We start from the raw sequence: 119,091 nt of genomic DNA, 5'->3' as shown, positions 1-119,091 counted from the left end.
CTGAAGAGGGTGTCTCTCATTATGGTTGTGAGCTACCATGTGGTTGCTGGGATTTGAACTCAGGACCTCTGGAAGAGCAGTCAGTGCTCTTAACCACTGAGCTATCTCTCCAGCCCCAATCATACACTCTTTTAATCCCAATATGCTGGAGGGAGAGGCAGGCAGATCTCTGTGAGTTTAAAGTCACATAGCTACATAGCCAGTTTCAGACCAGTTAATGATAGTGAGACCTTGTCCCTCCCTCCCTCCCCGAAAAAAAAGGTTATGATAAACTTTCTGTCGTGTGTATTTTATCACATCAAAAAGAAGCCAATGGAGGGGCAGGTGTGGGGTCACAGTGCAGGTGTGGGGTCACTGTGCAGGTGTGGGGTCACTGTGCAGGTGTGGGGTCACTGTGCAGGTGTGGCGTCACTGTGCAGGTGTGAGGTCACTGTGCAGGTGTGGGGTCACTGTGCAGGTGTGGGGTCACTGTGCAGGTGTGGGTTTATTGTACAGATGTGGGGTCACTGTGCAGGTGTGGGCTTATTGTACAGATGTGGGGTCATTGTGAAGATGTGGGGTCACTGTGCAGGTGTGGGGTCACTGTGCAGGTGTGGGGTCACTGCAGGTGTGGGGTCACTGTGCAGGTGTGGGTTTATTGTACAGATTTGGGGTCACTGTGCAGGTGTGGGCTTATTGTACAGATGTGGGGTCATTGTGAAGATGTGGGGTCACTGTGCAGGTGTGGGGTCACTGTGCAGGTGTGGGCTTATTGTACAGATGTGGGGTCACTGTGCAGGTGTGGGCTTATTGTACAGATGTGGGGTCATTGTGAAGATGTGGGGTCACTGTGCAGGTGTGGGGTCACTGTGCAGGTGTGGGTTTATTGTACAGATTTGGGGTCACTGTGCAGGTGTGGGCTTATTGTACAGATGTGGGGTCATTGTGAAGATGTGGGGTCACTGTGCAGGTGTGGGGTCACTGTGCAGGTGTGGGGTCACTGCAGGTGTGGGGTCACTGTGCAGGTGTGGGTTTATTGTACAGATTTGGGGTCACTGTGCAGGTGTGGGCTTATTGTACAGATGTGGGGTCATTGTGAAGATGTGGGGTCACTGTGCAGGTGTGGGGTCACTGTGCAGGTATGGGTTTATTGTACAGATGTGGGGTCACTGTGCAGGTGTGGGGTCACTGTGCAGATGTGGGGTCACTGTGCAGGTGTGGGGTCACTGTGCAGATGTGGGATCATTGTTCAGGCATCTGCCTGAAGCTGACCAATCTCACCCTGACATGCCTGTATTGTGTGCCAGCGCTCAGAGGAGGGATGCTTCTGTGCTTAGGCAGCCTCCCCTCTCCCATCAGAGTCCCTCAACGCTCCTCCAAGACCAAGTCTTAGTCTGCAGCCCTAGAGACAGAGCCAGGGGTCTGAGGAACAGGGCTAGCCACAGGGGGTGTGTGGAGCCCAGTACAAAACGATTACAAAGAACCCTTCTTCAAAAGATATTAAGGCAGTGGGGTGTGGTGGTGCACACTTATACTCCCAGCATGCCAGAAGTGGAGCCAGGAGCATCAGAAGTTCAAGGCCAGCCTCTGGTATATGCTAAGTTCGGGGCTGGCCTAAATTGCACAAGACCCTGTCTCAACAATGAAAAAAAATTTTCAAGAAAGGCCTAGAGCTGAGCCTAAACCAAGCTGAGCTCCTTCCCAGGGTAAGTCCCACATACCTGTCCAGGCCTGCCTGACAAAGGGTCTCTGGTAGGAATAGCTCCCAACCGATGCTATAAAGAGAAAGCAGGCAGAAGTAGGAGGAGGGGAGACTGGGACTATTTTATGACATTTTTATTTAATATAAGATATAGGAGACCATGTGGGGCGTGGCTCAGGGCAGAGCACATCCTACTGTGTGTGAGGACCTGGATTCCAGCCCCAGTAACTGAAAAAGAAAAATATGTAACAGGCAGAAAAATTGCACAGGAGGCTGGAGAGATGGCTCAGAGATTACCAGCCCTGGCTACTCCTCCTCAGGATCCAGGTTCAATTTCCAACAGTCACACAGAGGCTCACAACCATCTGTAACTCAGGTTCACTGGGACCAGACACCCTCCTCTGTCCTTCATCAGCACCAGACATACGTGTGCTACACAGACATATATGGGCACAGACATAAATGCAGAAAATCATTTATATACATAAAATTAAATCTAAAAAAAAATCTAGAAGTGTACAAATAATAAGAATACAGCTTGCTAACTTATGAACAAAATAGAACAGGTCAGGCCAAGTGACATATTCCCATGATTCCATTACTCAAGAGGCTAACATAGGATCAGGAGGTCAAGGCTAGCCTGGGCTATAGTCTCGGGATTTGTCTCAAAACCCAACAACAGGATCTGATGTAGAATCATGTGCCTTTAATCTCAGAGGTTCAGACAGTTGTCTAAGTTTGAGGCTTGCCAGAGCTACACACGGTAAGATCCTGTCTCAAACAAACAACAGCACCAAACCCCATACCAAATGATGAAGGAGAAAGTAGGCCTTATATAAACTGACTGATGTGACCCATCCAAGATATGCTTAGGCGGAAGGTTTTTATTGTCCATATGAGGAAGCAGGCAGCCAGAGGCATCTGTATTGTGTTTATAAAGAAAATAAAGAGGGGGGAGGGGAATGTTTTATGGAGGTGTGGTGAGGTATGGGGGAAGGGAGTGCCTTGGTGGGCCCATGCTGTGGCATCCCTTCCCCCTGAGGGACCAGCCACAAGAAGGTATAGTATAGAGTAGAGTTTATTCAGGGTATGGGGAGGGGAGTCAAGAGGGTAGTAGAGGCAGAGAGAGAGAGAGAGAGAGAGAGAGAGAGAGCGCAAAATATAGGTTTATAAGGAGAAATGTAGGCTTGAGGTGGAATGGGTAGCGGGGGAGGGGAGCTCTTGGGCTGGAAAAGTTTAGGATGAGAGGGAGGATGTCAGCATGGTCTCTGAAATGTGATCCTGGCATAGCCTGAGATCCAGCATGCACGATGGTATGCTAATAGGTACCCCAGAACCTCAGATAGCCATTTGTCCTTTCTGTCAGTGATCAGGGAATCGGCTTCTTTGGTAGAGGGAAACGGGCTTCACGAACAGCTGGGACCTGACAGGAAGGAAGCATGGAGGGAAGGAAAGAAGAAGGAAGGGGCCGGGTGTGGTGGCGCACGCCTTTAATCCCAGCACTCGGGACCCAGCACTCGGGAGGCAGAGGCAGGCAGATTTCTGAGTTCGAGGCCAGCCTGGTCTACAAAGTGAGCTCCAGGACAGCCAGGGCTACACAGAGAAATCCTGTCTCAAAAAAACCAAAAAGAAAAAAGAAAAGAATGTGTTGTCATGGGACTGGAGAGATGGCTCAGTGGGTAAGAGCACCGACTGCTCTTCCAGAGGTCCTGAGTTCAATTCCCAGCACCCACATGGTGACTCACAACTATCTGTAATGGAATCTGACGCCCTCTTCTGGTGTGTCTGAAGAGAGCAATGGTGAATAAATAAAATTTTTTAAAAAAGAGAGAGAGAATATGTTGTCAGAACAATTTCTAATAATTAAAACCTGCCAAACCTTGGAATATCCAGTCAGGAAAATGAATAGCGACAGTATACCCACAAGTAGTGAGAATTCTTTTCCCCTTGTGGGAATGCACCCTCTTGTGTGGCATGGCTGTGTAGCCCCGGGCACGGGACACCCCGTAAAACATGGTTTAAGTGAAGAGGCTTTTCTGGGGAGCAGTTCTGAGGAACAAAGCTAAGAAAAGTTTCCCAAGTGACTTTGAGCAGGGAGCATTGCTGCCCCATAATAACTCTGTCCCCAAAGGAATTTGCATATAGAAGTAAGGCTGGCAATGGAATTTGCATATAGAAGTAAGGCTGGGCTTCTTCATAACCTCCAAGCAAAGAGCTAACTGGCAACACACCCACCCTCTTATCCTTTTCCTGGCGTTCTCAGACTCAAGGTCTAGCTCTAACTGGGATCCCAACAAGCAGCTTCAATATCTAAGGGCTCCCCCTCCTCCACAAGGGGAACCTATGGGTCCACAGGCCTGTGCTTCAAACCTTTTCATCCATGGCTGTTTTGTTTTGAATTTGGGTTTTAAATTTTTATTTTTATTTTTTTATTTTTTGAGACAGGTTCTCTCTATGTAGCCCTGGCTGGCCTAGAACTTGCTAAGTAGACCAGGCTGGCTTTGAACTCACGGAGAGACTCCTGCTGCTGGGGTTGAAGGAGTATAACCCCAATGGGTGACCATGACTGCTCTTAACCCTACCATGGAAACCATATGAAGTTGTTCTTGCTAGAACACACATCAAGAAACTGAAGCTCAGAAAGGTAGAATGCTTACAGTAATGGCAGACTGAAATCAAATGGGGGCTGGTGAGATGGCTCTGTCAGTTGCTACGCATCCATAGGACCCGGGTTCAAACACATGTCAACCCATGTCAAACAGCAAAACCTGAGCTAAGTATAGCCACAGCAGTTTATAATCACAGTGCGGGAAGCAGAGGCACATGGGTCCTTGCAGCTTGATGGCCAGCAAGGCCAGCCTGCTCTGGGTGTTCCCAGCCAATGGGAGAGTCACCCTCAAAAATAAAGGATGGATGGTTCTTAAAGAGAGACATCTCAAATTTACTTCTGCATCCACATCCTCCCACCTGGGATGTATCTTCCCACCCCCAACACACATACACATACACATGCATATACACATACACACACACACACACACACACACATATATATATATATATATATATATATATATATATATACACATACATACACACATGCACACACACATACATATACACACATATCACACACACAGGCACAGATACACACAGATAAACACATGGATACACACACACATACATACACATCACCCACATATGCACATATATGAACACACATATATACATCACACACACACACACACATACACACACACACATTCAAAACCCAGCCAGTCAGTTGGGAGCCAGGCATGGCAGCCACACATCTGTAATCCCGGCATCAGCATGCAGGAGATATAGGCAGGAAGATCAGAAGTTCAAAGCCAGTCTCAGCTATAGGATATTCAAGGCTAGTCTGGGCTACTTGAGTTTCAGGATAATGTGGATCTGACAGGGGTGGCCCTGGCCCTCTTTTCAAGGGAGGAGGCAGGGGTGGGGTTGGGGGGCATTTTCCTGCGGGAATGGGCGTGGTTAAAGAGAAGTCCTTTATTCTCAGCCACGTGTGGGGACACGGGCCCCAGGGGCGCCCCACTGTCTTCAGCCCAGCTATGCTGAGCCACCCTGCCTCATTCTGGGACCTGTTTAACTCATCCCTTCCTCCTTCCCGTGGGATAAGCCGGAACCCTTCCACTTCCAGCAACTAAGCTGGTTGTTTCCAGTCCACCGAGGACGCTTATCTCCCTGAGAGATAAGTGAAACCAAAGCTCTAGGGAGAACAGTGCAAGGCAGCGGTGACACACCTTCCCTCGGGTTTCCCAATAATATTGTAACTAGCTGCCCGTTCTCCAAGTTCACGGACTAAACCTGGTGTGCCAGGCCGGCCTGCCACATCTTACAGAGCAGAATGGGAGGCTGGGGAGGCTCTGGGCTGACATGAGAAGGATGGCTTACCATTTTATGTATTTATTTATTTACAAGGTCTCTAATAGCCCAGGCTGGCCTCAACTCACAGTATGGCAGAGGATAGCCTTGAACTTTTGACTGTTAGTTCTCAGGCTGTTCAAATATCCAGAGATCCTGAACTATAGGAGGGTTTCTGGAAGATAAGAGAAAGCCAGCCCTCCCTGGGAGCCTGTGAAATGTGCCTATCTGACAGGGACTATGACTCTATTGACATGTGACATGTACGTCTGCCCATGTGGCCTCCAGGCTCCCTCAGTCCTGCTTCATGAGGACTTGTTATGCCTTTCCAAGCCCCTTCCCTAGATTCCTGGCCCTTCCCACCCCCTTACCCCAGGTTCTCACCCACTGTTCCCTACTAACCCTACACTTGTTCTCCCATCTCCCCTCCCACCATGTCCACTCTGCTGGTCACATTCTGTCTTCACATTCTGTCGTCTTCTTCTTCTTCGTTCTTCGTCTCCTTCTCCTTCTTCTTTCTCCTTCTCCTTCTCCTTCTCCTTCTCCTTCTCCTTCTCCTTCTCCTTCTTCTTCTTCTTGTTTTGCTTTTCAAGACAGGGTTTCTCTGTGTAGCCCTGGCTGTCCTGGAACTCACTTTTAGACCAGGCTGGCCTCGAACTCAGAAATCTGCCTGCCTCTGCCTCCCAAGTGCTGGGATTAAAGGCGTGCACCACCACTGCCTGGCATGTCTACTTCTTTTACTCTCTGTTCTGGACTCATCCAGATGCCTCTGGCTGTGTTCTCTCTCTCTCTCTCTCTCTCTCTCTCTCTCTCTCTCTCTCTCTCTCTCTCTCTCATATCTACAGTAAAACAAAAAATGAAACAAAACCCCCCAAAACAAATCAAACAAACAAAAAACGTAACCATATCATGGTGTGCTCACATCTGCACTTTCTTAACTCTTCAGCCCGACCTTACTGCATTTGATGTGATTTGGTGTTGCGGATGGAACCCAGGCATCCGGGGCTTAGTGCACGCTGAGCAAGAGGTGCTGGCCTGAGGCTTCTAATGTGGCAGAGGGAGTACCAGCCCCTTCCGTTGTGGTACACTGTTAAAGAGAAGTCCTTTACTCTCAGCCATGTGCTGGGAATTGTACCTTGACACAGACAAACAAACAAAAGAAAAAGAATGGACTAGACGGCCTTCCTTTCCTGTGTCTGTGGAGGTTTGAGGAGAGCTTTGTTTTTCAATGATACAATGTATTACACAGCTACCATAAACTCTTGTTGTTGTTTTGAAACAGAGTCTCAAATTGGCAGCGATCCTTCTGTCTCAGCCTCCTGAGTGCTGGGATTACAGGTTTGAGCCGCCACACCCAACTCTTTAACTCTTCACCTATGGATTAGAGGTAAAACTAGATCCTCCCTCAAATGCCAGGCTTTTAGCCTCCACCAGGAAGAAACTTTAATCATTACTGGGATGACCCAACACCTCCCAGTTAAAACTGAGTTTCAAGACAGCAATGCCTCTGTCTCATCCCAGGCAGAGGGCGACTCTCTCCTTCTGGGAAACTTCAAGTTACAGGACTGACAGGGAAGAATGGCTTGGGAGGGAACTTGAAAGGCATCAAGCAATAATGGGAATAAACAGATTGCCTGCTCATCAGAGAGTAGAGCCCTCCCTCTCCATGGCACAGGAGACACACAACCCCCAAACATAAGAAGATCTGTCGGCTGAATTGCATGGAACCTTATTGGGACTGACTCACTGACTGGAAGAGGAGACCAGACCCATCGGCTTTATACCCCATCTCGCTGCAAAGAGCAGCCACCATCAGCCCCTCTTAGAAAAATGCCTCTGGACTAGGACTGGAGAGGTGACCCAATGTTTAAAGAGCTTGCTGTGGCCAAAGGAAGTTTGAGGGAACTGCTTCAGTACCACATATCAAAGCACTATCTTAGGCTAATTTTCCACGGAGAATTGTGAAAGGGCAGAGCCCAGGATGGAGAGGTTTGAATAGTAAATTGAGGGATGTATGGCAGGCTGCAGACGACACTTTCCGGTCCCAGAGGGAGAAGAAATCTGCTTTTGAGTCCACAGACGGGCAGCCAGAAATCTCAGAGAAGCAGAGACACTGTTTGCCTGTTAGTTAAACAGATTCCTAGTGAGCAGCCGGCTCATATCACGCATAGGATTCCGAAAGAGCTGCAAACTGAGGCCCAGGGTCATACAAGCTGCCCATGCAGAAAGACTAGCAAAGCTGAGAGCAGGAGGACAGTGATTGGCTACCTCCAGAATCTATGTCCCCAGTGTGGGAAGGAGCTGCCCAGGCCAGGCCTGCATTCCCAACCTCCTTGTGTGGGTCACAGCAGGAAAGAGATGGCCCTTTCAGTGAGAGACTCTACTAACAAGTATGTTTAAAAGGCCCTGAGTATGGTGTGGAGAAGTGAGCAATAATATTGCCTGTCCTTAGGGCTGTGAGAGTGGGAGCTGGCATTGTTAGCATTCTGTCTAAACTCCACCCTACCTACAAGTAGGCCTGGCTCACCATAAAAGGGACTGCTTGCCCCCTCCTCTCTCTTGCTCTCTCCCCTCTCTTGCCTCTTGCTCCCTTGCTCCCCCTCTCCCCATTCCCATCCCCCTCTCTCCACATGGTCATGGCCGGCCTCTACTTCTCTACTCTCTCCCTTTCTCTGCCTTTCTCTGCCTCTACTACCCTCTTAACTCCCCTCCCCGTATGCCCTGAATAAACTCTATTCTGTACTGTACATGTGACTGGTCCCTGGGGGTTGGGGGGGGGGGAATGCCTCGGCATGGGCCCACTGAGACATCCCCTTCCCCCATACCTCACCACACCCCTATAGAATATATTCTCATATCTTTTTATTAAAAAAAAGATTAATTTATTTATTATATGTAAGTACACTGTAGCTGTTCTCAGACACACCAGCCGAGGGCATCCGATCTCATTACAAATGGTTGTGAGCCACCATGTGGTTGCTGGGATTTGAACTCAGGACCTCCGGAAGAGCAGTCACAGCTCCTAACCGCTGAGCCATCCATCCAGCCCCTCTTTATCCTTTTATAAACACATCAAGCATAACCTCTAAATGGTCCAGGCCAGGAGAAACTTGGAAAGATTGTGTGGCTGAAACAGCGGGAAGGAGAAACTGAGTCTTAACGAAAGACTGTGGCCAATCTGTGGGAGCCATTAAGGAGAAACTGGGTATGAGAGATACTTTGGCCAGGATAGTGCCTGTCAGAAGCCAGAGGGAACTCAAGCCATCCATAGAGGAGCTCTAAGCTGAATGAAGAGGGTAGTGTCCATTGAGGTAGTGAGTCCACTCAGAAGGAAGCCCCTTGGCGTGTCACATGCCGACTTCTGGCCACAGGGATGGACAGGGATGATGGAGTCACTCAAGCGACCCAGTCCTCAGAGGGTCTCTTTCCCCAGCTGCTGGCTAACGGCAGCCCTGAGTGAACTTCAGGAGGTTTAGAGACAGTGATGGGTGAGACAGTGGCTGTGGCTTCAGCTGAGGTGGCCTTGAGGTGACAGTGTGGAAATGGGGTTCTGGGGTGGACATGTCTCCCTGTCTGCAGAGTGAGGTGGACGAATGATGTCAGAGATACCTCCCTGCTCAAAGTAAAGGCACCGTAGCCCAGGCTAGCCTGGAACTTGCCTTGTAACGGAGGATTTCCTTGAACTTGGTGACCCTTCTGCCTCTGTCTCGCATGCTGGGATGGCAGATTCATACCTCTATGCTCGGCCCCTGTGCACTAGGTAAGAACTCTACCACATACCCAGCCCAGCTTCTCCGTTTGACCTCCTGCCCAGGGCTGGCTCAGGTCAGACCTGTTGTCAAAGTCCTTTCTCTCATTGTGTGACTGATATGACCCGAGTCTGTGAGTCACCATCTGCCATGAAAATGTGATCTTAATGCAAATCACTTTCAAGTTCAAACACATTGGGGTAGGCGTGGTCTGTTCTGAAGTTTGCAAGGGTCCCGGGTGACCGTAGGATGCCTGATCCCTTGAGTTCCAGTGGTGGCTCTGATCTTCCCCCATCAGGGAACCCTGGATGCTGGGGGTTAGGGGGAAGGGTGTTGATCAGCTAGTCAAGGCTTCCTGGTGATTCACACGCCACGTGCCAGCCACAGCAACCCTCCACCCCAGAGCTCTGACGGGTACTTGAAGCTACCTCAGCCTGAGAACCTGAACTTGGCCTTACTGAGAAATGGCGCTTGCTCAGACCTGCTGGGAATTCAAGGGTCACAACAGAAGCCGGGGGACTTTCCAGGTGCTGCTCCCCCCACCCCACCCCCTGTGTTTCCTGAATTGGAACATCAGAGTTGAGTTAATGAACCGAGAAACTGCCACTATCTATCTATCCATGTCCTGTGCAGGAGACAGACAAGGTCCTGGTGAGTTACACACCTTGCCCAGGTTTTGGAAACTCTCTCTGTATGTAGTACAGGCTGGTTTCAGATATGCAACTCACTTGCTTCTGTCTTTCAAGTGCTGTTTTTTTTTTTCTTCAAAGATTTATTTATTTATTATATGTAAGTACACTGTAGCTGACTTCAGACACACCAGAAGAGGGCATCAGATCTCATTACGGATGGTTGTGAGCCATCATGTGGTTGCTGGGATTTGAACTCAGGACCTTTGGAAGAGCAGTCCATGCTCTTAACCACTGAGCTATCTCTCCAGCCCTCAAGTGCTGACCACAGTGCACACTCAGTAGGACCACATTTGACTTGTTGCTATGGAAACAAACAATAGCATCTGTCACTTGTGGGGGGGGGGCACAGACCAAGTGAAAGGGGATAGAGGCTGCAGGAAGAGTTGGTGCTGGTGACATTTTACAGAGCTTCATGCTGCCTCTTAGGATACAAGGTACACACGTGACTGGCTCTGACACTTGGCTCCGTGGCATTTCTTTTTTAAGTGCTCCTGTTACAATCTGAACTTGATTCTTCCTTCCTTCTTGGTGGCCTCTCTGGTCCCCACTTTCTCTATTTCTCTTTGCTGTTGTCGTTTTTTTGAAATAGGGACTCCATATGTAACACAAGCAGGCCTGAAACTTTTGAGCCCCTTGCCTCAGCCTCCCCAGTGCCGGATGCCCTCTGTGTCCTCACCATCTAGAACACTGCCCAGTGTGCGACAGATAACCGAGAAATACTCATTACATAAATGAACGTGTGGTTTCTGGATGTTTCTCTTCCGCCTCATATGACCAGCAGAGTTGCTGATAGAGGGCACAGAAGTTTCTGACATGCGTCTATCTCTCACCTCACCCGCTACGCTTCCGGTCACCGAGCCGACCCTCCTGGGCCTGGAAGCCCCTCCTTTGGTGAACAGAAGAGTCCGTCGAGGCCCAGAGAAGCACAGCAGGCCGTCATACTAACACAAAGGAGCTGTGCGCCTCCTGGTGGACATACCTTTAAACTGCAGGACTTTCGTTGAAGAGTCACCTGGGACCTGAGAGTTGGTCCCCAATCCCATTTCCTGGCATCCTACAGAGGCCTCAGAGGGGTATTGCTTACTGGCTTTCCTATATAACCCAGGACCACCTCCTACATCAATCATCAATCAAAAAACATTCCCGAAGCTGGGCGTGGTGGCGCACGCCTTTAATCCCAGCACTCGGGAAGCAGAGGCAGGTGGCTCTCTGAGTTCGAGGCCAGCCTGGTCTACAAAGTGAGTTCCAGGACAGCCAGGGGTACACAGAGAAACCCTGTCTCGAAAAACCAAAACCAAAACCAAAACAAACAAACAAACAAACAAAAAACCCACTTTCAACACAAAGGTGAGGACTGGAAATCAGATCTGTATTTCTGAGGTGGTTTGAATATGCTTGGCCCAGGGAGTGGCACTACTGGGCGTGGCCTTGTTGGAATGGGTGTGGCCTTGTCGGAGGAAGTGTGTCACAGCAGGTGTGGGCTTTAAGACCCTCAACCTAGCTGCCTCAAACTAAGTCTTCTCCTAGCAGCCTTCAACTGAAGATGTAGAACTCTCAGCTCCTCCTGCACCATGTCTGCCTGGATGCTGCCATGTTCCTACCTTGATGATAATGGACTGAACCTCTGAACCTGTAAGCCAGCCCTGACAGGAGAAAAAGAATAGAGGAGAGAGAGAGGGAGAGAGGGAGAGAGGGAGAGAGGGAGAGAGAGAGAGAGAGAGAGAGAGAGAGAGAGAGAACCTTGAGTGTAATTTCTTTCCTTTTGTTTCTTCTTTGAGCAGGACCACTAATAAGACTACTAACAAACAGCAGCCAACCCTCCCCACCCCACCCAACAGCGAGCGAGCGAGCGACCGACCGACGGACAGACCGACAGACAGGCAGCCAGCCACCCCACGCCACCCCAGCCCACCCCACCTCTCAGGGGACCTAGCATTTATCTACCCTCTGAAAAGTTCCCAGAATTCCAAACTTCACACAGTCACAGAAACTATCTGCAGCTGCAGAACCACGCCTCTGTTAGAGCAGGAGGCTGAAATCAGTCAGCTACCACGGACAGTCAGGTGCAGCCCCTTATCCCACACCCGAAAGTAAAACGAAAGCATACTCTTAAAATTTCTGTGTTTTTAAAAAGAAATCAAGCCAGGCGTGGTGGCACATGCCTTTGATCCTAGCACTTGGGAAGCAGAGGCAGGCAATTTCTGAGTTCAAGGCCAGCCTGGTCTACAAAGTGAGTTCCAGGACAGCCAGGGCTACACAGAGAAACCCCGTCTCAAAAACAAAAACAAAAACAAAACAAAAAAACAAAAACAAAGAAACAAAAAAAAAAAATCAAAATTCCAGAATTCTCGCTACAGAGCTGGCTAGCTAGCAAGACTGGCTGGATCAGCAAGGTCTAGGTTAAGTGGGAGCTCAGCCTCAAGGTCTAAGGTGAAATGTGACACCCAAGGCCCCACCTTAGACATCCATATGCATGCACAGGCACACACATAAATGTGTACCTGCATGGGCAGGAGACCCACACATATACAAACACGGGTACTGTGTCCAAGCACATACACACACAGGCACACACACACATATGCACAGTACGCACATATACACACTCAGAAACATAAGCTGTTACGGTAGTGCTTGCTTGCCTTGAAGCTCAGTACTTGAGAGGCAGAAACAGGGTTGCTGCAAGTTAGAGGCCATTCTGTGCTACACAGTGAGTGCCAGGCCGGCCAAGCTGACATATGGAGTTGCTGTCTATAAATAAGTAGATAAAGGGTGGGAGAGGCGGCTCCTCAGCTGAGTGTTTCCTGCTCTTTCATCCCAGCATCCATTGTTCCCACCCACAACAGCCTGTAACTCCACCTTCAGATTCCAACACGCCCTCTACTGGCTCCTGCAGACACTGCACCCGTGTGCACACCCTACTCGCACACAAGTATTTTCAAACAAAATCTTCTAAAATCAATAAGGTTGATGATAGCTCTCTTGTGTTTGGAAGGAGAGGGCCACCGAGAACGTTTGTCCCTCCTCCCTGATGGAAACTGCTGACAATTTGCAGGAGTTGGTTCTTTCCTGTCTTGTGGGTCCTAGGGACTGAAGTTGGTTTCTGTACTTATCCACAAGTACCTCTGTTCTCTGAGCCATCTCGTTGGCCCCCATGCCACCACCTATTTTTGAAATAAGAACCTAGGCTAGCCTTGGGCTGCAACTCTCCTGCCTCAGTCTCCCAAATGCTGGAATAATAGCCCGAGAAACCATACCCACCTCGACCTTTAGTGGGTTTTATAGCATAATTTGAGCATTGGCCAGTTCGAAGCTCTTCCATGCACATCTCTGTGTGTATACCCATGGAGCCGCCCCAGGGACCAGACTCTAGAAATTTCCAGAACCCAGAAAATTTTTGTGTCTGACATACACACACACACACATACACAAATAAATAAGGAACATGCCTGCCTGCTCAGCTGTCAGGGATATGAATTATTACCCACGTCTTGGTCACCCACGAGGACAATGACAACAATCACCTATTGAGGTCACACGGGGTTGTCACGAGCTGTCGTGACACCGTTCATTTAAAGAGCATTGTCAGGCATCAAGATGCTTTCCAAGATAAACAGTCTAGCCAATGCTTGTAAATGCCTGGCAGGAGCCCAGAGCACAGAGGGCACAGCCAATGGCGGTGTGGCAGGTGTCTGCTCCCCTAAATTGTTACAGCAGGAAACATGGGTTCCCAGAGTTAAACTCCACCACTACCCCCCCCCCACCCGGGGTTCACCCACACCAGCCCTGTGACAGTGACAGGTTTCTTTTATCTCTCTCTCTCTGAAAAATTCTTCTCCACTCTACCATCCATCCCTGGAAGATACTTTCCTATTGTCCTTTCTGTTGTTAAAGACTGATTTTTTTTTAACCATTATAAGTTTCTGTGTGTGTAAGCACATGTGTGCTCTTGCAGGCGTCTTTGGAGGCTGAGATGGTGCATGCCCTGCAGCTAGAGTCACAGGCCCTCGTGAGCCGCCCAGTGTGGGCTCTTGGGATTCTGGTCCTCTAGAGCAGCTCACGCTTTCACCACGGAGCCAGCTCCCCAGCCCCCTTTCTCTTTTTTGAGGTGGAATCTCATGTAGCCCAGGTTAGCCTTGAACCTGCTGCCTGCCAAGGGCATATGTCTGAAACAGATGAACAAACATCTTTGTGTCTCTCCCATGTCGGGATCTGTTGGGTAACACTGAATCCACAAGCTTAGCAGTTTGTCAGCATCCATTTGCCAGGTAATCCTGTTCCCCTTGATGGCTCAGGCCACAGTGTCTAGAGGGCAGAAGAAGATTTCTGTGAGTCCTCTCTCACCCCTCCTGGGTTTGAACCCGCAGCTTCAGGCTTGGTGGCAAGCACCTTTCACCCTAAAGCCATCTTCACCTCTATTTTATATATATATATATATATATATATATATATATATATATATATATATATTTTTAAGATAGAGCCTAGAATTCACCATGTATTCCTGGCTGGCCTGGAACTCACTATGTAGCCCAGGCTGGCCTTGAGCTCACAAAATTTTACCTGCCTCTGCCTCCCAAGTTCTAGAATTCACTGCATGAGCCACCACGTCCAACCCTTACTTCAGTCTTTTTTTTTTTTTTTTTTTTTTTTGGTTTTTTCGAGACAGGGTTTCTCTGTGTAGCTCTGGCTGTCCTAGAACTCATTTTGTAGACCAGGCTGGCCTTGAACTCAGAAATCTGCCTGCCTCTGCCTCCCGAGTGCTGGGATTAAAGGCATGCGCCACCATGTCCGGCCCCTTACTTCAATCTTAACAACTAACATTAATCCTCAGACCCCCCATTCCATATCCTACAGCAGCGATCTGAGTGTATATGTGGGTTACAGAAAGGCTACAGCGAAGCCTTCCCTGAGAAGCTGACAGACGGGGGTTTGGAGGTTGTGGAGAAATGAGGGCAGTGGCTGCTCTTGCAGAGGACCTGACTTCTGTTGCTAGCCCATAGTTTGCTTTCACTCCAGTTCCAGGGGGTGCAAGGCTTTCCTCTAACCCCTACTGACACCCGGTGCACGCAAGGCAAGCACTCACACAGACACAAACACCGAAGTAAGTAAATCTTAAGAAAACTAAGCCAGGCAGTGGTGCAGCACTCGGGAGGCAGAGGCAGGTGGATTTCTGAGTTTGAGGCCAGCCTGGTCTACAGAGTGAGTTCCAGGACAGCCAGGGATACACGGAGAAACCCTGTCTCGAACAAAAACAAAAAAAGAAAGAAAGAAAGAAAGAAAGAAAGAAAGAAAGAAAGAAAGAAAGAAAGAAAGAAAGAAAGAAAGAAAAGAAAACTAAGCCGGGCGTGGTGGCGCACGCCTTTAATCCCAGCACTCGGGAGGCAGAGGCAAGCGGATTTCTGAGTTTGAGGCCAGCCTGGTCTACAAAGTGAGTGCCAGGACAGACAGGGCTACACAGAGAAACCCTGTCTCGAAAAACCAAAAAAAAAAAAAAAAAAAAAAAAAAAAAAGAAAACTAAGATAGTTCTGTCCACTCCCCACAAAAAAAGAGTGTCAGGAGAGGATGGGAGAAGTGCTCCCCTAGAGATGCTGAAGTGCTCCCCCGGAGGTGCCAAGGTGGCACAGGGGTTGGGGGGAGCACAGTCAAGCTTCAGAGGGGAGGTGGAGCAGGGTGAGGGGGCAAGGGCTAGAATAAGCTGCTGCTTCTTTTAAAATATTTTTAAAAAGATATATATAAGTACACTGTAGCTGTCTTCAGACACTCTAGAAGAGGGCATCAGATCTCATTATGGATGGTTGTGAGCCACCATGTGGTTGCTGGGAATTGAACTCAGGACCTCTGGAAGAGCAGTCAGTGCTCTTAACTGCTGAGCCATCTCTCCAGCCCCAGAACAAGTTTTACACGAACTAAGGTGGCACCTGGGCCAGGCCATGTCTACAAGTGGGGAGCAAGCTTAGTTCAGGCCAGGGCACTGGGGAACTCTCTGTCTGTCCTGTTGGGGTCCCTTGGTGTATGTGTTGGTTGCCCTCCTCTATGGGGTTGACAGGGAGGAGTTGCACCCCCATCTTCGACCTTGTTCCTCTGACACGTCTGGGACACACCCATATCCCAATTTGCTTTGATAAACAGGGTGGGGGCCCTTTCTATTTTTAAGTTATCAGTTTGTTCCTTGTGGGTGGTACCGACAGATGGCCTTGTGTTCATGTCTGTCAGAGTGCAGCGTCACTCCGTCTCGGTGTTTACACTCCAAGTTGGAGTCAAATGTTGCTTGTGAAATGGAGTCACCCCGAGCAAGGCAAAACCCTGTGAGTGATCTGTAACCCGAGATGATCCTGAATTTACTTTCTGCCTCTACTGGCCTACTCTGAGCCTACTTTAAATGGCATTGGGAAGGAAGCAGGGCTTCCCAAGTGCTCAGTAAGGCCTCTGCCACCAGGGCTACATCCCCAGAGGACAGGCCTCTGCCATCAGAGCTACATCCCCAGGTCCCCTCCTCTTTGCTTGAGATCCCTGCTGGCCTGCTGGCTGGGGATTTTCCAGCTGGCTGGCTTCCAGTGCTAGGGAAACCAGAAGCTGTTTGGCCCAGCTGGAGAGCTTAGGGGTGTCCCCAAGGAGGTCCCACTTCCTGGCATCCTGAGCAGGGCTGGATGAGAGGTCACCTCCCTCTTCTCTGCTATGTGACCCTCCATTACTGTTCTCTCCTCTGGCTCAGATGAACCTTGTTTACCAGTTACCACAGTCCTTGGCTTCTCCTGTGTCACTCTGATCCGAGACTGATTGATGGCTTGGTCCCCACAGGCTTTGCTGATGATTCTTTTCTGGTCAGTCATAGTTGTTGTTGTTTTTAAAGATTTACTTATTTATTATATGTAAGTACACTATAGCTGTCTTCAGACATCAGAAGAGGGCATCAGATCTCATTACAGATGGCTGTGAGCCACCATGAGGTTGCTGGGAATTGAACTCAGGACCTCTGGAAGAGCAGTCAGTGCCCTTAACCGCTGAGCCATCTCACCAGCCCAGTCATATTTAACTTTACGGATATTCCACAAAGATGTCCCCTGTGTGGAAAGTGGGATGTTTCTGGGGACATTGCTCCAGGGAGAGAGACTTGGGAGCAGCCACACACACCAAGAGCACGTATTCCATAAATATTAGTTATCATTAAGATTGCTGAGACACACAGGTTTTCAATAGTCACTTCAAACCTTTGTCAGTCTAGAGGGATGGACTCAGCTCCATGCTTTACTAGTATATTTCTGATCCCAAGGCATCAAAGGTGACTCATAAGTACAAGAATTCCTGAGTTGGACACTGTAGGGACGGCTCAGCTTAAGAGCACATACTGCTTTTGCGGGAGACCTGAGTCTGCTTCCCAGCACCCATGCTGGGCAGCTGTGACTCCAGCTGCTGGGGTGGGGATGCTCTCTTCCGGCCTCTGCACGCTCCCGCACACACATATACAAAGGCACACAAAGGGAGCTGGAGATGCAGGAGAGGATAAAGTGGGTGAAAGGTACAAATGTCAGTGTGCGGAGCTGATAGTATCGCACCAGCCGTGCACAGGAAGTCTAGCCTCTGTCTGCTGCTGGTCATTTGCTTATTTGGACACGGATGGGACAGTGAATCAGTCAGTGTGAGTGACCTAGTTCTAAAACAGTTACATGTTTACGAAGGGTCACAACGTTGTGGTCTGAGTCTTCTCAGATGTTTCAATAAACATGAGTCATGGAATCAGAGGCCATAGGTTCAGTTTCTACCAGAGCTCCATCTACAGACGACTCTCTTGCTTCCGGATTCTGCGGTCTCCAAAGCCACCTCACAGATGCTGTGAGGCTCTGTTTCTTTTTTTTTTTTTTTTTTTTTTTTCTTTTTTTGTTTTGAGGCTCTGTTTCAACCTGAGTGGATCCCTCCGCCCCAGGCACAAGGTGACAAGGACCACACACACATACCCTGAATACATCCCTGCATGGATGGCCCGTGAATAGATACAGCCCCGAGGAGATCTGTCAACTGCTGTTGAGGTAGTGGGACCCCAGAGTATGGAGCTGACAAATGAGGTGGATTCTCATGCAAAAGCCAGCTCAATTCAGACCCTCACACAAAGTTCTCACGAGTTTAAGCTGTACACAAGGTCAAGCCACACAGGACTAAAACCTGTTTTTCCATAGAAACATATAAAGGATAATCTAACAACAGCAAGCAAGCAAGCAATCACGACCGATCTGAAGCGGGGTTGCTCCTACCTGCCACACCTGGGGCAGTGGAGGGCACAAAAAAACACGGTCCAAGGACAATTCCGTGTTTTGAGGAAACCGGTCACAAGGCTCCTCTTGCTTTCTCTGTGTGTTCTCACAAGCAGTCAGCTTTCTCCTCCCATCAGTCCATTGGACAGAGCATCACTTGCTTGTGTAGTGATGTGCCCTGCTGTTATTCCCTAAACCATATCATTTAACAGCTAGTGGTATAGCATTAGCTTGTAATAGGTATGATAAGTAATTCAGAGACTCTTCAAATATTCAGGAGGATGCACAGGGGCTATGGGTAACAAATACTGTTTTTTAAAGAGGAACATTATGGATTTGAGAAGAGCATACATGTATGTATATATATATATATATATATATATATATATATATGTGTGTGTAGTTGAGGGGACACGATGAAAAATAACGGTTTCATTTTAATTCTCCTATTGTTTTAATTTTGAAACCACAAATACCTATTCAAAGGATATATGTGTATATATATATATATATACATATATATGTGTATATATATATGTATATATATATATATATGATTTAATCATTTATTTTATGAGTACATTCTGTAGCTGTACAGATGGTTGTGAGCCTTCATCTGCTTGTTGGGAATTGAATTTAGGACTTCTGCTCACTTTGATCTCATTATGGGCAGCAGATCTCATTACAGATGGTTGTGAGCCACCATGTGGTTGCTGGGATTTGAACACTCGACCTTTGGAAGAGCAATCAGTGCCCTTACCTGCTGAGCCATCTCTCCAGCCCCCTCAAAATATATTTTAATTGTATTTTATTCTGTGTGCCCGTGTGTGTGTGTGTGTGTGTGTGTGTATGTGTGTATGTGTGTGCACAGCATGGGTACATCTCTGGAGTCAGGTCTCTCCTCCTGGGTCCCGGGGATTGAACTGGGGCCATGAGACTTGTTGGCAAGCCCCTTTACTGGTTAAGCCATCTAGTCAACCCAAAAGATTAATAAGATGGGGAACATTTCCCTTTGGAAGGACAGGGGAGGAGTGTATGTCTACTAGCATAAGCAAAAATGTGTGAATCCCTCCTCTGCAAAAGAGGCACACAGCGGACTTGTGCTCAATAAAATATTTATTTCGCTTTTTAAAAAAGTAACACTACATACTAAAAACTCAGGATATGAATACATAGGACTCATAATTACTAATGAACTTTCTTAGGATTAGAAATTCTTTTAACAGGGGTGGGAGGGGCCATGAGACAGACAAAGCCTGGGAAAACAATGAGAAAGTAAAACAAACTCAAAAGGCCTCAGGTGAGCCTTGCATGGGCCTCTGGTGTAATTGTCGCAGCTTCCAGCTCCCTAGAAGCTGAGCTTACTGGGCAAGCAGGAGGCACCCTGGAGGGGATGGGGCTGCAGGGTGAGGGATGGGATCAGGCGAGGCCTGAGGGAACCTCAGAGCAGGAGGGCTTCCTTAGGCCCAAGTAAGAGCGAAACCCACATGGCACAGTCAGAGCAGGAGATAGACCAGGAACAGGTGGTGGTGTCTAATGGAAGGGAAGGTGGCTGGGCCAGGGCTCAGGGCTGCGTACTGGAGACCCAGTTCCTTCCAGCTCTGCACAGAGCAGAGGATCTGGGGCCCAGGTAGACCAGTCTCTTAATGAAGTTGGTTCTTAATGAAGATCTAGATACAGGTGATAAATGCAGGATCAAAGGGCATGACCCAGGGTAGACCTTCCTCGGTGGGAGGAGGAGGAAGGGTTGGAGAAGATCTGGGTCCCCGCAGCTTGACTCCTGTCCCTTAGGAAGCAGCCAAGTGGGACTTGTCTGTCTGTCCTTTACAGCAAATGGTTGTTCCAGAAAAATCTCAGAAGCACCTGGCCTCTCACGAACACCAGCGCCACAATAGGAGCCAGCACATCTCCGACTTCCTGTGCAAGGTGCTGTGTGGAAAGACAGTGGTTTTTTTCGTTAAGATGCCAATTTGGGGCTGGTGAGATGTCTCTGCAGGGAAAGGCGCTTGCCAGGAAGCCTAACAACCCGAGGTCGTGAGCTGGTGGGAGAGAACCAACTCCCACAAGTTACCCTCTGACCTCCACATTCAGGTATTTCCTTCTCCCACCCCCCTCCCAGCCACCCCCTCCCCAATCTCTAACATAAATAAGAAGTACAGGTGGGCAGTGGTGGCACACGCCTTTAATCCCAGCACTTGGGAGGCAGAGGCAGGCAGATTTCTAAGTTTGAGGCCAGCCTGCTCTATAGAGTGAGTTCCAGGACAGTCAGGGCTATACAGAGAAACCCTGTCTCGATAAAACCAAAAAAAAAAAAAAAAAAGTACAAACGTGGGGCTGGAGAGATGGCTCAGTGGGTAAGAGACTGCTTTTCCAGAGGTCCTGAGTTCAAATCTGAGGCTCACAACCATCCTTAATGAGATCTGATGCCCTCTTCTGGTGTGTCTGAAGACAGCTACAGTGTACTTACCTAGAACACAATATGAAATATGAAATCAACCCAGCCCCATAACTAAGTGTGTGACTGAAGGTGACCAACAGGCTTCCGTATGTTCCCATTCACCCTCAGGACAATTTCTCATGCTGACCATCGATCCCCACCAGGGCACTCATCAGAGATGATACCCCTGAAGGGATCAGCGGGCGTCAGCTGGCATCCCAGAGCCCTTCCTGGTGGCCTCTGAGAAGCAAGCAAGCCCCCAGGGACCAGGAAGGCATACATGAACAAGGGGGAGGGGAGGGAAGAAGGCTCCAGTACTGTCTGTCTGAGAGGCATGAGGGGAGGCATGCTATCAACACGGACCTGCAGGACTCGGATCCTCGGGCCTCCTTATGGCTTTGTCTCACTCAAGAGACATCCCGGCCAGGGATGGTGGCACACACCTGTCACCCCAAGGGAAGATTGGGACAGGAGGAGCAGGGGATTTCAGGGAATCCTGAGCTAGACAGACTCCATCCCCAAAGGAAAAGCAGAGAGTTAGCTGAGCATGGTGGTATTGCACACCTTTAGTCCCAGCAATGGGGGCTGGGGGGGCAGAGGCAGGTGGATCTCCGAGTTTAGTCTACAGAGTGAGTTCCAGGACAGGCAGGGCTACACAGAGAAACCCTGTCTTGAAAAAACAGACAAACAAATAAAAAGCAGTGACTATAGCTTAGTCACAGAGTACTTGCCTGGCATGGTGAGGCCCTGGGTTTGATTCACAGGGGGGGGGGGCAGGGGGGAGGAGCAGTCCTTCAGGTGACAAGGCCCTTCAGGGTCTGCTATCACCCACTTCTCTCTCTGTTTTTGCCTTCTGAGAGGAGGTCTTGCTATGTGTCCCTGGATGCCCTGGGACTCAGTCTCCACATTAGGTCCTATGTGATCTTCTTGTCTCTGCCTCCTGAGTGCTGGGACTGCCTGCCCATGTGCACCACTAGTTTCTACACTCCTTCTTTCTGCAAGGCCAGATACTGGCCGCCTGGCCGTTCTTCAGAAGAGATAACCACTGCCTTAGGGGCTCAGTAGACTCCATACTCCCCCCCCCCCAACTCTTGGAAGGTTTTACAGTTTCTCAGTGAACCTGCCCTTCACGCTTCTTAAGTAAGCTTCTCTTTCTCTTTTTAAGATTTTCTTATATGTGTATGGGTGTCTTAACACTTAACTGATATTATCATTAACTATGTCTATGTATGAGGGGAGTGCACCTGCGTGCAGGTACCCACAGAGGCCAGAGGTTACAGGATGCCCCTGGAGCTGAAGCTACAAGTGATTGTGAGCAGGGTCCTTTGGCAGAGCAGCGCATGCTCTTCCTTGCCAATTCCCCAACACCTTTATGGGTATTTTGTCTGCATGTGTGTCTATGCAGCACTTGCATGCAATGCCCACTGAGGCCAGAAGAGGGCACCAGACCCGGTGAAACTGTAGTAACAGTGGTAAGCTGCCATGTGGTTGCTGGGAATTGAACTCAGGTTCCCTGGCAGAGCAGTTAGTGCTCTTAACCACTGAGGCGTCTCTCCAGTCTCCAGTAGTCACGCTTAAGGTGCAGCCTCCCTTTCTTCCAGTCTTTTGCTCCCAGACACTTCTTTCGATTTGATAATTATTTCATTTACTATTTGTCTCCTTCAGAAACTCCCCGAGGCCAGGCTTTCTTTGGGTCCCTTTGAAATCATGGGTCACGGGCTGGTGAGATGGCTCAGTGGGTAAGAGCACCCGACTGCTCTTCTGAAGGTCCAGAGTTCAAATCCCAGCAACCACATGGTGGCTCACAACCATCCGTAACGAGATCTGGCGCCCCCTTCTGGAGAGTCTGAAGACAGCTACAGTGTACTTACATGTAATAAATAAATCTTTAAAAAAAAAAAAAAAAGAAATCATGGGTCACACATGGGTGGCACACAGCAGGTGTTCCTTCATGAGAGATGACTGGATGAGCTGGTGACCATATCAATTCCTGGGAAGTCGCCAGCAAGGGCATAAGGAATGTGGACTTGGCTCTGTACTAACTGAAAAACAAGGGATTTTGACCTTTCTGGAGTTGAATACCCGTCCCTCCAACACAGCCGTGAGGAAAACCCCCAGAGCACTCTGTCTATAAATCTCTGAAGCTCAGCTGCCTCCCCTGCTGTGGCCCTGCGTGGTAACTCACTGGGCTGCTGGGAACTTTCTCAGAGAGGAGCTTATGTACCGGAAGCTGGCCTCCCACCCCCTAGTAAAGTCTGAATTCCCAGTTATTATTACTACATAGCTCAGGTCCCAAGGAACAATGCAATGCCCTAGTCAGGCTAATTTGGTTAAGTTTAGACACCGTGTTCCCAGAGCCCAGGAGGGACCCAAGGAGACCTGGCTTCTAAGTGTGGAATCCTAGACCTTTATATGTTTAGAAATTACACAGCCTAGATTTGGGAGTAAGAGGGAAGCAGTAACAAAAACTATACAAAATATACAAAATAAACAGGTAGAACAAAACTGGAAGCTTCACATAACTAAATGGCTCTTATTTTTTTTTTTTAAGATTTATTTACTATTGTATCCAAGTACACTGTAGCTGTCTTCAGACACTCCAGAAGAGGCCATCAGATCTCATTAAGGATGGTTGTGAGCCACTATATGGGTGCTGGCATTTGAACTCAGGACCTCTGGAAGAGCAGTCGGTGCTCTTAACCGCTGAGCCATCTCTTCAGCCCTAAATGGCTCTTATTTTAAGAAGCACAGAACACTTGGAGATGCTTAAGTGAAAAGAATAAAGCAAACAAAACAAACAAAAAAACAGCACAAGAAGAATCAATCTCAATCAATCAATTCTCAGTGTTGGAGGGACGGGCATTCAACTCCAGAAAGGTCAAATCCCTTGTTCTTCAGTTAGTACAGAGCCAAGTCCACATTCCTTATGCCCTTGCTGGCGACTTCCCAGGAATTGATATGGTCACCAGCTCATCCAGTCATCTCTCATGAAGGAGCACCTGCTGTGTGCCACCCATGTGTGACCCATGATCTCAAAGGGACCCAAAGAAAGCCTGGCCTCGGGGAGTTTCTGAAGGAGACAAATAGTAAATGAAATAATTATCAGATCGAAAGAAGTGTCTGGGAGCAAAAGACTGGAAGAAAGAGAGGCCTCACCTTAATCATGACTACTGGGGACTGGAGAGGCGCCTCAGTGGTTAAGACCACTGACTGTTCTTCAAGAGGTCCTGAGTTCAATTCCCAGCAACCACATGGTGGCTCACAACCATCTGGAATGGGATCCGATGCCCTCTTCTGGTGTGTCTGACGACAGCGACAATGTATTCATGTCAATAAAATAAAAATCTTGTTTTTGTTTTGTTTTGGTTTTTGGTTTTTCGAGACAGGGTTTCTCTGTGTAGCCCTGGCTGTCCTGGAACTCACTCTGTAGACCAAGCTGGTCTTGAACTCAGTGTGCACCACCACTGCCTGGCAAAATAAAAATCTTAAAAAGAGAGAAAGAGAGGAAAAAAGAAGAAAGAAAGGAAGAAAGGAAGGTACAGCTGCTCACACTTTGAAGTAGAAGAAACAGCAGAATTTTTTTTCTTTTTTTCTTTTTTTGGTTTTTCGAGACAGGGTTTCTCTGTATAGCTCTGGCTGTCCTGGAACTCATTCTGTAGACCAGGCTGGCCTCGAACTCAGAAATCTGCCTGCCTCTGCCTCCCGAGTGCTGGGACTAAAGGTGTGCGCCACCATACCTGGCTTTTCCCTCAACTCTGCCCGCACAGAGAAACGTTATCACTTCCTGTCTCCACGTTTCCGGCAACCCACGCAAGAGTACCCGCCCAGAGGCTCAGTTTTTGACCATTTATGGGCACAATCCCGGCTCCTAGCTGGCACGTGCTGCTGTTGCGGAGGGTCACAGCTGGCAGGTGTTTGGTGAGTAAACACCATTAATTCCGCTCACTCCTGGGCACCCAGCCATCAGTCTGCCTCTTCTTCCCTCCCTAGCCTAGCTGGCCCCCGCGGGTTCTCACCTCCTGAATCACCCTGTGATTGACACTGTCCCCAATATGTCTAAGCTGCATGGTGAGCGTCTGGATGTCTTCCCGCTGATGACGGTTCTGGCCAGTGTTCTCTTTAGGCTGACAAATCAGACGGTGACCTGCACGGTTCAAGAGACAGACACTGATTTTGTAAAAGTCACCTCCAGCAATTCAGAACGGTCTTTGCACGTCGCGTGTGCAAGTGCGCATGTGCGTGTGCGCGATGAGACTGTGATTATTTCCGCTTCCCTTCCTATGAAACAGGGATCTGGGGCAAGCCTTGTCCCAAGTATTCAACAATTAGCTAGTAGCTCTCCTGCTGGACCCCACCCCACCCCTCCATGACTGAATCTTTTGGATTGTTCAGAATCTGGTTTTGTTTTGTTTTGATTAAGTATCTTACCCAAGGAGTCCTGAAAACTTGTCTGTCCTAGAACTCACTCTGTAGACCAGGCTGGCCTCCAACTCAGAAATCTGCCTGCCTCTGCCTCCCAAGTGCCAGTGCCACCACTGCCTGGCTCACGGGCTGATTTTAAGCAACGCCGAGTGCCAACCACTCATGAGTGCATTGAGTAAAACTCCTGAATGCTTCAGGAATAGGGGAGCAAGGGATGATGGCCATAGAGGCTGGAGAGACGACTCAGCAGTTAAAAGCACTGGCAGCTCTTCCAGAAGAACCAGGTTCAATTCCCAGCACCCAGACAGCGGTTTACAACCATCTGGAACTCCAGTTCCAGAGGCCCTCGACCTTCTGTTTCTGGTCTCCGCACCAGACACAGTTGTGCACAGACAGATACACAACACACAGGCAAAACACCTATACGCATAAATCTTGTTCTAAAATGGCTGTTGGGGGACCTCGGTCTCCCAGGGCCAGGGCTTCTCTGAGAAGCACTAGGGTTTTTACACTGCTCAGTGGGAGGGAAAGGGGGGTTCAAGTTCAACACCTCCTCACCTTGGCCTTGGCTTTGCTGCAGCCCAAGGCTCCAGCCTAACTGCTCAGAAGCCCAAGCTCCAAACAGCGGTCTGTGGAGGTCACGTGTTCCAACTCCACCAATGGGAAGGAAGTACCAGGGCGGAGCTCCTGAATAGAGGCAGCTCCTCCCTCTCCCTCCAGCACCCTCCCTCGGTCCCTCCCTCCCTCTGTTCCTCCCGTTCTTCTAAAGGCTCCTCTTTCTTCATTCTTTAGTCTTCTCTTTTTCCTTATTTTTTTTAACCTACTTGTTTCTTTTTATTTTAAGATGTATCTTTTCAGTTATGTGTGTAAGTTACAGGTGATTGTGAGCCACCCGATTGGATGCTGGGACCCATCACGAGTCTAAAATTTGTTTTGCTTTGTTGTTTTTTGAGACAGGGTTTCTCTGTGGAGCTCTCGGCTGTCCTGAGACTGGCGCTGTAGACCAGGCTGGCCTGGAACGCACAGAGATCTGCCTGCTTCTGCCTCCCGAGTGCTGGATTAAAGGAGTGCACCACTGCCCACACCATTTCCAGTCTTAACTGTCAAGCCCACTCTCTAATCTCTAGAATTTACAAGGTTTACCCTTTGAGCCATCTCTTCAGCTTCCCTGAAGATAACGTTTTATAAAAAGATGAACAGAGAAACAAAAAAACCCCAAAAAACATAGGTTTTATTTATGCACATGTGAGGTGAGGATGCCTTAGAGAACACATGAAAGAGGGCTCCAGTTTCCCTGGAGTTACAGTTTCCCTGGAGTTACAGACAGTTGTGAGCCACCATGAGTGTGCTGGGGATCAAACCTTGGTCCTCTGCAAAAGCAGCCAGTGCCCTTAACCACTGAGCCATCTCTCCAGCACTTTAAACTTTAAACTTTAAATAATGCACTTAACATCCAAGTTTAAGTTCTCAGTAAGGATAAAAAACACATACTAGGTAAATGTTTACCTGAGCCTGATGCTGACCCCCTTACCTGGGTTCCTTGGCATAGCTGGAAAACGCTGCTGCCAGACGAGTTGAGTCTCTACTTCTGCGCAGAGGTTTGTTTGCCCATGGCTATCCGTAACAATTTGTTACTTTGAAAGTCAGATTCAGAACTTCTTTAGGTTTATAAACAATGCTATTGGGTGGGATTTGTTGTTCCCCTGCTGGAAAACACAGCCTCACACAGCGTTCCCAGTAAATGTTTGATGTATCAAATGAACAGCAATGCTTGCTTTCATATGAAGGACATTTCCCACAAACACATGCGTTCTGTCCCTGAGTGAGAAGTGGGAAAGGGTACTTTTATTTATTTATTTTTTGTTTGTTTTTGTTTTTTGAGACAGGGTTTCTCTGTGTAGCCCTGGCTGTCCTGGAACTGACTTTGTAGACCAGGCTGGCCTCAAACTCAGAAATCCACCTGCCTCTGCTGGGATTAAAGACCCGCGCCACCAGGCCCAGCGAGAAGATACTTTTGAATGTGTTTTTCTTTTCTTTAAAATTTATTTTATACCCAGATGTTTTGCCTGCTTGTACATGTATGCTCTCCAGAAGCAGTCAGTGCCCTCAGAGGAGAAAAGAGTCAAATTCCTTAGGAATGTGAGTCTACTCATGGGTGCTGGGATCTGAACCTGGGTCCCCTGCAAGAGAAACCAGTGTTCTTAACTGCTGAGTCATGCATGTCTCTAGCTGCCTTACAGTGTTTTTAAATTCACTTAAGAATCTTCTAGGGGGCTGGTGAGATGGCTCAGTGGTTAAGAGCGCCGACTGCTCTTCCAAAGGTCCTGAGTTCAAATCCCAGCAACCACATGGTGGCTCATAACCATCCATAACAAAATCTGATGCCCTCTTCTGGAGTGTCTAAAGACAGCTACAGTGTACTTACATATAATAAAATAAATAAATAAATATTTCTAAAAAAAAAAAGAAAAAGAATCTTCTCTAGGATCCATGGTCCTTATTAGATCTACTCACATATGCCCAACCCTGTATCTTTGTGGGTTTTTTTTTTTTTTAATATAATTTTTCTTTAACTGCTTAGTAGCCACACTGCTTCAACAGAAGTCTATTTGATACCCACAGGCCTAGGGAATGGCGCAGCGGGTAAAACTGCTTACAGGGCCTGCTGGCATGAGTTCAGAGTCTGAGAACCCACGTAAACTCTGGACTGTCCTCTGACCGCCATATGCAGGCCCTTGCTCTGTAGAGCAGGCTGCAAAGTCACAGAGTTCCACCTGCCTCTGACATACCCTCCACTGCTCAGCTACATCTGTTCCTTTTATTTTTTTAAATTGGATATTTTCTTTATTTACATTTCAAATGGTTTCCCCTTTCCAGGTCTCCCCCTTCAGGAACCCCCATCCCATCTTCCCTTCCCCTGCCTCTATGAGGGTGCTCCCCCACCCACCCACTTCTGTCCTCCCACCCTGGCCTTCCTCTACACTGGGGCATCAAACACCCTCAGGCCCAAGGACCTCTCCTCCCACTGACGTCCAACAAGGCCATACACTGCCACAAATGTGGCTGGAGTCACGATCCCTCCATGTGTATTCTTTGGTTGGTGGTCCAGTCCTTGAGAGCTGGGGCGGGGGCAGGGGTGTGTGTCCTGGCAGGTTGACACTGTTGCTTCACCCATGGTGCAGCAAACCCCCTCAGCTCCTTCAGTCCCTTCTCCAACTCCTCCATCCTGTACCCTGTGCTCAGTCCAATGATTGGCTGTGAGTATCTGCCTCTGTATTTGTCAGGCTCTGGCATAGCCTCTCAGGGAACAGCCTTATCAGGTTTGGTGGCTGTAAATGGGATGGATGCCCAGGTGGGGCAGTCTCTCGATGGCTTTTCCTTCAGTCTCTGCTTCACACTTTGTCTCCATATTTTCTCCTGTGAGTATTTTGTTCCTCCTTCTAAGAAGCACTGAAGTGTGTGTAGTCGTGTATGCTTTTAATCCCAGCACTTGGGAGGCAGAGGCAGGTGGATTTCTGAGTTTGAGGCCAGCCTAGTCTACAAAGTGAGTTCCAGGAGAACCAAGGCTACACAGAGAAACCCTGTCTCAGGAAACAAACAAACAAACAAACAACAACAACAAAGCCCTGAAGCATCCACACTTTGGTCTTCTTCTTAGGTTTCTTACGGACTGTGAATCAAGTCTTGGGTATTCCGAACTTTTAGACTAATCCACTTATCAGTGAGTACATACACATGTGTGTTCTTTTGTGACTGAGTTACCTCACTCAGGGTATTTTCAAGTTCCATCCATTTGCCTGCGAATTTCATGAAGTCATTGTTTTTAATAGCTGAGTAGTACTCCATTGTGTAAATGTACCACATTTTCTGTATTCTTTCCTTTGTTGAGGGACATCTGGGTTGTTTCCAGTTTCTGGCTATTATAAAAAAGGCTGCTATGAACATGGTGGAGCATGTGTCCTTATTACAAGTTGGCAAGTTCTGGATATATGCCCAGGAGTGGTATAGCTGGATAGCTGGGTCCAATTTTCTGAGGAACCGCAACAGATTTCCAGGCTCATTCATATATATGTGTTTTTCAAGACAGGGTTTCTCTGTGCAGCCCTGGCTTTCCTGGAACTCACTCTGTAGACCAGGCTGGCCTCGAACTCAGAAATCTGCCTGACTCTGCCTCCCAAGTTCTGGGATTAAAGGCATGGGCCACCATTGCCTGGCTTTTTTTTTTTTTTTTTTTTAGATTTATTTATTATATGTAAGTACACTGTAGCTGTCTTCAGACATTCCAGAAGAGGGCGTCAGATCTCATTACAGATGGTTGTGAGCCACCATGTGGTTGCTGGGATTTGAACTCTGGACCTTCGGAAGAGCAGTCCTTGCTCTTACCCACTGAGCCATCTCACCAGCCCTTTTTTTTTTTTTTCTTAATAGGGATTTATTTTGATTTGTAACTTCAGAAGACACAGAGGGCCTGGTGGAGACCATGGCAGCGGAGTGTGTTGTGGGATTCTGAAGCAGATACCTCACATGAATGTTGGAACTCATTACGCTTCCCTCTCTCCCATCCCCATTCAGTCTTGGTCCCCCACCCTGTGGGATGATGCCATCCAAATTCGAGGTAGGTCTTCCTTCCCAAGTTGGTGGGGATACCCTCACAGATATACCCAGGGGACGGGGAGTTCAAGTCCAATCGGTTTGACAGCAAAGCTTAACCAGCAAGGTTGTAGCATGAGTTCTAAGCCAGCCTGGGAGGCATCATGACAGCAGCCATAGCTCCTGCGACCAAAACTCCAGAAAGAAAGAAGCATACCGTTTCCAGGGTGGAGACAGACACGGAAGGAGGGCTCCCACCCACCTCAGGGTGAGGGGTTCGTGCATATCTCTGCCACTCTCCAGAAAGTGCCACTACAGCTGCCCACTGCTGCAAAGTTCCATCCCCAGCAGGTTTAGTCTCCACAAGCTCCCTATCCTGGGTTCAGCCCTTACCACCCTGCTGCCGCTGCCGCAGTGTAGAAGCCCAGAACCCAGCACCAGCCATTGCTCAGGCTGAGCTAAGTTACCTTGCCTACAAAGGTCCAGGTACATGAGTCCTTCTCCAGGGAGACACAGTTTCAGTCATCATAGGTAGCAACCCAACAGAGTCTGCAGGTCCCTAGGATATTCCTGGTCAGCTGCATCTGCGCCATCCAAGGAGTCATTGGCTCCTCTCAGCCTGGTCTTGGCTCACAATCTATGTTTGGCCCACACCTGTGAAGCAGAGCTTCTGGTGCTTCGGATGGTACATGGTGGTGTCCAGCCACCACAGGGTGAGTGGTGGGACAAGGGCTCAGTGAAGGCCAAGGAATGAGAGTGAGCCGTGGAATGGCACTTTCTGGTTCCTTTCTGTGGGTCTGTGGTAGAGAACAGCACTGGCCCTGCGTGGCTTTCTGCAGAATTTCGTGCAAGTGAGGACGTTATTGGGAAATCAGGGTTTCTTTTCGTGAGTTAACTCTCCATCTTCAAGGATGTTTAACTGCCAAGGGACACAGCTGGCTGCTAAGACTCTGTGACAACCTCACTGGGTTCATATCGAGCTTCTTTTTGGAGACTGCTCAAGTCCCCATTGACTGTTGTTGTGCCAAAGTTGAGACGTATGTATTTTTTGACAGGGTTTTGAGTATCCAAAGTGGCCTCAAACTCACTTTCCAGCCTCCTACTGTGGTTTTGAACGACTGAGAGTGAAGTCCACTGCTTCTAATCGTAGTTTGACAAATGTATATTTGAAGGCTTGATAATTTTTCTTCTCTTTAAGTGAAGCCTATTTAAACTCATATAAAGCAGGGTCTGGAGAGATGGCTCAGCGGTTAAGAGCACCGTGCTGCTCTTCCAGAGGACCCTAGTTCAGTTCCCAGCACCCACGTGGTGGTTCACGATTGGCCTTAACTCCAGTTCCAGAGCATCTGATGACCTCTTCTGGCCCCTGAAGGCACTGCAGGTACCTAGCACATAGACATATATGTAGGCAAACACCCATAGGCATAAAATAAAAAAGAAAAGGAATTTTTAAAACAAATAAATAAATAAACAAACAAATAAGTCTTTTAAAGAGCATATAAAGCTACAATCGACTGGGCTGCATTACAATAGAAAGATCCATAATCCAATGGAGAAGCTAGAGAAAGTACCCAAGGAGCTAAAGGGATCTGCAACCCTATAGGTGGAACAACATGATGTACTAACCAGTACCCCGGAGCTCTTGTCTCTAGCTGCATATGTATCGAAAGATGGCCTAGTCGGCCATCAATGGAAAGAGAGGCCCATTGGACTTGCAAACTTTATATGCGCCAATATAGGGGAATGCCAGGGCCAAAAGAATGGGAATGGGTGGGTAGGGAAGTGGGGGGCGCTATGGGGGACTTTTGGGATAGCATTGGAAATGTAATTGAGGAAAATATGTAATAAAAATATTAAAAATCAAAAAAAAAAAGAAACGGTAAAAACAGGGGTATCAAAACACCAGAAAGCCTGTACTAATAACAATTACTTCATACTAATAACAATTAGTATGAAGATAAAAAAAAAAAAAGAAAGATCCATAATAAGGAAACAAAACCCTTCCCAGTATCTAATATTGGGTTTGAGAATAAGAACTGGGGCTGGAGAGGTGGCTCATTGGTGAAGAGCACTGACGGCTCTTCCAGAGATCATGAGTTCAATTCCCAGCAACCACATGGTGACTCGCAACCATCTGTAATGGAATCGGTTGTCCTTTTCTGGTGTGTCTGAAACAGCAATAGTGTATATTATATATAAGATAAATAAATCTAAAAGAATTTTTTGAGAGAGAGAGAGAGAATAAGAGCTGTGTACTCACAGATGTGAACCATTGTAGGTGACACACACATGGCCTGGGACTCCAGTGTGTCTGTGACCTAGCAGGGTAAGGAGAGAGAGAGACTTCTGCTCCTGCAGGCAGCCGCATTACCATCTGGCTCCCATTTTCTGGCTTCCCCCTTCTACTCCCTACAGGACTCTGGCTTGCAGAGTTTAGCTTGATTCTGGACGCTCCAAGGGACCATCTGTGGATTTCTACCCAGGTCTTCTGTAAGAGCAGTCAGCTCATGATTGCTCAACCATCTCTCCATTCTCTCCCTTGCTCTCACTCTCTCTTATTTTGACAGGGTCTCACTGTGTAGTCAATACTCTCCTGGCACTTGCCATATAGACTAAGCTAGCCTTGAACTCAGAGATCCACATGCCTCTGTCTCCTGAGTTCTGGGATTAGCGTTGCACATCACCACAGCTGGCTTCATTTATCTTTTGAGACAGAATTTCATCCTGTAGCCTAGGCTGGTCCTGAACCTGTGTTAATTCCTGCCTTAGCCTGTTGCATGCTGGGATTACAGGCGAAACTGATCTTATTATACCTTGTTATTCCATCTTGCCTGCCAAACACACCTAAATCCCCACCCACTTTTCTGAAAGGACAGAATATCCAAATAAAATAACATCACTGGGAACGGGGCCAGCCGAATGCTGCAGAGTGCCGGGTGCTTGCTGAGCAAGGCTGATGACATTTGATCCTTGGAACCCATGGTGGAAGGAGAGAATCAACTTCTGCAAGCTGTCATCTGACATTCATATCCAAGCCATGGCACACCATAGCCCTGCCTTAAAACACAACCCACCGGGCTGGTGAGATGGCTCAGTGGGTAAGAGCACCCGACTGCTCTTCCGAAGGTCCAGAGTTCAAATCCCAGCAACCACATGGTGGCTCACAACAATCTGTAACAAAACACAACCCACCCACATGGATAATAATGAATAAAGTATTAGATTTTAAAAATGTGTATGCACTATGTAGTATCTTTTGAATGAGTGTTTTTCTTTTTCTTTTTTTTGAAGATTTATTTATTTTATGTATGTGAGTACACTGTAGCTGTCTTCAGACACACCAGAAGAGGGTGTCAGATCCCATTACAGATGGCTGTGAGCCACCTTGTGTTTGCTGGGAATTGAACTCAGGACCTCTGGAAGAGCAGTCAGTGCGCTTAACCTCTGAGCCATCTCTCCAGCCCCCTCTTTCAATTTTTAAATTTACATTTATTTACTCTGTGTGTGTTCATTGTAGGAGGTCAGAGAGAAAGTCTAAAACTGGGCTTCTCTTTCCATCATGAGGGTCCCAAGGACTGAACTCTAGGCACATGGCTTTGTAGCAAGTGTCTTCAGCCATGGCATCTCACTGGCCTTAACTTTTCTTTTCTTTCTCTTTCTCAAGACAGATTTTCTCTGTGTAGACCAGGCTAACCTTGAACTCACAGAAATCTGCCTACCTCTGCCTCCTGCATGCTTGTATTAAAAGTGTGTGCCACCACCAACCTGGCAACTTGGTTTTGTTCTTTTTTTTTTTTTTTTTTTAAAGATTTATTTATTTATTATATGTAAGTACACTGTAGCTGTCTTCAGACATTCCAGAAGAGGGCGCCAGATCTCGTTGCAGATGGTTGTGAGCCACCATGTGGTTGCTGGGATTTGAACTCTGGACCTTCGGAAGAGCAGTCGGGTGCTCTTACCCACTGAGCCATCTCACCAGCCCTTGGTTTTGTTCTTAATGCATTTCTTTCTCTCTTTAAGTAACCTAACCAGACTATGTGGCCAGCAAGCCCCAGGGGTCTTCCCATCTCTAGAGCTAGGGCACAGCATATGCTGATCGATGCACCTGGCTCTGTACAGATCCAAACCCAGGTCCCCATGATTGAGCAGTGAGCACTGTACCGGCTGAGCATAGTGGTGAATGTGTGTAAATTTAGTAATCAGGGGCTTGAGGCAGGAGGATTGCCACAGGTATGAGTCCAGCATAAGCTACAAAGTTCCAAGCCAGCCGAGTTATAACGTGAGACTCTCTTTCTTTCTCTCTAAATAACAAGAGAAGTCTCTACTTACTAGGACTGTAGAGGAGTTCCCCAGGAAGCAAGGGTATCGAGCTGGGGTCAGGTGACCTGCCTGAGCATCCTATAAACACTGCCCAGTAGTGTAAGAGCCTTGAACACTACTTATTTATGTCTTGTTTTCCTTATGTGTAAATCTGCACGATTAAACCTCCCACCCTTGGTTGGTGAGAAGTTTTAAGGGTTGTAAAACATCATGAAGAAATCTCAGTGTTCTATAGTATTTACCAGCAGCAGGTGCAATATTTTAGGAAATGTACTAACCCCATTAATTGAATGGACCTGTGCTACCTTTCAAATTAGCCATTATGAACAATGAAAGTTCCAGGCCTGCCAATCTGTCTTTAGGAAGGGCTACAGTCTCAGATGATGAACCTAGTTCAGATATTTGAGGATACACTTAAATTTGTTTGTTTGTTTGTTTGTTTGTTTGTTTTTCAAGACTGGGTTTCTCTGTGTAGCCCTGGCTGTCCTGGAACTCAGAACTCAGCCTGGTTGAGGATACAGTTAAATTAAAGTGACAAAAATCGACATTAATACACATTTCTCATATGTCTCCTATAATTGATATTCATCCAAAATTGGTGTCATGTCTGATTTAATGAAATTTAATAAAAAGACAACCATTTTACTCTTCACTATTAGTTAAGTATGTGCTATCTTGGATCCCCTCTGGGCGATGGATAGCAGGTATTAAGTGTTGGCTCAGGATGGGTGAGGGGAGCTTGGAAATAAAAGAAAGAGGAAGTTGATTGTCCTGTATTCAGAACAAGAAAGGCAGTAGTCCCACCGTGGGTATGGAGACTGCACAGGGGCACAGGATTAGAAGAGGAAACTTTTGGAATGAAATTTTATCAGTGGTTATGTTCTCTGTAGTTCCAAGGCCCAGAGATGCCAGCACATGATCTCATTACTGTGTTGGCTTTTTTGTGACATTACTATGTTGGTGGTCGTATTTGGTTTGTTTTGAGACATGGTTTCCTCTGTGTAGCTCTGGCTGTTCTGGAATTCACTTTGTAGACCCAGTTTCCTGACTGGATCCCCTGACTTCCCTTAGTGACGGGTGGTATGGGGGAAACTGGGCAAGGTGGACCCCCCACCCCCACCCCATGCAACATAAGCGAAATAAGAGGCACCTTGATTTCCTGATCCTCTTGCCTCTACCTCCCAAGTGCTAGGATTAATGCTGTGCACACAGGTATTCCCTATATTTTTCTGCGTGGTTTTATTAGTTTATTTCGTGCTCAGCAGCAGTTTTAAAGTAGAATAATGTCAGCACTTGGGAGACAGGGACAGGAGGATGAGGAGTCCAAAGCCATCCTTGGCTACACAGCAAATTCAACATGGGCTGCGGCGTCTCATCTCAATAAAATGAACTCGGACTTGGAGATGTAGCTCTACTGGTAGAATGATGGTCTAGGGTGCATGAAGCCCTGGGTTACACCAGAGCCCTTCATACTTCGACTATGGTAGGGCTTGTCTGTAACCCCATCCATCACTCACATGGTGAAGGTCGGATCAGAGGTGCAAGGTCAACCTGGGCTAAAGGAGACTGTCAAAAAACAAAGAACACTCCATGTATTAGAGTGGAGAGCCGGGGAGGAGGGAGAAGGGAAATAAAGGTTAAAACAAGCAAACCCCCAATAGACAAAACACCCAAAACTAGAAGTCTGTGCAATCATTGTGATGGTGTAATCAACTGGTCTGATAACTTTCTGAAGTACAAAAGCCACAAGTCCCCGTGACCCTGAGAGAATAGAGCCAGGTTCCTCCTCTCAGGTTCCGCTGTGCGGTTCACAGGAAGCGGGCCTGTGATGAACGAAAAGCTTTCTAATAGTTTGCTTCCAGGTAACATGAAACCTGTAGAATCTTGTTTGCTATCGCAGATTGTTCCGTGAAACTCAAGGGGGGGGGGTTATTTTTGCTTTCTCTTTTATCTTTTGTTTTGTTGATGTTTTTCTGTCTTTGGGCTGCAGTTCATATCCATCCGCCACACAAAGGCGAGGAGGCTCATCTTTCCGTGAGCATCACGCGTCCCGGGGCGTCCCAGCCTCTTTCACCTTCGAACCTACAGCTCGCTTTCCTGTCTGAGCCACTTGGGTGATAGAGCGCAAGCGGCGGCGGCGGCGCGCGTTACTGGGACTCCCTGGCGGAGAGCCCGGGTACCCGGCCGGCCGGGCAGCCGAGGCCCGGGCCTATGGCCCAGTCCGCGGCGGGGGCGGGGCGAGCCGCGCGGCCTTCCCGGCATGCCCCGCGGTGGGCGGTGGGCGGGGCTCTTGTTTTGAAGGGCCGGGTGACTCAACCGGGGATCCGCGGCCGGGGCGGGGGCGCGCGGTGGCCGGAGCTTGGCGGTGTCTTCGGGGCTCGGTGGCCGAGAGCGCGGCAGCAAGCGGCCGGTGAGTGCCGAGGAACAGGGCGGGCGAGCGAGCGGGCGGGTGGTGGCGCGGGCTGATGATGGCGGCGGGCGCGACGCTGCGGCCTGAGAGGCCCCGCGCGGGCTCCTCCCCAGCCTGGAGAGAAAGGAGAAGCCGGGGGAGGCTGCCGACCGACCTCGCAGGACCACCGGTAGCCCAGGCTGGGGAAGGTTGGTCGCGCTTTCCCAGAACCTCTGGAATCTTCTGTCGGTCCTGTCGCCCCTCTGTCGTCATCCCATGCTTAGTGCAGAACTGGGAGATTTTTTTCTTGCAGATAACTTTTTATAGCAGACAGTGTCGTCAGGCTTGCGCCGTGAGGACACCTCCTCCCCTTTGTGGGAATTTGTCATTCTTTCTGAACATTCCTGGATTGGGCTGATTTACCATTTAGAAGTAAATCTAATCTTTTAAGTGAGAATTCAGCAAACGAAGTAACAGACAGGCAAGGAACGCTGACCAACTAAGCCCTTTCACGGTGTCTGTTTGTTGATAGACCATTGTTTACCTAGAAATTTGAGATTTCTTTTTAAATGATCTCCCAAACAGAATGTTGGAATAATATTAGTTGTGACGAACCTTGAATTAGAACGTCAATCCCACTCCAGAGGAACAAAAACAAAATCTTAAAGTAGCAGTTCTCAAACGTGTTTTGCACGACGCTAGCACGGCTCCTAGAAATTAATTCTAGAAATCTAGGGTGGACCCCTGAGTCTGCAGTGCTTACAGGCAACCACCCCGCTTGGGCCGCCTTGGTAAGCCAGGAACCGGACCTTAGGAAACCAAGATTAGCTTGGCCTGAGCATTGTAAATACTGTCTCGTGTCCTTTTCTTTCTGTTGACTTACTCCTCTCCTGTCCCTAATCAGTCGGGAGTCAAGAAGCCCTGACTCGGAAGGCTGTGTGAGAAAGGGTAGTGCTTACTGGAGCCCTGACATGAGAGCAGGAAATGGCTTTTTATCCATATCCTGTTATTGCCTGGGTTGGAGAAAGATGGCGTGCATCAGGCTAACCGGCCTGTTGTTTCTCTCAGGAGCCTGTTGGTAGGATCTTGGGAGCTTGAGCTTGTCTTTAGGTCTTGGCTCCCTCCTCAGCTCTCTGCTTTCCTTCCCATGGTACCAGCCAGGGAGTGCCCGGAGCCTGGGGGTCTCTAATTCCCTGGGATGTGCCAGCATCAGTAGTATTTATGGGCTTTTAGTTGTTGTGGGTATCAATTCACTAGCTACAGAATATCTGAATGATGCCTAGCTTACACAGTACAACTTGAAGTAAGGCATTATAGAGACAGTATCCCAAGTATGGCTCAGAATTCCCTTGCTGTCTGGCAGAAATGAGGGTTGGATGACCTCCGCATCTGCCAAAGGTGTTTTCTACATCTTGATATCTCTTGAGACTCCACAGGGATATTAAAGTTAGCCATGAGGGTTTGGCGTTTTTCTTGGCTTTGATGGCTTTGGATGTCTGGTTACTTATTGATGGTTTTGTTGTTGTTGTAGATGACATACAAAAACAGTGTGCCTTTCTGTAATGCTGAGTTTCCTGACTTGTTTTGTGTTTCCCACCTACCACACATGGGGTCTCCCCAAACTTCCATGTCTAATTGGAGTGAGACACTGAAGGGAACTGTTTGGATGTTGTTAAATGATTTAAGATGGGAAAGTCGGAGTCCTTGAAATGAGAAGCTTAGAGGATAAGGGAGCACTTTGTAAGTTTACCTAGCACAGTCCTCTCATCTTTCAGGTAGAGACTGGGAGGTAGGCTGGGGATGTAATTCAGTGGTGGGGTGCCTGCTCTGCATGTGTGGGAGGTACTAGGTTTGTCCCTTAGTGTACGCCATACTCTTTTCCCCTCCTCCCCACATCCAAACACAAGAGTCTGAGATGGTAGAAGGAGGATTCCTGGTCTAGCCTGCTGCCCTTCCTGCTCTGTTACCTTTTAAATGCTTCTGCAAGAAGGTGGTGCAAAGCAGAGAAATAACAAGGCGGAGAAAACAGAGAGACTCTGATATGACCATAGTGCCAAGTGTCTCATGGAAGTTGCAGGAACTGTGCGTTCTAACTGTAAACCACGGTGATGAGAGTGCTGAGATAAATTAGAAGCTTGATCAGGTCGGGGAAGGAGAAGTAAGAGCGGGCAGATGGCTGGCTTACAAAAACCCGAGAGGTTAGGAGCGCACTGGCTGTAAGAGATTCGCTTTAGGAAAGATTAATACTAACGGTTGGGTTGTAGAAGCTACCTGTATGAGCAGTGTCCAGAGCCTCTGAGGCCGCTGTCTCGAGTGACTTGAGCTGCTCTCATGGTGAGCAGGTTTATTAGTATCCTAGTCGGTGGGTTTGTTTTGGGGAGTTGTGGTATTCTATGACTTTATCATATGTATGTTCTTCCCTTGAGAGGAGGTCATCCCGTCCCTTGGAACAGGAGTTGCAGACCTCTGAGCTGCCATGTGGGTGCTGGGAACAGAACCTGGGTCCTCTGCAAGAGCAAGCAGCCAGTGCTCTTAGGCAACGGAACCATCTGAGCCACAAGTTGTGTAACTGTTAACACTTTTTTTCTTGATTAGTTTCAGAGAGCATTTAGATTTTCTTTATCTGTTTTTAAAAGCTAACTTCTTGTTTCAGTATTGATTTTTTTTATTTTTTTATTTTTTGGTTTTTCGAGACAGGGTTTCTCTGTATAGCCCTGGCTGTCCTGGAACTCACTTTGTAGACCAGGCTGGCCTGGCCTCGAACTCAGAAATCCACCTGCCCCTGCCTCCCAAGTGCTGGGATTAAAGGTGTGCGCCACCACTGCCCGGCTCTGATTTTTTTTTTTTTTTTAAAGATTTATTTATTATATGTAAGTACACTGTAGCTGTCTTCAGACACTCCAGAAGAGGGCGCCAGATCTCGTTACGGATGGTTGTGAGCCACCATGTGGTTGCTGGGATTTGAACTCTGGACCTTCCGAAGAGCAGTCGGGTGCTCTAACCCACTGAGCCATCTCACCAGCCCTGATTTTTTTTTTTTTAAATGAAGTTGTTTATTACATTTCTTTTGTGGGGGGTGGCACATGCACACACCCGTCACAGTCTGCATTCGGAGGTCAGAGGACAGCTTGCAGGTTATTTCCTCCGTGAGTTCTGGTATCAGACTCAGGTTGTTAGCTTGGGCAACTGCCTTTACCTGCTGAGCCCCCTGGATTTCTCAGCTCTGAATTTTGTTGTCTGTGGTGCCCGGGGTTGGCGCTGGGCTTTGGGCCTGTTCCTGTTAAGTAAGCACTTGTCCAGCCCACTCCGCCCCACCTGGTCTGGTTTTGTTTTCTCTTTTTGAGACAGGACCTCACTGTGTTCAAGGCTTGCCTGGAACTTGAGATCCTTCTGCTCGGAAGTGCTGGGGTTCTGGTGTGGGACCGCACTGGATCGTTTTCTTATTCTTTCTTGGTTCTTTTCGAATGGGAAAGCTATAGATCGTTCTTTGTTCTGTGTTTTATCCTAATGCAAGCTTGCCTGTGTTGTGTTTTGTCATTCAGTTGAAAATATTTCCTACATCCTGTTGTGATTTCCTTAAAAAAATTTTTTTTGTAGCCACTTTCTGTTACACTGTCCTGGAGAGCAGGGCTCTAGAGTCTGTGCACTTAAAGGTAGGAGGTGGTGGTGCGCATGCTCAAGTTCAGCTCTAACCAGGTATCCGAGAACCCTTGTGTCTTAGTCAGGGTTTCTATTCCTGCACAAACATCATGACCAAGAAGCAAGTTGGGGAGGAAAGGGTTTATTCAGCTTACACTTCCATGCTGCTGTTCATCACCAAAGGAAGTCAGGACTGGAACTCAAGCAGGTCAGGGAGCAGGAGCTGATGCAGAGGCCATGGAGGGATGTTCTTTACTGGCTTGCCTCCCCTGGCTTGCTCAGCCTACTCTCTTATAGAACCCAAGACTACCAGCCCAGGGATGGTCCCACCCACAAGGGGCCTTTCCCCCTTGATCACTAATTGAGAAAATGCCTTACAGTTGGATCTCATGGAGGCATTTCCTCAACTGAAGCTCCTTTCTCTGTGATAACTCAGCTGTGTCAAGTAGACACAAAAATAGCCAGTACACCTTGAAAATGCTATTGTGCAGTCTTGGGTCAGCTGTGTGGATCGAGTTGTTGAGATCTTCTGTACTGTTTACTTACATCCATGTCTATAGGCAAGCCCATCAGAACACAGCCGTGTGCACTCGCTTGTGAGCTCCTGATGGTGCCTTTGTGTCTAAAAACCTAGGGTGATACTGCCTCTCCTTTCCAGAGAGTCTACCATTCCTGTTGGAATTCTTTCTTCAGGCTCCCCACTGGAAACACAGGCTATAGGACAGGATCTTACACTATTTTACAGGATCCTTCCGTCAACAAGCAGACGTCTCCCGGGCCTCCCTGTAGCACCGTGAGGCTGACTTGTCTGTTGATATCCCCCCCTTCCTAGTTGTTGTTTCTGCTCAGCTTTACAGTCTCTGGGCACTTATGTCTGAAGTGTCTGTTTTCTGAGAGGAAAGCATAGGAGTCAGGCTCGCTTTGGTTTTCCTCATCAGTCTAGAGGACTACCGTGTGTGTGTGTGTGTGTGTGTGTGTGTGTACCTCAAAGGGATTGTAGGATGCTAGTGGGGAAACGTAACATGGTAAACTATATAGCCACTGTGGTATTATGGTGGCATTTAGGGGTGGGTGTAAGAATTAGAAGGTGGAAAAGAGAAGGTAAAAAGAACTTATTAAACAGTGCAAGTCAGTGTTTGCTTGATTTATTAACTTATTTAAATTAAGTATACTTGCTGGTGTGTGTGTGTGTGTATACATAAGTGCAGGAACCTGTGGGTGCCAGAAGAGGGCATCAGAGATAGTCACAGATGAACCAGCCAGTCAATGTGCAAAGCAAATTTGGGTCCTCTGTAAGAGTGGGATGCACTCTCAACTGTGCATGTCTACAGCTTCTTTTTGTTATTATTTTTATATGGTCATTCATGTATACAATGTATCTTGATCATATTCACTCCCATTCTTTTCCTGTAACTCCCCCTAGCTCTGCTCCAACACCTCTCCCTCCCAGCTTCATGCTTCTGAGCCTAAACAGAGTTGCCCGTGGTACATGGCACGCATGGGATCATCACTGGAGCATGGGCACACTGCCTGTGGCCCGCTCCCCACTCCATGCTGTACGTTTTAACTGGCTTGGCATAGCTGTTGATGTAGACAACAGTCGTGTCTGGCTGAGGACTCTGTGTTTCAGAGACAGTCACCTTCCAGTCTTACATTCTCTCCACCCCTTCTGAGATGTTCCCTAAGCCTTAGGGCAGAGTTTGTCATAGGTGTCCTCTCTACAGCTGTGTGCTTGCTGTTGCTTTTATTCTTAGTATCTCCAACAGTTCTGAGCATCTGTGTTAACCACTACTCACTTTAGTATGACTTTATTGTTATGATGGTTTTTGATGCTTCATAGTTGTAGACATGTATATGCCTTTTAAAAATAAATAGACTTTTGACTATTGAACTCTCCCTACTTCTTGATTTGTGACATGGATGACACCAAATTATGTTCTACCATTTAATGTATAGAATTCATAATACATAGCCTGGCATGGTGGCATATGCTTTTAAGGTCTATACTTGGGAGGCAGATCTCTGTGAGTTTGAGGACATCCAGGACCACGAAGAGAGTCCTTACCTCAAAACAAAACAAAAGAATGTTCCCTATAACAAGTGCACTGATTCGCAGTAGTTTGTAAAAATCCCGCCTAGATTTACCAGTTCCAGATGGCTTTTACCAACCACTCTAAACCATGGAGGTCCTTGGGAGCCTGTTTCCTGACGTCTAAATCATACACATTCCTTGTTTTCCAGGCTTCCTTTCTGACTAAGAATGAATGTTCACCAGGGCAGTGATGGCGACTGGTCATTGCAGCCAGAGCTCAGCTGCCTAGGAGATGAGGCCTTAGCTGCCACTCAAGAGAAAGAAGGCAGCAGCTTGGTGTCCTCTGGTCTGCATAGTCTCACTTATCCCCTAGCTGCCAGGAGTGAAGGTACTGGGGGGCATTCTCACCCCGACATCGTGTACCCAGGAGGAATGCAGACTTTACCTGAGCATATATTCAGTTAATTGGCTTAGCATATTTGTCAGTGTGTCTCGCTGACCACCATAGAAAACCTGAAGTCAGCCTGGCCTAGCCACCTGGTGTGGATACAGGTTCAGTGTATACAAACGGCTACACGTTCAGAGCCAGGAGACAGATTGACTGTGTCCGGGTCCTTACCATCTATACTGTGATGAGACCCCCACTGTATGAGAGTTCTGTTTATGGATGGGGAGTGGACAGAATGGTTCCTAGTCGCCCTTCCTCAGAGGGCTGCTGGAGCCAGGTGCTAATGGAAAGGCAGCTCCTGAGAAGTTGTTGGGCAGGCCCTTACATGGAGTCATAAGTATGGCTAGCTGGCCTGAATGCACTTAGATCAGGCTCTTGAGCTCAGCAGCCTCTGCCTCTGCCTCCTGGGCATTACGATGACAGGCATGCAGCGTCATGCCTCACTCTCTCTCAGGTAACCTTAAATCACTGTTGTTTTTTAACGGGAACTCAGGCATTTGGTTTGGTTTGATTTTTTTTTTTTTTTTTTTTTTTTTTTTTTGGTTTTGGTTTTGGAGACAGGGTCTCTCTGTGTAGCCTTGGGCTGTCCTGGAACTCACTCTGTAGACCAGGCTGGTCTTAAACTTAGAGCTCCACCTGCCTTTGCCTCCTGAGAGCTAGCCTAGAATCAAAGGCGGGTGCCACCGTGACACTGGGTTTAGTGGGCCAAATCTTTTTTTTTTTTTTTTTTTCCTTTTTTGAGACAGGGTTTCCTGGCTGTCCTAGAACTCGCTCTGTAGACCAGACTGGCCTTGAACTCAGAAATTTGCCTGCCTATGCCTCCCAAGTGCTGGGATTAAAGGCATGCGCCACCACTGCCCTAGTGGGCTAATTCTTAACTGGCTGAACATTTTATCATATTTCTCAGCCTATAACTTTAAAAGGAAACCACTGTTTACTGAGTACAGAGACATAAATATTTGCATATATATTAATTTGTTTTAATTTATTTTGCACGAATGAATGCTTTACCTGTGGAGGCCAAAAAAAGGGCATCAGATCCCCTGGAATCCCATGGTTGTGAGCCACCATGTGTGTGCTGGGAATTGAACCCAGGTTCTCTGGAAGAGCAGTCAGTGCTCTTAACCACTGAGCCTTCTCTCTAGCCCTTAATATTACAGAATAGTCCAATTTGGCTACAGCTTATTTTTGTTAAGATTTAGAGTTTTGTTGAGTGTTTGTGTGTGTGTGTGAGGGAGGGAGTGTTTTGTTTTGTTTTGTTTTGTTTGAGAATAGGTCTCAGGGAGCCCAGGCTGCCCACATGCTTGTCAGGTAGCTGGCCTTGAACTTCGGATCCTCCTGTCTACTTTCCCAGTGCTGAGGTAGGACTGGGGGGATCAAACGCATGCTAAGTAAATTACCAACTGAGCAACGACTCCTTGTTAATAAAGTTTTATTTGGGTTGTAGCATGCACATTCTCACAGGCGATGAGAGGGCAACTTCATGGAATCAGTTCTCCCACACCTTTTCCAGGGTTTCTGGGTCTCAAACTGAGGTGGTCAGGCTGGTGCGGCACGTGCCGCTATCACTGAGCCATCTCATTGGCTTCCCGTACGTGTGCTGCTTACACATTTTAGATAAATTTATTTTAAAACAAGTCTTTAGTCTGCAGGTGATTTTATCATTTGTTAGAGACAAAAGGCAAATGTGCATACTAAAGATGAACTGTCCAGCCGGGTGGTGGTGGCGCACACCTTTAATCCAGCACTTGGGAGGCAGAGGCAGGCAGATTTCTGAGTTCCAGGACAGCCTGGTCTACAAAGTGAGTTCCAGGACAGCCAGGGCTACACAAAGAAACCCTGTCTCGGGGGGAAAAAAAAAAAAAAAAGAATTGTCCGGGGGCGCCCACTAGAGATGCCCTGTCTTGCCCTGTCATGGACTCTTCTGATATTTACATGCAGGTCCTCAGTACCGTGGTAAACCACATGTGGTGTCACGTGCCTGTAATCCCACCACTGTGGAAGGGAAATGAGGATCAGAAAGAAGTTTTGAGTTATCTTCAGCCTCAGGGTTAGTTCAAGGGCAGCCCAGGCTACACAGGGCCCTGCCTCAAAAGTGGAAGAGAGGAATTTTAAAGAGAGTGGCTTTCGATGATAGGGCAAAGAGATGAAATCCCAAGAGTAAATCCTAAGGCCACGTGCATTTGCTGTTGACAGCAAGGTGCAGCAGTCCAGAAGCTGCTGTGGTGCTGTGGGAGCTCTAACACACTGAGAGTGGTGGTTCTGAGAAGTTCTAGGGAGAGTAATGACTTAGAGAAAAGACTTTCTGGCAAATTAAAAAACAAAACCAAAAGCAGCTTTGAAGAGTGAAAATTGAGTTTTAACATACAGTAGTAGTAAGTTCCTAAGACACAGACAGCAGTGCTGGGGCTGTAGCTGAGCCTACAGTAAGTAGAACACGGAACCCCACAGACAACAAGTCCCCAGGACTGTGACTGAGTGTGCTGGGTCACCCTCTGATCGCAGCACTCAGAGGTCGGGGGAGGAGCATCAGAAGTCAAAGGCTATCTTCAGCTACACAGTGAATTGAAGGGCAACTTAGACTTCGTGAGACCCTGCCTCAAAGATAAGTACGGGTGTAGAGATGGCTCAGCTAAGAAGGCTTCCTGCTCTTCCAGGGGCCTCGTTTGGCTCCCAGTTCCCAGGGATCTGACTCCCTCTTCTGGCTTCCTTGGGCACTTGAGGACATTCGCACAACCCACAAACACTTGAAGGAAAATCTGGAATAAGTAAACAAATGCACACAGCAGATGTAAGAGTGTTATTTAGAGATGCAGGTGAAACCGAAAAAAGTGATTGTTTCTGAGCACCAGCTTTTCAGCCACTGGCAGGAGACTGCAGGGCTACCACGAGCCCTGCTCGTCTGTTCTGTCTTGTTCCTCTGTGTGTTGTTTACTTTAAAAATTATAGTTGTTTTAAAGTGTGGGTGCTTCTCCCCCAACACCGTATCACCCATACATAAGAAGAAGTTATCAGGGGGCTGGAGAGATGGCTCAGCGGGTAAGAGCACTGGCTGCTCTTCTGAAGATCATGAGTTTATATCCCAGCAACCACATGGTGGCTCACAACCATCCGTAACGAGATCTGACACCCTCTTCTGGTGTGTCTGAAGACAGCTACAGTGTACTTAGATATAATAATAAATAAATAAATCTTTAAAAAAAAAAAGAAGAAGAAGTTATCAGGATCCATCCTGAGACCTTGTTTTGTGAGGGGAGTTGGTTGGTTGGTTGGTTGGGTTGGGTTTTTCAAGACAAGGTTTCTTGTGCCGCTCTGGCTATCCTGGAACTCACTCTGTAGACCAGGCTGGCCTCACATTCAGAGATCTGCCTGCCTGGCTTTCAAGTGTCTGGTTTGTTTTAGTTTTCTCTAGGCTAGTGGTTTTAGCTCTGAACACCTATGGCTTTAGGTTTTTGTTCATTGGTTGCTGTTTTAGAGCAGACATTTTTCTCTAGACTCTAGCCCTTTTGTTACTTGACTTTATGTCTGCTCTTTCAGACCTTGCACTTGACTATGCCTCTCAGCCAGCAAGCCTTCCACATCCTCACATAATGCCACTTCCTGAAGACAGCAAGGGCTCATGCTTCCAGAGTGGGAGCAAACGGAGCCACGAGCCCTTCAGTGTGCCAGAGAGATTTGGAAACAGCGGCTTAGGTTTTGGAGGTAGCGCTCACTCTCAAGCCCCAGAGAAGGTGACACTTCTTGTGGATGGCACTCGCTTTGTGGTAAATCCTCAGATTTTCACTGCTCATCCGGATACCATGTTGGGAAGGTAATGACAGTTTGTGAGTGCGTTCTCTTCTGTGACCTTGCAGCAGATGCAGAGCTGCACTGCAGTACACTGCTGACTTTGCTCTCTGTGGCCACAGGAGCTATTGAACCTTGACCTGCCCCTCTGTAAATGCACAGCCTTGCTCTCTGAGTTGCAAAGGTCAGAGATGCTAAGCTGAGGCCTAAGTCCCGCTGTTTTCCTTCTGTGACAAACAGTATTAGTAATAATCCACCTGCACGGGAGCAGTGACGGACGCTGTCCGAGAAACCCTTGTGCCTCCCACCCTTCTAGCCTTTGGGTTTGGTTTTTGTTTCTTTGTTTTTTGGGTGGTGGTGGGGGAGACAGGGTACAGTTAGCAGTCCTGGAGATTGGACCTAGGAACCTAGGCTGTCATGCATGGGAAACAAGCATTTTACTGAGCTAGCCCCGTCCTGTTGCTCGTTTATTCTTTCTTGATGTGTGTTGGTGCTTTGCCTGCAGGTATGTCTGTGTAGTACATATGTGCAGTGCCTGCAGGGCCAGGAGAGGGAGGGTGTGTCAGATGTCTAGACTGGAGTTAACAGCTGGCTGTGAGCCGCAGAGGTGCTGGGAATGTGACCCAGATCCTGAGTTGACGTGAGAACAGGCCTCCTCGCTGAACTGTGTCAAGGTGCAGAGGAGCCTCGCGCCTGGGTGAGACCCACGGCTAGCCTCGCCTGTTGGAGTGGGCGATTTCCCTGGGCTGACTCCTAAAGGGATGGTGAGCCGGGAGGGAGGGAGAGCACTGATAGGTCCTCCTCTACAGAGTCGCTCACGGATGCATGGTGAGGGCAGAGATGGGAAAAGCGAGGCAGCCAGGAGAGGTGGTTTACACTGGCAAGTTCTTAGGACAAAGGGGCTGCTTCCACAGCCTCCTCTGCAGTTGACTCTGTATTGTGTCGGCTCCACAGACCGATGCTTCCTTCTTTCCCTTTTGCCTGAAGGAGTTTTCCTAAGGCGTGCATTCCTCTGAGAGGCATCAGGTCCCAGGGCTGTATTTTAAGTTACGCTGCAAGAGAGTAGGGTAGTGTTGTATGGGAGAGGAAGAGGAGAGCTGCCTCTGCTGAGCCCCGCTGGAGAAGGTGATGTTGTTGCTGGTGTCTTTCAGGATGTTTGGGCCGGGAAGAGAATACAACTTCACAAGGCCCAATGAAAAGGGGGAGTATGTGATTGCGGAGGGGATCAGCGCCACCGTGTTCCGCACAGTCCTGGTATGTGTGTGGGTCTGCTCCCTTCTCTGTCCTCCACCACAGCACGCACGCAGGCTTGCATGCTGCACCCTTAAGGACGGCACAACTGTGTGACTGACTTTCGGGTTTCTGGTGTGCAGTCATTGCCTTCTCTTTATTTTTCCTACGTATAACTTGTAAGTCCTTATGTGAGCTCAGTGGGTTGTCTTGGGTAGACAGGAGCCGTTTTGTCATCTAAAGCACCAGCCAGCTGACTCCAGGATCCTGCCACCTCAGTAGAGTATGCAGTAGGAGTGCAGAGGGTTAGAGGAGTCTTTCCATGCATTTCTTTGCTTCCATTTCCCCTTCCTGATCTGTTTTCAGGATTATTACAAAACTGGCATCATCAACTGTCCAGATGGCATCTCTATCCCAGACCTCAGAGACACGTGCGACTATCTCTGCATTAACTTTGACTTCAACACTATCCGATGTCAGGATCTGAGTGAGTACAGAGCAGCTGTGACATTGAGCCAGTGCGCTTTCACTGAGCTCCGAAGTAGGCTGAGAACTACCAGAAGGAAGACATCTGCTAACTAACCATTGCTTCTCCTGCCGAGGGGTTGTGGGGAAGCAGGATCAGCAGATGTTCTGGGGAGTGTAGCTCACCCGTCACACCAGCACTCTGAAGACAAGAGGATCATCAGGCGTTCAGTGCCAACACAGGCACAGAGTAACACCTTGTCTCTATGAGGCCAGGGTGTAGCTCACTTGATAGACTGCTCACCTAGCATAGGAGACCCAGGGTCCCATTGTCAGTAGACAGTAAACAAGGCATGTGAGATGTGCCTGTGATCTCAGTGTGTGGGAAGTGGAGGCTGGAAATAAAAGGTATGAAGTCTAACATGGCCAGCTGGGCTGAGTTAGCGCTATGCTCTTGGGTAGGACTGTGGTGTCGACACTAACAGACAAGGTAACGAGTGTCAGGGAGCGTAAGTAAAGCTGGTTGTCACCATGGCGCAGGGACTGTGTGTCCTCTGGGATGACATCTGTGTGCAGAGGAAGCAGTTGATCTGCCTCTCCTTTCCCCAGGTGCTCTACTGCACGAGCTCTCCAACGATGGTGCCCACAAGCAGTTTGACCACTACCTCGAGGAACTGATTCTGCCCATCATGGTGGGCTGTGCCAAGAAAGGCGAGCGAGAGTGTCACATTGTGGTGCTGACAGACGAGGACTCTGTGGACTGGGATGAAGACCACCCCCCGCCCATGGGGGAAGAGTATTCCCAAAGTAAGAGAATGCTACCCAAGAGCCCGTGCAGATAACACTGACGGCTAGTGATGGGCACAGGCACCAGAGGGACAGCCAAGCAGGGTGATGCCCTTCTCTCCGGTTCCATTGCAATGCTGGCTCAGTGAGCAAAGCACTTGGCATGTGGCTCCGGGGCCCTGACCTCAGATCCCAGAAGTGACAGGAAGCTGGCTGTGGTAGTACATGTCTGTGATCCAGAACCCCCTTAGTGACATGGGAGGCATGCACAGTAGCGAACAACAAAGCAGCCTGGCTCTAGGCTGTAGGTGAAGACCTGACAGCCCAGGTTATCCTCTGACCTCCACGTGCACGCAGGCAGATGCACTCAGCCACTGCATCAGGCACACACACCCTTTATTGAAGGATGTGCACGGAAAGGAGGTTTAGCCCTGCTCCACCCAGGACATTTCATACGGCTGCTCAGTGTTCCATTCATAAACGTGCCATAATTCGCTTGCCTTGTAGGACATTGTAGAGGAGGGTGTGTGTGTGTGTGTGTGTGTATACTTTTATATAGGACTTTTAAACAGTATTTTTGCACATTACTATAGGTTATTCTTAGACATAGAATGCTAAAAGCTTGGTGCTTTTATGATTGTGAGAGATGTTACGTGCCAGGAATCCCAGCATTAGGGATGCTGGGGTGGGGAGGAGTGTTCCAGGTCAGAGGACATGATGGGTTACATAGCACCTTTTGGTTGTCCCCTCCCTCCCTGCCCCCCTCCCCTCCTCTGTGACTAACCCCAGTGCTGTGTTGTTTAGTTCTTTACAGCTCCAAGCTCTACAGATTCTTCAAATATATCGAGAATAGAGATGTTGCTAAAACTGTGTTAAAGGAACGAGGCCTAAAGAACATCCGAATTGGAATTGAAGGTATTAAAAAGTCTCAGTCAGCCGGGCAGTGGCAGAGACAGGCAGATCTCTATCTCTGAGTTGGAGGCCAGCCTGGTCTACAGAGTGAGTTTCAGGACAGCCAGGGCTACACAGAGAAACCCTGTCTTAAAAAAACAAACATAAAAAGGCTTGGCCAGTGTTGAGGTTCTACAACAAGGGGTGGGGTGGATTTCTGGCCACAGCTTCCTACTCTGAGTTTGGCTGGCGGGAGCTTTGAGACCCGGCACACTTAGAGTCTACTTAGGAAGGGCCTGCTTCATTGCTGTGTGTCCTGAGGTTTGCATTGCCTTCCCTTCAGTTATAGCAGTGAGTTGTAGCCATGAGTATCCCTCAGGGCTCTCTGCCCAGGGCACAGGATTCTGGGGTGAATCTAGCGAGCACCTGGGCTCACCTGAGCAAGAGCATGTCTTTTCATCTAAAGTTATTCTCTTAAAAACAAACCAGCTTAAGGATTTGAGCTTTTCCGACTGTGGTGGTTCAGTCCCAGCCCTCAGGAGGCAGGGGAGGAAGATTTCTGTGAGCTCTGGGCCAGCTTAGTCTACATCACAATTTCCAGGCAGGCTGAGGCTATATAGTGAGACTCTGTCTTTTCTTTTTCTTTTTTAGATTTATTTATTTTCTTCATATGAGTACACAGTAGGTTTCTTCAGACACACCAGAAGAGGGCATCAGATCCCATTACAGATGGTTGTGAGCCACCATGTGGTTGCTGGGAATTGAACTCAAGACCTCTGGAAGAGCAGTCAATGCTCTTGACTTATAAGCCATCTTTCCAGTCTGTCTTTTCTTAGATAAAACTTGAGGTCCGTTTTTCCTCAGGCTGTCTGGGTACTGCCGTGCTGGGGGCAGGAGTTGGTGCAGCCTGGGCCCCTGGGCCCTGCTCATATCACCGCCGCAGTGAACTCATCGCTACATGTGTCTGACTTAGGATTTTAAGTTAGAGGTCACTATTGAGATAATTTCACTTTGCCTTGTGTGTGAGGCCTGGGGACAGGGTACCAGGCCCTTCCTGGGCACCTGCCACACTGTTGTGCTGTGAACACTCTAGATGCCCAGGACTGGCTGCCCACTCCCTGCCTATCCTGCTGCTTGGACTAGTCCCTCCGTCTTGGGCTCTGGGAGCCCCTTCTGGGTACTTGGTAGTTTGTGGGTTTTCTTGAGGTAACATTGCACATTTCCCTGCTTTTCCCTTAACCGTGGCTTCTATACAGCATTAACAAGATGACAGCGTTCCTGTGCCCTGGGGAAGTTTTGTCCCTTGGTGGTGTTTCCAACCATTAAAAGCTCTTGGAATTAGTACATTTCTCTTTCCTTTCCATTAAGAGGGGGAGAATCTGGGTTGGTGAGATGGCTCAGCAGGTAAGTGCACTGACTGTTCTTCCAAAGGTCATGAGTTCAAATCTCAGCAACCACATGGTGGCTCACAACCATCCGTAACGAGATCTGGCGCCCTCTTCTGGAGTGTCTGAAGTCAGCTACAGTGTACTTACATATTCATAAATAAATAAATCAGAAAAAAAAGAGGGGGAGAATCCCTGTTATTTCCCACAGTCCTGATCCTTCTAGGGACAGAGGAGGCTTGGGAGGGCACCAGTCACATGCCACAGAGCTTTTCTTGCTGTCCTTGGACTTGGAAGTAGACGGTAGAGCGAGGAGAGTCTGCCAGGAGTGTGAGCACTGTATGCTTTCCGGTTGCAGGTTACCCTACCTGTAAAGAGAAGATTAAGAGGAGACCTGGCGGGCGGTCTGAAGTCATCTACAATTATGTGCAGCGCCCTTTTATCCAGATGTCATGGGAAAAAGAGGAAGGAAAGAGTCGCCATGTGGATTTCCAGTGTGTTCGCAGCAAATCCCTCACTAATTTGGTGGCTGCTGGAGAGGATGTCTTAGAAGACCAGGAGATAATAATGCATCACCCACCACAAGTAGATGAACTTGACCGCCTAAATGCTCCACTCTCTCAGATGGCTCCGAATGACTTCCAAGATTAAGGACAAACGGCCTCTGCCCAGTTGTTGGAGCTCTTCTCTGTGTGGGTACCCCTAACCAGGCCTCCCCGCCCTCCTGTGGTTTCTCAGCGTTAGGAGATGCCTCCTCCTGTCTCCTTCCCTTCTGAGTTGTTACTGTGCCCTTTTCCGGGTCTGCCTCTGGCTGGGTGAAGAAGCTCTCTGGTAATTAGGTGACCAGCTTTACCAGCCCTGGCAAACGAGCTTTTGGGTCTGGTGCTCTTGGTTGAATCTTTGTATTCACCTCCTGGTGCAGGAGAGGAAGTGAACTGTTGCCTCACATTTGGCACAGCAGCCCACTCTTACACCGGGTGAGTGGTTTCACATCAGACAAATTGCTTATTAGCAAAAGGACCAAAACGTCAGAGGAGACAGTCTGTGCTGGGGTTGGGTGTGCCCACCTGAGGAGGCACAGGCCGGGGCAGGTGAAGGGAATTCCCTGGAGCTCCAGCTCAGCTCTGCTTTTTACTAACATAGGAGCAAACCAACCCCCGAGACGGGCAGCCTGATGCTTCATTTGGAAGTGAAACTTGCAAATGAGGTGGCAGAATGGCTCCAGATTGGGCCAGCTGGACCCTCTGGTGGGAAGCCACAGCGCCTGTCCATTAAACAGGCCATTAGCTACTGGAGCATGGTAAGAAAGTAATACTGTGGTCATCCCCAATCAGGTCCAGGCCTTGTTATTTTGTTTATGTGTTCACGCTTACATGTGTGGTGGATGGCAGTCCAGATCATTCCCTAGCTCCTTCCGTTTGCAGAGTCAAGAGCCTGACAGCAGTGTCTGGAATTATTTGACTTCCCGGTAGAAGTTGACCTTTGAGTCCGTCCTCCACCCTGGGCGGTGTGTAAGCTGTTTGCTTCAAGCTCTTTAGAGAACACGTTGGGTTTCTTGAAGGCTGCTCCCATAAGACTGTGTATAGCATAACTAGTTGACTGCAATAAAATCAGGTTTTGGAAGCCCTCTCTCCAGTATTGAAGAACAAGTGTGTTCTTAAAACAGTGTTTTCTGTGCTTGTGGCATCACAATGGGAATTGGTGCAAGATCTTCCTTGCTTAGAAAAGAACCGAAGGCTCCAGCTTGCGTGGTGACTATTGGTGTGTCTGTGAGGCAGCATGCAGAGTATGGGCTGAGGTTGTCTGTATCAAGAGGTTGGTTATCTCTGTGAAGTTGCTTGGCTTGTGCTTGAGGCCAGGTCTGGCTTTGATTTGTTGGTGCTACATGGTTGCCTACCTGCAGCTGCCCAGCCCAGGCCTGGGTCAGTGGTGCTTCCTGTTTCTCCATGGCCACAGGAATGATTATGTGTCTGTCATGTGTGATGCTCAGGTGTGAGCACAGGCCTTTCTTTGTCCTTCGGAGTTGGTTCACTGGCTCTGGCCTTTTATGAACTAGGTCTTCACCCCAACACTCCAGCCCATGGAGTTTGACTGGGAGGCAATCTAAAGGCCACTTCAGTGACACTGGATGGTGGCAACTAAAGGAAAGACTGCGTGCAGACATAGGCTTCTTGTGGGGAGGGAAGCTTTTTTGTACCTCAGCCCCACCCTTACCTACATTTCAGTGTCATTGTAGTTTGGTGTCTTGCCTACTGTTCCCAGGGTTGGGACACTTTTTCCTTTTGTTTTGGTTTTTTGTTGTTTGTTTTTGGCGTGGGGGAGGAATAAGATGTGGTTACAAAACAAGGTTTTTCTGGGTAGCCCTGGCTGTCCTGGAACTCACTTTGTAGGCCAGGCTGTCTTCAAACTCAAGAGATCCACCTGTCTCTGCCTCCAGTGCTAGGATTAAAGGTGTTCCCTGCCGCTGCCTGGTCCCAATTATTCAGTCATGGGGCCTTGCAGAATCAAGGGCTGCAGTCATCTTTGGAATTGATTACTGGCTATGTGAGAGAGAGGATTTTTCTCATAAAAAGATGGATTTGGGGCTCAGTGTCTTTTGTAAGTGCCTGAATTAGTAAGCTGGGCTGTGTGCATAGAAAGTCTGATGAGAAAGGTGACTTTACACCTCAGAGTGTCTATCTTACAAGATAAAGCTGACCCTGAGGCTTGACTCTTCTGTGTACCCTTGCTGCAGCTTGTGTAGTTGACGAGGAACACCTGCAGACACAGTATCAGAAGGAAACAAATGGGGGTGAAGGCAGAATTGGAGGAAGATGGGGACTGGGTACAACAGCCAACGCTATTTTAACCAGCATCTCAGGAGATACTGTGTAATGTCTCATCGCAGGCCTGAGAGTGCTCTGCAGGAAATCCGGGAAGGGACATTTTCTCAGAGGATGTGTGTTAGGGAAAATAAATGTTCAGAGCCCAGGCTTCAACTCAAGTTTCAGTGGTGGCCATCAACAGCTTCTGAGGTGGGTGACACTGCTGCCTTCCCAGGAGGCACGGCCACTCTGTGTCTGAGGGAATCATTCTGGAGAATTAGCTTTTCTCCTAAGGGAAGATGTGTGTGGATGTTGCCTCTTACACCATATTTACTTTTGAAGTTGCACTTGTTCACCTACCAGTGTTTACGGAATCCTGTGTATGGGATGCTTTTTTCTATAATAAAGTTTTTTTTATTTGTGTCTCTTGTTATTTAATAGAAAAGAAAATCACAAAGCAAACCTTCAATGAATTTAAAGGCCAGGATAGTGGCTTTCTTTCCTTAGGACACAGACTCACCCAGAGCTTGCCTGTGCACCTCCACCCTGCTGTCCTAGGATGCCCTCCAGTTCAGTCACCATTGGAGAGCCCACGCTTCAACCAAATGTAACATTGAAAGCTTAGGCGTCTGTGGACTAGTTTAGTTTCAGATCAGGTGACAAGGATAGGGTCTACAGGACCTCTGGCTCTGATTATTGTCTTTGCCCTACTTTAGTCAAGTTTACACAAAGTCCTTGGTTCATTTAATAACAAGCCTCTGCCATCAGCCCACCCCATAGGCACTCAGGGGTTAAGATAGTGTGGTGGGTATGTTTTTTGCCAGATATTGCTTGTCTTTAGCTGATGCTCACTAGAACAGGTCCTTCCTTCCAAAAGGATTTTAGTGTGAGGCATAGACCTCTAGTCTAGGTCACTTGGTACCAGCCAGAACTGGACTGTGCACTGGGAAAAGTTCACAGGTTGTTAGAAGTCTTATGGATCAAATCAGGACGGATTTGATGCAATGAGGTGTTACTGCTCTCAGCTGAAGAGGCGATGGTGCAAAGTCCAGGGTCTTTGGACTGTATTATTGTGAGAACCTAGTGGATCCTACACAGGACAGTGAAACAAATTTAGAATTTGGCAATAATCAAAGTTCAAATGGGAAGAACCATTAGTGACCAGTGGTACAGGTCACCTATTGCATCACACAGATGTGTTTTAAAGCTAGTAACATGGTGCTGCAGAAATGACTCAGTGGGGAAGAGCACTGGCTGCTCTTACAGGAGCTGGGTTTAGTTCACAGCATCTACACAACAGGCCGTAACTGCAACTCCAGTTTCAGATCCTAGTTTCCTTGAGCACTGCATAAACTTAGTGCACATAAATACGTATGTACATGCAGACAGAACACTGAGAGATGTAACGATCACTTTAAAGGTTCTGACAAGATGCCAAGCCACACACAAGTAACAAGCTCCGTAAGCTGAATTCAGTCCCCTGGACCCTTACATGTATTACATATATTGACTGTATATGTAATGCAGTCTGGGAAGTCTCCCCGCCCCTTAAACTTGCAGTTCTTCCATGACCTCTGTCCAGCAAGTATTTTGCCCTCAAAAGAGTATAGGGAGGTGAGGCCCCCATAGTCTCTTCTATGGAATCTCTTCTATGATACCAGTTCCCCTGCAAACAAGCTAGTACAGCACAGCTTCTCCAAGACAGAGCAGCATTTTCTATCAAGATGATGGTGCAGTGTTTCTGGTCTAAGGGATTGAGAAGAAAGCCACCACAGTTCCATTATCGTTTTCACAGTTTATTCAAAAGTTGAATAGTTAAAATGTGGACATTTCCCCTCAAAACGAACCATCCCCACCACACTGACTCTACCACTATTCTTATTACTTCTCCCATGCTCACCACACACTCCTGCAAACACACGGGGATCGAGCCTCAACTGTCTATCAATAGAACACAAAGCCACGCACAGGCCCTTTTATTTCCTTTGCATTAGCTCTGAATAGAGGATTAAGGAGCTAACATCTTAACCCAGAGTTAAGACTTCCCTAACATTCCTTTTTCTTCATCTAAGACATGAAAACCCAAAGCAGTTCTGCTTACAATTTTAAGTCTTACATTCTATCCTCTGAATGGCTAAGACTGAGCTGACCTTCACAAACTCCGGGACCAGCAGAGGGCCGATCCCAGTCGTAGCTTGGCCAATGACTGCAAATTACCACACAGGTGCAAATAATGCTTAACAGTTATCAACACTTAAAACCAAATTCTAGTAATGCATTAATATGGAACCTCCACATTTTTCTGACACAGCAAAAGTCTTCTAAAGGTGGCAGCAGCTGTGACAGAGAAGGCACTTTGTGCTAAATTCAGTGTTTCTCATGAGAGAACGCCACAGCAGAGGCATGTCAGCCCAAGCTGCAGGCAACCCTTTTGGGTGGAGGGACAAGAATGCCCCAAGAAGGCATCTGCAAAGGAAAATTTTGTAATCATGATTCCAAGGCAAAATGGCTGAAGTTGGGGTAAGGAAATACCAAGACAAACACGGTTGCACCATGGATTGAGGAATGAGCTCAAGGACCCAGGGGGCTGGTCCTGCCTTGACTCCCAAGGAGGCTGTGGACACTTGCATGGCAGCACTTGCAGGTATTGCTTGCTGGTAGGCAGCGTGTGCCTCAAGATGATCTACAGCCGTGAAGGGAAAGTAAGGGTTGTCCACATGGTCCAGAACTCCTTGGCAGTGCCCAGTGGCTTTGTGGGCTTTCTAAGATCAAAAAGGATCACACTAGTACCTCTCCCATCAACAGAAGAGCAGCACGAGTCTTTCGGATGGGAGACAGGTCAGTAGATCAAGGTCTTTGTCCTAGTACCATAAGTAAAGTGCACCATGAATGAAGGCTGTGGAAAGCCACTTGCGAGGGCCAAGGTACGGGGAGAAACCACCAGCACCCGCGAGACGGAGATTGTTCCTTCTGCCACACTGTCGGCTGTTCACACAGACTTTCATTATTGCCTTATTTAACTACAGATCAGCTATAAGGAGAAAAATACTTGGTGGGCTTGGCAGGTGGCATATCATCACCACAGCACAGGGCGTTGGCTGGTACTCAGTGTGTGTAAGCTCAGTAACGTGGGCAGCTGCTTTTCCCCTTCATTCTGATCAACTTGGGGAAATCAAATTCTCTTTACAGCACATACCAAACTGGCTCATGGGGCTTCAAAAGAAGCAAGCAGCTGCTTATGGCCGATGGAGAAATGCTGTCTCTGTCCTATCAGCTCCCGGTGCACCGTGGAGGAATATCCACTTACAATCACATTTCAGAGACTTGACTAGGATGTATTAATGAGTTCTACAAACTTCTTGGAAGTTCTTTCAAGAGCGCAAGAGGAAAACCACAATGTTGTATAGAGACCACTGCCCCATTTAGGGTTCCCAGCACAGGCCCTATTTTGCTGCTTTCATGTAGGAAGGTATGGCCCCCCTGGCTGTCAGGCCCTCGAAGCGCTTGTATGTGTAGTTGATGAAGACCCAGTCTTTGTTCTTGTAGTCCGTCTCTGGATGATTGCTTGTGCTCACTGGCAAAGAAACAGAAGTAGGACTGAGTCGCTGCCCTCAAGTCACTGTCACCTCAAGGACAGCTCTGCCCCAGAAATAAAGCACCCTAAAGAACACAGTACAGCTCCCATTCAGAGAGATTCCCTTTCATTGTGCAAGCTTTCTACTTTGCTTACTTAAATGTTCTTATGTTCTGAGTAACGGAAAAGCAGCTTATGATTTGCTCAAACAGCTGAACATGATCGTCTCACTGCTGCCCACTGTGGGGACTGATAAACACTTACCCAGGATCAAGTCCCCCAGGGGATGCTGCAACTCTAAAGCCTGCAGTGGCAGCCAGTGGGATTACCTGTGGGCTTAAGAATGTCAGACTCTGGAAATTCATCGAAGTTTGAGGTATCATCGATGCTCTTGATTTCAATAGATATGGCAGCTGGTCTCTCCCTGTTAAGAACAGACACAGCCCAAATGACCACAGATGGTATGCTCACAGAGGATACTGCCCCAGTCTCTCTTGGAAGACTCCTTCCTGTCTGACATGGAGGACTATTCACTGTTGGCAACATTTTTTTTTCTCTAATGCTAAATAAACCAAATGACTGCATCCAAGCAAAATTATCATTAAAAATTGGTAATTCAGCCATGCATGACTTTAATCCCAGCACTTGGGAGGCAGAGGCAGACAAATCTCTCATGAGTTAAGGCTAGCCTGATGAACGTAGTGAGTTTCAGGGCAGCCAGAGCTATCCTGTCTCAAAAACCAACCGAACAAAGCATTCAGTCAGAAAGACAAGGGAGCTACAGCCCTGTGTCAATGCAGCCAACCCGCTATGAAAGAGTCCTCCTGGAAGGGAAACAGCTTCAAAGCCACCCACTTTTGGCTCTACACTGATTCCACTGGAAAGGTAAAAATTACCAGGATGCTGGCCACAGTGGAGACCAAGGAAAGCAGACTGTGAGTCCCAGGCTAGCTTAGACTATTCAGTCACACTATCTCAAAAGGACAAAAATTCAAGGATCAGAACACAATTGCAGTATAAAATGGCAGGACACTTTTCTGTTTAGCAATCAGCGAGTGCTAATGACAGCTGGAGCTTCAGTGGGCTGTCTAAGTGCCAGGGCCACACCTCCTCCTCGCTGGTCCTCAGTCTCCCAGTAACAGTCTCTGTCTGACTCCTCATTTTCACCACAATGGAAGACCCTGACCGTCTAAAGGGCTCTCTCCCCTTCCTTAGCCTGCTGATGATCTTTCCAGACTACTCTTTCGGAAATCGGAATCCACAGATGGTGCCACATTTCCGTATCCAAGCACTTGAGAGGAAGAGGCAGGAGAAACAGGGGTTCAAGATCACCTTCTGCTAGATACCTCACAGAAGGCCAGCCTGGACTACATGAGACCCAATCTGTGGCCAGCAAGATGGCTCAGTGGGTACAGGTCCTCACCATGCAAGCCTGGCACCTGATCTGATCCCCAGAACTACAGAAAGTTAGAAGGAAAGGACGAAGCCCACAAAGCTGCCCTCTGACCCTCACTCATCCCATGGCATGCATACCCTAAATGCTGGAAACTAATGTGGGAGTATACCTGATGTGTTCCCAGTCAACACCTTCAAAAAAAAGATTATTTTTTATTTCCTCAACTCCAGGGGCTCCGATTCTATGTTCCCATTCACAGCAGAACCTGGAAAAAAAAAAAAAAAACAGGCTTTTCAGCACACTCCAGTTTCTTCAGAAAAAGGAATAGCCAGGCTCCTGCATGTTCTTCCCGAGACCCCCAACCCCTGAAGAAGAAAGCAAGAGCCCGAGAGGCTCACTGCAATCCCAAGGATGGGCATGGAAGATGCTGGCTCTCTACCTCAGAATCAGGCCCTTGGCTTTCTCGGAGACGGGGACTTCTGGGGGAAAGGTCAGCGTCTCCTTCCAGTTCATCACTTTCTTGTACGTCTCTTGTGGGGTCTCGGAGCAGAATGGTGGGTAGCCTGGAAGGAGCAGGAAGTATGGATCTTTACAGCCCAGAACACAGACTTGGGTCGACTGAGGAGACCCATGTCTCTAACAGCAGCTAGACCTCTGCATATTCCTCCTCCCCATGCTGGGGGATTTCCATTCAGCCCGGAAAACATCTAAACCCATTTTTCATTTTTCTCCAATTCACAGTGGAGAGTTGTACCTCTGATGCCACTAGAGAGCCAACTGTAGTCAGCTGACAGCTGAGACTGGGAAGAGGAAGGACATAAGCAGAGATGTAGTCTGGGAGTCAACGCCAGAAGAAACAAAGGGACAACACGGTTAAAAAGGTCCCAACTTGGGCTGGAGAGATGGCTCAGCAGTTAAGACTGCTCTTCCAGAGGTCCTGAGTTCAATTCCCAGCAACCACATGGCGGCTCACAACCATCTGTAATGAGATCTGATGCCCTCTTCTTCTAGGGTGTCTCAAGACAGCTACAGTGTATTCACACACATAAAATAAAGAATAATAATAATAATTTTTTAAAAGGGGGAAAAAAGGTGCCCACTTGAGAGAGTTCCTCTTATGGTACCGTGCCAAGCAAGCTGAGTAAGCTAAAGGCAGAGACCATCCCAGCTCTTTTGGGAAGTCCATGCAAGAGGATAACAATTTGCTTCCCTATCTATCTCCAGCCTGCCTGCCACACAAGTACATTCATGTCCCAGATCATCTGACAAGTGACTCCAAACCCACCCTGTCACCACAGACTCATCTACTAGTGCTCAGTGGCATACGGCTATGCCACAGATGTGTGCGTGAATACAGAGACACACCATCCAAATACAAGGGAGAAAGAAAGGTTCCATGCTCGCAAAGCTTTGAGAGAGGAAGCAAGCCACAGTTCATAAGCTGAGAGACACACTGCCACGGTTAAGCTCTTTGTACACAATCGGTGCCTGATAAGTGAGAATAGCTATCAATGGAGGGAATGGAGGAACAGTTGGATTTAGAAATACTGAAAGAGAAGATGTCAGGGAGCCCGTGAGTACACTGGGACCCATTGAGGGAGCTGTTCATCAAGGGACTTCACTCTGAAGGCAGGAGAGCCACGCACCTAGTTCACCTCCAAGCCACTCCCTGTAAGAGCAATGCAAACATCTTTCCTGCGTGCACAGGAAGCATGGAGCTTACCGATGAGCATCTCATACATGATGACCCCGAGCGACCACCAATCGCAGAGCTTGTTGTACCCTGTCTGCATGAACACCTCTGGAGCAATGTAGTCAGGAGTGCCCACTGTAGAGAAGGCCTGAAATATGTGCACACATTAGGGAGGCCTGGTCCGCAGTGAATGCCTAAGCTCAGAATGCTAGTCCAGAGACCAAAGCCCTCAAGCTCCATCAGGGCACCCCAAACTACACAAGCAGGACAACCCAAGCCTAATACAAACTTACCTGTGACAGCACTTTCCAAAATGAACAATAAAGCTTTGTTAATAAGGCCAAAGAGCCCTTCTACACACACCCAGAGCCCATACCGTAAGTGACTAAGCACCCATTAGGAATCAGGCTCTACACCTGAATGAGCCTTCCTCATTCTGCTCAGCTGTCTGAAAGGACACATCTAGCCCAGTGCTGCAGGTAACACTCCACACTTGTCACTCAAGCCCTGAGAGGGGACAAGCCCAGTTAATAACAAGGCAAGTTAATAAACACTGAAAGTCTAAGTCAGCACTTTACTAGGTATTAGGCCCATAACACATAGACCTGCCATGTTATTACTATGTACATGACAAGCAAAGTGCTGCCCTTCCTGCATAATATACATGTGACCACCTTTACAAAGTACAACTCATGTTTAGTCTTCATGTATGAACAAACCAACGAATCATCTATTAAGAATAAATGCTGCTGGGCTTGGTGGCGCACACCTTTAATCCCAGCATTTGGGAGGCAGAGGCAGGCAGATTTCTGAGTTCCAGGCCAGCCTGGTCTACAGAGTGAGTTCCAGGACAGCCAGGGCTATACAGAGAAACCCTGTCTCAACACCCCCCCCCCCCACGCCAAAAAAAAAAAGAATAAATGCTGCTGTGGCTGGAGAGCGGGCTAAGCAGCAGGTAAGAGCACTGGCTGCTCTTGAGGAGGACCTGGGTTTAACTTGCAGAACCCACACAGTGGCTCACAAACATCTCTAACTCCTTCCAGGGGATCCTACGCGTACACACACACACACATCAGCAAGATGGTTCAGATGGTAAAAGCATTTGCCATGAAGTCTGATGACCTGAGCTCGAGCCCCACAAAGTGGAAGAAGTTTCCTACCAGTTGCCTTCGGACAAAACACACAGATGTGTGTTGTGCACACACAAAAGAATTAAGATTGAAGTTTTCTTAGTAGTAATTCAGTGGTGAATGTACCCTCTTTAATTAGCTTTTTCACATACTATCAAGGTAAATGTAATAAGGTTACTTACTTACTTTCAAGCTTATGGGGCATAATTTTGGATGTGTCCACAGTCAAACGCAAACGTTTTTAAATCCCCCCTCCAGTTCTGACTAGCAAGTACTTGTCTACCACAAAGTAAGGCAAGGCAGGCAGATGAACAGGAGTCCTGACTTGCCTCCGAGGATGAGCATTTTAAGTTTGAGAGACAGTGCTTTAAGATGGACATGGTGGGATAGCCATAATCCTAGTCCATTGGCAGACTGGAAAGGACTGGGGAGGGTGGTTTCACAGCCAGCCTCAGCTATCTATAGTTTTAGGCCAGCCTCAGCTACAGGAGACTTTATGTCAAAAAGCTGCTAAATTCAAGGCAGCCCAGGCAAGTGACTATTACTGAGCCACAGTCCCATGTCATTAGTATTCTTTTTACAACTCACTCAGACTGGTTTAGTACTTCAGAAGCCTCCAGTATTACTTACTAGCTGGCGTCTGTTTCTTTTCCAGGTCTCTGCTTTCCTTTTGGAATTCATGTTCTGAAAAGCTAAAAGAAGAGAGTTCAAGTCCTAATCAAAATTCAGAAAAGAATTCTGTGGCACTCTGGCACTAGTCAGACCATACATACACCCATCAAACATTCTGGGTAGGGCCAGGTGTGGTAGCGGGAGGCAGAGGACAGCAGATCTCTTTGAGTTTTAGGCCATCCTGGGATACACAGAGCCTATCTCAATGCAACAAAGTAAAACAAACACACACAGCCAATCAGCTCCAGGGTGACTTTCTCTATTGGCCCAAATATAAGCTCTAAACCCAGCAGCTCCGAGAGAATCACAGTGGAATTGTGAATAGTTTTATGTGGCTCATACAGCTAGAAAGGACGGACAGGCCTTATCAAAACTGTAGAGAAGGTATTGCAAATGTTTCTCAACTGGACATTGATTTATGGACCTTGTTTGGTTTTGGGTTTTGGTAATGGTAATGGTGAAGGCAGCAGGGCCTTCTGCGTGCAAGGCAAGCAGCCTGCTACCGAGTTACAACCACATCTTTTCTATTCTCCCTCACCCCGTCTCTATGTTCCCTTTTCACACTTATTCAAACCTAGTTTGTGGCACTCCAGAAAATCCACACCTGAATCTGTGTGGATGGGCCTGATCCACGCATACAGATGATGACACTCACAGTTCCTAAAGTTGATCAAAGATCTAAGAGCAGAAGTGGACTCCAGAGTTAGGTGCACTGTGGGTTTTCTAGGATGAAGTGAGGTTCCTGTGTTCATGTCTGTGCAGGCGCACACGCAGGTGTGCACACAGGTGCGTAACTGTGTATGCGTGGGGCAAGAGCTCATGTAGCATTTCTCAGGTGCCAGCCACCTTTCTTCGTTTTTCTCATCGTTCAGTGGCCTGGAACTTGCGTATTTAGGTTAGGCGGGTTGGGCACTAGCCCCAGGGTCCCCCCGTCCCCCTCCTCAGTGCTGAGATCACTGCCGTGTGCCTGCCTTCATGCCCGGCTCTTTATATGCATCCTAGGAATCAAACCCAGGTCTTCATGCTTGCAGGGCAAGAGCTTTACCCACTGAGCCATCTCCTCAAGCCTCAACTGTGACTTACTATACTCTCCTGTGTTCTGATACTGCTCAAGTAGAAAGATAACGCTTGCAACCAAACTATTCTAGAGCTGTTCTGAGCACTTTCATCTTGTCATCCTTGCTGCTTATACCATGGTCACTCCAGCACCTTCCTAGCAGAGGTCTGTCCTCAACGTCTGCATTAGCACAGTTGGAAGCACTCATCTCGCCTAGTCAGACAGCATGGGCAATACAGAGAAGTACTGGATCTCTTCTGTACACTGCTGGGAGACTCTCTCATGTTTCCTGAACAGTTTGGTCACCAGGGAAATCACTCACCCACCAGGTTAAGGACTGGGGCAGCTAACATCACTGTTCAACTTACTGAAATCACTGGGCAGGCTGTGGTTCAGATTCCTATAAAATTCTGTCCTGTGTGCTTTTTTCAGGCCTGTGCAAAGGCCAAAGTCGGAAAGTTTCACATGGCCCTGCGGGGGAAGGGGAAACAAGGGATGTGTGGACGCCTGGACAGGAAGACACTGTTACCTTCCAGCACCCGTTACACCTCCTCCAACAGACTGTTCCTACCCAGCTTACTATAAGGAAAAACACACAGCAAGAAATTTAAACAGATTTCCAGCAAAGTGTGTGGCCCATGTCTTTTATCCCAGCACTTGGGAGGCAGAGGCAAGGAGATATGAGTTTGAGGCCAGCCTGGTCTACAGAGAGTTCCATTTCAGCCAGGGCTACCTAGAGAAACCATGGTAGCCCATACCTTTAATTCCAGCATTGGAGACAGAAGCAGATTGATTTAGGCCAGCCTGGTCTACATAGTGAGACCTATCTCAAAAACAAAAAAATCCCCACCAGAAACCACTCACTGGTCATGTTTGTCATGAGACCGCACATTACAGTTCTTCTTTGTGTCAGACAGTGGTGGCCCACACCTTGAAACCCTGTCTCAAAAACAAAACAAAACAAAACAACAACAAAAAAACAAGAAAAAAACAAAAAAAAAACCACCCAAGTCAAACAAAAAAAAAAACAAACAAACATTTCTTCCTTATAACTGTATATTGTTCTAATTCTTTACTATATGAGACTATTCTTTTTTCTTTTAAGATTTATTTATTTATCATATGTAAGTACACTATAGCTGTCTTCAGATACTCCAGAAGAGAGCATCAGATTTTTTTGTTACGGATGGTTGTGAGCCACCATGTGGTTGCTGGGATTTGAACCTGGGACCTTCGGAAAAGCAGTCAGCGCTCTTAACCACTGCGCCATCTGGCCAGCCCGAGACTATTCTTTTTTATTAGCATATATTACTTATGCAAAACAACGGGCTTCAGACTGACATTTTCACATATGTACAAAAGGGAACCATATGCAGCCAACTCTTCGGCTTGTCTCCCTCTTCGTCCTTCTCTTCATTCAGTGGCCTGGAACTTGCCTATTTAGGCTAGGCGGGCTGGGCACTAGCCCCAGGGTCCCCCAGCTCCCCTCCTCAGTGCTGACTGAGATCACCGCTGTACGCCTTCCTTCATGCCTGGCTCTTTATATGCATCCTTACAGAACAGAACTGCTGTCACAAGATATTATCTGACAAGCCTCCTGCCCTCATGACACAGCAAGTAAAGTTTCCACAGAAAGACAAGAATCCTGGACCTTCCAAAGACACCTAGAAGGTTACCAAAAGAAACAGTGGTGCACACCTTTGATCCCAGCACTCAGAAGGCAGAGGCAGGCAGATCTCTTTTGGAAGCCTGGTCTACAGAGTGAGTACCAGGAGACCCAGGCTACACAGAGAAACCCTGTCTCGAAAGGGAAGGGAAGGGGGAAGGGAAGGGGGAAGGGAAGGGGGAAGGGAAGGGGGAAGGGAAGGGGGAAGGGAAGGGGGAAGGGAAGGGGGAAGGGAAGGGGGAAGGGAAGGGGAAAGGGAAGGGGAAAGGGAAGGGGAAAGGGAAGGGGAAAGGGAAGGGGAAAGGGAAGGGGAAAGGGAAGGGGAAAGGGAAGGGGAAAGGGAAGGGGAAAGGGAAGGGGAAAGGGAAGGGGAAAGGGAAGGGGAAGGGGAAGGGGAAAGGGAAGGGAAGGGAAGGGAAGGGAAGGGAAGGGAAGGGAAGGGAAGGGAAGGGAAGGGAAGGGAAGGGAAGGGAAGGGAAGGGAAGGGAAGGGAGAAGACAGGCAGGCAGGCAGGCAGGCAGGAATAGGACGCTTTCATTACAAACAAAACATTCTGATTTACAAGTAAAACATTTTAGAATTCTGGAGCTGAAAACAGGGAAGCAGCACCACACCCATTGCAGCTGCTAGTAATCTTATGCTAATGGATCCCCAAATCAGTCTCCGGGAGAGGGATAAACCATTGAGGGAGGTAGTAACCCCGCCCCGCCCCGGGATTTATTGAAAATACTACTAACACCTGTTTTCTCACTAGCGAAACCAGTGGACACAAAGTGCAGCCAGCAGCACAGACTCTTCTTGTATCACTGAAGGAAAGCAACATAGGCTGCAGAGGCTGGGGGCTCCTCTGGGAGCTTGGTGCATGTGGCACCCTGCTTTGTGGTGGACTTTGTGGCAGGCTTTTGCTGCTGGTGCTTCAGTAGAGGAAGGCTGCTAAATGCTCAGCTCAGGGAAGATGGCTGTCTCTGCCGTATTATAAAACTGACTTGGTAGTATTTGTGTTGTGTGCACACGAGGTCTCCTTGTAACTCAAGCTGGATTAGGAATTCCTAGCCTCCTCCCTCTGCCTCCCAAGTGGTGGAAGCACCAGCATGCATCGCCATATTATGCCCTGCTTAACTTTCTTGAGACAGAGTCTCTTATGTAGCCCTGTCTGCCACAGATCTCCCTGTGTAGACCAGCTTGGCTTTACCTACTGAGAGCTGGGATTCAAATCGTGCCTGCTTTTTTTTTTTAAAGGACTTTAGATTAAATTACAGAATCATAGTTCAGAGACAGGATGTGATGGCAAACTTACCTGTAAAATGGATAAAAACATACAAAAGATCACTCCAAGACAGACACGCTGGGCAGGGTGCTGTGCGCCCACGTACCTTGCTGTCCAAGAGAAGGTTGTCTGGCTTGATATCTCTGTGGATGAATCCCAGCTGGTGAATGGAGTCTATGGCTAATACTGTCTCTGCTATATAAAACTGAGTCTCCTCTTCTGTCAGAGTATCTTTTTTCATCAATAAAGTCATCATGTCCCCTGGAAGCAGAAAGATACAAAGCCACCACCATACACACAGAATGCATGTACACACACACAAACACACATAGACACACACACACGTAAAATATGAGTAAGAACCAGTTTTCAGATACATCTTCGTTATCTGCTAATATAAACCAACTACATCCGACTGTGCTGTGCCCCATAAAGTGATGATGTACAGGGTTAACGTGGGAGCAATCAGCAACAAATCTCTAATGTGTAAAGGCAAGAAAGTCACACTCAGAGAAAAACCTATCTCCCACCTAAGCACTACGCTTTTAATTTCATTTTCCTCTTTGGAGAAGTGAGAATTTTTCCACAGTTACAAAGTATATTTGTTTAGGACAGTATTTTGGACCCAGGGGGAATCCACTTGGCTTTTACGTTTGCTCACGTGTCTGTGTCTGTGAAGCATCTGCCTAGAGGGAAATGGCAGTTCCACACAGGGTGAATTGCTGCCTTAGAATGAAACGCCAAGTAAAATGTAAATATTTTGGGAGATTTAAACAAGGTTCCCCCACTAACATGGAGGGGGGGGTGGGGAACCCATGGGAAGAGGACTGTGGGCAGCTAGGCGGCAGTCACAATGCTGGGTCTGCTCCTCTCCACTGGAATGCAGCTGCCTGACAGGTGAGGTCACTGCCTGTTCCTAAGACCACAGGGCCTTCTCCTAACACCTCCCTCTATCCTCATATAACTCTTCATCGACTGACAAACTTCTCAGTGTCCTGCAAGGTGAAAATTTAAAGCTTAATACCAGCATCATAAAGCAAGAGGAAAATAAGATTCATATCCTAAAATTCAGCAATCAAACAAAAGCAAAGGAAATATGTAAAATAGCTAAAAGGAGGGTTCAGTTTCCACCTCATGTAAAGCTACTTAGATTAGAAAGCAAGGAAGAGAGAGGCCTCTGATCCTAGCACCTCCTGCTGCCCTCTGACAGCAGCCACTCGCTACCTGAGGCCAGGGGCAGTGGGGAGGCCAACCCTAAGGTCACTGCAGCCTTCAGTCCCAGGAGAGCAGCTGATGGATGGCCTTACTTGTGTGGGCTTGCCCATGTGATGGGACAGCTCAGGCCTGCTGGTCTTAGGGCTCTGCAGGCCAGCATCACCAAATACAAAGGGCAGTGTCTGAGGGACATGAGAAGCTAAGGAAGAGCTGCAATAATGGCTAGCAGACACATGATAGCCAAGCTGTTCCCTACTACTGAAGTGCTTAAGAAAAAAGGTGTTCTACCAGCCAACTCTGTGTTGTAATCTTCATCGTTGTTAATAAAAATTACTGGTGACCCTGGGTCTAAACTAAAGGGTGTCACAAGACCAATATAGCATGCCCCAATTAATTACATTTGTTTTGTTAAAAGCCAAAAAGAAAAAAAAGCTACTTTCTATTAGCTCAGAATTCACTGGTTCATCAGAAAAGAGACTGTCCCAAAAACATAGGGACACCTGCTCTGCCTTACCTGTCTAGGCTTGACACCTCAGAGAGGAGAGGTGGACTCTAGGTCTTAATATAGGTGAAGAGGGAGTTACTCTAACAAACCACAGGAAAAAAAAAAACCCCAAAAACACTGAAGCAAACAGTGCTATCACTTCAGTCCGATCAGCTGGACAACCCATGCCGGGTGCCAGCCAGCAGTGGCAGGCAGAGCTCCCAGTCTAAATGTGTCTAAAGGAAAAATAAATACAAGACCTGTCCACCTGAAATGGCGAGTGAATGACCGGCAGAGAGGCAGGCAGCACAAAGCTGTCTACTGCCCTCCTTTACGGACCTAGAACAGACACAGAAAGCGGTTCTGTGAGCACAGTTACAGGTAGAAAGGAGGGTTCGTTGCTGATGTGAGAGAAACCACAGAACAAAGGGAAATCGACCTTTCATTGTGAAGTAATTACCTCCAGGCAGGAACTCCATGATTAGGTAGAGGTTTAGCTTATCCTGAAAACTATAGAACATTTTCACAACCCACAAACTGTCTGCCTCCACTAGAATGTCACGCTCCGCACGAATGTGGCCAACCTGGAGGTATATGCATTTGATTAATGACAAGCCTTGCTCTGCTGTAAACTGTATATTTGTTTAAACAATTTAAATACTGTTCTGAATATTTAGTTGTGATGAGCAAAAGTTCTGCTAACACACACTGACCACCTTGAAACTGACATTTGACTTGAAGGTCTTTGGTGACAGAAACCTGGTAAGAAAGGCTTTGAAATCTGCTGAAATGAATGAATGGCTTCAACCCAACACAACTGCAGCAGTACTATGAAGTAAATCTCTGATTAGTTAGAATTACTGTCCTTTTATATAAATATGTTTATTATATATAATTATATGCATATTGTATATAATAAGTTTATATTTTTTATTTTTTAAGGCAGAGATTCATGTATTCCATGCTGGCTTTGAATTCTACCTCCAGATCCCTCTGCTTCTATCTCCAAAATCAAAGATTATAGGCATGAAACACCACATAGGTTTATGTGGTAAAGCAAGCACACTCCACAGCGTCCCCAGCCCTCTGTTCTAGTAATCCAGTAGAATAAACAGTCCCCAAGGTAAGACCCTGAGCAGTCCCACCTCAGGCTACACTATCTAGGTGAACTGGTTTCTGTCTAAGGTTTCTGTTTTCTCTGGTTGTTTCATTTTGCAATGCCTGAGGTAGAACCCAGGACCTTCTTGCTATACAAGTGCTCATGTTACTTAAAATTCAGCTACAGGCTCCAAACTGATATCAAAATAACAGAGCCCTGAGTGACAATCAGATCACCATGACACCGCAGCACTCTGTAGCTGTAGCTCACTGCTGGGCACTACACTGCAGGATGAAAAAAACATTTACACTGGCTTAAAGATTCAAAATCATGGCGTTTCTCATTTTCTACATTTGCTGTAACACCTAACTACAGGCAGCTTGGGGGAACTGGTAGAATCACCTTTTTAAAATATAATGCTTTATGAGCAGGGGTGTGGCTCCGCTGGTAAAGAGCTTAAATAGCATGCATGAAGCCCTGGGTTTGATCCCCAGCACCATGGAAAGCTGAGGGTGGGGGAGGGGTGCATGCCTGCAGGTCTAGCACTAGCACATGAGAGGTGGAGGTGACACCCTATCTCAAAACTGGTGATCATTATATCAAACTGATATTATTTACAATATGGAGTAGTAACCAAAACATTATTGCATATTCTCAAATTATACTCCTCCTTTCATTTTTAAGAGTCACAAGATCCAAAGATGAAGTGAATCAAATCTAAATTCATTAAGATTCAATCCAAGGGCTGGAGAGATGGCTCAGTGGTTAAGAGCACTGCCTGATCTTCCAGAGGTCCTGAGTTCAATTCTCAGCAACTACATGGTGGCTCATAACCATCTGTAATGGAATATGATGCCATCTTCTGTTGTGTCTGAAGACAGTAACAGTGGACTCACATCCATAAAATAAATAAATAAGCCAGGCAGTGGTGGCGCACTTTAATCCCAGCACTTGGGAGGCAGAGGCAGGAGGATTTCTGAGTTTGAGTCCAACCTGGTCTACAGAGTGAGTTCCAGGACAGCCAGGGCTATACAGAGAAACCCTGTCTCAGAAAAACCACAAAATAAAATAAATAAATAAAAAATAAGTAAATATTAAAAAAAAGAAAGAGAGAAAAAAGAAAAAAGAAAGAAAGGTATGCCACCACACTCTCTTTCCTAACTTTAAGTATTTTGTTTTGTGTACACGTATTTGTGTGTGAATGGAGGGCAGAGCACAGCTCCCAGAAAACCTCACATTGAGCACCTTCCCACTCTGAGCCCTCACCAGCCCCACTTCTAACTCTCAGAACAGCTAACAAACTGACAGGAGTTTTGAGTTTTGGCTAAAATGATAGGACATACATATTGTAAAACTTACTCATAACCCACAAATATCCTAACTAAACAACACAGACATTATTTTCCTCAAAGAGATTAACTGGTCCTCTCTCCTGGAGCCTGAGCATCTATCTACACCATACACTGACCTCTGGGCAGCACATACATAGGGCTGTAAGGCACTCACATATCAGTTGGTGTTTGCATAAACTACAATAATAGCTGAAGATTTGTTAAAGATCTGCTTTTAACTGGAATTAAGAATCCAAGGCTTGGGCTGAGTACATGGCTCAGAGGTTAAGAGCACTGGCTGCTCTTCCAGAGGTCCTGAGTTCAGTTCCCAGCAACCATGTAGTGACTCAGAGCCATCTAGAATGAGATGTGGTACCCTCTTCTGGTGTGTAAGCATATATGCAGCCAGGACATTATGTACATAATATATAAATAAATATTTGAAATAAAAATAATTCAAGGCTTAGCCGGGCATGGTATTGCATACTTTTAATCCCAACACTTAGGAGACAGAGACAGGTAGAGCTCTAAGGTCAAGGCCAGCCTGGTCTACAAAGCAAGTGTATGACAGCCAGGGCTGGTCACAATGAGAAACCCGGTCTCAAAAAACAAACAAACAAACAAACAAACAAACAAACAAAAAAGAAAAGAAAAAAAGGAATTCAAGGCTTCCTAGTAAAACAGAAAAACAAAAAAACAAAAGACTTAATAATTGCTATGTGAATGGTTGGTTTGCTTACATGTATAGTCTGGGTACCATGTGCATGCACTGCACAAAGAGGCCAGTAGAGGGTGTCACATTCCCTGGGACTGGAATGTGACCATTCCAAAGCCACCATATGGGTGCTAGAAATTCAACCCAGATCCTCTGGAACAGCAGCAGTTCTTTTAACCATTCAGCTGTCTCTCCAGCCCCCAAGCACAAGATTCTGAAGAGGCACTTGAATGTAGACAGGAAATGCTCCCTGATTACAATCCTCAGTGGGCAGAGAACACTAAATGTGGGGACAGCCTCTATCCTCGCTGCTGCGCTCCAAATGAGTTCTGCCTGGCACAACATCTCTGGCCTCAAACTGCAGCGTCACCCACTGCTACCTCTTCTGAGGCAACCAGCTCAACAGACCCACAGAGGGCTGCACTCTTATTTAAAAAAATAAAAATAAAGCTATCCTATGGAATGTGCATTAAGTATGTATGTCAGGTCTAGTTTCATCATGAGCTTCATCCTTACTGGATAATGTGGGCTGTTAACTAGGGAGGGCCCAGGGCCTTGCACATCAGACACAAGCACTCTGCTGGAAGCTCCACGGCAGGCCCAAGACAGTTCCTAATCATAAAGGAGACCTGCTGCTGCTCTGCCATTTACACTGTCCACATTAACTCAGAAACTGGCACATCAGTAAGCTTCACAGAGGACCCATCTTTGGTTAGGTGTCCAGGTTATAGTGTATTCAGACTCGCCAGTTCTACACTCCCATCCAAGGAGTACAAAAAACTCCCATCATACCAGGCGTGAGCTCAAAGGAGGGTCTCCTGCAAGTGTAGCTGTGGTTATCAAGGACCCAAAGCTGCTTCCTCAAAGCCTGGACTGTGAAGCACACCATCTGTGTTCACAGGTCTTGTATTTTTTTTTTAAATTTTATCTATTTTAATGAGTGCTCTGCTGCATATACATCCACATGCCAGAAGGGGGCATCAGATTCCCCTTACAGATGGTTGTGAGCCACCATGTAGTGGCTGGGAATTGAGCAGGCAGTGCTCTTAACAGCTGAGCCATCTCTCCAGTCCCTTACTTATATTTTTAAATATACAAGTGCATCTTTTGAGGATAAAAAATAGGACAATATGCATAAGAGAACTAACTAGAGAGAACTGTAGTAAAGTAAAGACAACTAAGCCAACAGAGTAATTAGGCGACAATCCCCCACAGCTGACTGCCGGCAGCTCCCGCTCACTTACCTGCTCCTTCTCGAGCATGTCTGCTTTGCGCAGGATTTTCATTGCGTACACATGCCCTGTGTCTTTCTTCTGAACAAGCCGCACCTGGAAGGGTCCCAAAGACGTGGTAAGTCAAGTTCACACTGCCAAGCTAAGGATTTGCATTTCTAGCACCCCGAAGCTTCACAAATACTACTCACACTAGAAAGGCATGACCATCTGACTAAGCAATACTAGCAAAAACAGACACTTTCAATGTTACAAACAAATCTACTATACAGCTGTGACAGCGATGAGAAGACCTCCACCTGTCTCCACAGCTCAACAGCTTTGGCTCCGAGTTGAACACATGTAAAAGCCTTTAGTTTCAATTTTAAGGCATGGCAAATATCCAGGGTTAAACCCATGGCAAACACCCGACAGTTGACTCAGAAAGCCTAAGTAAAAATCACAACATTTAATATGAAAATTATATATCAGACCCACTTGTAATCCTAGCACTCAGGGACTGAAGCAGAGCTCTCACCAGCTTGAAGCCAGTCTGCCTATGCTGTGTGAGACCCTTTGTCAAAAAAACAGAAAAACAAAACAAAACAGAAAAACCCACAAAAATAAAACCTTCTTCTTGGAAGAAATAAAGTAAAATAGAAATTAAACAGCACTTTTAAATTTTTTAAAAAAAGATTTAATTTATTATTATATGTAAGTAAGTACACTGTAGCTGTCCTCAGACACTCCAGAAGAGGGCATCAGTTCTCATTACGGATGGTTGTGAGCTACCATGTGGTTGCTGGGATTTGAACTCAGGACCTTTGGAAGACCAGTCAGTGCTCTTAACCGCTGAGCCATCTCTCCAGCCCCACTTCTTAAATGTTTTAATTATTTCTTTACTTTACTTACTTAGGTTTTATGTGAATGGGTGTTTTGCCTACAAGTATGTCCGTGCACCCCATGTAAGCAGTGCCTGAGGAAGCCAAAAGGCAATGGATTCCTGAGGGACTGCAAGGCCGTTGCCGGCCGGCTGGCCTGTGGCCACTGTAATTCTGAGAGAAGCAGCAAATGCTCCTTCCTAACCGTTACTCAGGCAGAGGCTCACTGTACAGCCCCAGCTGGTTCCCCATTCAGAGATCTGTGTGCCTCTGACTCCTGCGTGCTCACTTAAACCATGGGCCACAGTACCCAAGTGACCTGTTTATTTTATGTGCATGAGTCTGTCTGTGTGTAGGTATATGTGTGAGTGCAGATATTCAAGGAATCCAAAAGAGGGTCTCCAATCCCGCGGAACTCAAGTTGCATGCAGTTGTAGCCCCCTAGGTGGGTCCTGGGAATTGAACTCAATCAGGTCCTCTGCAAGAGCAGTGCCCTAACCACTGACCCAAGTCTCTGGCTTTTACATTCTTTCAAAAATGTTTTATTAGGAAAAAAGTTGTCTTTCTCTATATTTTTTTCTGACAGGATCTATGTAGTCCTGAAACTCACTATGTAGAAAAGGCCCCAAACTCATAGAGAGCCATCTGCCTCTGACTCCTAGGTGCTGGGATTAAAGACCTATGCTACTATGTCCAGCCTATTTTCCATTTTTTTTAAAAGAATTCAATTATTTTTAATTAAAGTGAATGTGTCTGTAAGTGGGCACTGTATTCTAAAAGTGCAGTAAGGGCTTTTAACCAATAAGCCATCTCTCTAGCACCATTTTTCCCAATGCTTTTAAAGAGAAAATTGTACTGTGAAAAGAAAACTCATGGTCTATTAAAAAGGAAAAACCTCCTGGCAAGCTCCTGACCATTCTCTCCTTTCCCCCAAGATACCTTAAGTTTTGTGGGGTTTTGTTCTCTTACTGTAATGCCAAGTCAAAGAGCAAGCTTCTATTCCTTCTCCCAGGTCCAAAATTCCATTTAATTTACTGTCCTTAGATGGAGGACATACTAGATATTAAACTGGTAAGAGCAGATACTACACCTGATCTCAGTCAAAAAGACTGAGAAGTGGTTTTTTTCCCTGTGTCTTTCTGCATTTTGTTTTTCTAATCAAGTACCATGTGCATTTTTCTTGAACAGGGAGCATTTTGAAAAACACTTCCTTATTCTCAAGGGCTAACTGGAATTCTCAACTGAAGGGTCAATTTTACCTTTTGAGAGTCTCTTCACGATAATATGCAGTTCTCCCGAGTACTGTTGTTTATACCATGTTTCTCCTTCTACACGGAGACCATGTAATTACTGCAACAGTAAGCTGCCTTTGCATGTTTTCCATCAATGGGAATGACCTTGCATGAGCTCATTCACCGTTTTCCTAAGTCTGCTCTTGTAGTGTAGCAGGATTCATTGATAAGATCTGGGCTAAGTAAGGGCCTGGGGAGCAGCAGAAGGGCAGAACACCTGTCTACATTTGATTCTTGCAACCACAGACACAGACAGCAGCTGGGCCTTTAATGCTCTATACTAATTCAAGGTCTATCTTTTTTTTTTTTTTAAAGACAGGATCCCTAGCTAACCTGGGCTGGCGTGTCCTTCTGCCTCAGCTTCTAGAGTGCTAACATTACATTCATGCGTATGTCGAACCAAGCTTAGGCACATCTCTTTAGAGCTGTAAGCATCTGGTAGGGAATAGAGTGGAGACAAGATCAGTTTCCTCCTTGAGAACGGTGGTACTGGGAAAGCAACAGCTTCAAGGCAGAGGACTCCAGCCCAGCCTCTGGTCTATGCTCAACAGCTGTGTGACTGACAGACAGTGTGCATCTTCAGAGTCTTAATGTCTACATCCACTGTGATGATTCCAGAATTAATGAGTAAATATACTGGGCATCCTAACATCAGGATCTCAGCACAGTGGGACATGCCTGTAACACTCTGCATGCTACGGCAGCGGGATCACACAGTTGATGACAACTTGGGCTACATAGTGTGACTCTGTCCAAAAAAAACAAAGTGCTAATGTCCTCTCTGACAAGACAGAAGTTATCTGGGACAATGAACTGGGGAGAAAAGGAAAAAGAGAAGTGAACATGTCTATCAGTGAACTCCATATATTTCAAGACAGGCTCTCCCTAGCTAACCTGGTATTACACACCATCAGGAACTCATGGCATGTTAAAAGCTTTGATGTTCTGGGATTTTCTTTTCTTTTTTTTTCTTTTTACCTCACCAAATGCTCCTCGGCCTATGACTTTTAAAGACTCAAAATCTTCCAGTCCAAGCCTTGTTCTCTTTAATCGAAGAAACTCTGTCTCCTTCCGAGCGTGCGCGGATCTTCTGAGTCGTTTCTAATGTTTATACAAAGGAAAGGAAGGAAAGCTGAAATTCTGAAACCAAGTCCTAGCTGTCTTGGGCAGCTGGGAGCAGAGCCACACTAGTCTATACATAACCTTCCCATCTTCCCGTGTGACTGACAGCATCACACAAGCATGCTCTAGTGGATCCTTCTCCCCTCCCAGGTCATCAGACGTAACGAGCAAGCCACACTGAAGGGGTGTGGGGCTCCTGAGAACTCTGAAGAAACTACTTCAACAATCTAGCATTTCTAATGGTGAGAGACAAATCAACATTTTCCATGAGCCTTTTCTTAGGTAAGGGTGTTTTTCTAAATCCTCCAAGATCAGTACATACTAGCATTCATTCATCACCTGGCCTCAATGCCCTATGCTGGGGACTTGCTACCACTGTCCTGGGCTGTATCACCCACGTTTCTGAAGGTGTCACCAGGGCTGTTTGGCTACCTGCATCCCTCCTCACCGGTTGTATCTTTGCCTCACATCTGTAAGCTGTGTGCACGAGGGCTGTTGTGAGGCAGTCCCCTGTTCCAATAACGACTTCAGAAATGTTCCTTACTGCTACGGGGTCTTTCAGTTAATTCATTCACTCATTAAAGACAAAAATCTCACCCTCTGGTGCAGGTTGGCCTCAATCCTGCAGAAACCTCCTGCCTCAACTTCCAAGTGCTGAGATTACAGTATGAAGCATCACAACTTGGTAAAAAATTCTCACCTTGTTCTTCTAAATTTTAATTTAGTTTAACTAATTTCATCTTTTCTTTTCTTAGAATTTAAAGCTAATTAATTACCATAACTGTGACTAGAGAGATCTCCCTCTCCTGAGCACTTAATTAACGTCGTCCTCTGAATGAGTAACTGAATCCAAAAGCAAGCTAACTCTCAAATTCCTGTCACGGAGCCAAACACTTCCCTGGCACCAAACCTAACTTGATGAAGAAAACATAACCTTCACGCTGGAACCCGGGAACAAGCCCCATATAAATCACCTCTTCGTCTTTCAGGCCTTCTTCTTCCATCACCTTTTCTAACTTCTTTTGTCTAAAACAAAACAACAACAAAAAAAGATAAAATAGCATTTGTATTCTGACAGGCCTATAAAACAGAATTGTTAAGCACTTGTAAGTATTCACTTAGATAAAAAGTCAAGAAATAGCCGGGTGTGGTGGCACACACCTTTAATCCCAGCACTTGGGAGGCAGAGGCAGGCAGATTTCTGAGTTCGAGGCCAGCCTGGTCTACAGAGTGAGTTCCAGGACAGCGGGGGCCACACAGAGAAACCCTGTCTCAAAAAACCAAAAAAAAAAAAAAAAAAAAAAAAGGTCATGAAACACATTTTCATAATGTGTTTAAGAAAAACACATGAATAAATAAAGTACAATGACAGGAAACAGAATGTTCTGTTTATAAATGAAACAGAAGCTAGCAAGATGACTTTGGGTTAAGGTGCTTGCCACCAAGCATGACTTGATTTTGATTCCAAGTACCAACAAGATGGAGAGAGAACTGATTCCTGAAATCGGTCCTACTTGTCCCATGGCACAAATGCATGTATGTACACACACACACACACACACACACACACACTCTTAACCAATGTAATTTTTAACTATTTAAAAATTCTATTTAAAAAAAAAAAAAAAAAAAGGCAGAGGCAGGCAGATTTCTGAGTTTGAGGCCAGCCTGATCTACAAAGTAAGTTCCAGGACAACCAGGGCTAAACAGAGAAACCCTGTCTCAAAAAAACAAAATAAATAAATAAATAAATAAAAATTCTATTTCTAAAATAAGTAAAAATTTTCATTCTTTGTTAGGTCTGCATTGTTTCCAAGATCTATTTATTTATTTTATGTACATGAGTTCACTGTCACTGTCTTCAGACACACCAGAAAAGGGCATCAGATCCCATTACAGATGGTTGTAAGCCACCATGTGGTTGATGGGAATTGAACTCAGGACCTCTGAAGGAGCAGTTAGTGCTCGTAACCCCTGAGCACTCTTAATCTCTCCAGCCCAGGATTTTTTTTTTAACTACAGCCTCATGATGATTTGATAAAACTGAAATAACCAAGTAGAACCTCCTTGTATTCAGCAAGATGAAGGAAAGTAGGCAGGCTGGAATCCCTCTTCCACCGCCCATCAGTAATCCAGACAAGCAGGTGACTTGTATAGAGCAAAAAGAAAAAAAGCAGAGAGTGGTGCTGCAGCAGAGTGGAAGGCCAGGCTCAGTTCCCAGCACCTACAACACTGCACAATTGTCTGCAACTCCAGGGCCAAGGAATTTGATGCCCTCTTCTGGCCTTTGCAGACACCCACCAGGCAAGTGGTCTAGACATACATGCATATAAAACATGCATACAAAATACTAATATTTGCTCATGGCAAAGATAAGAACAAGGAAAATAGCATAAAAAATAACTTGTAATTTTATCTCCATGACCAACACTAAGAAAAGAAATACCTTCAGCCCTGAACCTTAGTTAGGATAAAACTGACCCTGAACCACAGGTCACCACTGACAGTACAGCGATCTTCAGATCACACAATACACTGCATCGTTAAGAAAACCTGAGACAGGGGGCTGGAGAGATGGCTCCATGGTTAAGAGCAGTGACTGCTCTTCCAAAGTTCCTGAGTTCAAATCCCAACAACCACATGGTGGCTCACAACCATCCATAATGAGATCTGATGCCCTCTTCTAGAGTGTCTGAAGACAGCTACAGTGTACTTATTAATAATCATAAATAAATCTTTGGGCCAGAGTTAGCAGAGGTCCTAAATTCAATTCCCAGAAACCACGTAAAGGCTCATAACTATCTGTACAACTACAATGTACTCACATAAATAAATAAATAAATAAATAAATAAATAAATAATAAAATTTCCCCCTCTTTGGTTTTTTGAGACAAGGTTTCTCTGTGTAGTCCTGGCTGTCCTGAAACTCACTCTGTAGACCAGGCTGGCCTCGAACTCAGAAATCCTCCTGCCTCTGCCTCCCAAGTGCTGGGATTAAAGGCGTGCGCCACCACACCTGGGGCAACCATTATTATGTATTATGTTAGATTCACGGCTTTAGCTAATCCACCAGAACAATCTTCAGGAAGAAAAAAATAAACACAATATTTTATCAGAGGAAATGCCTGTTTCCTTGGTTTTAACTAGATGGCTATAGAATTATACAAACTATTATTTTTCATGACTAGATAATTAATTATCAACACTTGGTACCTTAGCTGTGTACCAGCGAGAACAATAGGACAGTCACTGTTCTAGGGGACTTAGAGGCTAATGAGCTAAAGAAGGCAAACAGCCGACAGAACTACAGCATGTGTGGCCTGCAAGCTACCTCAGGGACCAGGAAGCACAGGTCACATAAAGTAGCACTCTACATCTGAGGAGCACGCGTCACACGGGCAACACCCTACATCTGTGGGGCTAGCTCTTTTGTTTTGCTGGTATTTTAGACAGGGTTTCAGATAGTTAGACAGGCCTTAAACTCAATATTTAGCTGAGGCTGTCCTTGATCCTGGTCCTCTTGCCTCCCAAGTGGAAGTGGGTCACCATGCTGAACTGTTCTGAACCAACCTGTGAACCTTACCATAGTATTTCCATTAAGTGGTTCAAATTTCTCCTGTTTTACTAGTATACAAGAGGTAATTTCCAAATTAAATTTATTCTTTCTTCCATCTCCAGAATTTAGATAAACCTCACCGTGTAGTAAGTAGTTCCTCTGTTTAAAGTAAACTTAGTCGGATGTGACAGCACATGCCTATAAAACTAGCAATCTGGAAGCTGAAACAGAGGCCTGGCTAAAGGCCAGCCAAGGCTATGTGTGAGACTATATCAAATAAATAATCTTTATGTCTTATTTTTTTAATAATTTATTTTTATTTTATGTACATTGGTGTTTTGACTGTGTGTGTATATACAAATATATATATATAAATACACATATACATATAGATGTATATGTGTATACACACACACACACACACATACATATACATATATATGTATAAGGGTGTCAGATCCCTTGGAATAGGAGTTACAGACAGTTGAGAGCTGTTATATGGGTGTTGGGAACTGAACGGGGGGGTCCTCTGGAAGAGCAGCCAGTGCTCTTAACCACTGAGTCATCTCTCCAGCCCCTTAAGTGTTCTACTAAAGTAGAATAGTACAAAACCTACATTTGAGTGGTAGAAATTAGATGTTTAATTAAATGTATGTACTAGATAAGGCACAGAATATGAAAGTAAAATTGTATTACTTGCTCTCAAAATTTACTGGCCTAAAACTTAGTATTTCAAACTGCATCATATATTAAACATATTCTCAAAGTACAAATGTCCCATTACCAATTGTCATTAAAACTATTACCAAGCTGAGCAGTGATGATGCACGCCTTTAATCCCAACACTTGGGAGTTCGAGGCAGGCCTGGTCTACAGAGTGAGTTCTAGGACAGCCAGGGCTATACAGAGAAACTCTGTCTCAAAAAACCAAAATAAATAAATCTTTTTAAAAAAATTTCATGCCGGGCGTGGTGGCGCATGCCTTTAATCCCAGCACTCCGGAGGCAGAGGCAGGTGGATTTTGCAATTCAAGGCCAGCCTGGTCTACAGAGTGAGTTCTAGGACAGCCAGGGCTATACAGAGAAACCCTGTCTCAAAAAAACAAAATAAATAAATCTTTTTTAAAAAATTTCATAACAACAATGTGAACTACCCCCTCAGTACCCCCAGAGCTCCCAGGGACTAAACCACCAACCAGAGTATACATGGTAGGACTCATGGCTCCAGCTACATATGCAGCAGAGGATGGCCTAGTGGGTCAACAATGGGAGGAGAGGCCATAGGTCCTGTGAAGGCTCTATGCCCCAATGTAGGGGAATGTCAGGCCAGGAAGTGGAATGGGTAGGTTGGTGAGCAGGGGGAGAGGGTAAGGTATAAGGGGAGAGGATTTTCGGAGGGAGAAAATATCTAATAAAATAAAATTTAAAATTTTTTAAAAACACAATATACTAGTGATTAAAAAAAAATTCATCTCTAGGGGCTGGAGCACTGACTGTTCTTCCAGAGGCCCTGAGTTCAACTAAATTCCCAGCAACAACATGGTGGCTCCCAACCATCTGTAATGGTATCCTATGGCCTCTTTTGGTGTACAGTGTACTCCTGTACATAAAATAAAATAAATGATCATTTTTTTCAGTTCCAAGATCATCTTAGTTATTCACTAAAAGAACCCCTGCCAGTCACTCTTGTTCCAAGCAAAAATGAAACCCACTAACTAAACCCACTGTTAGATCCAAAGGGAAAAAGAAGCACACGTCAATGACTCATGAGGAGATAGTGATTTTGAAGGCACATTATATATGCTGTTCCCAGAGACTTTGCCACAACCATGAGGGCTCTAACCTAAAGAATGGTGTACTCCACTAATGGAGTCAAACCTGAAGAGACAGTAGGTTATGGGAGCATGCCTGTGGGGCTGCATCCCACCCAAGCCATCCCCACGAGAGCTGCTCCCACAGCTCGCCAAAGGGGCTGAGTTTCTGCAACTTCAAGCACATGGATGAACCTTTACTTAGGATGTCCTGTCAGTCGGCTACTGACAATACAACACACAGCAGCAACAAATAGCTGGACAAGATCGTAATTTATTCTGTTTTGGGTTTGGTTTTGTTTTGTTTTTTTGAAACAGGGTTTCCCTGTGTAGCCCTGACTGTCCTGGAATTCACTCTGTTGACTAGGCTGCCCTCAAACTCAGAAATCTCCCTGCCTCTGACTCCCAAGTACTGGGATTAACAGTCTACACCATCACTGCCTGGCTAAGATTGTAAATACTTATAAATGCATAAAATACTAGATGTAGAAAAGCAGTCACTACACAGGAACTACCTACTAAACACTGCTTAAAAGAAAACTCGAGGGACACTTTAAAAATCGCTTTTTAGATTCATTTTTAGGCTTAATGTGGTAGTGTGTGCCTTTAATCCTAGCATTTCAGAGATTGAGGCAGAGACAGGAGGATCTCTGTAAGTTCCAGGCAGAACTTGGGTTTATCTGTCAAGTTCCAGGGCAGCCAGGACTACATAGAAAGAAACCTTGTCTTTTCTTTTTTTTTTTTAAAGTTTTTTTTTTTTTTTTTTTTTTGGTTTTTCGAGGCAAGGTTTCTCTGTGTAGCCCTGGCTGTCCTGGAACTCACTCTGTAGACCAGGCTGGCCTCGAACTCAGAAATCCTCCTGCCTCTGCCTCCCGAGTGCTGGGATTAAAGGCGTGCGCCACCACACCCGGCTTTAAAGGTTTATTTTTATTTTAAGTGATTGTTATGGGTGTCTTGCCTGCATGAACCTTGCTCACCAGGTGCATGCAGTGCCCAAGAAGGTCAGAGGAACCATCATGTGTGCTGAGAATTGAACACAGGTCCTCTGCAAGAGCTACAGGTGCTTTTAAGCCTTAGCCATCTCACTAGCCCTAGGGAGTGTAAGCTAAATGATTATCATGTTCTGTATATATTAATTAATGATGGAAATTAATTCAGCAGCAACTATTCCTTAACCAGCCTTTCCCCCAAATAACAACAGAGACCTTTTAGTATTTCAAAGCTTAGGCCTCAGCTGGGCAGACTCTCATCAGCTCATCTAAGTTAACCTGACCACCTAGCTCATCCAGCCATGTGGCTAGCTATACCTTCCAGGCCCATAGCCATATCTGCCTCCTCTGACGTTAGGTAATGCTGGAAATTAATGCAGCAGTAAGGAAGAATTGTAAAGTAGAGAAATATATGATGTTGAGGTACCAGAAACTTCAACATTGTTACAACAATCATCTCAAACTGATCAACACATTCAATATAATTCCAATCACAATCTCTGGATTTTTTTGTATATGTTAACAGGCTGACTAAACTTATTTAAAGAACAAAACAAAACAACATTAAAGAGCTTACAAGGTCCAAAAACAGTCTTACAGGGAAATAATATATACTCACAAAAAAAAAATTATACCTCAAGTCTTACCTAATGTACACTTAGAGGGGGACAGGATAGCTCAGTGGATAAAGATGTTTGCTGTACAAACTGGAGAACACAGTTTGAGTTTGAGGCCAGAAGCCATGTAAAGAGTCTTGAGAGCTGTGCTTTGACTTCCAACGTGTACTAGAGCAAATACACATCCCATCCACACATTAATGTATTATGGATCATCACAAAACTAAACCTGTAAGGCCAAGCCAACAAAAATCCCAGAACAGAGAATGTCTCCACGACACAGACTATCAAGACCAAATAAGGAGAGAATGCTGGCTCATCAGGACGGTTCAATGGGTAGAGGCACCGGCCACCAAGTCTGAGTCCAATCCCTAGAATATACATGTGTGGTGGAAGGTTCAAACTGATGCAGGACATCTGACTTCCACACACATGCTGTCACATGCTTGCCCACATACTCGCCTGTGCACACACTCTCAAACCAAAATAACTGCAATACAAAAATTTAAGGAAACAATGGGCTGAAGAGATGACCTGAAAGTTAAAAGTGTTCACTGCCATGGCCGAGAGCCAGTTCAGTCCCTAGCACACACCAGGAAGCGCACGACCACGTGTGATTCTGGTCTTCCTTAGGCACCTGAAAGCACATGGTAGATACACTCATAGGAAAAAAAGAAAAAACATGAAAAATAAAATCTTAATAAAAAAGCCAAATTGACTTCATCAAAAATTTTAAAAGTCTGCTCATCTAAAGACAGTGGGAAAGCTACATACTGGGAGGAAGTGCTCATAGAACACAGGACAAAAAAATTGGTATCTGGGGCACACAAAGAACTCCTGAAACTCAATAATAAAAAGTCAATACAACAGCTGGGCATGGAGACACACACCTTTAATTCCAGCATTCTGGAGGCAAAGGTAGACGGATCTCGGTGAGTTCAAGGACAGCCTGATCTACAGGCTACATTTCAAGACAGCTAGGGCTACATAGTGAGACCTAGGAGGCCTGTTTAGTTTTTTAAAACAAAACGGAATGGTTATCACTGTTCCCATTAAGTAAGTCATTCCAATGGCAAGTACTCGAGTGCTATGGCCAACTCTCTAGCACTCCCCCAAGACAAGGAGCATTATCCCCACTTTCCTGGTGAGGAAGCTGGCATAGAACCGTCCTTTAGGAACCAGCTCCAGCCTCATAGAGCTGCTACTCCTGAGGCAGGAGGCAAACCAAGGAGCTACTCCATGAGACCACAGTGCTTTAGTGATGAACACAAGCAAGGAGAGCAAATGATTTCCTCATAATGCAATGGAGCTTTGGGTTATGACCAGCAGTTTTTATAGGAAGGATTGGGAAATCTGCCTCACTGTCATCCCAACTGCAGTTGACAGGCTACAACATGGTGGCTACAACCCTAGTCACCTTTTATGTACTAGATATGATGCTACATGTAACCACAGCAAATTTTTCATTTTGTTTGTTTTCGTTTTTTGCCTTGTATATGACAGGTGCCTACACATTCTACCACTGAGCAACATCCCCAGCCCCAAAATGCAGTGTTTCCAAACAGAAATCTTTACCTCATTTCTCGTTCTTCATGTTGAGCGATAAGGTTGCTATAAAAATTCTCCAGTGTCACTTTGGTCATTGTCACCCTCTCCTTCGTATGATTGCTCATGGATGAGCAAGGTGTTGATCCTGTCATTGCCATGGCTGCTGGGAGGAGAGAAAGGTGTTGGTATGCATCTTCAGCACTCCCCTGACCCCTTGGTAAAAATATAAATGGGTACCATCTTCCTGGAGGACAAACATAACATGAAACAAGGGCCAGGCAAACAAGCCACGTGTGCTGGTTAATCTAACTGTCAACTTGACACACCATAGAGTCACCTGGAAAGGGAATCTCAATGAGAGACTGTCTAGACAGGGTTGGCCTGTGAACATGTCTGTGGGGATTTTCCTGAGTGATAGCAGACAGAGCTGGAGAGATGGCTTGTAGTTAAGAGAACCTGTTCTCAAAGAGGACCAGAGTTCAGTTCCCAGCACTCACTCATGTGACAGCTGAACACCAGCTGCGAGTCTGGCTCTAGGGACTCCGATCCCTCCTCAGGACTAACCCTGCTGCACATGCACATGTCCACGCCACATACACTTTCCTCTTGTAACGTTTGTAGCAGGCAGCATTGGTTCACTGCTCTCTGCTCTGGACTGTGGGTATGATGTGAACAGCCTGCCTCAAGTTCCTGTTTCCTTAACTCCCACAACAAGGGACTGCAACCCAGAACTGTGAACCAAGCAGACAAACCCTTTCTCCCTCCACTTGTTTTCGTCAGGGTGTCTATCACAGCAACAGGAAACAAAGCTAAGTGTCATCTACCTAGAATCTCAATGTTCAGGAGACACTGGCACCTGACACCATCTTAGTTAGTCAACCATAGCTCTGATAGACCACGACCAAAAGCAACCTGGAGAGTAAAGGGTTTATTAGGCTTAAATACCCCAAGTTATGGTGCACTAAAAGAAGACATAATGAGAACTCAAGGCAGGAGCCAGAAGCCACGGAGGAGTGCTGCTCACTGGCTCACTCTATAGCTTACATAGCCTGATTTTTTTATATTTCAAGAGGACTGTCTGGGGATGGCACTGGCCACAGTGAGTTGGGCCTCTCCACATCAATTCATTCAAGAAGTCCCAGTGGAGCTGGGCAGTGGTGGCGCACTGATGATGAGGGAGCATTTTCTCAACTCAAGTGCCCTCCCTCTTAGAGGATTCTAGTTTGCATCAAGTTGACAAAACACACAAACAAACAAACCTAACACACGCCCTATCTCAAAGCAAGCAAAAAAATACCCACAATTATACATAATTCCATTTTTTGGTCAACTAGGAAACTACCTTGAAATAATAATTCATGCTGGGCAGTGGTGGCGCACAACTTTAATCCCAGCACTTGGGAAGCAGAGGCAGGTGGATCTCTGAGTTTGAGTCCAGCCTGGTTTACAGAATGAGTTCCAGGACAGCCAGGGCTACACAGAGAAACCGTGTCTCAAAAAAACAAAACAAAACAAAAAAAAAAAAAAAAGAGAAAGAAATAATAATTCATAAACATTCATACATTTACAAAAGAAAAGATTCCCTACATAATTTGGTTCAATCAAACTTTTTTTCCTGAGACTGGGTTTCTCTGTGTAGCTCTGGTTGTCCTGGAACTTGGTTGGACTTGAACTCTGATATCTATCTGCCTCTGCCTCTGCCTCATATTGCTTGGATTAAAGGCGTGTACCACCACCAGTCAGCTCAATGAAACATTTTAATAACAAAGGAATACTAGAAATAATATGTATGAACTAACCAGTACCCCGGAGCTCTTGACTCTAGCTGCATATGTATCAAAACATGGCCTAGATGGCCATCACTGGAAAGAGAGGCCCACTGCACATGCAAACTTTATATGCCCCACTACAGGGGAACGCCAGGGCCAAAAAGTGGGAGTGGGTGGATAGGGGAGTCGGGGGGAGGATATGGGGGACTTTTGGGATAGCATTGGAAATGTAAATGAGGAAAATACCTAATAAAAATATTTTAAAAAAGAAATAATATGAATAAATATATAATAGAACTGACTGCAAGTATAGAAAATTCCAGCTAAATATATTCAATTATTTATAGTAAGGTAAATCAGGTGTGCACAGGCCTGCCATTCTAAAAGGCAGGTGTTGGAGGCTCAGAAGTTCAAAGTCATCTTCAACTTACATAAGACTTAGAGGCCAGCCTGGTGTATTGAAAAGGCAGAAAAAGTGTTATTAGCAGTTTAGCTACAAGAGATGAGAATACAATTTTATTCTAGATTGTATTTTCCTGTGATTTTGTAAGGTTTGGGGGAGGGGGGGCTTTTTCGAGACAAGATTTCTCTGTATAACCCTGGCTGTCCTGGAACTCACTTTGTAGACCAGGCTGGCCTCAAACTCAGAAATCCACCTGCCTCTGCCTCCCGAGTGCTGGGATTAAAGGCGTGCACCACCACTGCCTGCTGATTTTATAAGTTTTAATGACAATTTAAAAAAAAAAAAAAACCACTATTACAAAAAAGAAAACTGACCCACAATTCTGGTGCTCAAAGATACCTTAAAAATCAAAGATCCAACTTCCTCATTTTGTACTTCAAAAGCAAAACCCTGCAGGTCTAAAGGTTTGTAAAATGTTTTTCTTCTTAAATTTAAAATCTCATTTCCTACCACATTAACCTATACTTGGCTTATTGTTAGACAAACTAAACTGCTCCAGCATAAGTGACCGCATTCAAAAGTCTGTCCTTAGCCAGCTTTCTTTTGTGTACAATCAATGAATTTACTTCCTCCACCTCCCTCCCTAATGGAATTTTTTTTTGACATGGTGTGACTATGCTAGCCTAGAACTCACTAACCTTCACCAAATGCTGTGGTTACAGGTGTGTACCTCCATGCCAATGGGTTCTGTCCGTTTACCCCAACAGGAAGCAGAGCAACATTCAGGAGGAGCAGAAAGCCATTTTCTTTTTCTCCCTTTTTTAATTTTTTTTTGGATTTTTTGAGACAGGGTTTCTCTGTGTAGCCCTGGCTGTCCTGGAACTCACTCTGTAGACCAGGCTGGCCTCAAATTCAGAAATTCGCCTGCCTCTGCTTCCCAAGTGCTGGGATTAAAGGCGTGCACCACCACACCGGGCTAGAAAGCCATTTTCAAAGCAGGTTCACTCTATGAAAAAACATTTAAAGGTCATCCCTTGACACTCCCAGCTTTCTAAACTGTTTTGTGCATTAAATTAAGGCTTGTAAAGAATGGAAAGACACATGTTATTATTAAGAGGGGAAGGGGGACTTAATCAAACATCAGTTGCTGCTTATGTTTGTTTTCTTGGGTTTTTTTTTTTTATTATTATTGGGTTTGTTTGTTTTTTGTTTTGTTTTGTTTTGAGACAAAACAGAGTCTTGCTGTAAAGCCCTGGATGGCCTGGAATACACTAAGAATGCCTGGCTGGCCTCAAAATGACCTACCTGCCTAACTTCCTGGGACTGGGATTATCAGTGGGAGGTTTTTAAAGATATTCAGACAAAAACTATATAAACAATAATGCATCCAGAACAGAGATTCAAAATCAAAGATCTATTTTAGTGCCAAACATTTTGCTCTATGACATCAAAAGTAAAGTATTCACAAATCCAAAACACTGAATTACTTAAAAGTAATCTCATAAAATATCACATGTTTTTTAAACAGGGAAGTTCCTACTAATACCAAAACATACTGCTTTTAGAAAGATAGAGGAGTTAAAAAAAATTTGAAAAAAAAAAAAAAAACCTCTGGTTTCTGAAGCTTGGGTGTGGTTTCTTATTTGTCAGCCTGTACACCCTCCACCCACAATGAAAACCACATGCACTCTAAGTGTGTTTCAAGACTTAAAACCAGACATAAAAAGTAAATAAAATGCAGGACAGTAAAATGGTATCAGGTAAAAGTGCTAGCCACCAAGCCTGAAGACACGAGTTCAGTGCTTGGGACCCACAGGTTGTCAAAGAAAACCAACTCCCACAAGTTGCCCTCTGACCTCCACAAACATGCCATGAGAAGCCACCAAAAGCCTCTAACACCACCCCACCATGCACCACAAAATAAATAAAACCTTAAAACAAGGCGAGTGAGGGTTGTCTGTTGACATGTCTGGACATCCTACATACATAATCACTTAATGTGCATGTGCATGTAAGTGGGAAAATGCTTCACTTTGGTAAACCAGACTGATACTGAACTCATGGCACTCCTCCTGCCTCAGCTTCTCAAGAGCTGGGATTCCAAGCATGAGCCACCACACCAGGCTCTACAGACAGTAACTTTTTTTTTTTTTTTTTTTTTTTGGTTTTTCCAGACAGGGTTTCTCTGTGTGGCCCCCGCTGTCCTGGAACTCACTCTGTAGACCAGGCTGGCCTCAAACTCAGAAATCCGCCTACCTCTGCCTCCCAAGTGCTGGGATTAAAGGCGTGTGCCACCATGCCCGGCTAGACAGTAACATTTTTTTTTTCCGAGGCAGGTTTCTCTGTGTTGCCCTGGCTGTCCTGGTACTCACTCCGTAGACCAAGTTGGCCTCGAACTCAGGAATCCGCCTGCCTCTGCCTCCCAAGGGCTGGGATTAAAGGTGTGCACCACCACAGCCCAGCTAGACAGTAACATTTTAACAACTAAAATTATTTAAGGGTTGAAAATATAGCTTGGTGTTAGAAGAGAAAGAAGACAGGCATGCAGGCAGATAATGCCTTCCATATAACGAGTAATTAGTTGGTTCAAGTTGAGCAAGCTAATGATTTTTAGTTCTCAACACAGCTGTAGGAAGAAAGAGATCATTTATAGACTGGTATATAAAGAACTGAGCAACACACAGGGAAGTAGTTCATTTGTATGGTGCTTGTCCAGAATGCACAAGGCCCTGGGTTCTATTCCAGAACAAAAAAGGGGCTGGGGGCTGCATCTTATTCACTTTAAAAAGCTCCACAAGACCAGGGAGTGGAGTTCCAGGACAGCCATGGCTACACAGAGAAACCCAGTTTTGAAAAATCAACCAACCAACCAATCAATCAATAAATAAAAAGATCCACAGGAAACCGGCCATAATGGGACACATCTTTAATCACAGCACTCCAGAGGCAGAGGCATGCAGATCTGTGAGTTTGAGGCCAGCCTGGTCTACATAGTGAATTCCAGGATAGCCAGAGCTACATAGTGAGAACCTATCTTGAAAGAACTAAAAGGTCAATGGGATATTATGTGCACTCGCAGATGCCAAATATAACAGGCCAGCAGAATCCTTTTATTCTTCAGCCAGTACCTAATGCAATCCTAAGCACTGCGCTCTCCGACCCAGGCTCACTATGTAGACAAGGTGGCCTCCACCTCAGATCAACCCGCCTTTGCTACCCAGTGCCCCAGTGGCCGACCACACCCAGCCCTTTTGACCTTTGTTCAAGCCCTTCTCTCTACCTCCACTCATAAAAGGTTTAGCCTAATTCTAATAACCTTTAATCAAAAGATCCAATTAATATTGCTCAATAGCAATTTACGGGTTTACTGGGTCAACCAAGTGCTTCTTATGAGGCAGGGCTTTCCCTCCTGCTTTTCATAATTCAAGCTTCCTGCCCTGTCTTATAAGCCACTGGAATCCTACTTACTTCAGGCTCCTTTGGCTCTGCAAAGTTAGAGGATGGTGGACAAAAAAGTCTTAGTTTAGTTTAACAAAGCATATACACTTCATAAAACTCAGCACTAGGGACTGTGAACTCAGAATGAGCTCAAACAAGAACCAACCGTTTTATTCACTATAGAGTTATGTCTGCTGGATGACTTTACAATGGTACCTCCATCTCTACAAAAACCATTTCACCAACATTTTATTTCCTTGTCACCAAAAAAAAAAGGTCTATTCTCTTTCATTGGGCAATTCAAGATGAAGCCACAGCTACTCCTTAAGAGTCACATGAGCAGGGCGTGGTGGCACACACCTTTAATCCCAGCACTCAGGAGGCAGAGGCAGGCAGATTTTTGAGTTCGAGGCCAGCCTGGTCTACAAAGTGAGTTCCAGGACAGTCAGGGGCTACACAGGGAAACCCTGTCTCGAACCCCCCCCCCAAAAAAAAGGGTCACAAGAGGAAGGCAGAGGCAAGTGGATCTCCTAGTTAGACCAGACTGGTCTACACAGCAAGTTCCAGGACAGCCAGCACTACACAAAGAAACCCTGTCACAAAAATACATTAAGGAAAAAAAGGCTGACCAGAACGAGCAGAGGACCTAAATTCAATTCCCAGCAACCATATGAAGTCTTACAACCATCTGTACTGCTACAGTGTACTCACATACATAAAATAAATAAAGAAATCTTAAAAAAAAAAAAAAAAGAAAGAAAGAAAGAAAGAAAGAAAGAAAGAAAGAAAGGAAAAAGAAAAGTCACAAGTGGGCTGGTCTGTGGGAGGCATATTCCTTTAGGAGGCAGAGACAGGAGGATATCCGTGAGTTCTAGGCCACCTTAGTCTACAAAGCAAATTCCAGGCCAGGCATAGGTACACATCCAGACCCCATCTCAAGACAAAATGCTCCATTTGTGAAGTCCACTCCTGGGAGTGGAGAACATGATGCCTGATGTTGAAGTGGGTGTGTGGGTTTGCCGGTGTGCTGTGCAGTCTGAGGACAGAGCTGGCAGGTTAGGAGGAAGCTGCTATCTGATGTTTGGGTGGGGTGGGGAGGGGAGCTGTTCTTGCAGCGATGGTGGTTTTTTTGTTTAGGGAAACCGTATGTACTGGCTACTTCACAGCCAAGGTAATCTGAAGGAAGAGGAAGCAGCAAGGCTACTTCACGCCGCTGACCTTACTATTCATCTCTCGAAAAAGAGCAAGATTCCCCTGTCTCTGGGTCCTTTGCAGGGCGCCGCTGGCAGCAGCCGTTATGCGCTTTCTGGCACACTTTTCCTCCGACTCTTCTGCCACTTTTCCCTGTCCTCCAGCTCGGTTCCTTTTCTCGAATCTTAACAGTCTGCAGACCACGGGCGGGGATCTTAAGGTGACGGGAAGCCCGGTACCCCCTGATCGCGGACTTGGGGGACAGCCTCCAAGGTCCCACACCTACCCCGGGGTGGGGGGAACTCTCGAAGTGCAGACACCCTCTGGTTCTCTCATCCCAAGGTGCAGAGTGGTACTGACCGAGGACAGAGGGGACGGGCCGGTGGCAGCAGACACACAAAGCTGGCGACTAGAGGAGGGAGCGGCTGCCCGTCCGGGTTGAGGACAGAGGCGTGGACGGAGAGGGACGGACAAGGGGGCTCTGGGGGCCACAGAGAGAACGTTGTCAGGAGCCCTGGAGTGCACAGGAGCTGTGGGACGGACGGACAGACGGACGAGGCGGCAAGCCTGAGGCAACGGCCGGGAGACACTCACCAGACCCAGGGGGGAGGGAGGCGCGGGGCCGACGGCTCGAGAAAAGGCGCAGACACGACGTGCGGGCGGCTCCAGAGCGACCGCGACACGCCGGGGACTCCGAATGAGCGCCGCTGCCGATCCGCGACGGGACCGGACAAAAGGAAGAACCCCAACTGCCGGAAAAGACGGCGGCGCGGAGGGGCCAAGGCTCCCCGGTACCCCCTCAGGCTGTGGAGAGGGGCCGCCGCGGCCGAGACTGCGCATGCGCCCCCCGCCAGCGGCGCTCGCCCGGCAGCGGGACTGCGCGTGCGCGGCCGCGCCCCGCCCACATTTTACCCCTCACCCGGCTGCGCCTAGCGGAGGAGGCCCGACGAGTGCCCAGGCGGGCGGGCTCCCTGGTGGCTTTGTTCTGGGCTGGACTAGCTGGCCTTTGTTATGTTACTTTTTCTTTTGAAATAATTATAGACTCGCCAGAAGTTACAAAACGAAAACCTGGAAGTTCCGTAAAAGCCAACACCCACCCAACTTCCCTCAATGTCTTACATAAGGCACCCGGCTCTGCACCCGGAAATTAACATTGGCTCTCTATCAACTAAACCAATGCAATCAACTACCGTGACGGGGATTTAGCGTTTGGCGTGCACTCGCCGGATGATGTCTTTAGTTCTCTGAAATTTAATCTGAGTTTTCCCCCATCCTCCTTGACTTCAGATCATTGAAGCCATAAGTCTGTTGGAACCCGTGGCCCTTCCTATTTTTCGTTATTGTAAAGGATTAACGTGCTTTTGTTTGGGATCAGGTGATCTCTCACACCTAACACCTCTCCATTGTGCACAACTTAAAGCCTCTCATTGATTCCCAGAGAACTGAGCCCAGTGCCCTCGTTTAGAAAGTTTTAAAGTCCTGAAAAACGATGAATGGCTCCCTATAAAAGAGTCCTCTGGGAGCAAGCGAAGAGAGCTCCCTCCTGTTAGTCACTTCCCAAGCCGCCCCTAGTAAGTGTTCTGATTTTCTCTTTTCTTTTTTGGGGTTGTTTGTTTGTTTGTTTCTTTTTTGTTTTTGTTTTTTTGGGTTTTTCGAGACAGGGTTTCTCTGTATAGCCTTGGCTGTCCTGGAACTCACTCTGTAGACCAGGCTGGCCTCGAATTCAGAAATCTGCCTGCCTCTGCCTCCCGAGTGCTGGGATTAAAGGTGTGCACCACCACCACCCGGCTTTGATTTTCTTTTTAATTGAATTGTAATTATTGAATTAATTATCTTGCTAATACTTTTTTACTTTTTTTTTTTTGCCTCTTAAAAAATTTTTGAGACAGTCTTATGTAGCTCAGGGTAACACAAACAACGTGTTGCTGAGGATAAACCTTGAACTCCCCCTGCCTTAGCCTCTCAAGTCCTGATGTGGGTTACATCATGTCTATCATTTGAAAATAAATTCCCGAACAGGGGTAGTGGTGCCTGCTGCTACTTCCACCTTTCCTCTTCCCCACAGGCAACTCTCATCAGCTGACTCTGAGTACTTTTTCCAACACAGAACCAGAATGGAGCTTGATGTGCAATGGCCTGGTGCTTCTCAGGCACTGGTGTGCTTTGGCCTGGTACTTTCACTGGTGTGCATACCAATAGCCCTCTAAGACTATAGGGGCTGGGTAGAGGGCTCAGCAGTTAAGAACATACAGAGAGCCGGGCAGTGGTGGCGAACACCTGTAATCCCAGCACTTGGGAGGCAGAGGCAGGCAGATTTCTGAGTTCGAGGCCAGCCTGGTCTACAGAGTGAGTTCCAGGACAGCCAGGGCTATACAGAGAAACCCTGTCTCGAAAAAAAAAAACACACACACACAGTGAGTGCTCTTACAGAAGACACATGTTCAGTTCCTAGCACCCACAGACCCACATGATGGCTCCCAACCATTTGTAACTCCAGCCACAGGAAATCTGATGTAGATGTTTTTGGGTTTTGTTTTTTTTTTTGGCTACTTTATTGGGTTCTTATATATCTACTGCCCTTCCAACTGCCCAACACTAAATAGGACAGAATGCAAGTTAGAGGGGAAAGGGGACATAGACCTCTTTAGACTGCTCCCTGTTGGTTAAAGGCATTCAGTTCCTTGGGGCAAGTCTAATCATAGTTGTCAGAATAGCTTCAATCCAGCAATAGCAGGAGAAGCGGGGTTGGGGAGGAAGAAGAGGAAGAGAAACCAGGAGCGGGGGATCCTCAGTCACTCCAGGCCCTCTCAAGGGTCTTGCATTTACACTTTCTCAAGAGCCCTTAGAAGGCCATACTAATAAAGGATCTGAATCTGATTAAAAATCACGTCCCTCCTAGAGCAGGAAACAAACATAGTCAGCGGCTGCGGACAATCTAAAGCAACCCCATATCATACGCCACACCTGGGATTAAGACAAAAACATATTCACATAACATCATTGGGTTTTCAAAGACACCAAAACTCTCCAATCCAATGTTGTCCTCTGGCCTCCTCTAGCACTGCACGTATGTAATACACAAGCACAACACACCTACACACATAAATTAAAAATTAGTGGGGTTGCGTGTGGGGGGTGCAAAACAGGGCTGGAGAGAGAGATGAGTGTTTAGGAGCATACATTGCTCTGTGCAGGTTCCCAACATCCATGCTGGAGATCTCATAAATGCCTCCAACTTCCGCAGATCCTCCACAGGCACCTACACTCACATACATTACCCTACCACACACAAGCACTCACGCGCACACACACACATAGGCACAAATTAAAGATAATTTTTATTTTCTAAAAACAGAGGTAAATTCTAGGAATTGGGTATGTAACTCAAAGGCAGAATGCTGAACAAACATAGGACAAACATGGGTTTTATTGCCAACACTAACATGGTTATCTCTTTTGATTCTAGTTCACAGGTCAGGAAGAACCCAGGTCCTGACTCTCTCACTAGCCAGGATACTGATACAAGTATCACCTTGGAGTAGCAAGAAGGGCCAGCAGCCCTAAATCTGTGCCAAGACCACAGTTAGGGAGATGCATAAGTGGGTATGATGGATGGTTGTAATCATGTAGGTATCTGCATGTATGTGTACATGTGTGTGTGGTATGTGCGACATGTGCAGGTACCCATTGAGCCTAGCAAAGAACATTACATCTGCTGGAGCAGCAGTACAGGCATCTGTGAGCAGCCAGATGAGTGCTGGGAACTGAACTCGGGTCCTTTGGCAGGACTCACTATGTAGACCAGGCTAACCCTGGAGATCTGCCTGCCTCTGCCTCTAGAGCACTTCATTCGAAGGTGTGCACCATCATGTCCCCAGCAACCCTTTCAGTTTGTAGTAAAACCTCAGCGCTGCTTTATATAAGCTAGTCCTGAAATTATTTTCAACATCAAAGCCACGAATCATGGATAAGATTAAGGAAGAAAAAAGATTAAGAGAATGTAACCAGACATGGTGACTTATGGACATAGAGACAGACAGATCTCTGAGTACTTTGAGGCCACCCTGGCCATGTCACTGGTAGTTGATGGCAGAATTGGGGGCTTCCAAATTCTTGGTCTATTCCTCCGATTTACTAGAGCAACAGGAAAGGAACCCCCTAAAGCAATGGGCAGAACAGATCCTGTAACACTTACAGGGGGCAGAGCCACAGTTACTGTCTGGGACTCCCTTCTCGGAGGTTCAGTAGGAGTGTTTACTATGGGTGCAATGAGGGTGGTTCTCTGTATTGATTTTCAGATTAGCTCATAATCATTTTTTTTCTGTTGTACAAGCCCCTTCCCACAATGCATCTGACTTGGATGCTATGCATCCTTTGCTGTGTATAGGCATTGGATGATAAGTAGGGGGTTCTCCCTGTAAGTTCACTTGATGAGACAATTTTGCCTTACTAGGCACAAATCCAAAACCAGTCTGGACTGGATTACACACACACACATATACACACACACACACACACCCTGTTCCAGAATGCACTGGGGATACATTTGAATAGAAACTGAATTTCACAGTCCTTAAGGAGAGGGAAACCTTATCCCATTGTTCAGAGAGGGGTGTGCTATTGCCTAATGCAGGTGGGGGTCTGAGGAAAGTTGGAAGGAGGGTGTGTGTGTGTGTGTGTGTGTGTGTGTAGTATGCATAGGCGAAGCTCTCAGGCTTCGGAGTCTGTTGTTCAAAGAGTGGTGTGCATAGCACAAACCACAAATAGCATGCCAAGCTACTAAACTATTCCCTGTGCTTCTCTGCTGAAGCCTACGTAGTGAGTTCCAGGCCAGCCAGGGTCACGCCTCAAAATGAGGAGAGGGATGGAGGGATGGCTCAGCAGTTAAGATGGCTTCTCTTCCAGAGTGTTTGTTTGTTTGTTTTTGGTTTTTTGAGACAGGGTTTCTCTGTGTAGCCTTGGCTGTCCTGGAAGTCACTTTGTAGACCAGGCTGGCCTCGAACTCAGAAATCCACCTGAAGTGCTGGGACTAAAGGCATGCGCCACCACGCCTGGCTCCAGAGGTTTTGGGTTCAGTTCTCAGCACCTACATGGAGGCTCACAACCGTCTGTACTTTTAATTCCAGGAGCTTCTGGTGTCTGACTTTAAAGGGCAATTCACGTTTGTGGTGTATACACATGTGCTCACGCACACACACACACACACACAGATATAATAGAGATATAGATATTATGTGTATGGGTGTTTTGCTTGCATGTAATATATGTCTGCACACATGTATATATACATATATGTGTGTGTTCACATGTATATATAAACATATACATGTGTCTATACACACACATATATATGTTTATATATATATATATATATATATATATATATATATGTTTTTCAGAAACTCCTCAAATGTTGGCAAGTGACACAGAGCTATGCCTCTGTCCCCTCCTCACTGCTAACAAAACCAGAAACTTTTTTGTCTTTCTTAATCTCTTTGAGGTTTTTCAAGTTTCATGTTATGTCTTTGTTTCAGACTTCCAGCTCTGTAGAGTCCTGGTGCAGAGAGGGCTTTCTTGGGTCCCACATCTCTGCCTATTAAGAGGTTCTATTTTCTTTAAGCTGCCCTATTAAGGATGGGGAGAAAAGGACTGGAAAAAATGCAGTTTTTAAAGTCATGTTTTCCATGTGACCACGTTTGTATGTTATATCATGGAGTCATCATTCTCTGGGGAAAGGGGGTGGGGATGGGGGTGGAGGTGAAAAGGTCAAGAGGCGACAAAGGCTGTGAAATGTGGCAGATCCAAGGTCTACCACCACCCAAGTGACATCTCCTTTCCCATTCTGCCCTTTGTAAATGAAGACACCAGGGCAGGATAGGGAGGGCACACCACACAAGTGTACCCTTTAAACCCAGCACTTGGGAGGCAGAGGCAGGCGGATTTCTGAGTTCAAGGCCAGCCTGGTCTACAAAGTGAGTTCCAGGACAGCCAGGGCTACACAGAGAAACCCTGTCTCAAAAAACCAAAAAAAAAAAAAAAAAAAAAAAGAGAGAGCCGGGCGTGGTGGCGCACGCCTTTAATCCCAGCACTCGGGAGGCAGAGGCAGGTGGATTTCTGAGTTCCAGGCCAGCCTGGTCTACAAAGTGAGTGCCAGGACAGCCAGGGCTACACAGAGAAACCCTGTCTCGAAAAACGAAAAAAGGGCTGGTGAGATGGCTCAGTGGGTAAAAGCACCTGACTGTTCTTCTGAAGGTCCAGAGTTCAAATCCCAGCAACCACATGGTGGCTCACAACCATCCGTAATGAGATCTGGCGCCCTCTTCTGGAGTATCTGAATAAAATAAATAAATCTTTTAAAAAAAAAAAAGATTTATTTAAAAAAAAAAAAAGATTTATTAAAAAAAAAGAAAAAAAAAAAGAAAAAAATTCTGGGGCTGGAGAGATGGCTCAGTGGGTAAGAGCACCCGATTGCTCTTCCGAAGGTCCAGAGTTCAAATCCTAGCAACCACATGGTGGCTCACAACCATCCGTAACGAGATCTGGCGCCCTCTTCTGGAGTGTCTGAAGACAGCTACAGTGTACTTACATATAATAAATAAATAAATATTTAAAAAAAAAAAAAAAAGAACTCTAGTTTTGGGGGCTGGAGATGGCTTAGTGGTTAAAAGCACTGACTGTTCTTCCAGAGGTCCTGAATTCATATTCCCAGCAACCACATGGTGGCTTACAGCCATCTCTAATGGGATCTGATGCCTTCTTCTGATGTGTCTGAAGACAGCCACAGTATAGTCACATACATAAAATAAATTAATTAAAAGGAAGAGGAGGAGGAGGAGTTGGAGGAGGAGGAGGAGAAGAAGAAGAACTCTAGTTTCTGAACAGGAAGAGCGAGGAGACAAGTTCCCCCAGGAGAAAAAAAAAATCTGGAAGCCTGAAAAGGAGATGCTGTCTACTGACCTCTGAGCTCCCTCTGGCTGGGAACCTCCCAGGGAGACAAGAGAGCCACTGAGACTTCCAAATGTAGTGGTGGAGGGCCATGTGACTCAGGAGGCTCTCCAGCTCCTTCGGGGGACTTCTAAAGCCTCTCAGAGACTGGAGACTGTTTTAACTGCCAACTGATAAAGGATCCATATGCTCCCTAGAAGTGGAGATGTCTGGGTCCATGCATTCCATGTCTCTGGGGGAAGCAGCAGTGGGCAGAGTGAAGTCATGTGACTTTCACAGTCCTGGGGCTCCTCAGAACCTTTAATGGTCCCACGACTGTCTATGTGGGGGTGGGTGTCACATATTGAGTAGGATTTTCCAAAACTCACTTGAGAGGGTTTGTAGATGAACACTTGTATGAAAGTGGGAGCTGGATAGGTGGCTCAGCAGTTACTGCTCTTGCAGAGAACCCCAGTTTGGTTTCCATCACTACTGTGTATAACCTCAGCTTCAGGGGATCCGCCATCATCTTCTAGCATCTGTAGGCACCTGTGATTGTGTGTCCATACCCCTACACAGACAAACACACTTGTAAGTACTTTTAAAATAAAACAGGGCTGGAGAGTTGGCTCAGTGGTTAAGAGCACTGAGACTGCTCTTCCAAAGGTTCTGAGTTCAATTCCCAGCAACCACATGGTGACTCACAACCACCTGTAGTGGGAATCTGATGCCTTCTTCTGGTGTGTCTGAAGACAGTATACTCACATACATAAAATAAATAAATAAAATCTTTTAAAAAAAAAAAAAGTCTTTAAAAAAAAAAAATCCCTGGGGCTGGTGAGATGGCTCAGTGGGTAAGAGCACCCGACTGCTCTTTCGAAGGTCCAGAGTTCAAATCCCAGCAACCACATGGTGGCTCACAACCATCTGTAATGAGATCTGGCGCCCTCTTCTGGAGTGTCTGAAGACAGCTACAGTGTACTTACATATAATAAATAAATAAATCTTTAAAAAAAAAAAAATCCCTGGGCTGAAGAGATGGCACAATGTCTAAGAGCACTGACTGCTCTTCCAGAGGTCCTGAGTTCAATTCCCAGCAACCACATGGTGGCTCACAACCATCTCTAATGGGATCAGATGCCTTCTTCTGGTGTGGCTAAAGACATTGACAGTATATATATATGTGTGGCTCACAACCATCCGTAACAAAATCCGATGCCCTCTTCTGGGGTGTCTGTACTTACATATAATAAATAAATAAATCCTAAAAAAAAAAAAGACAAAAACCAATAATTCTCCTAAATGTGTGCTCTAGAAAACATGGCTGTGGCCACAGTCAGGATATGGGTTTTGGAGAAAGACCAGGGTCAAATGAGCTGTAAGTGGACCTCATCCTGAAAATGAACCAAAAAATCACAGGTAAGTGGGAAGCTCTCACACTGGAAACTGGCAGTTGGTGCCTGCTCATCTAAGAGCTCTCATTAGTTGGAAAGTGCAGGAAATTGGCTATGGGACTGAGTTCATGATCAGGAGAGAAGGGAGCCCTGGAATAGTCATTAAATAAAATTCTGTGTCCTGAACAGATAGGATAAGGAATTGAAAGGCTATGCTAAAACGTGCAAAGATTGTAGCCATCTGGGGCACCAGCCTGTGGGGAAAGAAAAATCTCTTACCATCAGGGACTTTAGAAAGCACCTTCTTGAGACAGGAGGGATGCCATCAGCTAGGAACACAGCTAGGAGTACAGCTCTGTTTGATTTCCAGCACCCACCAGGCAGCTCACAGCCATCTGTAGCTTCAGTTTCCGGGGAATAGCTCACCATCTTCTGGCCACTTCAGGAACTGCACATATGGGACATTAAATTCAGGCAACCTCTCAAACACATAAAATAATAAATAAATAAACAAACAAATAGAGCAAAAACCACTGGCTTGAACCAGAGTGTCATACTATTTTTGCCTTTTTTGTGTGGTATTGATTATTAGTAACTTGAATTTGTTATTGTAGACTAAAGATCTCTTCTTTTTTTCTTTTTTGGTTTATTTTACTTATATCACTACACTGCAGCTGTCTTCAGACACACTACAAGAGGGCATCATATCCCATTGCAGATGGTGGTGAGCCATCTTGTGGTTGCTGAGAAATGAACTCAGGATCTCTGGAAAAGCAGTCAGTGCTCTTAACTGCTAAGCCATCTCTCCAGCCCCTGAAGGTCTGTTTCTTACAAGGTAAAATGAGAAAAGGCCCAATTGTCCATCACCATCATCAAGATTTGAAAGAAAAAAAACTCACTTCCTGTTGTTTGTGGGTTTTGGGTTTTTTGTTTGTTTGTTTCCCGAGACAGGGTTTCTCTGTGTAGCCCTGGCTGTCCTGGAACTCACTCTGTAGACCAGGCTGGCCTCGAACTCAGAAATCTGCCTGCCTCTGCCTCCCGAGTGCTGGGATTAAAGACATGCACCACCAAGCCAGGCAGAACTAGAGTTCTAACTAGGGTGGTTAGGAACCACCTTATATGAACAGGGAGCACTGAGACATCTCTCAAGCCCTTATTATCCCTTTAAAAATAAAAAGGCATGAGCTCTCTTCTTAGGCAGGGTCCAGTTTCCTGTGCTGGTTTCCTGGTTTATGAGGGAGAGGGTGTTGCCTCATCCTTCCAGGCCCTTTCCCTGAGGCAGAGGTAGGTGTGTGTGTGCCTGTGCGTGTGGTGTGCTCAAGTGTGCCTGTGTGTGGCATAGTACCCCTTCCCCATAAACCCCCAGCACCTCTGCCTCTGTGGACTACCTTTGTGGTTTTGTTTTGTAACCCCACACTTGCTTGGCTGGTTTTGCCAGTGACAAACTCAAGCGTTCAGGGTGTGGTCCGCAGATGTGGCTCCTTCCTGATTTAAGAAAATCCAATACACAAATGTCAACATTTCCAAAGCAAATTAGGGAGTGGCTGCTTGCATTATGAACAAACCTCGTAAGATGATTCCTTTAAAGGTTTTGAAAGCATAAACACACACACACACACACAGGTCTTTTGGGTTTGTTTTTTTAACTCACTCTGTAGCAGAGGTTGGTTTGGAGCTCACAGGAGATGCTTTGACTCCGCTGGGCTTTATTTATTTATTTATTTTTGGTTTTTCGAGACAGGGTTTCTCTGTATAGCCCTGGCTGTCCTGGAACTCACTTTCTAGACCAGGCTGGCCTTGAACTCAGAAATCTGCCTGCCTCTGCCTCCCAAGTGTTGGGATTAAAGGCATGTGCCACCACTGCCCAGGTGGGCTTTATTTATTAATTCAATAGTATTTAATTGTGGTTCAAATGCAAAGTGATAAGCAAGCTGGCCCTCCACCTAGGCGAGCATGCTGGGTGCTTAACTGCTACTCCAGCTCTTAGAAGGAAGATTAGGAGTTCAAGGTCATCCTTGGATAGTTCAAGTCCAGACTGGTCTCCATGGGACTCTATCAAAAGAAAAAAACTTGGCAAGATGACTCAACCTATAAAGATACCTACAGCTAAGCCTGAAGACCTGTATTCAGTTCCTAGGGCCCACAAAGTAAAACGAGAGACCTGACTCCCTTTGTCCTCCACAGACACACTGGTAAGGTACACAAACTCTAAAATATATAAATTTGTTTGTTTGTTTTTGTTTTTCAAGACAGGGTCTCTCTGAGAAGCCCTGGCTGTACTATGTATATATAGATATGTATGTATCTATATATTACAATGTTATTAATATGTTTTTTACATATATACATTGGAGAGTTGACTCATCGGTGAGGAGTACAGGCTGCTCTGCCAGACAGTACACTCTCTCCCTCCCCTCCCCCTCTGTTTTCGAGATGAGGTCTTGCTGTATCTCAGCCTGGTCTGGACCTCATTATGTAGCTCAGGCTGACCTCACTCTTGGAAATTTTGCTTCAGCCTTCCCAGGGGGGGTCTGAGTGACCTTGCCTGTCTTTTTCTGATTAACTTTTAAGGTGGTGTTTTCAAAAGGAGATTATAGAAAGGTGCGTTTGCATATGCAAAGAATATGGAAAGATGCCCAAGAAACCGGTAACAGAAGACACTTCCAGGAGGGAGGCTCTGTGGCTGGAGACCAGGGTGGATATTTTTAGCCTTTAGTATTACTTTATGTGTGTGGCTCTTTTGCCTGCATGTCTGTCAGCTTACAACACGCATGAAGTGCACTCAGCGTCCAGAAGACGGCGCCAAACCCTCAAGTTACACACAGTTGGGAGCCAACTGTTGTAGTTACCAGTTGCTGGTAACTGGACCCAGGTCTCTACAGGAGCAAACACACACACACTTGTGCTCGGGTGCACTCACACTAACTCAGCGTTTGCTTCCAAGTGCTAGGTTTGTCACTTCCAAGGCCTTGGCCACACACAGCTCTCCTGTTCCTCTCCCTACCTCCCAACAACCCATCACAAAGTTATCTTACCCCACAAGGGCCTTTAGACTGTTTGGTTTGGTTCCCAAGTTTGGCTTTTCATCTCCCCCCCCTCCCCCTGTGAGCCAAGTCAAAACTTCCAGCCATGAGTGGTGGTGGCGGCGCATGCCTTTATCCCAGAACTCAGGAGGCAGAGGCAGGCAGATTTCTGAGTTCGAGGCCAGCCTGGTCTACAAAGTGAGTTCCAGGACAGCCAGGGCTATACAGAGAAACCCTGTCTCGAAAAAACAAAACAGGGGCTGGTGAGATGGCTCAGTGGGTAAGAGCACCCGACTGCTCTTCCAAAGGTCCAGAGTTCAAATCCCAGCAACCACATGGTGGCTCACAACCATCCGCAACGAGATCTGGCGCCCTCTTCTGGAGTGGAGTGTCTGAAGACAGCTACAGTGTACTTACATATAATAAATAAATCTTTAAAAAAAAAAAAAAGAAAAAACAAAACAAAAAACAAACAGACAAACAAACAAAACTTCCCAGGACCCTAGAGACAATCTCTGTTAATGAACCCCAAACTGTTGTAGTTCAGACAGAACTTCCTCTGCGTGCCAGATCCTGTCCCCACCTCCTAATCTTAGTGAGTTGGTTGAGATGAAATACCTGATCCACAGGCGTCCTTTTGGCACCTGGCTGTTTCTAAGCTTTTCATCTTTCTTTGGTTTTTGCCAGCCTTTCTCAACCATCTCAGGTCCATTGCACCCTACACCAATAGTGATCCTGAAGAAGTCAGAGTCATTTCCTGGCCTCCCTCCTTCTTCCTGTCAGAAAGTCTTCAGGGGCTCCAGCCTTAAAAGCGTCTCTCCCTAGTGGCTACTATCATCCCTTGCTCCTCGGCTCATGGCCATTTAGCATCTTTAAGCCTCTCTTTTTCTTCTTAGTTTCTTGAGACAAGATCTCTGGCTGGCCCGGAACTCACTATGAAGCTGAGGCTGGCCTTGAACTCACAGATCTACCTGCCTCTGCCTCCTAAGTGCTGGGATCAAAGGTATGCACCACGTTTTTATCCCTCTCCTAATGTTCCAGCCTCCAACTGTTCTGGACAAGTCAGAATCAAAGCCCTCCATGGAAGCTAATGGAATCCTCTTACATTTGCTTGCCCTACCTGAGTAGGCGCCGCGCTCATCTTCCTCATGACCATGTTTTATAACTGGTTCTGGAAGGCTCAGCTGGTAATTGCTAACTGAGGGACCAGGTTTTCTTTCCACTGAAAAACACCTAGTTATCTCTAATTTACCCTTCTCCACCCAGCAGATCAGTTTAAACAGGCCTCTGGTGCCTTAGGAATGATCACAGATTGCAATTAGACCCGCTGGGGTCAATCTACACTCCCAGGCCACTCCTTGGGTTGTTCTGAATGCCTTGGGGCTTCTGTGGTGGCTTTCTGCTCCTCTCCTCTGCAGGTCCGTCTGCAGTGTACTGAGAGCTCCCAAGATGTGTGTGTGTGTGTGTGTGTGTGTGTGTGTGTATGTGTGTGTTAGAGGGACCCAGAATGCCCCCCCCCTATCTTTTTTTTTTCTAGTTGTCTTTCCAGACGTTGCCAAATTTGATCTTCGGAAATGCTGAGAGAGCAGCAATACTGTGGCTGTAGATGGCTGAGGCCCTGGGGCTGACCACACATACTAGGGCCACCAAAAATAGGCAGCAGTTTCTGAGTGTCCCCTCTACTGGCGATTGAACCTAGGGACTTGTACATGACAGGCAAACACTGCTGTTTCCCTGAGCTTGTTTCTAATATATTTATTTACAGGGCAGGGGAGATGGCCCAGCAGTTAAGAGCATACACTGCTACTCTTTCAGAGGACCTATGATGGTTTGTATATGCTTGGCCCAGGGAGTGGCACTATTAAGAGGTGTAACCTTGTTGGAGTAGGTGTGTCATTGTTGGTGTGGGCTTAAGACCCTCATTCTAGCTGCCTGAAAGCCAGTCTTCCACTAGCAGCCTTCAGATGAAGATGTAGAACTCTCAGCTCCTCCTGCACCATGCCTGCTGGATGCTGCCATGTCCCTGCCTTGATGATAATGGATTGAACCTCTGAACCTGTAAGCCAGCCCCAATTACATGTCTTTTATAAGACTCGCATTGGTCGTGGTGCCTGTTCACAGCAGTAAAACCCTAATTAGGACAGAACCCAAGTTCAATTCCAAGCACCCATGGCGGGTGGCTCCCAACCGTCAGAAACTCCAGCTCCTGGGTCCCCATACTCACATGCACACACCTATGCTCAGATGCACACATAAATTAAAATAGTAAAATTAAACCTTCAAAAGGAACTCATAGCCAGGCAGTGGTGGCGCACGCCTTTAGTCCTAGCATTTGGGAGGCAGAGGCAGGTGGATTTCTGAGTTCAAGGCCAGCCTGGTCTAAAAAGTGAATTCCAGGACAGCCAGGAAAACACAAAGAAACCTTGTCTCGAAAAACCAAAAAAAAAAAAAGGAACTCATTAGTGTGCATGTATGTGCACACACCTGTGTGTGTGTGTATGTACCTGGAAGGAGGGGGGATGTTGCAGAGCCTCATGTGATGATCGCTACGACACAAGGTTCCTCATGGAGTCGTGGCACAAAAACCAGGAAAAGACTCACTGTGTGGCCCAGTCCCCCTTTCTCCAAACTGAGGCAACAAAGATCTACTTACCAGAGATAGACTGAAGCCATAAAGAGAATACAATCCTGGAGGCAATAGCCATTAGTTAAGTTCCAGGTCTCTGCAGCTTTAGCTATGTATCCAGTTTAAGGTCAGCCTGGGGGCGGGCGTGGTGGCACGTGGCGCACACCTTTAGTCCCAGCATTCGGGAGGCAGAGGCAGGCGGATTTCTGAGTTCAAGGCCAGCCTGGTCTACAGAGTGAGTTCCAGGACAGCCAGGGCTACACAGAGAAACCCTGTCTCAAAAAAAAAAAAAAAAAAAAGAAAGAAAGAAAGAAAGAAAGAAAGAAAAGAAAGAAAGAGGTCAGCCTGGGCTACAGGAGACCCTGTCTCAAACAAACAAAAGTTCCAGAATAGCTGAGCATCCTGACACAGCCCCAGGGACACTGAGAAACTAGGGAAATGTGGGTTTGAAGACCACAGGAAAATCCCAAACTACCTGTCACCTGTAGGAGACAACTAGTTGTCACAGTTGTGACTAGTTGTCACAGGAAAAAGACAGACACCGAAGAGGGCCTATGTCCTTTTGAGCCTCACGAGGAGGAGGGATTTCTGCGTGAAACAAGGAAACTCGGGAGCTGTGGGAGACAGAAGCGTATGAGTCATGTGTAATATTAACAAAAATAAGATGCACCCTACTGCCTGCATACAGCTAGCAACCCAGCGGGTCACCGCCCACAGGGCCCCTTCAACTAGCTAATTAGCCTAATTACCACCTACGATCTTTTGACCTTCCTTGCCCCCTCAGATTCTCGTTTATTATTTCTTCTGTAAACAGTGTTCCCAAACAAAAGCCCACAGATAACTGGGAGGGGAGAAGCCACAGGTTTGAGAATGATTATCATGCTTGCTTGTGAATTAAGTTGCTTCCTGCCTCCCTTTAAATTGGGAACAGGGGAGCAGAGGCAGGCCGGTCATTGTGAGTTCCAGGCCAGCCAGAGATACGCAGTGGGACACCTTCTCTAAATCAATCAATCAATCAATCAATCAATAAGGAAGGAAGGAAGGAAGAAACCTCTTTGCTGGGTGGATGTGGTGATCCAGGCCTGAAGCCCAGCACTCAGAAGGCAGAGGCAGGAGGATCAGAAGTTCAAGGTTGTTGTCAGCTACCTAGTAAGTTTGAGGCTGTCCCAGAATACTTAGGACTCTGTTTTTTCTTTGTTGCTTTTGTTGTTGTTGTTGCTGTTATTTTGTTTCCCTTTTTCTTTTTTGTTTAAAATGCTGCCTCACTTTTCAGAATCTCAATCCCTAGGAAGACTGTGTGGAGGGTGTGGAAGAGGAAGGAGACCAACGGAACCTCCCGGTCCGCAGCAGCTGCTGCCTCCCAGTGGCCTGCGGCTCTCACGTCATCCCTCCGGACTACACAGGCCACGGGCGGGCGCAAAGAGGGAGGAAGCGTTACCCTGCCAGGGTGGGGAATATTTACCTGAGGAGAGCGCCCTGGTAATCTGCCCATCTTTGGCCGCTTGAGAAAAAAGGTTAACCGCCTTCTCTCCCACTGGGTCCCTAGAGCACATCTGGCTCGGGGCAGGCGGTCCCTGTGGACAGCTCTCTCTAGTGCTTCCCCTTTATTCTTGATGGTCCGCTCTCCGGAGAAAGAGGTTCAGGGAAACCAAAATAATGAGACTCTAGGGAGAGCCGAGTTTCGGGGTAAACTCATAAACAACCTGAGAACAAAATCCTTTTTCTATGTACCTGTTTCTTCTCCTGCTGCTTGGTTTTTTGTTTGTTTGTTTGTTTGTTTGTTTTTGAGACAGGATCCCTCTATAAAGCTCTGACTATCCTGGAACTCACTATGTAGACCAGGCTGGCCTTGAACTCAGAGATACACAACTGCCCCTGCCTCTTCTGCCTCTGAGTGCTGGGTTTAAAGGAGTCCCCTGAACCCCTCTATCCCTTTTAAGTCTCTTCCGTTTTGTTTTACTTTGCTTTGCTTTTCGAGACAGCTCTGGCTGTCCTGGAACGCACTCTGTAGATCAGGCTCGAACTCCGAAATCTGCCTCCCAAGTGCTAGGATTAAAGGCACGCCACCACCGCCCAGTCGCTTCCTATCATTTTAAATTCAGGTCTCACTATATAGCTCTGGTTGCCCTGGAATTATTTATGTAAGCCAGAGATCAACCGGCTTCACCCTTGCTGTGCTGGGATTACAGGTGTGTGCCACTTCAGTCAGCTTTAGTCTTCTACACACCTTAAAAAGACAGGAATTGTTAGCTGGTAATATTTATGTGTAGGTGGGTGCTTGAGTGTGTGGCCATATGTACACAGGAGGCCAGAGAACACTGGGTGCCCTGTCCTATAGTTCTCTACCTTCTCTTGAGCCAAGGTCTCTCACCGAACCCAGAGCTTCCAGGTTTGCAAACCTGGAGGCTCCTGATGTGTCCCCCCAATCGGAGGTCACACTAGGCTTTTATTTATTTATTTATAAGTAGCTGTCTTCAGACAAGAGGGCGTCAGATCTCCTTACGGATGGTTGAGGAGTCAGATCTCCTTACAGATGGTTGTGAGCCACCATGTGGTTGCTGGGATTTGAACTCCGGACCTTCAGAAGAACAGTCGGGTGCTCTTACCTGCTGAGCCATCTCACCAGTCCCCACACTAGGCTTTTACATGAGAGGTAGGGAAATGACCTCAAGTCTCTGTGCTTTGGAAGCAGGTGTCCTTACCCAATGCACCATCTTCCCCGCCCTGTTACCCACCCCTAATTAAAGAGATTAGACAACCCACCACCACTGGAGCTGCAGTTGCTGGTGGCTGTGAACAGCCAGATGTGGGTGCTGGGAACAGAACTCGGGTCCTCTGCAAAAGCAGCAAGCGCTCTTAGCAGCTGAGCCATCCTTCTAGGCCCTTCATTCTTTTTCTCTCGATTAAGAAAATTACATTTATGGCATGTGTTTGTGTGTGGGCGCTTGTGTCCCAGGACCCATTGTGGGATTTGGCCTTCCACCATATGGGGCTTGGGGTTGAATTCCGGTTGCTAGGTTTGGCCCCAGTGCCTCTATTGGCTGAGCCGTCTCTAGGGGTTGCACTGTGGCCCAACCCCCCTTGGACCGAGCTTTACAGCCAAGGGTGATTGGTTGAACTTCTTGACCAACAAGTGATGGGCTCACACGTGCACGCGTGGTTCATGCCATCTAGACTTCAAACCTACTGCCTGGTGCATGCCAGGCAGGCGCCTCACCGACAAACTCCATCCCGCCCCCAGTTTTAGGGGCAGACGGATGGCTTGGCACGCCCCAACGGTACCGTGTCCCATCCACAGAGACTGCTGTTGCCCAGGAGTCACGCCCCCCTGGACTAAAGGCTAAACGTCTCCCTTTAATTAGGAGTTTTCAAAACTCTGTTTTAATCCTCACATAAGCCGCCTCACTCCTTCCTTCCTCTTTCAATGTGGGATGAAAAGGGCGAGGAAGTCGCGGCGTTGTGAGTCTCCAACCTACAGGCACCAACCAAAAATCGAGATAGGAGCTTACTGTCTTCTAACTGCCTGGGAGCTGCTGACTGGCCAGATGTTGAGCATCTCAGCAACCTGGCTGGAGTTGAGTGCAAAGCATTCTTAGGCAAGGCTGCTGTTGTCCTGTCTGCCGGATGCTGGGACACACACATGTCGGATTCTCCCACCCCGCTCCACCCCCCGCCTCCGCACATACAGGTGCAAGGCAGGAGCCAGAGGGTGAGATCCAATACACCCCTCCTTGAATTCTTTTGGTGGTCTTACTTTTAGAAATGAAAACTACTAGGGGTGACCCCTCCCTCTAGGGAGGTCTTTTCCAAGCAAGGGCGGGGAAAGTAGTGAGTGGCCTAAAAACAAAAGGAAACAAACAGGGGATCCTCCTAAAGGGAGACTAAATGGAGAAAAGACACTGAGAAGCTGAGCGGGGCTCTGGGACCAGAGGGAGAGGTTAAAGTCATTAAATGCTAGGGTGTTCTTGGTAGGGAACTGCTCTGTGAGACCCACCCAAACCGGTGCAGATCTTCCAGCCAGCTTCATGGTACCCTCCCGAGCCTATGTTGATAAGTGCCGGTCGAAGCTAGTTAAATGTTGGTAATAACTCTCCTGGGCACAGACACTAACTGGATAACATTCTAATCAGGGGGTTAGTGTTCCCTTTATTTCAGTGTGAAGAAATAGTTGATGTGACAGCTTAAACGAGGGTTTGTTTAACTTGGCTGAGAGTTGTAGAGGGTTCAGTCCCTGGTCACTTGGCCTCCGCACAGCCCCTGGTTTCTGGGCCTGTTCTGAGGCAGAACATCCATCCTGGTGATGGGAGTGTTTGCTGGGGGGCTTGGCTCTGCAGGCTGGAGGCAGAGAAAAGGGAGGGGGTGTCGGGGGCTCTGCCAACTTTCTCCCTTTACTTTATGGGCAGGGGACAGCTCATAGGATGAGCAGTGCTACCCTAATCTAGTGGGGCTTCTGGATGTGTCTCACAGAAGGCTGCCTCACCCATCTCCTGGGGTGATTTTTTTTTGTTTGTTTGTTTTTTGTTTTTTTTTGAGACAGGGTTTCTCTTTATAGCTCTGGCTGTCCTGAAGCTCACTTTGTAGACCAGGCTGGCCTCGAACTCAGAAATCCGCCTGCCTCTGCCTCCCGAGTGCTGGGATTAAAGGCGTGCGGCACCACGCCCGGCTCCTGGGGTGATTTTTAAACTCACTTATTTGATTTACTTATACATTTATTCTGTGGTTTAGGATTGAACCCAGGACCTCTCACTACACAGTAGACAAACCCTCTGCCATTGAGGTGCCTTTCCCAGCTCTCTGTGGTGATTCTATTTGTTTAGTATTTATTTATTTGAGGTTTGAGACAGAGTCTTTGTAGTTCTGGCTGTCCCGGAACTGGATATATAGACCAGGTCGGCCTTGAACTCGCAAAGATCTGCCTGGCTCTGAGTACTGGGACCAAAGACTTTTCCCACCACTGCCCAGCTCAGAGGAGATTCTTTTTTTTTTTTTTTTTTTTAAGATTTTTTTATTTATTTATTATATGTAAAGTACACTGTAGCTGTCTTCAGACACTCCAGAAGAGGGCACCAGATCTCGTTACAGATGGTTGTGAGCCACCATGTGGTTGCTGGGATTTGAACTCTGGACCTTCGGAAGAGCAGTCGGGTGCTCTTACCCACTGAGCCATCTCACCAGCCCTCAGAGGAGATTCTTAATCCAGCCAAGTTAACAATGAAGACTATCCAGCAAGAGAGTCTCTCAGCTTCAAGACCAGCTGGAGCCTATCTCAAGAAAGAAAGGAATATTCTGAGTTCGAGGCCAGCCTGGTCTACAGAGCAAGTTCCAGGACAGCCAGGGCTACACAGAGAAACCCTGTCTCGAAAAACAAAACAAAACAAACAAACAAAACAAAAAGGAAGGAAGGAAGGAAGGAAGGAAGGAAGGAAGGAAGGAAGGAAGGAAGCTGACCCCTGGCTCTTTTCCAAAATCAACCTCAGGAGTTCAAAGTCATCCTCAGCTATGTATTGAATTCAAGGCTAGCCTGGGCTACACGCAAGAAGACCTCTTCCCAGAAAAATATTTTTAAAAGTGAGAGAGAGAGAAATACGTTTATGGGGTAGCCTAAGGAATGAAGAAACAGAGAAGACAAAGCAGGAAACTGAGAACCCTCAGCAACACAGGTCAGCTAGGAAGAGGCCCGGGGAGGAAGCTGGAGCGGTTCCTACAGGAGCAGGCACTGAGGAAAAGCAGCCAGGGCTACGCAGAGAAACCCGGTCTCAACATCCTCCAAAACAGGGGGTGGGGGTGGGGGCTGATGTGTAAACTTTAGAACCTTGGGAGCTGAATCAAGACAAACATTTTACAAAGCACAGAATTAAAAACACTGGGAGCCTTGTCACCAGCCCGCCCCCTCCAGCTGCTTCTGAAGTCAGACCTGCTTTGCCTGCGACTTTGGGAGTACTGAAACAAAGCCACCTCCATCTACAAGGCTGACTTCCTCAGCTCTAAGAACTGGGACAGGGGATTGAGGTGCATACCAAAGCAGACCTGACCTCCAGGTTCTCCCAGCATCCCTCAGTCCCTACCTGGCATACCCTGCCCTAAACCCTGCTTTCCAGCCCAGGAACTGGGCTGCCCTTCCCCCAGAGGCTCTTTGCTATATAACCCAAACATTTTGATTTCTCCCTCCAACCTCCTCCTCCTCCTCATGCCCCCCCCCACCTTCTCTTTCCTCTCCCCTTTATTTCCTCCCTCGGCAACTTCCCTGGCCTCCATATATATATGGCTTGAGTTGATTCGTTTCTCTGGCAGAGAGAACTAACTTATCAAGAACAAGCATTTTGGGCTGGTGAGATGGCTCAGCAGGTAAGAGCACCCAACTGCTCTTCCAAAGGTCCTTAGTTCAAATCCTAGAAACCACATGGTGGCTCACAACCATCCTGAACAAGATCTGACTCCCTCTTCTGGTGTGTCTGAAGACAGCTATAGTGTACTTACATGTAATAAATAAATTTAAAAAAAAAAAAAAAAAAAAAAAAGAACAAGCATTTTTCTTCTAGCTAGGATCCTTTACAAGGTTCCATTGAGAACCAAATAAGGTAACCCACAGCTGACCCTGGCCACCCACAGGGAGGGAGGAGCCAGCTGAAATCCACAGAGGAAAAACTCTTAGGACACTCCAGAACTGAGCAGCCTCAGGGGGCCAAGCAGAGGAGCCAAAGTGGACTCCTTTGGGTTCCCTGTATGAATTGGGGTAGGGGTGGAGGTGGGTAGCTGGGGTTGCAGAAAGACTGAACAACAAGGCTTGAGTTTTGAGTGTTATCAGGAGTGACAGTTATGGACTGGAGGGATGGTCCAGAGTTTAAGAGCACTGACTGCTCTTCCAGAGGTCCTGAGTTCATTTCGCAGCAACCACATGGTGGCTCACAACCATCTGTAATAGGATCTGATGCCCTCTTCTGGTGTGTCTGAAGACAGCTACAGTGTACTCATATGCATAAGATATAAATATTTTCTTTTTAAAAACAGTGACAGCCAGGCGGTGGTGGCGCATGCCTTTAATCCCAGCACTTGGGAGGCAGAGGCAGGCAGATTTCTGAGTTTGAGGCCAGCCTGGTCTACAGAGTGAGTTCCAGAACAGCCAGGGCTATACAGAGAAACCCTGTCTCGAAAAACAAAACAAACAAACAAACAAACAAAAGAGTGACAGTTACATTTTACAGGTCAAGTAAATCTGAGGGCAAAAAAAACCATGGTTAAAAATTACTTGTGTTGGGAAGATGTGGTGGGGTTCAGGGTGTGAAGCCAGGACTGTGGAATTACTAAAGTAAAGTCCCAGGCTGGAGACACCGACCAGGAGAAAACAGATAATTAACAGACAATGACTGGAAACCTCAGAATAACTTCAAATGAAGAGGTGAAGTCATATTTAAGGTATTTACAGTCTCTACTTCTGCAATAGGAACCTATGTTATTTCCCATTGTTAAGACAAGATAGCAGCTGAGCCGGGGTTGCTCATGCCTTTAATCCCAGCACTTAGGAGCCAGAGGCACGTGGATCTGTGAGTTTGAAGCCAGCCTGGTCTACAGAGTGAGTTCCAGGACAGCCAGGGCTACACAGAGAAACCCTGTTTGGAAAAATGAAAGAAAGAAAGAAAGAAAGAAAGAAAGAAAGAAAGAAAGAAAGAAAGAAAGAAAGGAAGGAAGGAAGGAAGGAAGGAAGGAAGGAAGAAAGAGGAAGGAAGGAAGGAAGGAAGAAAAAGAAAGAAAGAAAAGAAGAAAGAAAGAAAAAGGAAAGAAGAAAGAAAAAAGAAGATAGAATGATAAAGAGGCTGAGCTATGGCTCAGTGGAGGAAGCTGTGTTTACTGTGTGGACAGCCTTGGGTTCAACTCAAACACCAAGCAAAACAGGCCCCCAGATAGGCAGACAGGTAGAAAGTTAGACCAAACAAGCCAAGAATGGTAGCACAGTCCTGTATCAGGAATTAAAGGTTAAAGGCCAGCCTTAGCTGCATAGCAGGTTTGAAACCAGCCTGGGCCACATGAACTTTTGTCTCAAATAAAGCCAAAACCAGAGGCAGGCTGATTTCTGAGTTTGAGGCTAGCCTGGACTACAGAGTAAGTTCCAGGACAGCCAGGGCTACACAGAGAAACCCTGTCTCAAAAAACAAACAAACAAAAAATTAAGTTGAAAACCCCAAACCCCAACAATAACAACAAAACATCTCCCAAAGGTCCAAAAACAAGTCAATGGGAAAATTATTTAAGACATCTTGCTTTTTTTTGGGGGGGTGCCTTCAAAAATCCAGTATTTTCTCTTTTGTTTGTTTGTTTACTTTACATTTACAGAACAACTTACTGAGACCAAACAGCTACAGGTACTTAATGGTTATTGACTAAGACAGTACAGCCTAGATCAATTCCTTAGCCTACTCTACCTGTGTCCTGGGTGGACAGCTTGAGGCCTAACCGTACCACCTGAGGGCTCTCAGGCCCTCACACTTCTCTGGTGTAGTGGGAAAGAAGTCACCATGAGGAGATGGGACTAGGAAGGGCTGGGTATGGAGTGGTGAGGGATGGGGTTGTAGTGGCGGTGGGGGTGGGGTGAGATGGGGGGATCCCTTGGCCTTCCTTGTGTGCTAGAGTGTGATTCAGTTTCTCTGCTCCTCAAGAACAGAGACCAAGGGCTGGAGGGATGGCTCAGCTAGTTAAGAGCACTCAGTGCTCCTCGAGTGGTCCTGAGTTCAATTCCCAGCAACCACATGGTGGCTCACAACCATCTGTAATGGGATCTGATGCCCCCTTCTGGTGTTGCTGAAGACAGCTACAGTGTACTCACATACATAAAATAAATAAATCTTTTTTGTTTGTTTGTTTGTCTGTTTTTCGAGACAGGGTTTCTCTGTGTAGCCCTGGCTGTCCTGGAACTCACTTTGTAGACCAGGCTGGCCTCAAACTCAGAAATCCGCCTACCTCTGCCTCCCGAGTGCTAGTATTAAAGGTGTGTGCCACCACCGCCTGGCTAACTTTTTTAAACACAAAAACAACAAAAAAAAACCAACCTAGATCACCACAGTCTCCCCGTGCCCCCCTGGTTTGTTTGGGTGACCCTGATGCCATCTTGGCATCATGGAGTCCAGAAGTGTTCCTGCTGGCCCTTAGTTCCCTTAACTCAATTCTAGACCTTTGCAAATAATCCTTTCAATGGCTAGACCTCCTGATATACATACTTTACAGAAACTTGAAGTTAATCATAATATTTAAAATATTAAATCTTGCTGTGTGTGATGACATGCTCTTTAATCCCAACACTTGGGAGGCAGAGGCAGGTGGATCTCTGAGTTCAAACCCAGCCTGGTCTACAGAGTGAGATCCAGGACAGCCAGAGAAACCCTGTCTCATATAAAAAATACACACCCCCACCCTCACAAAGCAAGCTCGTATTGAGTGTTGGGCCTGGGATTGCAGCTTCAGTGGTAGTTTTGCAAGCAAGGAGGACCAGCATTTGATCACCACCCATCAAAATCAAAACATTATCAAAAGGTTGCTTTGAAGACCTGATGCTCTTGTTTAACCCCTAGAACCCAAATGAAGATGGGAGAACAAACTTGTCCTTCTTCTATCCCCATACACAGACCTACACAATAGAAATTTTAAATTTATGCCGAGCGTGGTGGCGCACGCCTTTAGTCCCAGCACTCGGGAGGCAGAGGCAGGCGGATTTCTGAGTTCGAGGCCAGCCTGGTCTACAAAGTGAGTTCCAGGACAGCCGGGGCTATACAGAGAAACCCTGTCTCGAAAAACCAAAAAAAAAAAAAAAAAGAAAGAAATTTTAAATTTTTTATTTTTTAATTTTTTTGGTTTTTCTAGACAGGGTTTCTCTGTATAGTCCCGGCTGTCCTGGAACTCACTTTGTAGACCAGGCTGGCCTCCAACTCAGAAATCCGCCTGTCTCTGCCTCCCGAGTGCTGGGATTAAAGGCGTGTCCCACCACGCCTGGCGAAATTTTAATTTTTATTTACTTTTTATTTTTGAGACAGGGTCTCTCTATGTAGCTCTGGCTGTCCTGGAACTCTGTAGACCAGACACCTGCTTTCTGCCTCCCAAGTGCTGGGATTAGAGGTAGTCATTACTTGCTTGGTTTACAAACCAAAACATTTTGGAACAGAGAATATCACAAGTCATTTAGATACATCAGATTTTTTGTTGTTTTTCAGACAGTATCTCAAGAAGTTCCTTCTGGCCTAGAACTCACTAAATGTTATGAACATTACGTTCGACTTCTGTTCCCTTGGGCCAAGAGCTGAGATTATGAGGCAGGGAGGAGAGAAAACAGACCAAAGGGCGTTCAAATGAGCCCCATTACTACTATACTAGGCATGCCTAACCCAGAAAGAAAAAAAAAAAATCTAGAAGGAAATGAAGTTTTGCTAGAATCTTCTGAAGGTCACAACACAAACAGGTTTAACAACTGTAGCCTGCACCACAACTCCCTCAGGGGAACTAAAGCATTAGAGTTGTGCTGAAAAACTGGTTAATATTTTGACCTTTCTTGGAAGCAGAAAAATCTTAAGTCTCCCCAATAAATCAGAGTAGCCTGAGGGGAGCCAGGCCGAGGATACGTCTGGGAGCTGGAGGCAAATGATGTGGCTGGTCAAAAAGAGGGTATTCAGCTATCCTTGGGTCTGTGTGTAGAGGCCCAGGGAGACCCATAGGCCTGGCAGCCAGAGCAAAGCTCTTACAAAGGCCGCAGGTGCCCCTCCTAGCATCTGCATGGCGGAGCTGCGTGCGCAGAGCTAAAGGCACCCTATGCAGAACCTTCCTCTCCTCCTGGGGAGGTGAGCCCTGTGACCGTTTGTCTTGTTTTTCTGTTTTTTCATACGGCCTCATCAAGTCGCATTTGCCGCGCGCGCGGTTTGGGCGAGAGGCGGGAAAACGAGAGTTGAGCAAACTTTGCAGGCTCTACACTGCATCGGGGCGCAGACCGGGCACCGTGGGGCACCAGTTAAGTCGCCCAAGCTCGGTGACCTTGAGAGCGACTCTAAGGCTCCTTAGTCTGCGATGGATGCCCCACAACGAGGAAGCAAGCGTCCACGTTTCACTCTGACCGGAGCCCGCGGCTGCAGCTGCCATCGCCCGGGAGTAATGGCGGCAGAGTCCGGACAGTTTTATCCAGCTGCAGCCTAGGCGGAAGTGGAGGAGAGGGGGCGTCTGCGCGGCTCCTGGGGATGGCCCGGCCGAGCGCCGCATCTCTGGGACCAGCCGGCACGCGGCGACGAGCTCGCGCCACCGCGCGTACCCCACCCACCTGACGGAACGGCCGGCGCGCGCTCCCAGTAACCGCGGTTTCTCGCAGCGTTTGTAGCGCTTACGTCACAGCCTGCGCCGCCTCTGATTGGATGATCTGGGTAGGTCATGTGGCAGAGCAGGGTGCTATAAATAGGGCGAGGGGACGGTGGTGGTCCGCCATTTCGTGACGCCGCGGGACCGAGAGTGTCTGTAGAAGCAGAGCCAGAGGGAAGCGGGGAAGCGGGTGGGCCTGTCGGAGCGTTAGGATTTGAGCTTGGGCCTTTTGAACCCAGGATCTCGGTAAGGAACCGGCGAACGGAGGGAGGGAGGTGGAGGGAGGGAGGGAGGTGGAGTTCCGCAGACTCGAGGTGGGGCCGGGCGCAATGGCGGCGCCAGATTGAGACAAAGGGGCGCCGCCGCCATTTTGTGACGTTCGGTCCCGGGCGGCGGCTGGGGCCCCCGGCAATGCCGAAGATGCTCCCAAGCCTGTAAATCCCGAACTTAATCTTTTGTCATTTGGAGGAAGGCTCAGCGAGGAATTGCTCCGGGCTGGGGTGTGGCCGGGGTGGGGGGGACATCTCTAAACGAATTCTCCACGTCGCGGCCTTTAGTTTGATGGCGCTTTTTTCTTCCTTGCTCCTGGTTTTCTTGGTATAGTGTCTTGAGGATTTTGTATATTATTTTACAATAGATCTTTCCGTACTTACTGAGCCCCTACAGTCTCATCTATTTCTTTATGCCGACTTAGTGTTTGCTTTAAAAATCTTTTGTAATGAGGCTGCGTGTCTTAATGTAAATCTTAGTTCACGTTGAGTTGGGTTTTTCTTTGACCTGTTTGCTTTTAACAGGAGTGAAAACTGGGGATGGATGAGTTTCATTTGTCTTTTTTTTTTTTTAATTTTTGCGGAATGGCTTGGTCGCTCAACTGAGTCTTGGGCACAGGGTGGGGTCACGGCAAAATAGGATTAAATTTTTTAGTTTGATAATAGTCGGTTTGAACATTATGGTGTATAGTAGGGAAGACACTTAAAATGGTTTATTAAGTAGGGTTTTCATTTCGGAAGTGTGAAGTTGAAGACTTACTGAGAGTGTATGTCCTCAAGGTTGTATGTTCTTGTATGTGTCCTTTTAGTAAAGATTCTTTTATGCAGGATTTTAGGGTGCATGGTGCAGGGCACTACATGCCTAGCAGACCTCAAGATTTACTTTTATGCACTTTTTAGTAAAAGATGGGGTCACTTTACCAGTCGAACTTCATAACTGTCATTCCTCTGGCCTATTGAGCCACAGGCATGTTTGCCTTCCTAGCTATGATAGTTTTGTTGTGGAACCTTTGTGTGGTTCCAATATAATTATTTTTGTTTGTTCCTGAGACAGTTCTTGCTGTAAATCAGGCTGTCTTGGTTTACTCAACTTTTTTAGATCTGGTCTCCAACTCAGATCATTTCCCTCCTTCTCCAGAGTGCTGGGATCAAAGGTGTGTGTGTGTGCACACACCACCGTCCTGATGCACTTAGTTTTTGAGACAGGGTAAGTTATGCTTCAACTTCTGCATTTCTTTTTCTGTAGTCCCGACCTTCTCAGAATTCCCTGCCCCTCCTTGGGATTTCTTTTAAGTGTCTGGATTTTCCATTTTAAAAGCATTTCACATGTAGGGAATTGTAATGGCCTTTTCTGGTTTTAGAATATTTTTAAGACTTAAACTTAGTAGTTGACAGTATATTCCTGAATCCTGTGGCACATTCTGGATCTCCATCTCCTGGTAGTCATTTAGATTGGCACAGCTTTCACTATTGAGAGTAGTGCTGTAGTGAGGCTTTGACATGTTTTTCATTGTGTCTGTAGTTCTGGGGATTAAGTTTCAGTTGCTTGCTAGACAAGCTCCCCACCACTGAACCACATTGAGACTTGAATATATGCTTGGAAAACACATGGAGCCAGGTGTGGTTATGCACAGTTGACTTAGTCCTTGAGAGCCAGGCTAGCCTGGCCTATCTACAGTGAGACACTTTTCTTAGAACAATAGCACATGGTTTGGCTGCTTGGAGAATTTTAACTGCTTATTAGGGAAGTAAGTATTTAGAAAAAAGTGGTATTAGTGTTAAGGCAATAAAGGAAATTTTTGTGGCAGTGTATCTTGGAAGTATTTGATTGTGACGGGACTTAACTGTAGCCCTGCCTGGCCTCAAACTTGTGATTTTTTTTTTTAAAGATTATTTATTCTTTGTAAGTACACTGTTGCTGTCTTTAGACACCCCAGGAGAGTCAGATCTTGTTACAGATGGTTGTGAGCCACCATGTGGTTGCTGGGAATTGTTGAACTCAGGACCTTCAGACGAGTACTTGAGACCCTGTCTTTAAAAGAAAAAAGTGATAATTGATCCTTCTGTGTTTTACACAGTTCCAGGGCAGTTTTTGTTTTTGTTTTTTAAAGGTCTGGCTATGTAGCCCTTAGCCCTTGCTGGCATAGAAAATGAGTGTTGGCTGAGATCTGACTCAGATCCACCTGCCTTGTTTTGAGACAGGTTTCTTTGTAACCCTGGCTGGCCTGGCACACCTTCCGTAGACCAGACCCACAAACTCAGAACTGCATGAGTGAGAGTATTAAAGACATGTTATTACACATAGCCTGGCCTGAGATTTTTATGTAGGCCAACCTCAAAATCAGTTTGCATGCCTGTTGGCTCTTTAAAAATTTGTTGGTTTCCTGAGGATTGATTATGAGTGAAAAGGATAGGGTGAGGGACAGAAAACATTAAGAGTAGTCTTAGTTTTTCTTCCAGCCTTTTTTAGTTGTTTTGTTTTGTTTTTGGTTTTTTTTTTTTTTG

At 46.7% G+C, this 119,091-nt stretch overlaps 3 protein-coding genes and 1 pseudogene across 10 annotated transcripts in view; 2 read left to right on the top strand and 2 right to left on the bottom strand.

Moving 5' to 3' along the window:
- The first annotated feature begins 35,784 nt into the window (after positions 1–35,784).
- Kctd20 (potassium channel tetramerization domain containing 20) lies at positions 35,785–54,325 on the top strand. Of its 7 annotated transcripts, none has more exons than XM_021186366.3 (8): positions 35,785–35,909; positions 42,317–42,495; positions 46,093–46,366; positions 47,493–47,595; positions 47,938–48,058; positions 48,646–48,843; positions 49,627–49,737; positions 51,457–54,325. In XM_021186366.3, the coding sequence occupies exons 2-8, from the start codon at positions 42,336–42,338 to the stop codon at positions 51,747–51,749; spliced, it is 1,260 nt and encodes a 419-aa protein (XP_021042025.1). In that variant the 5' UTR covers positions 35,785–35,909; positions 42,317–42,335; the 3' UTR covers positions 51,750–54,325. The 7 variants fall into 7 exon arrangements, with proteins under 7 accessions (XP_021042025.1, XP_021042027.1, XP_021042028.1 ...); XM_021186365.3 differs by lacking the exon at positions 35,785–35,909 and adding an exon at positions 36,392–36,457; XM_021186367.3 differs by lacking the exon at positions 35,785–35,909 and adding an exon at positions 36,527–36,645.
- A 1,352-nt stretch (positions 54,326–55,677) lies between these two features.
- On the bottom strand, positions 55,678–91,892 carry Stk38 (serine/threonine kinase 38). 2 transcript variants are annotated; one of them, XM_021149301.3, is made up of 14 exons: positions 91,623–91,892; positions 84,255–84,387; positions 76,682–76,733; positions 75,564–75,686; positions 72,446–72,529; positions 68,517–68,640; positions 66,464–66,618; positions 63,793–63,895; positions 62,326–62,387; positions 60,596–60,713; positions 59,312–59,435; positions 59,042–59,137; positions 57,806–57,900; positions 55,678–57,476 (listed from the first exon to the last, which is right to left on the bottom strand). In XM_021149301.3, exons 2-14 carry the CDS (start codon positions 84,383–84,385, stop codon positions 57,346–57,348), a joined length of 1,398 nt encoding a protein of 465 aa, XP_021004960.1. In that variant the 5' UTR covers positions 84,386–84,387; positions 91,623–91,892; the 3' UTR covers positions 55,678–57,345. The 2 variants fall into 2 exon arrangements, with proteins under 2 accessions (XP_021004960.1, XP_021004963.1); XM_021149304.3 differs by having other exon boundaries at positions 84,255–84,390; positions 91,623–91,847.
- Positions 74,243–74,414, bottom strand: LOC115029802 (U2 spliceosomal RNA; annotated as a pseudogene).
- A 24,536-nt stretch (positions 91,893–116,428) lies between the features above and the next one.
- The window catches only part of Srsf3 (serine and arginine rich splicing factor 3), a 7,485-nt gene continuing 4,822 nt past the window's right edge, over positions 116,429–119,091 (top strand). The window contains exon 1 of the mRNA XM_021186461.3: positions 116,429–116,563. The gene's annotated coding sequence lies outside the window, so the exon portion shown is untranslated. The remainder of the gene's footprint in view (positions 116,564–119,091) is intronic.

This window comes from Mus caroli, unplaced genomic scaffold (assembly GCF_978045245.1).
Source record: "Mus caroli unplaced genomic scaffold, Mus_caroli_1 scaffold_18, whole genome shotgun sequence".
Taxonomy (NCBI): Eukaryota; Metazoa; Chordata; class Mammalia; order Rodentia; family Muridae; genus Mus; species Mus caroli.
This window is presented reverse-complemented; position numbering and strand designations above follow the sequence as displayed.

Excerpts from the sequence above, each read along its gene's own strand:
- Stk38 (XM_021149301.3), bottom strand. The coding sequence starts at position 84,385 with ATGGCAATGACAGGATCAACACCTTGCTCATCCATGAGCAATCATACG. Across the intron at positions 62,388-63,792 it reads CAGCCTGCCCAGTGATTTCA|CTTTTCAGAACATGAATTCC; the intron begins GTAAGTTGAACA and ends CTCTTCTTTTAG. Across the intron at positions 59,436-60,595 it reads CATGTATGAGATGCTCATCG|GCTACCCACCATTCTGCTCC; the intron begins GTAAGCTCCATG and ends TGCTCCTTCCAG.
- Kctd20 (XM_021186366.3), top strand. The coding sequence starts at position 42,336 with ATGAATGTTCACCAGGGCAGTGATGGCGACTGGTCATTGCAGCCAGAG. Across the intron at positions 42,496-46,092 it reads CCTAGCTGCCAGGAGTGAAG|ACCTTGCACTTGACTATGCC; the intron begins GTACTGGGGGGC and ends CTGCTCTTTCAG. Across the intron at positions 48,059-48,645 it reads TATCCGATGTCAGGATCTGA|GTGCTCTACTGCACGAGCTC; the intron begins GTGAGTACAGAG and ends TCCTTTCCCCAG.